The sequence below is a fragment of the Bos taurus genome, chromosome 9 (genome assembly GCF_002263795.3).
Source record: "Bos taurus isolate L1 Dominette 01449 registration number 42190680 breed Hereford chromosome 9, ARS-UCD2.0, whole genome shotgun sequence".
NCBI lineage: Eukaryota > Metazoa > Chordata > Mammalia > Artiodactyla > Bovidae > Bos > Bos taurus.
Genome location: NC_037336.1, coordinates 83,143,165 through 83,253,849, shown reverse-complemented (window position 1 = coordinate 83,253,849; position 110,685 = coordinate 83,143,165). Strand labels below are relative to the sequence as shown.

At 38.0% G+C, this 110,685-nt stretch overlaps 1 protein-coding gene and 1 long non-coding RNA gene across 6 annotated transcripts; one reads left to right on the top strand and one right to left on the bottom strand.

Annotated features, from left to right (window-relative positions):
* Positions 1 to 4,629: 4,629 nt before the first annotated feature.
* LOC132346129 (uncharacterized) lies at positions 4,630 to 17,794 on the bottom strand. 2 transcript variants are annotated; one of them, XR_009495867.1, is made up of 3 exons: positions 16,650 to 17,794; positions 13,044 to 13,217; positions 4,630 to 4,730 (listed from the first exon to the last, which is right to left on the bottom strand). It is a non-coding gene; the product is annotated as an uncharacterized lncRNA (long non-coding RNA). The 2 variants fall into 2 exon arrangements; XR_009495868.1 differs by having other exon boundaries at positions 17,643 to 17,794.
* Positions 17,795 to 17,935: 141 nt separating this feature from the next.
* SHPRH (SNF2 histone linker PHD RING helicase) lies at positions 17,936 to 109,607 on the top strand. Of its 4 annotated transcripts, XM_059889925.1 has the most exons (31): positions 17,936 to 18,137; positions 25,918 to 26,584; positions 29,344 to 29,473; positions 31,315 to 31,533; positions 34,314 to 34,392; positions 35,044 to 35,194; positions 37,645 to 37,753; positions 38,196 to 38,452; positions 40,462 to 41,121; positions 42,346 to 42,597; positions 43,371 to 43,449; positions 48,692 to 48,855; positions 48,970 to 49,226; positions 50,704 to 50,825; positions 54,658 to 54,746; positions 56,417 to 56,509; positions 62,245 to 62,352; positions 64,996 to 65,138; positions 73,059 to 73,232; positions 73,555 to 73,617; positions 74,608 to 74,833; positions 76,962 to 77,105; positions 78,482 to 78,583; positions 81,887 to 81,958; positions 83,655 to 83,843; positions 96,914 to 97,006; positions 97,917 to 98,003; positions 98,774 to 98,952; positions 105,906 to 105,986; positions 107,379 to 107,476; positions 107,714 to 109,607. In XM_059889925.1, exons 2-30 carry the CDS (start codon positions 25,946 to 25,948, stop codon positions 107,473 to 107,475), a joined length of 5,058 nt encoding a protein of 1,685 aa, XP_059745908.1. In that variant the 5' UTR covers positions 17,936 to 18,137; positions 25,918 to 25,945; the 3' UTR covers position 107,476; positions 107,714 to 109,607. The 4 variants fall into 4 exon arrangements, with proteins under 4 accessions (XP_059745908.1, XP_002690346.2, XP_010806967.1 ...); XM_002690300.7 differs by having other exon boundaries at positions 107,379 to 109,607; XM_010808665.4 differs by lacking the exon at positions 17,936 to 18,137 and adding an exon at positions 18,196 to 18,544 and having other exon boundaries at positions 107,379 to 109,607.
* Positions 109,608 to 110,685: the final 1,078 nt, after the last annotated feature.

Here is a 110,685-nt window from a genome sequence, read left to right as displayed (position 1 = left end):
ATTTGATCCCTGGGTCAGGAAGATCCGCTGGAGAAGGAAATGGCAACCCACTCCAGTATTTTTGCTTGGGAAGTCACACGGACAGAGAAGCCTGGTGGGCTACAGTCCATGAGGTCGCAAACAGGTCGGACATGACTTTGTCACCAAAACAACATAAACATTTAGACCAAAAGAGCCACCTACGTCCAAAATCCTGCAATTTCTTCAAATAATCCAGTCTGTATTATACCTCTTGGCTTTCATATTCAAGAGGCTCTTTTTACTGAGGATACCTTATCTCTTTGTCTACCTGGTTTGGTTCAGTTCAATCACTCAGTCGTGTCTGACTCTTTACGACCCCATGACAAGCAGCACGCCAGGCCTCCCTGTCCATCACCAACTCCTGGAGTTGACCCAAACCCATGTCCATTGAGTCGGTGATGCCATCCAACCATCTCATCCTCTATCGTATCCTTCTCCTCCTGCTCTCAATCTTTCCCAGCATCAGGGTCTTTTCAAATGAGTCAGCTCTTCACATCAGGTGGCCAAAGTATTGGAGTTTCAGCTTCAAAATCAGCCCTACCAATGAACACCCAGGACTGATATCCTTTAGGATGGGCTGGTTGGATCTCCTTGCAGTCCAAGGGACTCTCAAGACTCTCCTCCAACACCACAGTTCAAAAGCATCAATTCTTCGGCACTCAGCTTTCTTTATAGTCCAACTCTCACATCCATACATGACCACTGGAAAAACCATAGCCTTGACTAGATGGACCTTTGTTGCAAAGGAACGTCTCTGCTTTTTAATATGCTGTCTAGGTTGGTCATAACTCTTGCTCCTTGGAAGCAAGCAGATGGTGATTTCATGGCTGCAATCACCATCTGCAGTGATTTTGGATCCCCTCAAAATAAAGTCTGATACTGTTTCCACTGTTTCCCCATCTATTTCCCATGAAGTGATGGGACCAGATGCCATGATCTTCGTTTTCAGAATGTTGAGCTTTAAGCCAACTTTTTCACTCTTCTCTTTCACTTTTATCAAGAGGTTCTTTAGTTCTTCTTCACTTTCTGCCATAGGGTGGTGTCATCTGCATATCTGAGGTTATTGATATTTCTCCCAGCAATCTTCATTCCAGCTCGTGCTTCTTCCAGCCCAGCATTTCTCATGATGTTAAATAAGCAGGGTGACAATATACAGCCTTGACGTACTCCTTTTCCTACTTGGAACCAGTCTGTTGTTCCATGTCCAGTTCTAACTGTTGCTTCCTGACCTGCACACAGGTTTCTCAAGAGGCAGTTCAGGTGGTCTGGTATACCCATATCTTTCAGAATTTTCCACAGTTTATTGTGATCCACACAGTCAAAGGCTTTGGCATAGTCCGTAAAGCAGAAATAGATGTTTTTCTGGAACTTTCTTGCTTTTTCAATGATCCAGCAGATGTTGGCAATTTGATCTCTGGTTCCTCTGCCTTTTCTAAAACCAGCTTGAACATCTGGAAGTTCACGGTTCATGTATTGCTGAAGCCTGGCTTGGAGAATTTTGAGCCTTAGTTTACTAGCGTGTGAGATGAGTGCAATTGTGCAGTAGTTTGAGCATTTTTTGGCATTGCCTTTCTTTGGGATTGGAATGAAAACTGACTTTTTCCAGTCCTGTGGCCACTGTTGAGTTTTCCAAATTTGCTGGCATATTGAGTGCAGCACTTTCACAGCATCATCTTTCAGGATTTATAATAGCTCAACTGGAATTCCATCAGCTCCACTAGCTTTGTTCATAGTGATGCTTCCTAAGGCACACTTGACTACCTGGTACATACCTATTAATCCTTCAACACTCAATTACCCTCAGAAAATTCTAACCATTCCAATAGTTTTTCATTTGTACATTTATGCCCTCACAATAATCAGCACTCTACCACAGCACATACAAAAGTTCATTATACTAATTTTAACACAGCTATCTTTTCTTAATAGGCAGTGATAAAAATTGACAAGGATTCTATCTCATTCAACTTTATATTCCCACAACTTGTAAAGAACTTGGCATCTAATTCTGCAAAATATTTACTGAACAGAATATATCATATGTAAAGTAAAAAAAAAAAAAATTGCTGCATGTGATATCTTTATCCAAAGAAATAAATATCTGGTGGCTCAGATGGTAAAGCATCTGCCTGCAATGCAGGAGACCTGGGTTTGATCCCTGGGTCAGGAAGATCCCCTGGAGAAGGAAATGGCAACCCCCTCCAGTACTCTTGCTTGGAAAATCCCATGGATGGGGAAGCCTGGTAGGCTATGATCCATGGGGTTGCAAAGAGTCAGACACAGTTGAGTGACTCCACTTTCTTTCACTTATATACTATCAAGTACCAAAGCAGCTGTGAGGGGGATATTTTACTGATAGAGGAGTGGGAAGTTGGTTTTTATATCCTTTAGTGTTAGTCACTCATGTCCGACTCTTTGCCCACCAGGCTCCTCTGTCCATGGGATTCTCCAGGCAAGAATACTGGAGTGGGTTGCCATTCCCTTCTCCAGGGGATCTTTCCAACCCAGGGATCGAACCCAGGTCTTCTGTATTGCAGGCAGATTCTTTACCGCCTGAGCCAGGAAAGCTCTCCTTTAACTATATTCATATTGCTAGTGTCTGCCTAGGGTATATCTGCCTCATGGACTTCATAAATTTTCCTTTGTATTATATAGTAATAATGTAGCAGAGAAGTCAGCTCTACAGAATTGAGCCTGTGTTTTTACCTTGTCTGTGCACTATTTGAAACTTTATTCAAACTAGTAGAGCTTCCTATAATTTTCAGGCAGTTTCTCTACCAAGTCATAGCATTTTCCTTCAAAAGGTGGGTGATGATCATTTTCCTAAAATTTGGTCCTACGTAGAAAAACTCTCATGTTTCCCCAAGAAATGAAAAGATATTAAATTATAAAGAGAAATTCAGACTAAGTTAGGAAATCTGCTTAAACTGATATTTTGATGCTTGCCACAAATGAGTTTAACATACCAGGTTAAAAAAAAAAAAAACTTCCCTGAAATAGCAAAGAGACCCATATGACATAACATTAATGAAACAATTTTTGTGACTTCCACACAATCATATTTATCTCTAATTAAAAAATAAAGCATATGATACAAGGAACCTAAATTCATTTATATCTACAAACACATTTTTCCATCATTCATTTCACTATTTCGAATTTTCTAATGACTATACAGTCAGCAGTCACTATAAAAATAGTATACCTCTTTTAAGCTCCACTGTAAAGTGGATGAGAATGATGAAAAACTTAACTAAAACTGCTTCTAATTTAGGGCAGAGGAACTTTAATAAATCTGAAGAGTTTTCCAAATACATACCTGTATTCTAGATGACTGAAAATACACAATCATAAATATTCTATTTTACATAAGAAGATGCTTTTTTTGTAATCAGGGTAATAATCACTGATAATTTGGATTTTTTTTTAGTGTTTGATTAAATATTCCATTTCTGCCAGTATATCCACTATGAACTACCCTCCTTAATGACACAAATTTATGCATTTCAAATTGATTTTCATATACTACATTTAACTGGAACAAAATTGAACAAATATTCTGCACAGGAGAAATAGTCATTAAAGCAACAGGACTCCTTTATTGGTTTCTGGTAGAACAGGTGAAATTCCTCCCACCTCTTATCAAACAAAATATAGAAAACACACATTTGTTAAAAATATTTGGTACAGGCAAAGCATTCTAGCTACTGTAATATCGTTTGGTTAAGAATTTCTTCTACATGGATAATTACCTTTCAAAGGATCAAAATACAATGAGATATATAATACCTATTTGATTACAAATGAATCATTTTATGATGAGGGCAGTTCAAACTGTTGAAATTTCTCAGTTACCATTTTTTCAGCTTCATTGAGATATCGACAAATATTACTTGTATATATTTAAAGCGTACAACTTGATGGTTTAATATATATGTACACTGTGACACGATTACTACAATCAAGTTAATCAGCATATCCATAACCACACATTGCTATCACAGTTTTTGTAGTGAGAACACTCAAGATCAACTCTTGCAGCAAATTGCAGGTATACCATACAATATTATTAAGTATAGTCACAGAGAACTGTTGTAGCTCAATCATAAAGAGTCTGTCAGTGGTATAGGAGACCTAGATTCAATCCCTGGGTTGGGAAGATCCCCTGGAGAAGGAAACAGCAACCCACTCCAGTATTCTTCCTGGAAAATTCCATGAACAGAGGCACCTGGTGGGCTACAGTCCATGAGGTCGCAAGAGTCAGACATGACTTAGTGACTAAACCACCATTGTCACACGCTGTTCATTAAATCTCCAGAAGTGATTCATCCTGCATAACTGAATGTGTATACTCTTTGAACAACATCTCCCCGTTTCTCCCATCCCCAAGTCCCTGGAAAACACCTTTTTATTTTCTGCTTTTATGAGTTCAAATGCTTTAGAATCCATATATAAATTACATCATGTAGTAATTTGTTTTTCTGTGTCTGGCTTATTTCACTTGTCCTCCAGGTTTGTCCATTGATGCTTTCGAATTGTGGTGCTGGCAAAGACTCTTGAGAGTCTCTTGGACAGCCAGGAGATCAAACCAGTCAATCCTAAACAAAATCAAGTCTTAACATTTATTGGAAGTATTGATGCTGAAGTTGAAGCTCCAATATTTTGGCCACCTGATGTGAAGAGCTGGCTCATTGGAAAAGATCTTGATGCTGGAAAAGATTGAAGGCAAAAGGAGAAGGGGAAAACAGAGGATGGTTAAATAGCATCACCAACTCAATGGACATGAGTTTGAGCAAACCCCAGGAGATAGTGAAAGACAAGGAAGCCTGGCAGGCTTCAGTCCATGGAGTCGCATAGTGTCAAACATGACTTAGTGACTGAACAACAATAACATATATGTACTCACATCATCTTTATCCATTAATCCATTGATGAACACTTTAGATTGTTTCTATATATTGAATATTGTGCATAGTGCTTCAGTGAACACAGGGGTACAGATTTCTTCAAGATATTGATTTTATTTCCTTTGGTTACCTACCTAGATATGAGATTGCTAAATCATATGGCAGCTGTATTTTTCATTTTTTGAGGAAAACCTATGCCGTTTTCCATAATGGTTGTACTAGTTTACATTCTCATCAAAAGTGTACCGGAGTTTATTTTTCCCTATAGCCTTGTCAGCATCTCTTTTGCCTTTTTGTAATAGCTATTCTAACAAGTTTAAAGTAATAGCTCATTGTAGGTTTGATTTCCACTTCTCTGATGATTAGGGATGTTGTGCACCCTTACCTTCATATACCTGTTGGCCATTTGAATGTGCTCTTTTGACAAGTGTGTATTCAGGCCCTTAGTCCACTTTTTAATCAGGTTTGTTTTGTTTTTATTGTTTGTTTTTGCTGTTTGACTGGCCCAATTATCTATATATTTCATATTAAACCACATACCAATTATATGGTTTGCAAATATTTTATCCCATTCTGTAGGTTGCTTTTCCTTGCAATCTCATTGAAAAATAGACAAAATTCATTGTCTGTTTTTGCTTTTGCTCCTGTGATTTGGCATCATATCCAACAAATTATTGCCCAGATTAATGTCAAGAAGCTTTTCCCCTATATTTTAGTCTAGTAGTTTTACAGTTTCAGGAATTATGTTTATTCCTTTAATCTGCTTTGAGGTGATTTTTGTAGATGATGGAAGAGAAGGGTCAAATTTCATTCTTCTCCATGGGGATATCCAGTTTTCCCAATATTGAGAAGAGATTAACTTTTCCTTATTATGGGTAATTAGCATTCTTGTCAAAGATCAGTTGACTACAGTTGTGTGGATTTATTTCTGGGCTCTCTATTCTGTTACACTGGCCTATATGTCTTTTTTTGCAAGGATACTGTTTTGATATAGCTTTGTAATATAATTTGAAATCAGGAAGTATGATACCTCCAACTTTGTTTTCCTTTCTCAAGATTCTTTTGGGGTTCCATATGAATACTAGAATTGTTATACTACTTCTGTAAAGAATGTCATTGGGACTTTGATAGGGCTTACATTGAACCTATGCACTGAATCTATGCAATCTTCCGTTGAATCTTTGGGTAATATGGATATTTTATGAATTCTTCCAATCCACAAACAAAAGATGTCTTTCCGTTTATCTGTGTCTCTTGATCTCTTTTACCAATGCTTTGTAATTTTCAGTGTATGTCTTTTGTGTATTATGTCAAATTACATCTAATATTTTATTCTTTTTGTTGCTACTGTGAACTAAATTGTTTCCTTAATTTCCTTTTCAGCCAGTTTCTGTATTTTGTGTTGTTTGTGTATAGAAACATGACTGATTTTTGTATGTTGATTTTGTACCCTTCAACTTTACTGAATTCATTTATTAATTCTAACAGGTTTTGTTACTTGAGTCTTTAGAGTTTTCTACATATATAATTATGTCATCTGCAAATAGAGAAAAATTTACTTCTCCCTTTCCAATTTGGATCCTTTTTATTTCTCTTTTCTTAACTCATTACCTTGGCTAAGACTTCCAGTACCATATTGAATAGAAGTGGTAAGAGTGAGCATTACTGCCTTGCACCAGTTATTGAAGGGAATGTTTTCATTTTTTCCTCACTGAATATGATGTTAGCTGTGAGCTTTTCATAAATGTCCTTTGTTGTGAACTTTGGAAGAATGTATTCTGCTTTTGGATGGAATGTTCTGTGTATATTTGTTACATAAAACATATGATCTGATGTTTCCTTAATGATATTCTGTCTAGACGATCTACCCATTGATATAAATTATCACATTCCTATTTCTCACTTTTGTCTGTTAATACATGCTTTATGTATTTAGGTGCCCCTATGTTGGGTGTATAAAAATTTACAAATGTTAGATCCCTGATGTTGGATTGACCCCTTTATGATTATAGAATGTCCTTTTTTGTCTCTTATTATAGTCTTTGTTTTAAAGTCTATTTTGTCTGATATGAGTATAGCTACCCCATCTTTCTTTTGGTTTCCATTTGCATAGAACAGCTTTTTCCATCCTTTCATTTTCAGTCTGTGCATTTCTGAAGTGAGTCTTTGGTAGAAGCATAAAGATGAGTCTTATTTTTTACCCATTAAGCCACTCGATGTCTTTCGATTGAGGAATTTAGTACATTTACATTTAAAGTAATTATTGATATGTATTTATTTACAGCTATGTTGTTAATTATTTTCTAGTTGTTTCACAGCTCCTCTCTGTTTCTTTCTTTTCTTTCTCTCCTCCTTTGTAATTTGCTAACTTTGCTTATTGGTATTTTTTAATTCCTTTCTCTTTAACTTTTGTACATCTGCTTTTTGCTTTGCAGTTACCATTAGGCTTACATATAACAACTTATAAGAACTTAAGTTTGATAACATTCTAAGGCTCTATATTTCTGCTCTCTACCTCCACCAGGTTTTATATTTTAGAAGCCGCATCTTATATCTTTTTATCTTGTATGAAAGTATTAGTCCTTCAGTCATGTCCACCTCTCTGTGATCTCATGGACCTCTGTCCATGGAATTCTCCAGGCAAGAATACTGGAGTGGGTAGCCATTCTGTTATCCACAGGATCTTCCCAGACCAGTGATTGAATGTGGGTCTCCCACATTGCAGGCAGATTATTTACCATCTGAGCCACCAGGGAAGTCTTATGTATCCCTTAACTAATGATTGCAGTTATAGTCCTTTATCATATGATTCTTTTGCATTATTCTCTAGTACTCTGTATCTCATCTTCTAATTCTCATGAGATTTTCTTTGTACAGCAGATTATTTCAATTTTAAAGAACTAAATCTAATAAATTTAATAAATAATTTATTGTTTTATTGAAAAAAATTAATAAAATAATAACTGCCCAGCTTATCAGTTATTTTTCTTCACAGATTATGCTTTTGGTGTACTATCTAAAAGTACCCCCATCATCACCATACCCAAAGTCTTCTAGGTTTTCTTCCATGCTATCTTTTAAGAGTTTTATACTTTTACATTTTATATTTATAGGGTTGACCAAAAAGTTTGTTCTGGTTTTTTCATAAGACATTATTGAAAGACCCAAACAAACTTTTTGGCTAACCCAATATCTGTCATCTATTTTTAGTTAATTCTTGTGAAGGTGATTTTGGCATTTTTGAAGTATGAAAAGATTTCCAGGATTGGTACCCCAGTTTATAACATTATAGCTATGGAAAATGAGGATTTGGTTTACATGAGCTTGTTTTTTAACCATCAAAGAATCAATTAGTTTTTAAGTTGGAAATCACTTGCTCTAGTGGTTTCTAAATATCTGTGTTTACGTTGGTTTCACTAGAGTTACCTGGATGGTTGGATGGATTTGGTTTATTTTTTTAAAGTTAATTCTTAGGATCTAATAATCAAGAAGGGACTTTAATGCATATGAACATAATTGACGATTATATGCTACTACTGTGTGTAAGTGCCCAATATGCTACTGGAGATCAGTGGAGAAGTAACTCCAGAAAGAATGAAGGGATGGAGCCAAAGCAAAAACAATACCCAGCTGTGGATGTGACTGGTGATAGAAGCAAGGTCCGATGCTGTAAAGAGTAATATTGCATAGGAACCTGGAATGTCAGGTCCATGAATCAAGGCAAATTGAAAGCAGTCAAACAGGAGATAGCAAGAGTGAATGTCGACATTCTAGGAATCAGCGAACTAAAATGGACTGGAATGGGTGAATTTAACTCAGATGACCATTATATCTACTACTGTGGGCACAAATCCCTTAGAAGAAATGGAGTAGCCATCATGGTCAACAAAAGAGCCCAAAATGCAGTACTTGGATGCAATCTCAAAAACGACAGAATGATCTCCGTTCGTTTCCAAGGAAACCATTCAATATGCTGGTAATCCAAGCCTAGGCCTCAACCAGTAATGCTGAAGAAGCTGAAGCTGAACGGTTCTATGAAGATCTATAACACCTTTTAGAACTAACACTCCCCCCCTACCCCCGCAAAAACAACACACAAAAAAATGTCCTTTTCGTTATAGGGGACTGGAATGCAAAAGTAGGAAGTCAAGAAACACCTGGAGTAACAGGCAAATTTGGCCTTAGAGTACGGAATGAAGCAGAGCAAAGGCTAATAGAGTTTTGCCAAGAGAATGCACTGGTCATAGCAAACACCCTCTTCCAACAACACTAGAGAGGACTCTAAACATGGACATCACCAGATGGTGAACACTGAAATCAGACTGATTATATTATTTGCAGCCAAAGATGGAGAAGCTCTATACAGTCAGCAAAAACAAGACCGGGAGCTGACTGTGGCTCAGATAATGAACTCCTTATTGCCAAATTCAGACTGAAATTGAAGAAAGTGGGGAAAACCACTAGACCATTCAGGTATGACCTAAATCAAATCCCTTATGATTATGCAGTGGAAGTGAGAAATAGATTTAAGGGAAAAGATCTTATAGAGTGCCTGATGAACTATGGACGGAGGTCCGTGACATTGTACAGGAGACAGGGATCAAGACCACCCCCATGGAAAAGAAATGCAAGAAAGCAAAATGGCTGCCTGAGGAGGCCTTACAAATAACTGTGAAAAGAAGAGAAGTGAAAAGCAAAGAAGAAAAGGAAAGATATAAGCATCTGAATGTAGAGTTCCAAAGAATAGCAAGGAGAAAGTGCTGCACTCAATATGCCAGCAAATTTGGAAGACTCAGCAGTGGCCACAGGACTAGAAAAGGTCAGTTTTCATTTCAATCCCAAAGAAAGGCAATGCCAAAGAACGCTCAAACTACTGCACAATTGCACTCATCTCACACGCTAGTAAAGTAATGCTCAAAATTCTCCAAGCCAGGCTTCAGCAATATGTGAACCGTGAACTTCCTGATGTTCAAGCTGGTTTTAGAAAAGGCAGAGGAACCAGAGATCAAATTGCCAACATCCACTGGATTATGGAAAAAGCAAGAGAGTTCCAGAAAAACATCTATTTCTGCTTTATTGACTATGCCAAAGCCTTTGACTGTGTGGATCACAATAAACTGTGGAAAATTCTGAGAGAGATGGGAATACCAGACTACCTGACCTGCCTCTTGAGAAACCTATATGCAGGTCAGGAAGCAACAGTTAGAACTGGACACGGAACAACAGACTGGTTCCAAACAGGAGAAGGAGTACTTCAAGGCTGTATATCGTCACCCTGCTTATTTAACATATATGCAGAATACACCATGAGAAATGCTGGGCTGGAAGAAGCACAAGCTGGAATCAAGATTGCCGAGAGAAATATCAATAACCTCAGATATGCAGATGACACAACCCTTATGGCAGAAAGTGGAGAGGAACTGAAAAGCCTCTTGATGAAAGTGAAAGTGGAGAGTGAAAAAGTTGGCTTAAAGCTCAACATTCAGAAAATAAAGATCATGGCATCCGGTCCCATCACTTCATGGGAAATAGATGGGGAAACAGTGGAAACAGTGTCAGACTTTATTTTGGGGGGCTCCAAAATCACTGCAGATGGTTATTGCAGCCATGAAATTAAAAGACATTTACTCCTTGGAAGGAAAGTTACAACCAACCTAGATAGCATATTAGAAAGCAGAGACATTACTTTGCCAACAAAGGTCTGTCTAGTGAAGGCTATGGTTTTTCCAGTGGTCATGTATGGATGTGAGAGTTGGACTGTGAAGAAAGCTGAGCGCTGAGGAATTGATGCTTCTGAACTGTGGTGTTGGGAGAAGACTCTTGAGAGTCCCTTGGACTGCAAGGAGATCCAACCAGTCCATCCTAAAGATCAGTCCTGGGTGTTCATTGGAAGGACTGGTGCTGAAGCTGAAACTCCAATACTTTGGCCATCTCATGCAAAGAGTTGACTCATTGGAAAAGACCCTGATGCTGGGAGGGATTTGGTGCAGGAGGAGAAGGGGACGACAGAGGATGAGATGGCTGCATGGCATCATTGACTTGATGCACATGAGTTTGGGTGAACTCCGGGAGTTGGTAATGGACAGGGAGGACTGGCGTGCTGTGATTCATGGGGTTGCAAAGAGTCGGACACGACTAAGCAACTTAACTGAACTGAATGCTACCACTGTGCAGTAGGTAAGGTATTTAAGTTTATTTAAGGAGGATGGCTCAGCTGGTAGAGAATCCACCTGCAATGTGGGATATCTGGGTTTGATCCCCGGGTTGGGAAGATCCCCTGGAGAAGGAAATTGCTTACCATTTCAGTATTCTGGCCTGGAGAATTCCTTGGACTGTATAGTCCATGGGTCACAAACGGTCAGACACGGCTGACTGAATTTCACTTCACATAGGGCCCGGAGGGCCAAAGAATGTTCAAACAACTGTACAAGTGCACTCATTTCACCTGCTGGCAAAGTAATGCTCAAAATCCTTCGAGCTAGGCTTTAGCAGTACCTAAACTAAGAACCTTCAGATTACAAGCTGGGTTTAGAAAAGGCAGAGGTCCCAGAGTACATTGTCACCCTGCTTATTTAATTTATATGCAGAATACCTCATGCAAAATACTGGGCTGGATGGATCACAAGCTAGAATCAAGATTGCTGGGAGAAATATCCACAACCTCAGATATGCAGATGATACCACCCTAATGGCAAAAAGTGAAGAGGAACTAAAGAGACTCTTGATGACCGTGAAAGAGGAAAGTGAAAAAGCTGGCTTAAAATTCAATATTCAAAAAACTAAGGTCATAGCATCCAATCCCACCACTTCATGGAAAATAGAAAGGAAAAATGTGCAGACAGTGAAAGATTTTTATTTTCTTGGTGATTTTTTTCCAAAATCACTGCAGATGGTGACTACAGCCATGAAGTTAAAAGACATTTGCTCCTTGGAAAAGCTATGAAAAATCAAAAAAAAAGAAAAGCTATGAAAAATCTAGACAGCATATTAAAAGGCAGAAACTTTGCTGACAAAGGTTCATATATTCAAAGCTATGGTTTTTCCAGTTGTCTTGTACAGATATGAGAGTTGGACCATAAAGAAGACTGAGTGCCAGTGAATTTATGCTTTTGAATTACAGTGCTGAAGAAGACTCTTGAGAGTTTCTTGGACTGAAGAAAATCAAAAACAGTCAATCCTAAAGGAAATCAACCCTGAATATTCATTGGAAGGACTGATGCTGAAGCTCCAATCCTTTGGCCACCTGATGTGAAGAGCTGACCCATTGGAGAAGACCCTGAAGCTTGGAAAGATTGAGGGCTGGAGGAGAAGAGGACAACAGAGGATCAGATGGTTGGATAGTATCACTGACTCAATGGAGATAAGTCTGAGGAAATTCCAGTTGATAGTGAAGGACAAAGAAGCCTGGCATGGTGGAAAAGAAGCCATAGCAGGCCACGGAGTCACAAAGGGTTGGACATGACTTAGTGACTAAACAACAATAATAAAGCAAAAGGGGAATTTAATATGATTTAAAGAAAAGTGGAAACTCAAACCTAATTTTACCATTGTCACCAATATTCACCTAAACAATACACCAATGGTCAAACCTGAGCACAGTGCTGACCTTCTAGTGGATGGAAGCTTTAGAAAGGTACTTTATCCTTTGACAAACATCATTTTATGCTAACACTACTATGACTAAGTTTCCATGAGAATGTAGACTCTTTCTGAAAGTGCCACATCATGTGTATATTTTAAAATGACACATGATAGTGGCTCTTGAAATATTCAAAAATATTTCAGTTCTGTATTTCTCAAAATTGCATAGTAAATACTACTTAAGTCTAAGCATCAAGAGATTTATCTACAATGTCCCTATTCCTTAATGCTGAGAGGCCATATAGACAGAACCAGTTGGGGGAAACAATATGCCACTGGAAAAAGTAACAACAGGGAATGGAGGTGAGGAGTAACTGAGAAGGGTATCAAGGATACAGGTTATCTTATCTTCATTGATAAAAACTGTATATAATCTCACATCTTTCCTTACCCATCAGACCCAACTTCAGCTTTCTCCTTGAGTTTACCTAATTTACAAGCATTGCTTTATTAACATCCAAAATAAGTACTTACAAAGAAATGGTGAATTCCATTCTCCTTATGTCATAAATCCATGTCCTGTGCAGCATTTGGGGTATAGATTACACGTTTTGCTTTATAAATTATGAGAGGTACAGTTGGCAGTTTACAGGTTGAGCTTGCAGCAGTGGAGACAGAACAAACCTTGGACTTTGAAATAAATTTGACCTGCAAATTATCAAGGAAAAATTAAATTGACAGTTAACAGTTAAACCTATCCATGGTTAGCCAAACAAAATCTTTGAAGTTCTAAATAGGAAGATTTGTGTTCAAGTCACATACTCCTGTCTCCTAATGTATCAGTCATGCTACAGCAAAGCATGCCCAATCTGATACTGTTTCTTATTTGTTTGACCTGGTACACACTCACTTCAACACAGCTGATCACCTCAACCAGCACCAGTTTCCCAAAACAATGCTTCTTCCCTCCACTGTCTGTTATACTGCTGCTAAGTCACTTCAGTCGTGTCCGACTCTGTGCGACCCCATAGACAGCAGCCCACCAGGCTCCCCTATCCCTGGGATTCTCCAGGCAAGAACACTGGAGTGGGTTGCCATTTCCTTCTCCAATGCATTAAAGTCAAAAGTGAAAGTGAAGTCGCTCAGTCGTGTCCGACTCTTAGCGACCCCATGGACTGCAGCCTACCAGGCTCCTCCATCCATGGGATTTTCCAGGCAAGAGTACTGGAGTGGGGTGCCATCACCTTCTCCCTGTTAATACTAGACACATTTTAACAATAGTTTTGGACATTGTAATTCATTCTGAAATAGTGATTTTTGACCCAGATATTTTCACTTTGTCAGAAAGAGGAAAAACAGTCCTAAGGCAGATAGGTAGCCAAGAAAATGGAAACAAAGAGTCCTCTTTGCCTAGCCTTAATAACACTGAGTGGCCATTGGCTTCACTTCCACAGAGTAGGCAAATCTAAGTAGAATATGGAATAAACTTCTCAAGGAATTTTATTAATGATCTTTCTATAAAGGAGAGCTGGGTCTGAATGATCCTCACTGTTGATACACTGTGTCATCACACCTCCTGTCTTTTTTTTTTTTTTGACAATCTATAAAGTTTGGTGAAAAATTATTTCTTTTTACTTGATAGGCAACACAATTAGTAATAAAGAGGAAACAGCCTAGACAGAGGAGTCAAGAGTTCTAGATCCTCTTATTCCGTTAGAGCTAACCTGTGGCACGTCACTTTTCTAAGTCTCAGGTTCCTCTTCTGTAAGATGAAAAATTAAAATATCTCATATTATCATTACAAGAATCAAAATGGGAAAATGTACATGAATGGGCTTTGCAAGAATAAGGTTCTACTCATAAAGCATCAGTTATGCTGTTTCTGCCTGCAAAGGGATTTAAATTTGCATTTACTCATTTACTCCCTCTCAATCAGTCCTCCTTGAGAAAAACTTGTAACAATCTTTCTAAAACAGAAGACCAGAGTTAGGGGCAAGATTAGAATAAATCTAGTCCCCAAAAGGAATTGTAACTATAAATTTGGCCTAGTGAGACCACACAGGGAAGCAAGTAGTCTGACTTTGACCACATTTACAGTTTCAAGAAGAGGCAGTTGAACTCTATGAACACTGAGTGATACCCTGATCGGCTGATGTCCAATCAATTGATTTCCACTTGAGAATGCTATTACATCTTTAGCATCTAGATGGGTGGATGAATTGAATTCTGCCAGGAGTGAACTGCACAAATGCACTCATCTCACACGCTAGCAAAGTAATGCTCAAAATTCGCCAAGCCAGGCTTCAGTAGTACGTGAACCATGAATTTCCAGATGTTCAAGCTGGATTTAGAAAAGGCAGAGGAACCAGAGATCAAAATGCCAATATCCACTGGATCATTGTAAAAGCAAGAGAGTTCTGGAACATCATCTACTTCTGCTTTATTGACTACGCCAAAGTCTTTGTGTGGATCACAATAAACTTTGGAAAATTCTTCAAGAGATGGGAATACCAGACCACCTTACCTGCCTCTTGAGAAATCTGTATGCAGGTCAAGAAGCAACAATTCGAACTGGACATGGAACAACAGACTGGTTCTAAATCAGGAAAGGAGTACGTCAAGGCTGTATATTGTCACCCTGCTTATTTAATTTATATGCAGAGTACATCGTGCAAAATGCTGGGCTGGATGAAGCACAAGCTGGAATCAAAACTGTAGGGAGAAATATCAATAACCTCAGATATGCAGATGACACCACCCTTACGGCAGAAAGTGAAGAGGAACTAAAAAGCCTCTTGATGAAAGTGAAAGAGGAGAGTGAAAAAGTTGGCTTAAAGCTCAACATTCAGAAAACGAAGACCATGGCATCTGGTCCCATCACTTCATGGCAAATAGATGGGGGAACAGTGGAAACAGTGGCAGACTTTATTCTGGGGGGCTCCAAAATCACTGCAGATGGTGATTGCAGCCATTAAACTAAAAGACACTTGCTCCTTGGAAGAAAAGCTATGACCAACCTAGACAGCATATTAAAAACCAGAGACATTACTTTACCAACAAAGGTCCATCTAGCCAAGGCTATGGTCTTTCCACTAGTCATCTATGGATGTGAGAGTTAGACTACAAAGAGGGCTGAGCACCAAAGAATTGATGTTTTTGAACTGTGGTGTTGGAGAAGACATTTGAGAGTCTCTTGGACTGCAAGGAGATCCAACCAGTCAATCCTAAAGGAGATGAGTCCTGAGTTTTCATTGGAAGGACTGTTGTTGAAGCTGAAACTCCAATACTTTGGCCACCTGATGTGAAGAACTGACTCATTTGAAAGGACCCCGATCCTGGGAAAGATTGAAGGCAGGAGGAGAAGGGGACGGCAGAGGATGAAATGGTTGGATGGCATCACTGACTCAATGGACATGAGTTTGGGTAAACTCCTGGAGTTGGTAATGGACAGGAAGGCCTGGTGTGCTGTAGTCCATGAGGTCGCAAAGAGTTGGACACGACTGAGGGACTAAACTGAACTGAACTGATGTGAAGAACTGACTCACCGGGAAAGATCCTGATGCTGGGAAAGATTGAAGGCAGGAGGAGAAGGGGATGAGATGGGATGAAATGGTTGGATGACATCACTGACTTGATGGACATGAGTTCGAGTTGGTCCGGGAGTTGGTGATGATGGACAGGGAAGCCTGGCATGCTACAGTCCATGCGGTAGCAAAGAGCCGGACATGACTGAGCAACTGAACTTAACTGAACTGAGGCGTGAACAGCTGCTTCACAGCTGGGAGCTTCCAGAATGCTAAGGTGCAAAAATGAGTCACGTTTTCTGAAATTAGCTCTAGTGATTCTATATTGAAAAACATGTTACTCCATAGAGAACTATTCAAAGGCTATACTTTGAAAATACAGGACTGAACATATATACCATTGTAAAAACTGTTAAAATCTTGATTGTAAGCATATGCTACTGTATTAGAATTCTCTGTATTACATAAGAGAGTTGAAATAACATCTCTAGATATATAACTGGATCCCTAGTTTACTATTTTTGTACAGGTTAACAATAATGTCTGTAGAGACTAATTACTCGATAACATTGAACAAAAATGAAATGAGGCTGGGCTTATTTTAAAATATCTCTACCTGGCACCAGCAGGACTTGGTAAAATTATGAGCTTGATTTTCTATTCCATTGGTGAAGTGTGACATAAAACTATCAAAGACCACCTGTCGTAGCGCCATATACATTTAAGTATGGAGTTTCAAATTACACTTCCAAAAGAAAAACTCCATTATATCCTGCACTTAATAAAAGGCTTAGTTCTCCAATGAAGGGGGATTCTGCTTGCCTACTCTTCCAGCACTAGGACTACTTTTTTAGCTTGCCTCCGGAAACTCTGGATAAGGTCACTGATTTCCACTGTATTCTAAGTGGTTTTGTTTACGGAAATAGCTTCTCTTAGATTTAGAGGTTTGTCATGAAGTTCGGTACTAAGAATATCGACCACTCTGGACTGTCTCCAAAGCTAACGGATCCTCCTATAGGCAAAAACTTATTTTTGTGCTTCTGTGATCACACAGGCCAAGACGCCCTTCCGCAGCATAATTCAAAGTCCTCATTAGGTACTCAGTCATCGAGTGCCCCATGTCTGGAAGTGTTAGTCGCTTAGCCGAGTCCGACTCTTTGAGATTCCATGGACTGTAGCCCACCAGGCTCCTCCGTCCGTGGGATTCTCCAGGAAAGAATACTGGAGTGGGTTACCATTTCCTTCTCCTGGGGATCTTCCCGACCCAGGGATCGAACTGGGGTCTCCCGTATTGCAGGCAGATTCTTTACTCTCTGAGCCGTTATTTTCCATGCTCTTGGTTCTGAAGCTGCTCAGTGATTTCGGAGTTTACCTAGGCATAAGCCTACCTCCAAGAGAAAAGGCTACCACCCAGTGAAGAAAAGGGGAAAAAAAAAAAAAATAGCTTAAGATATTGGAAGTCCAGCTTCGTCACAATACGTGTAGTTTTTTCCTCATCTTAAAATATTTACTCACATCTCCCTGGAGAGTCTTTTAAAATAACTTCTGAGACAAACTTCAACCGTAACTGATTAGTGGCTGCTTTCTAGAAACAATTTACAAAGTGTACCTGCAGAATTCTCGTCTTTTTATTAAAGACACAGCTCTTAATATCTGTTTCTAGTAGGACCCATAACCTTCAGCCAGCAGCCCCGCCCACTTCTAAATCCGCTTAGAGTGCCACCTCCTCCTTTGACGTTCAGCCTATCACATATTCTCTAATGGCTCAGTGTAGCTATCGCGAGACTCTAACGGTATCTTTCGAGAGTCTCTAACCGTGTGGGCTTGCGCAGAAGAGACTCATGAAGCTAGGGTTGGAGAAAAGGGGCGGGGCGTCCCGACGTGCGCGTTCACCTTGACCCCACGCTCCAGCGCGCGCCCGGCATCTAGGCGCTGTGGTTTCTGGGCCCCCCGGGAACCCCAACACAAACCAGCATAAAGCGCGCGTGCCCACCTCAGGCCGATGTTCAGTGGATAGCGAATGCGTGCCCGGGACCTGCAGGGGCATCAGAGGGCCCTGGGCCTTGGTGCAGAGAGGCTCTAGGGGCTTGGAGAAACAGTCTAGGTAGGCGCTTGGGTGATAGAGGGTCAGGGGTCAGAGGTCGGGGGCGGAAGGCGTTTCTGGACGCATACAGAGGTCTGAGAGAGGGACGACTCCGTTGTTTTGAAGCCTGGGAAACTAAAAGGCTGAGGGGGAGCCGCAGCGCGAGTCTCCCCGACCCTTCCCCATCCCAGACGTGCGGGCCTGGGGACCGCCGCGGCTTGCCCGGGACGAAGAGGAGCCGCGGAAGGGAGGCTTGCTTTCCCCCCGCGGACTGGGGCCTACGGAGTCTCGTTCGAGCGTCCTAGGGCCCTTGGTCTCGCTCCTCTGCCTCCAGGGAGCTTGTTTGCCCGGCCTGCTGGGAGCGATCGGCGCTGACAGCCTTGCTCAGACTCCTCAAACCGCTTTTGAGTCTTTGGGAAGAAAACTGAGTGGGTATCACCATTCTCCTCAGATATGCCCCTGGAGAGTGGAACTGGGCAGCGCCTAGCTTATTGGTGTGCGGGATTGTAAATGTAGTAAAGGGGAGGCCGGGGCCTCTGAGTTAAAGTTCTCAGGTACCTCAGGAATCAGGTTAATTACATTCGCATTCAAAACCAGCCTTGCATTTTGTGCCTTTTGACTCCGTGATAGTTTCTACTTTTCTGAACCAAGATATGTTTTCTGATGGTTGACGGTCACTGTCAGATAAACAGGATTAGTAAACAGTGATTTTGTGCCTTTTTTCTAAGAGATTTGACCTTAGCAATGAAGTAAAAACCCTACATGTTTGGTGTTTTCCTTTTTCCGCCTGCATTGTGGAAGACCTGGTTCGATCCCTGGGTTGGGAAGATCCTCTGGAGAAGGGAACGGCTACCCACTCCAGTATTCTGGCTTGGAGGATTCCATGGACTGTGTATATAGTCCATGCTCGCAAAGAGTCGTACATGACTGAGCGAGTTTCACTACTTCTGTTTGAATTAACTTGTGACTTTAATAAACAAAAATACTTGTATTAGAGCTATTTTCAATTATTCTTTTGGGTGATAGCAAGAATGATGAAACTCCCATGAATCGAAATGATCCATGATACCGGTACCGTCACCAGAAAGGCTAGTTGGTTTATGATGAGAAATCATGCTGGAAGCAAGATACAAGTGAGCAGTAGTGGGATAAATGTTCTGTATTGCAAAACATGGCACTTCCTAGAGTTTACAGAATCCACTTAGCCAATAAGCTGGCAGTTGAGAATAAAATGGTTTGAAGGATGCTAGTTATATATATCCTCTTCTTGTCCGGCCTAAAGAACTGTACTTACAGGATTATTAAATCTGTTATTAAGAGTTCAGGCTAGAAAGATTTGGGGGAATAGAATCTGCTGGTGAAAAGGCCTTTTATAAGTATCTGTGACTAACTATATTTTAGAGTTCTGCAGAGGAAAATACTGTCAACCTGCTGGGGTTATCACTAAGAAAAAGGTTGTGGTAATGCTAGGTCATTGAGAACTTCTCAGTCATCAGTAATGATTGAGTTTCACTTGCATAAGACTTACCTTGCAGTGCGATATCTCAAGTGTATATACTCTCTATTTTCCTGGATAGCCTAAATCAGGACCTACCACGGGTTTGTTCTATATCATTCAGTATTGGCAATTATCTTTTAATGAAGAGATAGTAATTTGGAGGGGGGGAAATCTGAATAAGTTTAATTGATATCCATTTGTTGTATTGTCTTAGTAACTTAACATTTTATGTTTGTTTTTCCAGCAGTCTATCTTTGTTTTCTGTTAAAGACACGGATCAGTCAGTTTTCTCTGTTTCACTCTGGGCCAGAAATTGTAAGGAGTAGTTTCACACTACCTGTAGTCTGTTTGAATGTGTTTGAGTGAGATTTCGTCCAAAAAGAAATTTGAGTAAAAGTACTTCTGAGTCCTTGAGAAGAGAGAGAATATTCACAGAGTTAGAGATCTTTATTTCACATTACTTTGTATATCATTTCCATTCTGGCCCTGACCCGGCATTGGGAGTACAGTGCTGAATAGGGTACTGTTCCTGCCCAGCTTTCGAGTAGTTCAGAGTCAAACAGCTGAGAACACTGCAGCAGTTGGAATCAAGAAGGAGAGGCCCTTAACTCAGCATACCTGGTCGTGGAACATTTTGTGGGAGATTAGGATATTGATAGGCCGAAAAGCATGAAAGGGCATTTCAAGCAAAAGGTATTTAAAGGAATGAGAGTGAAAGTGTGGTTCATGTAGGAAACTGTGATATATAATCATGTTACACCCAAACACTGGTATTTAAGGAGGGGAAGAAGAAGATTCATCTGGTATAAGGAAAATAAGGAGAAGGATTTAGAATTGGAATATGATTAGAGATACATGGAATTTTACTGGGACTTGACATTAGCTGCCAGTTAACATTATGGTTTTGAGTAGCTTTGATCAAATAATTTAATCTTCTTTGGTTCAAGAATTATCCCTAGATAAAAGTCTCCTAAAAAAAAAAAAAAAGCGCATTAACCAAAACAGGGTAGTGGGGCAAAGAGAAGGCAGATCATGAATGTTGGCTCAGTAGAGAACTGACTGAAAGGAGAGCCTGCTAGAAACTGTGGTATTTATTTTTCTTGAACTTATCGTTGTAATTGATAAATACTTTGATAATACTGTGACATTGGAAGAATCAAGTTAGAAGCAAACATCGAGTGAATGTGCAGATTATAGTGGTATATATAATTTAGAAGATACTGCATGAGGATGAGTGTTACCAGAGAAAAGAACAAAGAGTAAAAGGAAAGTGTTCTGGTTCAACAATATGTCTATTACAAGACCGTCGTAATAGAAAGGGCACATATTAACCTCTGTTTGCAATTGATGGCCTCAGACTGGTCGTGGGACTACTACTGATGCACCACCAGATGAGCAGACATTTCCCATCTATGCTGTACTTTGCCGGGAAAGAAATGGATTTCTGTAGGCAGCTAGCTATCCATAACAAGGTTTCTCAAACTTGGCTGGATGCTAGAATCACCAAGTGAGAGTGAAAGTGTTAGTCGCTCAGCTGTGTCCAGCTCTTTGTGACCCCTTGGACTATAGCCTGCCAGTCTCTTCTGTCCATGGAATTCTCCAGGCAAGAATACTGGAGTGGGTGGCCATCCCCTTCTCCAGGGGATCTTCCCAGCTCAGGGATTGAACCCAGGTCCCCTGCATTACAGGCAGACTCTACTGTCTGAGCCACCAGGGAAGAATCACCAAGGGAACCTAAAAAAATAATGGAGGTAGTGCCTGGGCCCTGCCCCAGAGATGATAATTTAATTGGCTGGGCTAGCACCAGGGCATCAGGATTTTGAAAATTTCCCCCAGGTGGTTCTAGTGTTCAGTCAAGTTTGAAACACACTGATCTATAGTTCCCCATCCTGCCACTTTAAAGTTTGGTTATTGTAAAGTGTAGTTTATAGTGTTCTCGGGGTGATGATAATAGCAACTACCACTTACTGAATATATGCTAAATTTCAGTTGCTGTGCTCTTGTACATACACAGAGAAGCTAGATAATTTCTAAGTGCCAAAGCTAGAATTAGAATTTAGGACCCCCAAACTCACATTCTCTCATATAAGCCACATTGCTTTGCCAGATGTGAGATTCTATAGCCAGTTGCTTTGGGGGCCATTAGAGTTAATGATTCCATCATCACCATGTTACTAATATGATGGTGGTTAGTGAGCTAGATTGTGTAACTGGCCCAGTTCCCTCCCCATGTCCCCATCTCTTGACTGAGTCCATCTGTGTGAATTTGCTTTGGCCCATGGAACCTTAGTGTTTTTTTTACCCTGACCAAATGCCAAAAAGTACTTGTGTGATTGGATTTGCACTCTTACTCCTCAGTCACTGTCATAATATCATTCTTGGGTTTTCTTGCTGGTACGAGGAGAAGGATGATTATACTTAGGAGAGCCAAGTGGCTTTTCCTGAGACCTAGCCTATATCAGCCAATCCTAAGCTAATCTGCAGATCTGTGAAAATAAATGATTGCTGTCCCCAGGCAGAGCTTTGGGTGATATGTTATACACCATATTTATGATGGTGGCTGACTGATAAACTGGTGTAGACTGACTCAATTCTCATATTCCAACCTGTGCTCTGAGGAGAACTGGACGCAGGCAAGCACTTAGGTTATTAGGGACTTTCTATATCATTCTGATCTCTTATCCAAGGTAATTGAGGAGATAAGATGCTTGAAAAGTAGTTAACTATAGTCGGAGGTTGATTGTAGACCGCCACCGCCATATTCATAAACCAAGCACTGATTAAGGGAATGGAATTCTCGTGATTAACTTACACAGCAGTTTTTGATAGACATTTTGCAGTTATGAAAATGTTCGATTATTGTCAGTCCATTACGGTAGCTTCTGGTCACAGTGCTTTTGAGCACTTGAACTATGGCTAGGGAGAATGAAGAGCTGAGTTTAAATCTTTTTGTTTTTAACATAAATACTACCTCTTAAAGTTAAATGCAGCTGTCGGCATCCTTATGGGACTACACAAACAACTTCTTTGGGGCTGTTGAGGAAACCACTCTCCTTTTAAGTCACAAAGCTAACATGTTCCTCAGTAAGAGAAAGGTTCTGTCAACAGGAAATGAGGTAGATCTTAGGTAGATAAATAATACTATTTGTTTGTTTCATGGTTATTGTCCTATTCAGATTTTTCTATTTATTGGGCCAACTTTACTCATTACAATTTGTTAGTAAATTATGTATTGTATCAATACATTTCAAGTTTATTAAAATAAAGCTATTAAGAGTTTTTAATTCCCTTCTATACGTGCTTTTTGTTTTTACCTTTTAAATCAGTTTTATTAAGATAAATTACGTACAATAAAATTCAACAACTTTATATAAACAATTTGATGAATTTTGACAAGCATGTGATCACCTGTGGAACATTTCTGTTACCCCAAAGGTTTCCCTTCTGCTTCTTTGCTGTCAGTCACACCTCTTACCACTTCCTGACCCCTGGAAACCATAATCTGCTTTCTAACGCTAGATTCTTACTTTCTTTAGAATTTCATATAAATGGAATCAGGCACTATATAGTCTTTGACATCTGGCTTCCTTCACTTAGTATAATGTGTTAAAAATTCATCCATGTTATATGTAACAATAGTTAAGTTTATTATGAGTAACATTCTGTTTGTTTATCCATTCATCAGGTGATGAACATTTGGGTTGTTTCCAGGTTTAGGCATTTATTAACAAAATTGGTATTAAATTCAAGTTTAGGTTTTTTATGATTCTGTGTTCTTTATTTCTCTTAGGTAAACACCTGTGAGTGGGATTAATAGGCTGTGCAGAAAATATATATTTAATTTGTAAGAAGTTGACAAACTTTTCCTATTGGAATGTTTGAGAATTCAGTTCTAGTTATTCTGTGTCCTCGGTCTTTAACGTTTTAACTATTCTACTAGATATGTAGTTTCTCACTGTGGTTTATGAGTTGAATTTGCAATGCCTGAATGACTGACATGGGACTTCCCTGGTGGCTCAGACGGTAAGGCATCTGCCTACAACGCAGGAGACCCGGGTTCGATCCCTGGGTCAGGAAGATCCCCTGGAGAAGGAAATGGCAACCCACTCCAGTACTGTTGCCTGAAAATCCCATGGATGGAGGAGCCTGGTGGGCTATAGTCCATGGGGTTGCAAAGAGTCGAACACGACTGAGCAACTTCACTAAATGACTGACAATGGTAAGGATATTTTCATGTGTTTATTTGGCACTTAGAGATCATCTTCTGTGAAATGACAGCAATTTTGTCCATTTTTTAAATAAGGTGTTTCTTAAATACTGGTTTGCAAGAGTTATTTATATATTTCACATATAAATCTTTCATCAGATCTCTGCTATTTTCTCTTTTTATGAAGACTTGACAGTTTTAAGAATAAGAAGTTTGCAACTTTGTTTAAAGTTAATTATCTTTTAAAGGAGTGTAAAAACAAGAGAAAAAGAATATTTTTATGCGGATATTTTTCATTCATCATGCTTTTTTTCTTTGTGTAGGTCCAAATTTCCATCTAATATCATTTTCCTCTGCCTTGAGTACTTCATTTAACATTTCTTGTGCTGTGGGTCTCCACTTTAGGTTCCACTACCAGGTCCCACCACTACCAGCCCCACCACTAAACATGGCAGCCCCCTTGGTGATGCTCTCATGTCTTGTGCTAACACATTCACGCTGTCACTTAGCTTTCCATTCTGATCCCTTCTGTGTCATTCTTCACAAAGACCTAAAAGTTTCTGGACAGCTGAAATGTCCCATCATTTTATATTATCTTAGACAGGGGTAGATTCAGGGCAGAATAATTGAGAATGGGTTGTTAGCAGGGGTAGAGGAGCGTAGACTGCTCTGTGTGCTGATTTTGTCTCCACAAAACCAAACGCAGCTTGATGTTTGTACTGAATTAAATACCGTGGTTTGATCTATACTACTTTTATATCCTCTCCTCAAATACAGGATGGTATTGAATACTTACTGGGGACTCATCCAGTACCTGGCTGGATTTTATTTAAAAAGTGAGATTACTGAGAATATTAAACTGCACTTGAAGCCAAATTTTATTTATACATTCCTTTCTCTTTTTTTTCAGCTACATGCTTGGAATACATTGAATTAGGCACCAACCATCATTGTGACTGTATGATTTAACTTCTCTGAGTTCTGTGTTACATATAGAAATTGGCTATTCTTTTGGGAAAAGGGAAAGGCTACCCACTCCAGTATTCTTGGCTGGAGAATTCCATGGACTGTATAGTCTATGGGGTCACAAAGAGTCGGACATGACTAAGTGACTTAAAAAAAAAAAAAAAATATATATATATATATATATAGTTTAGGGCCTGCCTTATATAGGCTACTTTGAACTTAATTGAAAAGCTTTCTTTTCTTTTTTCCTATATTTTTAAATTCTTTTCTTTTATTGTCTCTGCCTTATTTCCCCTCATTACTATCTTGCACCATCTTATTTCTTGTCTTCTACTACTACTATTAAGTCACTTCAGTCATGTCTGACTCTGTGCAACCCCATAGACGGCAGCCCACCAGGCTCCCCCATCCCTGGGATTCTCCAGGCAAGAACACTGGAGTGGGTTGCCATTTCCTTCTCCAATGCATGAAAGTGAAAAGTGAAAGTGAGGTCGCTCAGTCGTGTCCAACTCTTAGCGACCCCATGGACTGCAGCGCACCAGGCTCCCCCGTCCATGGGATTTTCCAGGCAAGAGTACTGGAGTGGGGTGCCATTGCCTTCTCCGTTTAGCTATCCTCTTACTCTTTTTATCGGCTAATTCACAAAAAGAAATACATTTCCATATTTTCATCTTCCTCTTTTGAAAAAGAATATATGTTTAGAGAAGTGAAGTTTTGTTAACCCTTTGGAATTATAAAACAAAATTAAATCCTGTAGTGATTATATGGGTTTAAGTGTTACTAAAAGTTTTCAAATAAGCATTTCCAGAATATTTGAGAGATTTACCTATATGTATTTAAAACTCATTAAATGTATTTTTAGAATTTATTATAAACAAAAATTTGTCTATATTAAATTTCTCTAAAAAGACCGTTAAAATCATTAGGATTTGTGTCATACAAGAGATTATAGTCAATGTGTTCCATAACTGTATTTGACTTATTATAAACAATTATCCATTGCTTTATGTATCTCTTTAAAGATTTCATGTTATGTGTGGGATTATTATTCTATGTTGAATTGTTCATCTGGGACTATTTTAATACTAAAATCCTCTCTTGGAATGTCTGCTGTTGTGTTTATCTTCTAGGGTTCACATTTACCAAGAGAACTTGAGAATGAGCAGCCGACGGAAACGTGCTCCCCCAGTGAGGGTAGATGAGGAAACGCAACAGCAGCTTTGCTGGAATATGCATGAGGACAGGAGGAATGAACCTCTCACCTTAACTGATGATGAGCAATCCTACCCAGGTCTGGACCCCTCTCCTGCTCACCGCATCATCCTAGATGACAGTCTAAAGGAAGAAGTGGCTCACAGAGAAAAGAAGAGATGTTCCAAAGCCGTGAGCATCTCAAAATCAATTGATAAAGAAGAGACTGGTGGCATTTTTTCCCCTTTGTCTGTAAAGCTGAATATTGTAATTTCTCCCTATAACTTTGATAATTCCTGGAAAGCATTTCTAGGAGAATTCACTCTTCAGCTTCTTCCTGAACAGTGTTTAATTGAAAATTTTTCTGAAAAGAGTTTTACACTGATGAGTCCCAAGTTGAGCAATCAGTTCCTGATCTATGTTCATTCAGGATGTGAAAATATAGAGAAAAAAGAAAGAGGACTCAATGAGCCAGTCAGTATCTGTGACAAGGGAATTCAAGTGGAGTCGTCCTTCAGCAGTGAAATGTTAGAAGATTTGGAATGGCTGCAAAAGAAGAAAAGAATAAAACTTTACCAAAAACCAGAAGAAAATAACATTATCAAGGTATCAATTTATGTGGTGTCCTGTAAGTCTCTTCTGCATTGGATACCCCATTTTGAAATTAACTTAGAAGGAAGCCCTATAGAGCCAGCAATAAGCATTTCATTATTAAGTGTCAAAGTACACTTCACTGGGGGCATTCAATAACTATAAAAATATATATACATATATATTTTATATATCATAGCCAGTCATTTCCAGGCTGTACTTCTTTGGGGTCTTCCTGATTCATCCTTTCCAGCTCTACTCTCATCGACTTGTTTGGATCTTCATTATCTCTTTCTTTTCCAGTAGCAATCCTTTAGTCACTGCCTTTTCAGTTCTTTCATTTCCTTTGTCTCTGGGCTGGTATGATACGAACGCAAATGGAATTCTAGTCTATTTATGCCTACAGAATTAACTATAATCTGGAGAAGGCAATGGCAACCCACTCCAGTACTCTTGCCTGGAAAATCCCCTGGGTGGAGGAGCCTGGTGGGCTGCAGTCCATGGGGTCGCTAACAGTCGGACACGACTGAGCGACTTCACTTTACTTTTCACTTTCATGCATTGGAGAAGGAAATGGCAACCCACTCCAGTGTTCTTGCCTGGAGAATCCCAGGGATGGGGGAGCCTGGTGGACTGCCATCTATGGGGTCGCACAGAGTCGGACACAACTGAAGTGACTTAGCAGGCATATAAGTCTCTCCTTTGATAGGCCTTTATCTCCTCCAGCTTTATCTGTCTCCTTCTCAACTCTTTATCACTCTGCTTTTTATTCTGTCCCAGAAGCTACAAATTGATTTGTTTCCTGCATACACCCTGATGTCTTTCTGCATCTGTGCTTTCGCTCTAATACGTCCCTCTGCCTGGGTTGTTGCTTCCTCATCCCTCAGAACTCCTGGTCATTCCTCAATGTGCAGCTCAGGGTTTACTTCATCTGGGGAGATCTTTTCTTAAACTCCATGGATGGTGTTACGTGCTCTTCCCCCATAATACCTGATGCACATGCTTATTTTTGCCTTGATCGCTTGTGGTATACTTCCATTTTAGACCTTCCCCCCCGTCACTCAACTATGAAGTTTTTTTAATCTTCACAGCCCAGTAGAATACCAAATACTAAACAGATTTCTAGCAAATGGATGAATAAATTTATGATTCATTTCAGGCTCTGCTATTCACTAGCCAAGTAACTTTTTGCGACTCGTTTAAAGACTCTAATTTCAGCTTCTTTCCATATGAAATGTAAATAATACTCATTCCTTTTACCTCATACAACTGCTGAAAATCAGGGGAGGTAATGTAAATGTACTTCAAAAACTATAAAGCAAGTTAATATGTCTTCATGCTAATACTTGAAATATACTTGAATATACTTGATTCAATACTTGAATTCTAAAATGTTAAATTCACTTTTGTTCAGTTGAAAACATCATACATGTGTGTTATACATTTCTCACACTAAAAAGCAGTTATATCAATAGCCCTACTTATAGCTTCAGAATTGACTGAAGGAAAGGAGAAAATTTAGAAGCATTAGATTGTAATTAATTCTTCCCTGTACAGTTAAACTCTGCAACCTAGCATCCCCTCTCTGGTGATTGTGAGTGCCACAAATTGTGGCTCAAGTTAAAAATAGATTTAAGAATTTGTGGTTTGTATGCCTGTGTTCTATCCACTTCTCACCCACATCAAGTCTTGATCTCTTCTGTCTTCCCTAACCCTACTTTTATAAATATTTAAACACTTACTGCTGCAATAGCAAGGCATCTCTAAGCAAACACAGAGCAGAATATAAATAATAATGAAAAGTACTCTTTGCCACTTATTCCAGTGTAATGCTGATTGAATTTTGTTCTTTACTGAAAGAATATGAGACTCTGAGTGATCATGGATCAGGCCCAGCATAATACAGGGAAATGAAGGAAACTGTGTTTGTTGATTATCTACCATTAGGAACTTTTAAAATTATACTAGGTGGGCTATCTCATATAGTTGTCTCTCCATTTTGCAAATGACAACATTTGGGTTAAAATCAATCATTTCGTTTGTTCTTTTAGCTGTTAAATATCAACGCCAGTATTAAAATTCAAGTATTTTGACTGGAAAGCTTCATACTACATTGTTTCACCAAAGTCAAGCTGTACAACCTTAATCAGGGCCTATTTTCCTGAACATTTTAGTGTTTGATCTAGTAGTGAAGTGAAGTCACTCAGTCGTGTCCGACTCTTTGCGACCCCATGGACTGTAGCCTACCAGGCTCCTCCGTCCCTGGGATTCTCCGGGCAGGAATACTAGAATGGGTTGCCGTTTCCTTCTCCAGGGGATCTTCCCAACCCAGGGATCAAACCTGGGTCTCCCGTATTGCAGGCAGATGCTTTACCATCTAGTAAAACCTATCTATGCTTAAGAATCTTCTTGGGGAATCTGTATTTTTAACCAGCGTCACTGATTATTCTGATGATCATCTAGCTGGGAAATCATTGACTTGGTAGGTAGAATTGGTGTTCTCATCACAAGCTTGCAGGTTTGGTTCCAGTAGGGAAATATTTTTTTCTAGCTACTTAAATGGTGCATCATACATAGTAAGCACTCAAATTGCAAAATAAATTTGTTATTGAAAGCGGAAATATCTGAGATTTGGTAGATGTGTATTTAGAGTTTGTGGGGTAAATACTCTGAATACCTTTAAAACTGATGGTGTTAAAAATGTGTTTCTTATATGGTCATAAAAAATGGTGTAGTACAGTCAAAACTTTTTAATGTTGATTAATTATTTGTAGGTTGGAATTTATCTTTTGGAAGCTGGCCTAGCAAAACCAGATTTTCTGAGTGATGCAAGTTCAAGAATGAAAAAGTTCAATCAACTCATGAAGAGAGTGATGGAAAAACTATACAATTTTATTATTCCAGGTAATTTTTAAAGTAAACTTTAAAACTGCTGCTACTGAAGAGCTGTGGATTTCTCCCAAATCCTGTATATAACAACCAGAAAAACAGCTGATAAAACCATAATAAAATTGAACAACCAACATAAAATTGCTATATGACAAAATTATATTTATCTTAAATGCCCCCACTACTATACTTTTTGTCTTTTTTTTTTTGCTTAATAATATGCTTAGCTTATAGTGTGTACTCAAGAAATGTTGATGGCATCAATAGGCAGAATATAAAGGGATCTGAGCTGATTGGAATTTTTGCATTATTGCTGTGTTTTTTTGTTTTTTTTGTTTTTTTATTTTGTCATGGCCAGAGATTCTTGGCCGGCCTTTACTCCACCTCTCCTTTGCAGTCTGACAAATAATCTCAAGAGCCTGCTTCCCATAAAGACCAGTTAACTTTGCTACTGTTTCTTGGCAAGAAGTTGCATCCTTGGTCAGGACTGCAGTTTCAGAGTTGTCTGCCATTGGTTCCCAAGGGAGAGTGTGGATGGCTTGCTGCAGCCCATCAGCACGACTGGAAAAACGGCTCAGATTCTCCAAGTCCTGCTCATGGTGGGTCAGCCTTATTTCTGGTGCAAATCAGAACAGTTTTATACTGGGATATCTGGGAAATCAGTTTCTAAGCTTGGTTATTGAGTTGTTTTTCTGCAGTACATTCTTTGCAAAGCTTCATAATACTAATAATAGTAAATCATTTGCATGGTAAAGACATAAAAAAAGGAAAATCACTGGTTTCAGAATTGGAAGGAATGCTTTGAAGTACATCTAGAACTTTTTCAGAGTTATGATAAGAGTCCATTACTCTGCCTTTTAAAAATAATAAAATTGGAACTTTTCAAAGGAAAACTTCAAATTTAATTACTAATAATATGCATCTGCACTAACAGAAATAGCCAAGCATGTAAAGTTTATTGTAAACTTTTGAAAATCTTAAAAGGACATAATTTTTATTGAAAAAAGTTAATTGTGTATTTTGTGGTACAGTCTCTATTTTAAGGCATGTGAGGTACGTCCTACAAATGTGTGTAGGCCTGTTTGAAACCATTCAGTAATAAATCATTGGCAGTAGGGGCCTTTTAAATTTTTCAAGAGTTTGAGGGTTTGTTTTGTTTTTTTTTTCACATTGTAGGCATGAATCTTTTTCCACAGGGCAATTGTGCCCAACAAATGAATCTGAAATTCTTATGAATTTGTATTGGTGGCGTAAGCCCTTGGTCTCCTAATTGGCTGCTGCTGCTGTTACCAAATACCTATCCTTTTTTAGCATAAGAAATAGAATGGGAAACTTTGTCTTATTAGATGTAGGAAAATTGTCTGCCTGTGGATTTTTTTAATGTTGTAAAAGTAAAATAAATTATTCTTTTACAAACTGCAATAGATATTCACATTCAGTTCCTCAGAGGTTTAAACATCTGCGATGTGCATAGCACATGCTGGCTGCTCTGAGGAGCTATAAAAACAAAAGACAGCCTTTGCTTTCAAAGAGCATTACAGTTCAGTGGGGAAGGGATGAATGAGCACAAACGATTATACTACGAGAAAGATTGCGATGTATTGTTATATCCAATGTATAAGAGTGTTGCATAATACAGAGGAGAGTATTCTGATCAGGGAAAACAAAATGTCATGAAAAAAGTATCAATTATATTATCTTGAAGGGTGGAAGCATAGATTTGTGATCAGTCAAAAGGCACACTAAGCAAAGCCCCAAAGTCAGGAGAGTACATGGTATGTTCTGGGAATAAGAATTGCCTATAGTTATAAATGTAGATCTTGTTGTTCTGAGTACACTTGTTCTTGGATATACAGATGTGTTGGAAGAGGATGAGGAAGGTTCCGATAGTGAGCCAGAGGGACAGGACATTGATGAGCTCTATCACTTTGTGAAGCAGACACATCAGCAAGAAACTCGGTCCATCCAAGTGGATGTCCAGCATCCTGCGCTGACGCCTGTGTTGAGACCATACCAAAGAGAGGCTGTCAACTGGATGCTACAACAGGAGCATTTCAAAAGCACCCCTGCTAGTGGCAAGTATAAGATACTTAAAGAAAGGCAAATTGATCAGAGGGATTAGATGAGAGAGTTAGGGTGGAGGAAATCGGTCAGTAAACAAATCATATTGAAAGCATGGGATAGAATAAGTGTGTTACTGTGAACAAAATTATTTTCTAAGACATCCTTCAAAATTGACACCTAGAGAAATTCATTTATGAGTTCCCTCATCCATAAAAGTTTGAGCTGGTTTTTCCAACTAGAGTAAAGGCTGCCTTGATGGAATTTTTAAAAACCAAGAAATTTTTTTTACATGCCTTTCCAACTAAGAATTGCTTTTGTAACCTGATCAGATGGGAATTGTGCTAATACATGAAAGAAACTATACCATTTAATCATGAATGTTAGGGACAGAAAGCAAGTTTATAAAAGTGGGAGACTAACGTGTGACTAATCTCAGCTTCCTAGTTATACTTATTTTCTTTACTCCACAAAATAAATAATAAAATGAAATGTCATCTAGTGTTTTTGTAAAAGTAATCTATTTATGAGAATCATTTGTGTCACTGCTTTATCATTGTCTTTAAAGGGATGGGCACTAGATGAGATTTTTACAGGACCCTAGGAAGTGAAGTGCTAACCATTTCTCCTTTTTCCTATATAGATTTATTTTAATTAGTGATGAATAGCTCTTCCATATTTCTCCCACTTTTTTATCCAACAAACTTTTTTAAACTTTTTATTTTGGAAATATCAGTTCATAGCCAATATTATTTCTTACTCTTGCTTCTCCCATATTCTGAATTATTTTGAAGTAGTAACCCCTCATGGAGAAGGAAATGGCAACCTACTCCAGTATTCTTGCCTGGAAAACCCCATGGACATAGGAGCCTGGTGGGTACAGTCCATAGGGTCGCAAAGAATCGGACACAACTGAGTGACTGAACAGCAACAATAACCCCACATATTGTATCATTTCATCTGGTAATATTTCAGTTTATTTCATTAAAAGATACAGGTTCTTTTAAACAAATATATATATATATATATATATATATATATATATATATATATAAGGAATTTTGAAAATTAACCTTCCAAATTTTTGAAAATTTGGGTTAATTTTTAAAATTAACCCAAAAATTAACCTCCTTTCTGTTTCTCTCTCTTTAGTTTGTTCAAATATGAAACCAAATAACATCCATATAGTATTGGAATTACTTGGTATCTCCTAAGTTTCTTTTAGTCCATAGGTTTTATTTCCTCTCCTATTTTTTTCTTACATTTGTTGAAGAAATCTTATAGCTCTATAGAATTTCCTACGGGTTATTTTTTTCTCTAAAATAAAATAATTTTTTTTTAACTAAGGAATTTGATTAAGGTGTAACATATACAGTAAATGCATAGATCTTAAGGGCACAGTTTGATAAGTTTTGATAAATCTCTGCATCTATGTAACTAGCAATTCAGTTAAGACATAGAACCAGACTTTCCCAAAAGTAGACACTGGCCCATGCCTCTTTGAGACTTGAAATGTGACTGTCCAAATTATGTGGTGTAAGTTTAAAATACACACTGATTTCCAATAAACAAAAAGAAAAGAATGTGAAATATCTCACTACTACTTTTTATATTGATTACATATTGAAATGATAATATATTTGATTAAATTAGACAAAAAGATTAAAATTAATTTTACCTGTTATATATATATTTATATATAAATATATATATATATATATATTTGTATCACACAGTGCTGACATAAAATATTTCCCAGCACTTTCCATCATTGCCTAGTCAGTTTTCCTACTTCAGTCCCTTCAGGAGGCAACCACTATCATCATAAATTAGTTTTGCCTGTTTTTGAAACAGACAATGATAAAATATGTCCACTCAGGTGGAGGGAGTTGCCTTCTTTCAACATAATGTTTTTGAGGTTCATCCATGCTGCATGTATCAGTAATCCATTGTTTTTTGTCCCCAGGCTAGATTTTGTTGATTAAATAACATGCGTCATATAGTGGTTTTTCAGTTCTCTGTGGTTCCCATAAATTAAAACTTTCTATCTTTTAATTTTTTTCATTTTATAAAACCTATATGTCTGTATTCCTACTTCATCTATTAATCACTGAAGAAGGTAAAAAATGACTAACCGTTTCACTGGAAGTAGAGACATATTTACAACTTGTTGTTTACAACTAAGTTGTTCAAACAGCTTAAAATATTGAGAAGGGATAGTGGAAGATGCTGGTTGACACATACTCAGTACTTCATTGCTGTAGTTTTAGATATTTTTTTCCTCAGTTAACCCTTTCCTCTCCTCAGACCCATATGAAAAGTTAGATCTAAATTAATGCATTAGCCCAGTTATATTTATCTGTGAAGTTATTTAACGATATAAGGTAACTTCTTTAAGCATGTATAAAAGACAGGCTGCTTTCATTTATTTGGTAAGCCTTGATATGTATTGGTTTTCTTTTCCTGTTAATCTTCTATACTAGTATAATTTGTACATTTTGCTATACTTTGCATAATTAAAATACAATTAATAAGTTAAATTATAAAGTATCCAATAAAATATAATTGCAAGTATAATTTGCTTTAGTTTTTCTGTCTTATCACTTGCTTCTATGGAAAATATTTGTGTGCTAAACACGCAAAAGAATAATATCTGAAGAATGAGAGCGGGGTCCTGGCCTTTTACCCACATGTATGTGTCTTCCCAGGGTATCCTGATTGTGACTGACTTTTATTTTAATGTAATTATCTGGCAGAACGGAAAATAAACAGAAAATGGTTTATTTTTTTTTAGAAAATGCCTTACACTTTCTGTGGCGAGAAATTGTTACATCTGAGGGTTTGAAACTCTACTACAATCCATACACAGGCTGGTAAGGCAAAACTTTGCTTATGTGCTTGATATTGAAAACAAATATTATGAAAACCTGTATGAGATTGATGGCCTATATCTTCAGCCTCGGCAGTACCTCAAAAAGGCATACTAAATTAAAGTCTCATTAGACAGTTTTATAGATAGGATAGACATGGAACTAATAGCACTTGTAAATTTTTGGTAGATAAATGCAGTAGGATAGACTTAAGATGTGTAGTTATTGATATTTAAAGAGATTATAATTTTAAGTAAAAATATCACCTTATTATGGGCCAGTTCATTAAATTTGTTAATTTTATTATAAAAGAGTTTTAGGAATCATTAAATATGATTAGTGAATCAGTAGTTACTGCCATTTTTATTCACAGATTCATAAAGGTCACAGAAGGTAGACATGCTTCCCTTTATTTATGGGAGAAAAACAAATGATGATAGTACCAGTTCTGTTTCTGCACGCTTAAGTTGTCAGCTCAGGCAGCTTTTTATTCTCATAGTTCTTATATTCATGATCTAGGGACTATAATTGTTGCAACTGAAAGTAGAGTTTTAAAAAGCATAAGACTTTTCTGCATTTCTCCCAGTTCTCTTTAGGAACAGTGTGATTTATATTTGCATTCCTATGATGTGTTTTTCTTATATTTTCCTTTAGCATCATTCGTGAGTACCCAAATGCTGGACCACAGTTGCTTGGTGGGATCTTAGCAGATGAGATGGGTCTTGGAAAGACAGTGGAGGTTTTGGCTCTGATTCTGACACATACTCGACAAGATGTCAAACAAGATGCTCTCACTCTTCCTGAGGTAGGAGGAGTACTACAGGGCTTGGGAAAGCAGAGCATATGTTCTCCAGAAAGCATCGTATGTTGAGCATTTGGTTGGCACTTAAGTCAACACTTGCAATTTATTCTGTAGCTTATGATTTGTATTAGTTGTTAACTTCACATAGGCACAGAAAATGGTATATTTGTGACCTGGCAAAGTTTTTTAAAGTGATATTGGCCAACCAGGAAGGGGATAGATACGCTGTTAATTTATCAAGCTTCCTTCTAGTTGGCAGAGAAATTCTCTTAGGAAAGTTTGATTACTTCCTCAAATGTTTTGTCACTTCTTCAGATCTCCATATTAATGCTACATATTTTTGAGAGCTATTTTTCAAAAATTGTGCAAATCTCAGATACATAAATCTTGGGGTCAAATAATTAGAACTTTATTAAAGGGTAAATAGCTTAGTAAGTCGGAGAAGGCAATGGCACCCCACTCCAGTACTCTTGCCTGGGAAATCCCATGGACGGAGGAGCCTGGTAGGCTGCAGTCCATGGGATCACGAAGACTTGGACATGACTTCACTTTCACTTTTCACTTTCATGCATTGGAGAAGGAAATGGCAGCCCACTCCAGTGTTCTTGCCTGGAGAATCCCAGGGATGGCGGAGCCTGGTAGGCTGCCTTCTATGGGGTCACAGAGAGTCAGACATGACTGAAGTAACTTAGCATCAGCAGCAGCTTAGTAAGTAGATTTCTCAATGAAATGAACAAATGAAACAAACAAAATTTCTCAATAAACAAAGTCTTTATTCTAAAATGTATGTGTGTTAGTCGCTCAGTCATGTCTAACTCTTTGCAGCCTCAGGGATTGTAGCCTCCCAGGCTTCTCTGTCCATGAGATTCTCCAGGCAAGAATAGTGGAGTGGGTAGCCATTCTCTTCTCCAGAGGATCTTCCCAACCCAGGGATTGAACCTGGGTGTCCTGCGTTGCAGGTGGATTTCTTTACCATCTGAACCCCTGGGGAAACCCTCTAAAATGTATAGTTGTGTTTAAAAATATAGAGTTTATAAGAAAAAAAAACTTCACTGAGACTCATAGCTTATAGCTTATATTTTCAGATAATGAAATTGTCAATTAGCACATTAAATCCTGCCGAAATGAGGCCACTAGTTAAAGACATAACGCTAATTACCTGGAGGGTCCATCATGCTCGAAACCTTAGTGGTTATATGATCTTTTGATAGGATAAAGTTTGCAAAATTACCCTTTCAGATTTTTTTTTTTTTTACCGTTTCAGAAATAAATTTTAATTAACTGTGGTACAAAAATGGAGTTAAACAGATTTATGTTTATTTTATCAGAAAATGAATATAAAATATTGACCATATATTTATATCTAAAAAAGACTATTTTTCTGTGTGATTTGTGTACATGTGTATAAATACTCTTTTTGCATTTGTAAATATTTTAATATGTACACATTTTCAGCATAACATTATTTGAATTTGTCATTATTTTCCAGTGTGACTGAAAAGTCACTTTAAAAGAAAAATGCTGTTGACCTTTGTTTTTCTACTTTAGATTTTTAATTTTTCCTTGCATGATATTCAGACTTCATAAGTGATAAAGTTAAAGAATTATTAGTTTCAAACTTCCTGTATTCAATGAATTTTAAATCTAAAATATCTATTATAAAAACTCAGTCTTTAACAATGCTATGTACAAACAAAATTGTAAGATTTCTAAAAAGTAACTTTACCAACTCTCAGAGTTTTCTTGCTGCTGCTGCTGCTGGTAAGTCGCTTCAGTCGTGTCCGACTCTGTGCGACCCCAGAGATGGCAGCCCACGAGGCTCCCCCGTCCCTGGGATTCTCCAGGCAAGAACACTGGAGTGGGTTGCCATTTCCTTCTCCAGTGCATGAAAGGGAAAAGTGAAAGTGAAGTCGTTTAGTCATGTCCGACTCCTAGTGACCCCATGGACTGCAGCCTACCAGGCTCCTCCGTCCATGGGATTTGCCAGGCAAAAGTACTGGAGTGGGTTGCCATTGTTTTCTCCCTTTTCAGATTTGAGTACAGGATAGAGTAGGGAATGTCTGTTTCCTTTGTAGAAAAATGAGTTGGCATGTACAGTTTTAACTATCAGTAACTTCCTTTTGAGGGTTTTCTTCTCATTAGCTGTGTTAATTTTAACTTATTTTGATTGCTATTACAAATTCAGTGGGCTAATACAATTTTAAACAAGCCTTAACATGTTAATTTCAGAAGTTTCACACTTTAATATGCATAATTTTTTAAAATGATGGCTAGCTTTTAACTCTGAAATAAAAAATAAGGTTTATATGTGTGAATAACTTACTTAGCCCTTTCTTTCATAATTTGTTACAACTCTTTTGTATCTTCTTAATAGAAGGAGGGCTAATTTTGTGAAGCAACTCAGAATACTGAAAGCAAAACACTGTGTAACTGCTAAACGTTGTTTATATCAGGGAGAAGTGGTAAATTATTTCATTCCATCACATTATTCTGGCGGAAATGTAAAAAAGACAGAAACCCAGAATATGGAATTTGAACCAAAAGAAAAAGTTCAGTGCCCCCGTAAGTATGAAATCTCTTAAAGATAACACCTTTTGCAGTGATATTTGTTCTAGTTCTTATAATCCTTAATAACAATATCTTATAATTGTTATAAATAATTGTTTTTACAGTTGTTTATACTTTGCATAAAAGTTTGGTTACAAGGCATATTATCTTAACAAAAATAAAGATTTATTCTTTGGTTTGACTTGATCCAGATAATTTGTTGCTTAATTTGTAGATTAGCAAATTAATGTAATTCTTCTTAAATAATTTTCATTGCTGTAATTTATTTCTTAATTGAGATAAGCTATTACATATTCTTCAAAATGATATACAGACAGCATGTCTTTAATAAATCTTTATTTTTTACTTAACATGGTTCTTAATGCACATTAACTGAGTTTTATTTTCTTTTCACTTTAATTGTTTTGACTGAGTTAGTATATCCTTTTGCATTTAGCTACACGTGTGATGATCCTGACAGCTGTTAAAGAAATGAATGGAAAAAAAGGAGTTTCTATTCTTTCCATCTACAAATATGTCAGTTCTATATATAGATATGATGTTCAGCGGAACAGGAGTCTTCTGAAACGGATGCTCAAATGTTTAATTTTTGAAGGCCTTGTGAAACAGATCAAAGGCCATGGTTTTTCTGGTACTTTTACACTGGGAAAGAATTACAAAGAAGAGGATATATATGATAAAACGAGAAAGCAGGTAACAGCATTTATCGAGTAGTTGTATGTGATCCTTTACAAAGTAAGTTGACAGATCCCACCTGTCTAAAGCTCTTAGAGCCAGATGATAAAAAAGAAGCATTAGGAAAAGCACTAATGGTTATGACTTCCGTCTTCTACTTTCTGAATAAAAGTTCCAGCAGAGTAGAAACTAAAAATAAGTATTAATTGAGTGGATTATACAGTTAGTTTGTAAAGCATAGTATAGGTTAAAGTAAGTTTTCTTCACCCTCATGCTATTGTCAGCACTCAAAAAGCATGTTCCATACTTTAAAAATGTTAATACATTACATCTGCATAACTCTTTACATACAATTTGAATCTTTTATGTAAGTTCTCATTTTCCCTCGTCATCACCTTTTAAAATATTTACCTTTTGTTATAAAACTTCTTCTGGGCCAATACTACAATTTGCTTTCAAGAAAATAGTAAAAAATTTGTGAATATAAATCAAGAAAAAACTGATGACAACAATTCAAAATGTGGAGTTACTAGCTTAGCTACTGTGAAAGAAATGGCAGACCAAGAAGTTCTCTTCCAAGAGTAGTGAGTCTCCAGCATTTTCTCCCCAGCCAGGTTAGAAGACTGCAATGAACTTCTGTGCTTTTAATAATCCTTCTGCTACCAAAAAAGGAAAATCTTCTTCAGTTAATGCCAATCATTCCATGTTAATATCATTCATTCCTCTGTTCGCCCTTGACTGTGACATCACTTCTAGGAAGGTGCAGCTGGCATCTGCCTCCCCAACACAGCCCTTGTCTGTTATATAACCCCCTTATGCAGTCCTGTAGCATCATTTTAAAGGGTCGTGCTCAGTTGTGTCCTACTCTTTTGCAACACCATGAATTGTAGCCCACCAGGCTTTTCTGTCCATAGGATTCCCCAGGCAAGAATACTGGAGTGGGTTGCCTTTTACTGTTCTCTCTTTTCCAACAGACTCCTTTGAGACCAGGAGCTAAATATACCTCATACTTATATCCCCAGCATCTGACATGTTGCCTGGCAACATTTATTGGCATTCAGTAAATAATTGCAAGAGGGTACACCAGTAGAAGGCAATGGCACCCCACTCCAGTACTCTTGCCTGGAAAATCCCATGGATGGAGGAGCCTGGTAGGCTGCAGTCCATGGGGTCACTAAGAGTCGGACACGACTGAGCGACTTCACTTTCACTTTTCACTTTCATGCATTGGAAAAGGAAATGGCAACCCACTCCAGTGTTCTTGCCTGGAGAATCCCAGGGACGGGGGAGCCTGGTGGGCTGCTGTCTGTGGGGTCACACAGAGTCGGACAGGACTGAAGTGAATTAGCAGCAGCACCACCACCAATAGAAAGGAGAAAGAAAATGAATTTATCTGTTTATTGCAGTAACTAGTAGATTAATTTTTACTTTGGTTAAAAGCTATATTTTAATACTTGATGTTTTTATAATTGCCCCTGTTGTTGTTTAGTCAGTAAGTCATGTCCAACTCTTTTGTGACCCCATGAACTGTAGCCCATGGACAGGCCCCTGTGTCCGTGGGATTTCCCAGGCAAGAATACTGGAGTGGGTTGCCATTTCCTTCTCCAGGGGATCTTTATAGCCCTGGGATTCAACCCACATCTCCTGCACTACCGGTGGATTCTTTACCGCTGAGCCACTAGGGAAGCCCATAATTGCCCTAGTTTGTATTATAAACTACCAGTCTTTTATTGATTTAGACAGACTGTAAATTATAAGAGGTTGATAGCAAAATTAGTAGCTCCCTTTATTTCTAAGTTTTGTTCCTTCCAAATATTAATTAAACAACAGTAGAGTTTTCTTTTCCTTTTGGGCCTGTGGGAGGAGGAGTTCATAGAGCAATTTGAAAACCACTGATCAGGAGTGATTCTCCTCAGGGAAAGAGTGACAAAGACTGCCTATGAGATTTTTATGTAAAGCACATGAAGTTGGGTGTTTAATTTTAGCTATGTCACTCCATTAAGATAAATAAATAATGTTTTTCATAGGCAGTGGGGAGTCCAAGGAAAACTCAGAAAGAATCCAGAAAATCAGGAAACAAGGACACAGACTCTGAATATTTGCCATCAAACACCTCTGATGATGATGATGATCCTTACTATTATTACTGCAAGCCCAGGAGAAATCGTAGTAAATGGAGGAAGAAACCTGTTCCGTCCACAAAAAGGGAAAAAAGCCAGCTGAACATCAGTCTCAACCCACAGGATCACTGTCCACCTACTGGTAACTCTGAAATTACTGATGTTACTACATCTGAAAGTACATGTGTCTTTGAAGTCAATCAAGAACATTCAGCAAAGGACCAAGCTGAATCTCTAAATCCTGTTGGTGATGACATGCCACATTCTAATATCATGGGTTCCTATAATTCTTCCAGTTATCGCTTTGGGTGCATATGTGGTGAACTTGACCAGGTAGACTGTAAGCCTCGTGTTCAGTGCCTGAAATGCCACTTGTGGCAACATGCAAAATGTGTGAATTATGAAGAGAAGAATCTGAAGATTAAACCTTTCTACTGCCCCCACTGCCTTGTTGCAATGGAGCCAGTATCCACAAGAGCAACTCTGATCATCTCCCCCAGTTCCATCTGTCATCAGTGGGTGGATGAAATCAACAGGCATGTGAGGTCATCATCTCTTCGAGTCTTGGTAAGACAGTTTGCACTCTTTAAAGGGATAGGAAAATGTAAGTGTTTGCTTATGATAATTTTTATAATCTTTGTCACCTTGTTTTTATCCCGAAAATTAACTTAATGAGATAATGATATTAAGTCAGAACTCAAAGAGGAAATTGAGAATAAGAAAAAGTACAGTAGACTGTTTATTCTTTTCTGACATCAGAAGTTAAAGCACTTTGAGTGGAAAGTTATGAAAGTTTTTGAAGAAGTCCTTAATCATATAAGGGGAAAACATCTTTGTATTCAGAAAGAAATGCAGTTCAAAGGCAGCATTGTTTAATAGTTATCTGCTTGTGTGATCCTACATCTTTTAGCTCCAGAATCTTCCTCTGAAGCCTCAGTTACCCCTTCTGTAAAATAAGAATTTACTCATTCAACAAATATTTAGTGAACACCTATTGTGTGCCAGGAATTGTGCTAAGTTCTAAAAATTGTACCCCCCACACACTTTTTGTGAAGATTGAATGATTTGATAAACTGCTGGCACATGGTGAGTGTTCATTTAATGTTATTGTTCACTACTGTTAGTATTTTTTACCCTTTGTGTTCTTCTTTTCTTCTTTCCACACAAATGTTACTGGAGATTTTCTGTATTTCGGCCACTATGATAGGCATGTATAATACAGTAGTTTATAAAACACCAACTTTGCCACTGAGGAGCTCTGTTCTGTAGAGGAGGCAAACCTTGGTTTGTATCTTGACTCTACTAGTTTTGAGTAAGTCCCTTCATGTTTTCTATGTGTGACATAGGAATAATAACAACTAACAGAATTGTTGTTAAAGGTGGGAGATAAAACTCTGCAGTGCTAAAACATAAAAGGCATTCAGTAAATAATAGCTCTTGTTTTACTTTCTCATACCATTGTGCTTTCGCACAAACTATTGATTCCATCTACCCACCTACCTTTTCCCCTTTCTTCCACCCATGAAAGCTCTTGAATGTACTTCAAGATCTACTGCAAATTTGAATTCCTCTCTGAATTTACCTTCTTAGCCATAAAATTGGTCTCCATTGTGATGCTTTCGCATTTACTTCTATTCCAGTGCCTTTCACATTGCTTATGTTTTTAGTCTTCCACAGTAAAATGCATCTTTCTCTAAACAGGTCTGGGATGTATCTTATAGGATGTTTGGTTATAAACAAATAGAAAGTGCTTGGTAAGGGTATAAATGAATGTCTGTGATTATATCCTAGGTATATCAAGGAGTGAAGAAAGATGGTTTTTTACAGCCTCATTTTTTGGCAGAACAGGATATAGTCATCATTACTTACGATGTCCTCCGTTCAGAACTAAACTATGTAGACATCCCACACAGCAACAGTGAGGATGGGCGTCGCTTAAGGAACCAGAAGCGCTACATGGCTATTCCCAGTCCTCTTGTAGCTGTGGAGTGGTGGAGGATCTGCCTTGATGAAGCTCAGATGGTCGAATGTCCTGCTGTAAAAGTGAGAATTTCTGCAGAATTGCTTGAGGGCTGGGGAAGAGCTGGAGGAAACTGTTCATAGGAAATTTAATAGTTTACATGTAGTTTAACCCACAGTATTGACATTCGCCAAAAGTTTGCCTTTGGACACTTTGCATTTGCTTTCTCTTGTGCATGAGCTGTATAATCCTTAAAAATTATTTGGTACTTGGAATCATTGTTCTGTATGAAAAGTTCATGTATATTTGAACAAGATGGTAGTTTTTATGTGATGTAGATCTAAGTAAACTCTACTTAGGTACTTTAATCAGCATTTCTGCCACATGGAGTGCTCACCATACAAGCTCTGGTAACTGACAGCTTTTTATCAGAGACCAAATGGTAATGGGAAAATGCTAGAGGAAAAACTTTTATTCAGACTTCATTGTATGTCTTTATTCTGTCTTCTTTGCCCAGTCTGTGACCTGAACTGAATTAATAAGTCATGCCTGTTAGCACAGTGGTTCTCATCTGGAGGATGGCGTGGTCTAGGGAATGTATCAGTCAGCTGGGGCATTTTCATTCTACCCATACATGAATTTCCTTTCCTCTTTGAAAGGACACATTGCAGCCTCCTGCTAATAAGAGCCCCATACTAGAAGACAGCCCATTGAATATGATGTTCAGTATCTAGTGTGATAACTATTCTGTAAGGGAAAATGCATCTGACCTGAAGCCTGGGCTTGAGAGCTGTTTTCATAAGTAAACGCAATCCTGCATTTTTCTTGTGTCTCTCTTCTCATTCTCTCCCATCAGGCTGCAGAAATGGCTCAGCGCTTGAGTGGGATTAACCGCTGGTGCATCAGTGGCACTCCAGTACAGAGAGGACTGGAAGGTAATGGATGGTTTCCTCACATATCGCATTTATTTGAAAAACTTAAAATTTTTGAGCAAAAAATATTGCTTAACTTTTGCTGAAATCCTTAGGTGATTATGCATATATTAAAATATATTTATATTTGATCCTAATAGTTTCAGACATCTACCTTTTTAAAAGGAATCAAGTGCTTTTTGTTTATATATATGTGAAGACAGATATGTAGTTGAGTAGTCCTACTGTCCTGACTTGAGCAGGTGTTGTGCCTGCCTGAACACTGTAGACACAGGTCTGAATTGGACTCAAAGATCCAAAATGGTGAGTAGAAAACAGGGAGAACCTGACAAGAAAGAAAGAGGGAAACAGAGAAGAAAAAGGAATTAGTTTCACTTGGCTGTGTCTATAAAGATAAGGACTTCCCCTCACACATTTTAACTGATGCTTCTACATCAGTCTCATTCATATAACTAATTTTTTCCATAGAACATAGACAACATTTTTAAAACTTTTGTCAAAGTTGCAAATATTTGAGACTAAAAGTTTAAATAAGTAAATGTTGGTTTACATAATAAATTTCTGCAAAAACTGTCACTAAAATGTGGTTTAATTATAAAAATATAAATATCCTTAGTCCTATGGCAGATGTTTATCTTCAAAACCTATCATTCTTGAAAGTTCAGGTTTTCATGTATCAATTGTTCTTAGCAGGATAACTTACTATTCTGCTAAAGTAAAAATATCAACATCTATTACACTGAACTGAGAAACACTATTTTTTGATGACTATTTTTAGGGGAAAAGAGTTTTTTAGGAAGATGTTTAAGTATATATTTAAATATCTCTGTAATTTTAGTAAGTTACATTAAGCTACATATTTGTAGAATGCTGCTGCTGCCGCCGCTAAGTCACTTCAGTTGTGTCCGACCATGTGCGACCCCATAGATGGCAGCCCACCAGAATCCCCTGTCCCTGGGGTTCTCCAACACTGGAGTGGGTTGCCATTTCCTTCTCCAGTCCATGAAAGTGAAACATCAAAGTGAAGTTGATCAGTCGTCTCCAACGCTTAGTGACCCCATGGACTGCAGCCGACCAGGCTCCTCCATTCATGGGATTTTGCACACAAGAGTACTGGAGTGGGGTGCCATTCCCTTCTCCAATTTGTAGAATAATATCAGGCTAATTAAAAGGCCAAATTTAGTAGTCTGCTGTTACATTGGAAACTGTCCAATACGTTAATATTTAGGTGTTAATAACATAATCACGATGGTGTGATCACTCACCAAGAGCCAGACATCCTGGAATGCGAAGTCAAGTAGGCCTTAGAAAGCATCACTACGAACAAAGCTAGTGGAGGTGATGGAATCCCAGTTGAGCTATTTCAAATCCTAAAAGATGATGCTGTGAAAGTGCTGCACTCAATATGCCAGCAAATTTGGAAAACTCAGCATTGGCCAGAGGACTGGAAAAGGTCAGTTTTCATTTCAGTCCCAAAGAAAGGCAATGCCAAAGAATGCTCAAACTACCGCACAATTGCACTCATCTCACATTATAGTAAAGTAATGCCGGAGCCAGCCGGCAAAGTCGATCAGGTCCCGAGAACGTGCACGGCGGGGCTAAGAAAGAAACTAAAGCAAGAGACTACAAAGATGGGGTCGAGAGGTTCAGACACGTCACCACGAAGGGACGCAGTCTGACACCAACTTTATTCAACATCTCATATTTATACAGAAAAGCGTGAGAGAGACAAAACAGTTGACCTTTTTTTCTTGGTTAGCCTATACATCTTACAAACAGTCACAAGAAATCTTGAGAGCATGGGAATGGCTCCCTGTTATTATTTCTTACACCAGATAACATTTCTCTGTGCGTGAGAAGTTTGCACAGAACTCCAGGTGCCTGCAGTAAATAAGCGCCTAATCTCTGGGGTGGCGGGACAGAGAGCTATGTTTGCAAGCAAACCCTCAAGGACTGAGGCAGCTCCCAGAGCTGTGTCCTTCGGACAAAGGACCCCGTTCTCACGGGCAGCTCCCCGCAAAGTAATGCTCAAAATTCTCCAAGCCAGGCTTCAGCAATACATGAATCGTCAACTTCCAGATGTTCAAGCTGGTTTTAGAAAAGGCAGAAGAACCAGAGATCAAATTGCCAACATCCACTGGGTCATCGAAAAAGCAAGAGAGTTCCAAAAAAACATCTATTTCTGCTTTATTGACTATGCCAAGCCTTTGACTGCGTGGATCACAATAAACTGTGGAAAATTCTGAAAGAGATGGGAATACCAGACCACCTGACCTGCCTCTTGAGAAACCTGTATGCAGGTCAGGAAGCAACAGTTAGAACTGGACATGGAACAACAGACTGGTTCCAAATAGGAAAAGGAGTACATCAAGGCTGTATATTGTCACCCTGTTTACTTAACTTATATGCAGAGTACATCATGAGAAACACTGCACTGGAGGAAGCACAAGCTGGAATCTAGATTGCTGGGAGAAATATCAATAACCTCAGATATGCAGATGACACCACTCTTAACAGCAGAAAGTGAAGAGTAACTAAAAAGCCTCTTGTTGAAAGTGAAAGAGGAGAGTCAAAAAGTTGGCTTAAAGCTCAACACTCAGAAAACGAAGATCATGGCATCTGGTCCCATCACTTCATGGGAAATAGATGGGGAAACAGTGGAAACAGTGTCAGACTTTATTTTTCGGGGCTCCAAAATCACTGCAGATGGTGATTGCAGCCATGAAATTAAAAGACATTTACTCCTTGGAAGGAAAGTTATGACCAACCAAGATAGCATATTCAAAAGCAGAGACATTACTTTGCCAACAAAGGTCCATCTAGTCAAGGCTATGGTTTTTCCAGTAGTCATGTATGGATGTGAGAGTTGGACTGTGAAGAAAGCTGAGCGCCAAAGAATTGATGCTTTTGAACTGTGGTGTTGGAGAAGACTCTTGAGAGTCCCTTGGACTGCAAGGAGATCGAACCAGTCCATCTGGAGGAGATCAGTCCTGGGTGTTCATTGGAAGAAATGAAGCTGAAGCTGAAACTCCAGTACTTTGGCCACCTCATGTGAAGAGTTGACTCATTGGAAAAGACCCTGATGCTGGGAGGGATTGGGGGCAGGAAGAGAAGAGGACGACAGAGGATGAGACATCTGGATGGCATCATCGACTCGATGGACATGAGTTTGAGTAAACTCCGAGAGTTGGTGATGGACAGGGAGGCCTGGCGTGCTGCGATTCATGGGGTTGCAAAGAGTCGAATGTGACTGAGCGACTGAACTGAACTGAACTGAAGATCTCATTGAACTCCAGAGTTAGCTAAGAAGGTGTAGAGAAAATGCCTATCACAGTTACTTTATTCTCATTTTAATGTTAAAGGAATATGAGCAGTAATTCTGCAGTTCCCTGGGTACTTAATTTGGAATAAATAAGATGTTGGCAGGTGTTTTGAGCATCTGGCACCCTTTAACAAATTTTTGATTAATTTTTTAAACAGCTTTATTGAGGTATGAATGACATATAATGAAACTATAAATATTTAAAATACAAAATTTGTAAACTTTTGACATATATATTTACCAGGGAGTTTATTTCCACAATCAACATAATGACGCCAAAAGTTTTCTCATGTCCAAGTTACCATAAAAAATAGCATTTCCCGAATGTCTGGAAATTTAGTTTATTTTTCATCTTTGCTTCCGTGATTCTCTGATATCTTTAATGCTATCACGCTTACAATGTATCAAGGTTTTGGGGGGTTTTTTGCGTTAATAGTAACTATGGTGGGAATGTTAGCCTGATGTGACTTCAGTTCAGTTCAGTCAGTGTCACGAATCTCGGTCCATACTTCTTCAGGCACTCTGTCTATCAGATCTAGTCCCTTATACCTATTTCTCACTTCCACTGTATAATCATAAGGGATTTGATTTAGGTCATACCATTCATGGTCTAGTGGTTTTCCCCACTTTCTTCAATTTAAGTCTGAATTTGGCAATAAGGAGTTCATGATCTGAGCCACAGTCAGCTCCCGGTCTTGTTTTTGCTGACCGTATAGAGCTTCTCCATCTTTGGCTGCAAAGAATATAATCAGTCTGATTTTAGTGTTGACTATCTGGTGTGTAGAGTCTTCTCTTGTGTTGTTGGAAGAGGGTGTTTGCTATTCCCCGAAAAAAGAATATGAGGGATGGCCAGATGGGCCTCCTAGGAAATGCTTATCATGCGTTGCATAAGACCCCTAAAGGCCACAGGCCTACTGCTGGGCACCGGGTGGACAGGTACCACTGGGTCAACACACACTGATATGCAGCAGCTGGGCCCTCATGGGCGAGAGCTCAGTGGAGCCACTTTTATATTCTCTGAAATGAAAATGAGTCTAAGCTGGAGAGGCCCAGGAAACAGAAAAAATAACTGCATTAGGGACTAGGGTACATGATGGTGAATCCTCTCATGCAGATCAACTATGTTCTTAACTGTACTTTTAATTGTTTAATTTTACTTGAAATTTTATGTAACACTAATGAATGTACCCTATAAGGTAATAGAATGAAGATACTGACCTGTCATAAGAGTCAATGAATTATCAAAAGTAACAGTTTAAATAAATGTGGTGTGTTTTTAATAAAAAAAAAAAAAAAAATGCTATGACCAGTGTGTTTCCTTGGCAAAACTCTGTTAGCCTTTGCCTTGCTTCATTCAGTACTCCAAGGCCAAATTTGCCTGTTATTCCAGGTGCTTTTTGACTTCCTACTTTTGCATTCCAGTCCTCTATAATGAAAAGGACATCTTTTGGGGGTGTTAGTTCTAAAAGGTCTTATAGGTCTTCATAGAACCATTCAACTTCTTCAACTAACTTACTATGTTGTATTTGGAAGTAGAAGTCTCATTTGTTTTCTTTTTGTGTTAGACCAGGGTTTCTCTGCCTTAGCCCCATTAACATTTTGAGTCAGATAATTCATTTTCATTAGGGGCTGTTCTGGTTATTTTGTATATTGAGCTTTTACACTCCTTATACTGGTAGTGTTCTTGCAGTTGTGACACCCATAATTGTCTCCAGTCATTGCCAAATGTCCCCAGTGGGCAAAATCACACCCTTCCACCCCAGTTAATAGTCACTCTGCTAGAGTGATAGAGATAAATCAGGTTGATGATTTATTAATTAATAACATTTGTTTTTGCTCCATGGTAAAGTCAAAAATTTTAAGTCAAACCATCCTAAGTCAGACTATCTGTATTCTCAACATGCTTTTTTTCTTTCTTTTCAGATCTATTCGGGTTAGTGGTATTTCTCGGTGTTGAACCTTACTGTGTCAGACACTGGTGGGTTCGACTTCTCTATCGTCCTTATTGCAAGAAGAATCCTCATTTCCTCTACAGCTTTATTGCCAAGATAATGTGGAGGTCTGCGAAGAAAGATGTGATTGACCAAGTCAGTAGCATAAGTATTTATTGATTAAGGGTATTAGGAAAAAATTTAAGAAGAAGCAGAGTTGGGATGAAAAGTTAAATTTCCAGGTGACTTTTTTTTTTCTCCTCTGTTTAGATCCAGATACCCCCTCAGACAGAAGAAACCCACTGGCTTCACTTTTCTCCAGTGGAAAGGCATTTCTATCACCGTCAACATGAGGTGTGCTGCCAGGATGCAGTGGTAAAACTCAGGAAGATTTCTGACTGGGCTTTGAAGCTCAGCAGCCTGGACAGAAGGACCGTCACCTCCATCCTATATCCGTTGCTGAGGCTCCGACAGGCCTGCTGCCACCCACAGGCTGTTCGTGGCGAGTTCTTGCCACTCCAAAAAAGGTTTTATTATCAGTTTTCTTATACTGTAAGAGATAATAGAGCAGTGATCGACAGTATTGGGGGAAGGAAATGGCAACCCACTCCTGTATTCTTGCCTAGAGAATCCCGTGGACAGAGGAGCCTGGTGGGCTGCTGTCCATAGGGTCGCACAGAGTCGGTCACAACTGAAGAGACTTAGCATGCATTCATGCATAGACAGTATTAAAGCAATTAGCTTCCTAGCCCACAGTTTCATTCAGGGTCTTAGAACTGAGTTGTCATCTGCTTTTAGCAGTGTGGTGATTTCTCTTCAATATGGAGCCCCATTTGTGAAAGAGAACCACATCAAAATTATTTTCATGGTTTTGAACATTTTTTTAGGACTGTTGAAGGGTTTTGTTGTTTTTTTGGGTTTCTGTTTGTCTTCTGCTGCACTCCAGATATGAAACGCTTTTGTTCATTTTGCGTTATATTTTTTGGTTCTGACATCAGGAAATTAGGTAAATTAGATTCCTATTAAATATTTTCTTTATAATTATACTAGCTATATTCTTTGATTATTCCTTTCAATACTCTGTTGTCCCCAAAAATTTGTTGGTTCATCAACTGTGATAGGAACTAGCCTCTTTTTTTTTTTTTTTTAGCACTTGATATTAAAAAGATATCCTTTCAGGCGCTATAAGAAATATAAAGAGGAATTTGACTCTTATCCTTGCCTTTGAGCAGTTTGTAGATAACTAAAGGCAAAGACAAAGATTAGTGAAAGTGTTAGTTGCAAAGTCGAGTCTGACTCTGCAACCCCATGGACTGTAGCCTGATAGGCTCCTCTGTCCATGGGATCCTCCAGGCAAGAATACTAGAGTGGGTTGCCATTCTCTTCTCCAGGGGATCTTCCTGTCACAGGGATCAAACCCAGGTCTCCTGCACTGTAGGCAGATTCTTTACCATCCGAGCCATCAGACAAAGTTTATCGATCTCTATAATGTAAAGAAAACATTGTGTATTTCACAAGAGGTATATATGAATTGCTGTGGGGCTCCCCTGGTAGCTCAGACAGTAAAGAATTTGCCTGCAATGCAGGAGACCTGCCTTCAATCCCTGGGTTGGAAAGATAATCCTGGAGAATGGAACGAATGCCCACTCCAGTATTCTTGCCTGGAGAAGTCCATGGACAGAGGAGCCTGGCAGGCTACAGTCCTTGGGGTCGCAAGAGTCAGACATGACTGAGCGACTTAACCACCACAACCACCACTTTGCACTTTAGGAAGATTTTTCTAGTTCTGCTCTTCACTGACTGAAATGAGAAAAAGTTAATGAGAGGATCGAAAGAAAGCTTGCTAGAATAGTAAACTAATAATGATAGTGATGAAAATGGAGGTAAACAGATATCAAAGATCACAAAGACTCTATAAGAGACTGGTACTCTTGATCTTATGTAATATTATTCTCTCACTTGGAATCTTCTTTCTAGTTCTGAACAACCTGCCTTTTCTTTTAGCACCATGACAATGGAGGAACTGCTGACATCCCTGCAGAAGAAGTGTGGCACTGAATGTGAAGAGGCGCATCGGCAGCTAGTCTGTGCCCTCAATGGCTTAGCAGGCATCCACATCATTAAAGGTAGAAGGTGATGCTTTGTTATCTTTGATTCTTCTAAATACTTATAATGTAAATCAAAATTATAATTATAGTTATAATGTAAATCAAAGTCTCCCCAGAAAGACACTTTAACACAGTATTAATCATAATTTAAATAGGTCCAACTTAATGGAGAGCAGTTATACAGAACATTTCCAAAAAAAAAGTTTCAATATGCTTTCACCAAACATTTCCACTTCTAAAAGTTTTTCATGTGAACAATTGAAACAACCAAAATAGTGAACAACTGAAACAACCAAAATGCCTAGAAACAGAATGGTTAAATTGTGACACATTCAAGTGGATGTTGGTCATTGACTTACAGAGTAGTATCACTTGTAAGTTCAGTCTCCCAACAAATATTGGAGTATTTGCTATGTGCTGGTTATGATTTAGGTACTAAAAATAATGTAGTAAATAAGTGTCAATCTAGCCTCATATCTGAAAAATTCATTTTTCTATAAGCATTTTATAGTATATATAATACTATTATATATATATATATTGTTTTATCCTCATGATTACCCAATAGTTTAGCCATTACCATCCCTATTTTATTTGAGAAAATGGGTTCAAAGGGCTTAGTTGCTTTCTCAAGATTACAGCTAGAAAGTGACAAAGAATTTGCCCTGGATCTCTTGATTTCACATCAGATATTTAATTTTTTTATAATCCTGTGTCCTCTTTATCAAATAGGCATTTGTAAACCTCAGTATTATACTATATAGTAGGTTGCAACTCACCATTAAAAATTTCTGATGTTGAGTGATATGTCACTTGTAAATGATCACAATAATAAATTTCAGATTTCCCAACTTGATTATGAACTGCATTTCTCATTTTATTCTGTGTTGTTATGACTCAGAAGCTTAGACAGTAAATGAATTTCTTCACTTAGCCTTTTTTCTAGTCTCCTTGTCAGACTTGTCTCTTTTCCCCTGCTGTGAAATTATGCACAGTATGGGAATTGGGAGGGTTATTCATCTGATCATTGTCCAAACACTGTAGCACTCTAACAGGATCAGCATTTGACTGGCTCCTGTGTGGCAAAATACCATGCTATGATGTAGCAAGAGGTGCATCACTGCTCTTTTCAGGTAGTTCCCACTGCTTTCTCACTGTAGTTATTCGTCTGTGGCTGGAAACTATTGCTGATTGTTAAGAAGAATTCCTATTAGAAAGTCCGTTAATAAGTGGTATGTCTAGTCTCATTTAATTGTAATTATAAACTTAACTGTGGGGGATTAACTACTTTTAGTTTCTAGTTTAATTCATAGTAGTATATTAAATAATCTACATTTTTAAAAGTAACATTACATATTTAACTTATATAATTTAAACTCTTCTAATATTAGAGACCAGATAGTACAGATATGACTTCTAAATGAAATCTAAAATTAATATTAAACTCTAAAGGGATTCACATATTACATGCGAATATACATATATATGATATACAGTGTATATTTTAAGGTCCTCACTGATTATGGTGTTAAAAACATGTTATTTCAATTTTGTGTACTATATACATGAAATATATATGTGTGTGTGTATCTACACACACATACATATATATATATAGAAGTGTTTTAGGTTCAGTTTTCTGAGAAAGAAAGATTTTTTTCCTGATCATCCCATACATTTTTCATTTCTACATGTGTTTTTTTGGAAAAAATTAGTTTGGCAGTATCGAACCAGTACAATTTGTCTAGTTGTTAATTTGTTTAGTGCCATCAAGTGGCAAAGAATGGGTATTTCCATATTTGGCTTATATTTGCATAGCTTATTGAATATGGATATTTTATCCATATTGGTCTGGGAAAGACATAAAAATATTTTTTTTCACTATAAAAAATCTTTTTTTTTCACTAAGTAGTGAAAAGAAAACAGATATTATAATGAATAGCTCAGTTTCATCTGCTTTTATTATAGTCTAGTCATTGTACCTTCTTTAAAAGGTATAATAATTATGAAGAGAAAGTTGTTAAATGAATTGTTCTTTATAAATGACAGTATAAATATTAATGGAATCCATATGTCTTTTGAAAAGCTAAAGAGAGCTCATTGTGTGAAGATAATTGTTACTCCTACATTATAATGCAACTTTATTATTGTGAAAGTAATCTGCTTTATAAAAATGAAGAGAGATTAGAGGACTTGGCAAGTACTGTGAAAATGTGTGCTTTAGAAAGCTTTATATTAAATAACTGGTAGAACTAGATATAAAACAGTGGTATAAAAGCAAGTGTTTTGTGCAACAATATGAATGTACTTAATGCTGTTGGACTACACTCTTAAAAATGGTTGAAATCGTAAATTTTATTTTATGTATACTTTACCACAATAAAATATACATATATGGAATCAGCTTTAACAGAGAGAAAGTGTGTGTGTTAGTCACTCAGTCATGTCCGACTCTGCAACCCCGTGGACTGTTCTTCTGTCCATGGAATTCTCCAGGCAAGAATACTAGAGTGGGTTGCCATTCCCTTCTCCAGGGGATCTTCCTGACTCAGGGATTGAACCCGGGCATTCCGCATTGCGGGCAGATTCTTTACTGTCTGAACCACCAGGCGCATATATATGTATATAGAATATTCATTATGGCTATGAGCAAAATTCTAAATCCATGATATTAATGAAACTGGTTTACAGTTTAAAATAAGCAAGTGTATGCAACGATCAGGATAAAAGCTTTTTCCTCAGCAAACTGAAATTTTTCTCTTTATCTTTTTCTCCCTTGTGTTTCATGATTTTGCCACTGTTAGATTTTCATTTTATTGTATGTATAAATTACTGGTTTCGAGTTTTTCCCCAGGCAGAAAAAAAGATAGGTTGCATTAGTCAGAGCCATTAAAAATGTTTCACCTCTCCTTCACTGAAGTCTAATGAAACTTTCTGAAAGAATCAGGTAGTAAATATTTTAGGCTTTGTGAGCCATAAGATTTGTGACAACTATTCAGCTGTTGTAATACAAAAGCAGCCACAGATAGTACGTAAAGTCCTCATGACTGGGTTCCACTAAAACTTTATTCATGGACCCTGAGATTTAATATCATGTAATTTTCACATGTCGCAAAATAGTTTTATCTTAGTTTTTATTTCAACTATTAAAATTTAAAAATAAATTCTTAGTGTGTAGACCCTACAAAAATACAGTCAGATAAGACCCATGGGCCGTAGTTTATCAGCTTGTGCTTTTGTACTTTTTTATGACTTTATTTGTATGAGCTACTTTTTAGGTATAACAAAAAAAAAGCGTAAATCTCTTAGACTAACTGTGAATTATATAACCAGAAATAGAAAGAATTCTAAATTTTTGAAATGTAGTTATAAACTAAATCCTTCTGGCCTAATACCAACAGAAACAATACCTGTCAAGAAGAGTGCATTATTTTTCTGAAAAGTACGTGTACATTGGTCATAGTGTTTTGAATATTTGTTTATAAACACATGTAAGTACCCTAAATTTGTCCTTAATTTCAAACATCCTAATAACTACTGCTTGGAAGTCATTAACTTGAAAAAGAAGAAAAAAACATTAGTTTGTTTGTTTTTTAGCATACTTTTAAAACATTAAATTATTTTATTGGTGTTCTAGTTCTGTGGAATTTTAACCCCCAAGAAAGGGTGCCATCATCAACTTTTTTTACTGGGGCAGTCATATTAATACCAACTCAAATTCCTTTTCGTAAAAAATAAATAAATTAGGGAGTTCTAATCAATGCTGTATTTTTACAGTAGGTGTTTTTAGATGACTTTGAGAGCTAAATACGTGATTTTCTTATTCTTTAAACATATTTTGATTATCCAGGCGAGTATGCTTTGGCAGCAGAACTATATAGAGAAGTGTTGCGTTCATCTGAGGAACACAAGGAAAAACTCAAAACAGATTCACTGCAAGTAAGTAAAACTAAACAGTTTCAAACTGTTTGATCTTTGTAAAATAAATTTTCTGAATATTTAGGAGGACGAAAGGTAACAAGTGGAATGAGTCACAGTCCCTGGGGATAAAACTTAAAATCCATGTTCTCTTAACAAGCACCCAAGATGTCTTTTTGTATAGACCCAAAAGTTTGAGAAACACTAATATTCTGTCTACTCAGGCCAGTATTGGCCACAAGGCTGACTAGATAAGCCTAACCTACATTAGAAAAGTAGCTCAAAACATTCGTATTTCAAAGAATGGCATCAGTTTTATCACTTTTGCATATTTATATCAGCATATTTATTTACATGATATTCAACAAAAAAAGAAATTGAGTTTCACTCAGCAGTGGAACTAAGTAACAATAATACTTATCCAATGGTCTTCTAATTTAGTTTTTGTAGGTCTCTTAGGGAGATTTGGATATTTGAATTGTAACACTTAAATGTGAAATTTCTTCTTGCTTCTATCAGTGGATCATATAGACAAGACTCTAGCTAAATGGTAAATAAGATCCGTTTTATGAATCCTGGTAAGTTTAGGCTTGAGTCCCAAGTGAGGCTTCTTTTTTACTGTTCAGAACCTAGGCCTTGGAACCTCATGTTCACCTGTGTCTGAGCAGGTGTTAGGAGGAGTGTATGGGGGAGGGGGAAGAGGAGAGAAAATTAAATACTGGTATCCTTATATTATGTATGCATGGATGAGGATTACAGAAGGCTTTGGACCTTAAGCAAATGTGTTTACCTTACGAGAGAAGGAGCAAGTTGGAAGATACTGTGCTCCTGAATAAAGGAAACAGAAGTGGGCAGGTGAGTCCAGTGCGCCTGAGCTCCAGTGAAGAGTAAACCATCAGGCAGCCTGGTTCTTGCTTTGAGTCACAGCAGCTTAGCCTGCTGACCAGGCATAACCCAAGGAATATCTAACTCTGTCCAGTCAAATTAGCCACTCTGCTCTGTTGGGATAAAGGTGTAAACGAACAGAGAGAGAGGTGTTCCTCCCAGTCCATTCCACCAGTTTGTGCAGAATGCAACAGAAGCCTCAGTACAGTCACAGACCCAATATCACAGTGAGATGTCTGGCTTATATTAATATTTAATACAGAGATTTAAGATGGAGTTTTCTCCTTTATTCTACACCATCTGCACCTCCAGCCCCTCCTCTTTTCAGCCCTTAAATTCAACAGATCCAGGTCACAGCCCTGTTTTCTTATGTATTTCATTATCTTTGGTTTTATAATGTCATAAATTGCTAGGCTCATCCACACTCATTTTCCAGAAGAGGAATAAGTCTATCCAGTCAACCTTTCTGCTTTACTGGACTTACTGGACATATTCATATTTCCCCATATAGACAAGTGCATGTATAAGAGAAGAAGTTACCTATTTAACATACTTTGTTAAATACATAGACATGTTTCATAAGACCATATATTTTAACTGAAAATTTACATCATTATGAATTAAGATAATTACAGTAAAACTGACTCTGAAGAAAGTTGGTATCTAAGTTATTTTTAAAGGAAAAGAATCCGATGATTTGGCCTTAAATGCATTATTAGTGTTCTGTATGCCTTAGTGATAGTAGATTCTCCCCTTAGAGTCCACTGCATTGGCTGTCATAATTGCTGCCTTTTGTGTGTTTGTAGAGACTTCATGCTACGCATAACTTGATGGAATTGTTGACAGCCAAGCATCCAGGGATACCTCCTACCCTGAGAGATGGCAGACTTGAGGAAGAGGTAATTTTTTTTTTTTTTTTTCATTCTGCCTATAAAAGAATTTTTTCTCAGAGTTCATGTTCCGGCTAATTGATACATCCTAGGAAATCAAAAGGTAATCATGTTTCTTTGCTGCTTTGATGTTCCAAACTTTGCTTTGATGATTTTGGGTGGCATAGAATAGCAACATTCCATATTATTTTGTTTCTTTGATAATCTTGCAGCTGTGTGGCAACTGCTTGTTGTAGACATGGCTGCTGGTAGCCAACAGCACAGGATGTAAATAAACAACAAATTAAAGGAAATCATGTTGATTTGATGACAGACCTGCCAAAGGTTTAGTTTAGTAAAAATAAAGTTTTCTACCTTTTCCACCCTTCAGTGTATTATTTGAAGCAATAAATAAACTCAAATTTTCACTATAACTTATGTCCTCAAAGAAATTCCTTCTGCAATGAATATTGCCTCTCGTTAGAAACAATGACGTAAAATAGTTTTAATACACTTATGCCAATTCCCCAGTGAATTTTTGCCTCATTAAAGATCAGAAAGATGGCAAACCTAAAAGCAAAAGAGTAGTAGATGTGTTTGAAAACTACTGAACCTGTAAATGGAACCTTTATGTAAATTAAGAGGATAAAAAAATGAGATTTTGTAAGTATGTACTTGTAAGTAAGTATGTAGGTATTTTTTAAGTATGAATCTAGCTAGATGCTAGATAGTAATCTAGCATCAAGTGTATGAAATTTTCAAGTGAAAAAGTATATGAAAACTTGCAAGTGAAATTTTATTCCCAGTGCAGGTGTCTAATCTTTATATGTAATCAGGCACTCTGTTAAATGCTTTCAGTGACAGGAAGCTCTCTGGGAGACAGTCCTATCTATTAGTAGACAGCTCTAATGACCAGCTAATTACAACCAAGGAATTGTAATGGATATTAATTGGAAGGTTGTGACAGGAAGAGGAAAATTGCATCATGAGGTGGAGGGTTCATACTATGTAGATGTATTTCCAAGGAAATCACTTTATCACTTTGGCCTAACTCTTACATGATATGAAGCCTTGGTATTTTAAAGCTGGACGAAATTCTAGAAATCATTTCCACCACCTCTTTTTGTAGATGAAGTAACTAAAGCCTAGGAAAATGAATGACTTCATGAAATTGCTGTTGTTGTAAGTCAGGAGTGGTCTACTGTTGGCAATTTCTTATGGCTCGTCCCACTACTGAGTGGAGTATTGGGATTTTCAGTTCAGTAGTCTTTCCAGTTTTTCTCCCACTGTCCACATAGCCTCTGATCATCCCCTTTCTTCATTCATAAAATAGTTTCCAGAGTCAGTTAAGTATTTCAATTAAATGGACAAAAGTGAATTTCCCTAAGTTTCCTAGTGGAAACTTACAGGAATAAAGTTTTTCAGTGTTTCTGTTGCTTTGCAAATAACATGATCCTTTTTGTTTTGAGAAGTTGAAAGGGCCCCAATTTTTTAATCCTTTTTGTATTAATCTTCTAGGACTGCCATAACAAAATACAGACTAGGTGACTTAATAGAAGTTTCATTTCTCACACTCATGGACTGGAAGAATTACTGTTGTTAAAATGTTTATGCAGCCCAAGCCAGTATACACTTTCAGTTTAATTCCTATTAAAATTCCAATGGTATTTTTCACAGAAATAGAATAAACAATCCAAAAATCTGTGTGGAACTCGAAAAGATCCTGAATAACCAAAGTCATCTTGAAAAAGAAGAACAAAGCTGTAGGCATTATGCACCCTGATTTTAAGCTATATTATAAAACTATAGTATTTAAAAGAGTATGATGTTGATATAAAAGCAGATACATAGATCAATGGGAAAGAACAGAAAGAGCCCAGAAAGAAACCCACCCACATATGGTCAGTTAATTTATAAAAAAGAACCAAGATTCAGTTCAGTTAAGTTACTCAGTTGTGTCCAACTCTTTGCAACCCCATGGACTGCAGCACACCAGGCCTCCCTGTCCATCATCAACTCCCGGAGTTTACTCAAACTCATGTCCATTGAGTCGGTGATGCCATCCAATCATCTCATCTTCTGTCGTCCCTTCTCCTCCTGCCTTCAAGCTTTCCCAGCATCAGGGTCTTTTCCATTGAGTCAGTTCTTCACATCAGGTGGCCAAAGCTGGAGTTTCAGCTTCAGCATCAGTCCTTCCAGTGAATATTGGGGACTGATTTCCTTTAGGATGGACTGGTTGGATCTCCTTGCTGTCCAAGGGACTCTCAAGAGTCCAACACCACAGTTCAAAAGGATCAATTCTTCGGCACTCAGCTTTCTTTATAGTCCAACTTCCACACCCATACATGACTACTGGAAAAACTGTAGCTTTGACTAGATGGACCTTTGTTGGCAAAGTAATGTCTCTGCTTTTTAATATGCTGTCTTGCGTGGTCTTAACTTTTCTTCCAAGGAGCAAATGTCTTTTAATGTCATGGCTGCAGTCAGCATCTGCAGTGGTTTTGGAGCCCAGAAAAATAAAGTCTGTCACTGTTTCCCCTATTTACCCATCTGTTTGCCATGAAGTGATGGGACCAGATGCCATGATCCTAGTTTTCTGAATGTTTAGTTTTAAACCAACTTTTTCACTCTCCTCTTTCACTTTCATCAAGAGGCTCTTTAGTTCTTCACTTTCTGCCATAAGGGTGGTGTCATCTGTGTATCTGAGGTTATTGATATTTCTCCTGGTAATCTTGATTCCAGCTTGTGCTTCATCCAGTCCAGCATTTCTTATGATGTACTCTGCATATAAATTAAATGAGCATAGTGACAAAATACAGCCTTGATACTCCTTTCCCACTTTGGGACCAGTCTGTTGTTCCATGTCCAGTTCTAACTGTTGCTTCTTGACCTGCATACACATTTCTCAGGAGGCAGGTTTGGTTGTCTGGTATTTCCATCTCTTTCAGAATTTTTCACAGTTTGTTGTGATCCACACAGTCAAAGGCTTTGGTATAGTCAATAAAACAGATATTTTTCTGGAATTCTCTTGCTTTTTCAGTGATCCAGTGGATGTTGGCAATTTGATCTCTGGTTCCTCTGCCTTTTCTAAAACCAGCTTGAACATCTGGAATTTTGCAGTTCACGTATTGCTGAAGCTTGGCTTAGAGAATTTTGAGCATTAGTTTAATAGCATGTGAGATGAGTGCCATTGTGCAGTAGTTTGAGTATTCTTTGGCATTGCCTTTCTTTGGGGTTGGAATGAAAACTGACCTTTTCCAGTCCTGTGGCCACTGCTGAGTTTTCCAAATTTGCTGGCTTATTGAGTGCAGCAATCATCTTTTAGGATTTGAGATAGCTCAACTGGAATTCCATCACCTCCACTATCTTTGTACATAGTAATGCTTCCTGAGGCCCACTTAACTTCACATTCCAGGGTGTCTGACTCGAGGTGAGTGATCACACCATCGTGATTATCTGGGTCGTGAAGATCTTTTTTATATAGTTCTTATTCAGTAGGGAAAGGACAATCTCTCCTTTTTTTTAATTGAAGTATGGTTGATTTGATATGGGGCTTCCTTGATGGCTCAGATGGTAATGAATATGCCTGCAGTGCAGGAGATCCAGATTCAGTCCCTGGGTCGGGAAGATCCCCTGGAGAAGGGAATGGCTACCCACTCCAGTATTCTTGCCTGAAGAATTCCATGGGCAGAGGAACCTGGGAAGCTACAGTCCAGGGGCTGTGAAGAGTTGGACACAACTGAACAAACTAACACTACTACTACTACTATAGTTAGTTTATGAGACAGTATACAGCATAGTGATTCAGTATTTTTATAGATTATACTTCATTATAAGCTATTGCAAGATAATGGCTATAATTCCCTGTACTATACAATATATGCTTGTTGCTCTTCTGTTTTATATGTCGTGGTAGTTTGTATCTCATCCCCAGATTTGTCCTGTCCCCTTTCATCTCCCCAGTGGCAACCAGTAGTAGTTTGTTTTCTATATCTATGAGCCTGTTTTTGTTTTGCATATATATTCATTTTATTTTTTAGATTCCAAGTGTAAGTAATATGATAAAATATTTGTGTTTCTCTTTCTGCCTTGTTCACTGAGCATGATATTCTCTGCATCCATCCATGTTTCTGCAAATGGCAGAATTTCTTTCTTTGATTATAGCTGAATAATATTCCACTATAAATATTTACAGCAGCTTCTTTATCCATTCATCTCTGTTGATGGGCACTTGGGTTTTATCGTGTTAATTGTAAATAGTGCTGCTCTGAACATCAGAATATATGTATCTTTTTGAACTAGTGTTTTCATTGTTTTTCCATCTGTATACTCAGGAGTAGAATTGCTGAGTCATATGGTACAATATATAGTTTTTTTGAGGAATGTCCATACTGTTTTCCTTAGTAGCTATACCAGTTTACATTCCCACCAACAGTATGCAAGGGTTCTTTTCTCTCCATGTTATCCCCAACACTTGTTATTTGTAAACTTTTTGATATAGTCATTCTGACATGTGCGAGGTGATACCTCATTGCTGTTGTAATTCATATTTCTCTAATAATTAGTAGTTTTGAGCATCTTTTCTTGTGCCTTATTAGCCATCTCTGTGTCTTCTTTGAGAAAATGTCTGTTCAGGTCTTCTGCCCATTTTTTAATTAGGTTTTTTTTTGATATTGAGTTTTATGTGTTGTCTATATACTTTAGATGCTGACCTCTTATCAGGGATTTAGATATTAACCCCTTATCAGGCAGTTAAAAAATAGGCACAGGATAGGAATAGATATTATTTCAAAGAAGACATACATATGGCCAACATGCACATGAAAAGATGCTCAACACCATTAATCATCAGGGAAGGCTAGAAGTCTAATACCAAGGTATCATCAGGGTTGGTTGCTCCTAAAGATTCTCTCCTTGGCTGGTAGACGGCTGCCTTCTAACTGTGTCCTCATATGGCCTTTTCTCTGTGCACTTGCATCCCTGGTGTGTCTTCCTTTTCTTTTAAGGACACTAGTCATTTTGGATTAGGGCTCCACCCTTATCATCTCATGTATGTGCATTTACTCAATCACTTCCTTAAAGACCCTGTATGTAAATATAGTCACATTGGGGGTTCGAGCTTCATCATACAGATTTTGAGGGAACACAGTTCAGTTCACAAAACCTGTGTTAGTGTATATTCTCAAGTGTTCTAAACTGAAGTAATTCCAAGGAATTATGATAACTGAATGAGACAAGAAATTCTAAAATGTATTCCTGCTTTGCCTTATAGTTTAAAATGTTACTGTTCTTCCTCCTCCCATTTTTTTTTTTAATTAAAAAATTAGAATTTGGAGAGCAAATCCTTGGAATTTTTTATATTATATGACTTACAGGTAAATGTAAGTCAAGGTGGCCTCCAGATAAATTCTCTTCAACATACATATTAGGAACTTCTAGCATGGGTTTTTTTTTAATTTTTTTAATTTCATGGCATCACTGACTCGATGGACATGAGTCTGAGTGAACTCCGGAAGTTGGTGATGGACAGGGAGGCCTGGCGTGCTGCGGTTCATGGGGTTGCAAAGAGGTTGGACACAACTGAGCGACTGAACTGAACTGAACTGAGCATGGGTTTTACATTCTCTACAGTATACTTGAGTTTAATGCTTAAGTTAAATTAAACAGATTTAAATAAATAAAATAAGCACACTGTTCTTGAATCATACTAGATTATTTTCTTGACCTGGAGCGAAAGTTTATACTTGTTTCATGTTTCAACACAGGCCAAACAGCTACGAGAGCATTATATGAGCAAGTGTAACACAGAAGTTGCAGAAGCCCAGCAGGCTTTGTTGCCTGTGCAGCAGACTATCCGTGATCTTCAGAGAAAGGTATGTATATAATTTTCCTTACTTACATTTTTCTCCACATAATGTGTGAAGACCTTTCGGAGTGCGAAGTCAATTGGGCCTTAAAAAGCACTACTGTTAATAAAGTTAGTGGATGCAATGAAATTCTAGCAGAACTATTCAAATCCCTAAAAGATGATGCCATCAAGGATTTGCATTCATTATGCCAGAAAATCTAGAAGACCCAGCAGTGGCCACAGGACTGGAAAAGGTCAGTCCTCATCCCAGTTCCCAAGAAGGGTACCACCAAAGAATGTGCTAACCATCAAACAGTTGCAGTCATCTCTCAAGCTAGTATGGTCTTACTTAAAATCTTGCACACTAGGCTTCAGCATTATGCGAACCAAGAACTTCCAGATGTCTAGCTGGGTTTCAAAAAGGAAGAGGAACTAGAGATCACATTGCCAACATTCAGTGAATTATAGAGAAAGCAAGGGAATTTCAGAAAAACATCTCTCTGTTCATCAACTACGCTAAAGCCTTTAACTGTGTGGATCATGACAAACTGTGGAAAGCTCTTAGAGAGATAGGAGTACCAGACCACCTTACCTGTCTCCTGAGAAACCTGTGTGCAGGTCAAGAAGCAACAGTTAGAACCCTGTATGGAACAACTGTTTAGTTCAAGATTAAGAAAGGAGTACGACAGGGCTATCTGCTCTCACCCTGTTTCTTTCATCTGTATGCTGAGCACATCATGAGAAATGCCAGACCGACGAGTTACAGGCTGGAATCAAGATAGGCAGGAAAAACAACAACCTCAGATATGCAGATGATACCACTCTAATGGCAGAAAGCAAAGAAGAACTAAAGAGCACCTTGATGAGGGTGAAGGAGGAGAGTGAAAGAGCCAGCATAAAACTAAATATTAAAAAACTAAGGTCATAGCATCCGGCCCCATTACTTCTTGGCAAATAGAGGGGGAGAAGGTGGAAGTAGGGACAGATTTTCTCTTCTTGGGCTTCAAAATCACAGTGGATGGTGACTGCAGCCATGAAATCAAAGACGAATGCCTCTTGGCAGAAAAGGGATGACACATATAGACTGTGTTGAAAAGCAGAGACATTACCCTGTCAACAAAGGCCCACAGTGTCAAGGCTATGGTCTTCCCTGTGGTCACGTATGGTTATGAAAGCTGGACTGTAAAGAAGGCAGAACACCAAAGAATTGAGGCCTTCCAACTGTGGTCCTGGAGAAGACTCCTGAAAGTCCCTTAGACAGCAAGGAGATCAAACCAGTCAGTCTTAAGAGAGATCAACCCTGAATATTCACTGGAAAGACTGATGCTGAAGCTGAAGCTCCAGTATTTTGGTCATCTGATGTGAACAGACAACTCATTCAAAAAGTCCCTGATGCTGGGAAAGATTGAGGGCAGAAGGAGAAGAGGGCGTTAGAGGATGAGATGGCTGGACAGCATCACCGATGCAATAAGCATGGACTTAGGCAAACTCCAGGAGATGGTGAGGGACAGGGAGGCCTGGCCTGCTGCAGTCCATGTAGTCTCAAAGAGTCGGACACGACTGGGACACTGAACAACAACAACATTTTGGTTTATGTTCTGATCTGGGGAGAAACTTAGGCTTTCTTATTATCTTGGAATTCTTAGCACCTAGTATAGTGAAGTGAAAGTCGCTCAGTCGTGCCTGACTCTTTGCAACGCCATGGACGATACAGTCCATGAAATTCTCCAGGCCAGAATACTGGAGTAGGTAGCCTTTCCCTTCTGCAGGGGATCTTCCCAACCCAGGGATCGAACCCAGGTCTCCCGCATTGCAGGCGCTTCTTTACAGCTGAGCCACAAGGGAAGCCCATATAGTACCTGGGCCACAATAAAGGTTTATTTGCTGTTAACAGTGTTTATTGATTAAATGAACAGATACAGAGATAAATCACCTATTTTGAGGTTATTCTCTTTGATTTCTTAAGGTATAGTGGGGTTTCCTCTACCCTTGGTATGTAACAAGTTGTCTTTTGAAGAAATTAGACGTCCACAACCTTCTTTTGATCTTAGATGTGCGTGTTTCCAAAATCTTTCAAGGTTTGGAATATTAGAACTATAAGTATTTTTCTTATGAAATATGTGCCATTTGTCATTTCTAAAATTTCTCTTTCATGAAGTCAATCGCAAAGTTTAAAGAGGAGGCTACACAAATACACTTTTAGTCTTTGATTTCAATCAGTTACACCACGTGTTATTCTTCCTAATTCATTAATTAATTAGTATTCAGGCATATAATTTTATTAATTACCATAGATTATTCATTGAGTAGAATCTTGTTCAGTTAGTTGAGGATAAGCATGAAGTCTTTATTATGCTGAGAAAGAAACCTGTTACCTTTTCAGATATATAGAGTGAATACTGAATTTTAAAGTATTTTTTTTAGCACAGCTTTGTTATACATGTATGTACAATAAATTCTCACTCATTTAGAGTAATCATGAAATAGGTGTTCTATTTAATTATATATGCAGATGTTGTATTCATTCATTGTATAGCCAACATGTCTATTTGTCTCCCTACTACTATTGTGATTTTCCTGAGAGTGGCATTTATTGTTCCTTTTAGAACCCTTTTCAGTGATAGAAATATAGTGAGTACTGAAAAGATATTAATTATCTTGTTTACAGATTCATTCTAATTCTCCTTGGTGGCTGAATGTGATACAAAGAGCAATAGAATTTGGTATTGAAGAGGAACTTGCTCAAAGAGTGAGAAATGAAATAACCAGCAACTACAAGCAACAAACTGGCAAGCTTTCTATGTCGGAGAAGTAAGAGAGTAGCACAAAACAGGATAATTATATTAGTAGTCATCCCAAATATTCAGATCATTTGGTATTAAGAGTTCCAGTTAAAGATCATAACATACTGCGGTTATGAACATCTGAATTTTATATTTTGTTAAGTGTATATTTCAAACCAAAATATGAGGTATAAATCTAAAAGATAAACCTTTTTTCCTTTATATTAGTCATTTTTAAATGTTTTCTTTTTTAGTGTGCTTTTTTTTCTATTTTTTTAATCTGCTTGAAGTATTTTTTTGTATCTTTGTTGGATAAAGTTGCTTAAAACCAAGTTGAAGCAGAGTTTTGAAATAGGTTCTGTCTTGGAGATTTTTGCCCTTGGGGTAAGCCATTCCCATTTCCCTATGTCATTCATTCCCTGAGAGCTGAGCTCATAGTGCCACAGTGAGCAGTTTTATATTTTAGAGTCTTTGTCTTCCCGTCTTTCTTCTTATTAACACTTAAAATTCTTTAAGATAGATATATTGGATTATTGCTCTTGATGTATGAATGGCGAATAATTCTTTCCAAAGAACAGATATAGTCTGTCAAAAGTACCTTCAGTGGTTTAACCGAAAGGGATGTCAGCCTAGTGTGGGGAACTTAGGTGTTGTGGCAGAACTGGATTCTGGGTGGAAGGATGTCCGCCTCTCAGATCACATCCCAGTCAGAGGTCAGCCTTGGCATTAAAGCTGGTTTTCAGTGAAAAATTCAGTAAGAATGTCTGTTAAATATTTAAAGCATTTTCCTTTGCTCTTCTAAAAACTTTTCCAAATGTCTACTACCACCCTAAAAAGATATGCTCCATTTTCCATTTGTCACTATTAACTTGGATGTACCTTAGTATAATCATTCTTTTCATCATATAGAATCTGATATACTTCTCATTTCTAAAGTATATGCAGTATTCAGTTCAGTTCATTCACTCAGTCGTGTCTAACTCTGCAATCCCATGGAATGCAGCACACCAGGCCTCCTTGTCAATCACCAACTCCCGGAGTTTACCCAAACTCATGACCCTTGAGTCAGTGGTGCCATCCAACCATCTCATCCTCTGTCACCCACTTCTCCCACCTTCAATCTTTCCCAGCATCAGGGCCTTTTCAAATGAGTCAGCTCTTTGTATCAGGTGGCCAAAGTATTGGAGTTTCACCTTCAACATCAGTCCATCCAATGAACACCCAGGACTGATCTACTTTAGGATGGACTGGTTGGATCTCCTTGGAGTCAAGGGACTCTTCAGAGTCTTCTCCAACACCACACTTCAAAAGCATCAATTCTTTACAGTCCAACTCTCACATCCATACATGACCACTGGAAAAACAATAGCCTTGACTAGACGGACCACTGTTGGCAAAGTAATGTCTCTGCTTTTCAATATGCTATCTAGGTTGGTCATAGCTTTTCTTCCAAGGAGCAAGCATCTTTTAATTTCATGGCTGCAGTCACCATCTGCTGTGATTTTGGAGCCCCCAAAAATAGTCTGCCACTGTTCCCCCATCTATTTCCCATGAAGTTTGGGACCAGATGCCATGATCTTCGTTTTCTGAATGTTGAGTTTTAAGCCAACCTTTTCACTCTCCTCTTTGATTTTCATCAAAAGGCTCTTTAGTTCTTCACTTTCTGCCACAAGGGTGGTGTCCTCAGCATATCTGACATTATTAATATTTCTCCCAGCACCCTTGATTCCAGCCTGTGCTTCCTCCAGTCCAGCATTTCTCATGATGTACTCTGCATATAAGTTAAATAAGCAGGGTGACAGTATACAGCCTTGACATATTCCTTTTCCTATTTGGAACCAGTCTGTTGTTCCATGTCCAGTTCTAACTGTTGCTTCCTGACCTGCATACAGGTTTCTCAAGAGGCAGGTCAGGTGGTCTGGTATTCCCATCTCTTTCAGAATTTTCCACAGTTTATTGTGATCCACATAGTCAAAGGCTTTGGCATAGTCAATAAAGCGGAAATATATGTTTTTTTCTGGAAGTCTCTTGCTTTTTCCATGATCCAGCGGATGTTGGCAATTTGATCTCTGGTTCCTCTGCCTTTTCTAAATCCAACTTGAACATTGGGAAGTTCACAGTTCACATAGTACTGAAGCCTGGCTTGGAGAATTTTGAGCATTACTTGACTAGCATGTGCTACTGCTGCTAAGTTGCTTCAGTCGTGTCCGACTCTGTGCGACCCCATAGACAGCAGCCCATCAGGCTCCACCGTCCCTGGGATTCTCCAGGCAAGAACACTGGAGCAGGTTGCCATTTTCTTCTCCAGTGCATGAAAGTGAAAAGTGAAAGTGAAATCGCTCAGTCATGTCCAACTCTTAACAACCCCATGGACCACAGCCTACCAGGACTTCCGTCCATGGGATTTTCCAGGCAAGAGTACTGGAGTGGAGTGCCATTGCCTTCTGTGGACTAGCGCGTGAGATGAGTGCAATTGTGCGGTAGTTTGAACATTCTTTGACACTACATTTCTTTGGGATTGGAATGAAAACTGACCTTTTCCAGTCCTGTGGCCACTGCTGAGTTTTCCAAATTTGCTGGCATATTGCATGCAGCACTTTCACAGCATCATCTTTTAGGATTTGAAATAGCTCAATTGGAATTCCATCACCTCCACTAGCTTTGTTTGTAGTAATGCTTCCTAAGACCCACTGGACTTCACATCCCAGGATGTCTGACTCGAGGTGAGTGATCACACCATCGTGATTATCTGGGTCATGAAGATTTTTTTTGTACAGTTCTGTGTATTCTTGCCACCTCTTCTTAATATCTTCTGTTTCTGTTAGGTCCATACCATTTCTGTCCTTTATTGAGCCCATGTTTGCCTGAAATGTTCCCTTGGTATCTCTAATTTGCTTGAAGAGATCTCTAGTCTTTACCATTCTGTTGTGTTCCTCTATTTCATTGCATTGATCACTGAGGAAAGCTTTCTTATTTCTCCTTGGAACTCTGCATTCAAATGGTATATCTCTCCTTTTCTCCTTTGCTTTTGGCTTCTCTTCTTTTCTCAGCTATTTGTAAGGCCTCCTCAGACAGCCATTTTGCTTTTTTTGCATTTATTTTCCATGGGGATGGTCTTGATCCCTGTCTCCTGTACAGTGTCATGAATCTCCATCTATAGTTCATCAGGCACTCTATCAGATCTAATCCCTTAAATCTATTTCTCACTTCCACTGTTTAATCATAAGGGATTTGATTTAGGTTATACCTGAATGATCTAGTGGTTTTCCCTACTTTCTTGAATTTAAGTCTGAATTTGGCAATAAGGAGTTTATGATCTGAGCCACAGTCAGCTCCCCATCTTGTTTTTGCTGACTATGTAGAGCTTCTCCATCTTTGGCTACAAAGAATATAGTCAATCTGATTTTGGTGTTGACCATCTGGTAGTGATCATGTCTACAGTTTTCTCTTGTGTTGTTGGAAAAGGGTGTTTGCTATGACCAGTGCATTCTCTTGGCAAATATTAACTGCTTTTGAGTGCAGTCCCTTTTTCCTGTTAAGCCCAAGAATCACCATCCCCGGACAAGTTATTTACGTCACAATGTTTTACCTCGTGTTAAAGCTATGTCCTAAAGTGTTCTGCCGGCATTGTGGAATCAGCTGATAAAGAAAAGATATTTTTATATGTGTTGAATTTGTTTTTCTTAAATCACACAGAAACTACTTTTAGAAGTTGTAAATCTCCATATTAGAATATATCCCCTATTAAATATTTTGAGGTCTCATGGCTATAAAAGGACCAATCAGTTCAGTTCAGTCGTTCAGTTGTGTCCGACTCTTTGCGACCCCATGAATTGCAGCACGCCAGGCCTCCCTGTCCATCACCAGCTCCCGGAGTTCACTCAGACTCACGTCCATCGAGTCAGTGATGCCATCCAGCCATCTCATCCTCTGTCATCCCCTTCTCCTCTTGCCCCCAATCCCTCCCAGCATCAGAGTCTTTTCCAATGAGTCAACTCTTCACATGAGGTGGCCAAAGTACTGGAGTTTCAGCTTCAGCATCATTCCCTCCAAAGAAATCGCAGGGCTGATCTTCAGAATGGACTGGTTGGATCTCCTTGCAGTCCAAAGGACTCTCAAGAGTCTTCTCCAACACCACAGTTCAAAAGCATCAATTCTTCGGTGCTCAGCCTTCTTCACAGTCCAACTCTGACATCCATACATGACCACTGGAAAAACCATAGCCTTGACTAGATGGACCTTTGTTGGTAAAGTAATGTCTCTGCTTTTCAATATGCTATCTAGGTTGATCATAACTTTCCTTCCAAGGAGGAAGCGTCTTTTAATTTCATGGCTGCAGTCACCATCTGCAGTGATTTTGGAGCCCAGAAAAATAAAGTCTGACACTGTTTCCACTGTTTCCCCATCTATTTCCCATGGAGTGATGGGACCAAGTGCCATGATCTTCGTTTTCTGAATGTTGAGCTTTAAGCCAACGTTTTCACTCTCCACTTTCACTTTCATCAAGATACTTTTAGTTCCTCTTCACTTTCTGCCATAAGGGTGGTGTCATCTGCCTATCTGAGGTTATTGATATTTCTCCCGGCAATTCCGATTCCAGCTTGTGCTTCTTCCCGCCCAACGTTTCTCATGATGTACTCTGCATATAAGTTAAATAAGCAGGGTGACAACATACAGCCTTGACGTACTCCTTTTCCTATTTGGAACCAGTCTGTTGTTCCATGTCCAGTTCTAACTGTTGCTTCCTGACCTGCATATAGGAAACATTAAATGTATAATTCATTACACAAACATGAATTTTAAAAGCACTAAATGTAAATAAAAAGAAAATACATTTTTGAAGTTAATATTGTTTTAGATTGTATGTATTCAGACATCATCGTAACACAGCTGCTCTGGTTTTTAATGAAATTTTTATCTCAGAAACCAAAGTACTCCTGTTTACTTGTTAATGATTCTTAAGGAATGCTGTTTAGCTTGGTAATTAAGAGTGCAAGTAGGTTCTTGAGTCAAACTGCCTATGTTCATACCTCAGTTCCACCCCTTATTATCTCTGTGTTCTTAGGAGAGTTATATAAGCTCTCTCTGCCTTGGTTTCTTCATCTATAAACCCACAAAGCATTGTTGTTAAGATTAGAAAAAAGTGCTTACTTACAATACTACCTACCATTAGTATGGTGTTTTAGAGTTACCATCTATTATTATCTTTTTTTCTTCATTTAAGACCTGCAAGAGAGAGCATCACTAAGACTTGTAAATGCTAATTTGTAAGGATATTTTTCAGTCCTTACTTACGTGCTCAGATCTGAGTCAGTCAAGAGAATTTTTCCAAACCCACTTCTTCCTGTTGGTTCAAAAGTTAGTTTTTGAAGAGCAATTTAAATTTTTAATGTTACAAATAAAAAACTTTGTTTTCTTTTTGTGAATAGTATTCATAACTAACCTAATTTTAAGTATCTCTATGTAATTTTTTTTTAGCAATACTGAGAAGCTATTCTGTCTATTATACATGTTTTTTAAAAGGAGATATAACCTAATTCTTACCTTCTAACCGTTAGTTTAATGAGAAGACAAGAGTTAGAAGTAATTTGAGAAATATGAGCATGCATAAACAAAGTACTGGGACTTCCCAGGTGGCTCAGACTGTAAAGAATCTGTCTGCAACGCAGGAGACCTGGGTTCGATCCCTGGGTTGGGAAGTTCCCCTGGAGGAGAGCATGACAGCTCACTCCAGTATTCTTGCCTGGAGAATCCCCATGGACAGAGGGGTCTGGTGGGCTATAGTTCATGGGGTCACAAAGAGTCAGACACAACTGAGCAACTAAGAATAGCATACCAGTACAGGAGATCTGGATTTGATCCCTGGATCAGGAAGATCTGCTGAGGAGGAAATAGCAGCCCACTCCAGTATTCTTGACTGGGAAATCCCATGGACAGAGGAGCCTAGTGGCTACAGTCCATGGGGTCACAGAAGAGTCAAACATGACTTAGCAACTAACACAGCAACAGAGTACAAAAATGAATAATGTTGTAATAAACTCCATGAACAGAAAGAAACAGACTAATGTGAAATATTGGGAAAGCCTTTTAGGAACAAGAGTAGTCGCTTATGAACAATTTGGAGAATGGTACATGGATTTTAGGAAGAAGGATATCAGTCAGTTCAGTCGCTCAGTCGTTTCCAACTCTTTGCGACCCCGTGAACCGCAGCACGCCAGGCTTCCCTGTCTATCACCAACTTCCAGAGTTCAGCTAAATCAATGTCCATTGAGTTGGTGATGCCATCCAACCATCTCATCCTCTGTCGTCCCCTTCTCTTCCTGCTCTCAATCTTTCCCAGCATCAGGGTCTTTTCAAATGAGTCAGTTCTTCACATCAGGTGGCCAAACTATTGGAGTTTCACCTTCAACATCAGTCCTTCCAATGAACACCCAGGACTGGTGGAAAAAGGAGTTTAGGATGGACTGGTTGGATCTCCTTGCAGTCCAAGGGACCCTCAAGAGTCTTCTCCAATACCACAGTTCAAAAGCATCAATTCTTCGGCGCTCAGCTTTCTTCACAGTCCAACTCTCACATCCATACATGACCACTGGAAAAACCATAGCCTTGAGTAGATGGACCTTTGTGGGCAAAGTAATGTCTCTGCTTTTGAATATGCTGTCTAGGTTGTTCATAACTTTCCTTCCAAGGAGTAAGCATCTTTTAATTCCATGGCTGCAGTCACCATCTGCTGTGATTTTGGAGCCCCCAAAAATAGTCTGCCACTGTTTCCCCATCTATTTCCCATGAAGTTTGGGACCAGATGTCGTGATCTTAGTTTTCTGAATGTTGAGCTTTAAGCCAACTTTTTCACTCTCTTTCACTTTCATCAAGAGGCTCTTTAGTTCTTCACTTTCTGCCATAAGAGTGGTGTTATTTGCATATCTGAGGTTATTGATATTTCTCCCAGCAATCTTGATTCCAGCTTGTGCTTCTTCCAGCCCAGCGTTTCTCATAATGTTCTCTGTATATAAGTTAAATAAGCAGGGTGACAATATACAGCCTTGACGTACTCCTTTTCCTATTTGGAACCAGTCTGTTGTTCCATGTCCAGTTCTAACTGTTGCTTCCTGACCTGCATACAGGTTTCTCAAGAGGCAGGTCAGGTATAGTCTTAACCTAAAAATCAAACAAATCCCATTTATATTTTTTTTACTTTTTAATTTCTTATTATTCTAGGCTTTGTTTTTCCTTTCAGAAATGCATACACACACAACCACAAATTTTTTGTCTTAACCTGGTTCATTTACAGTTTATCAGATTGGTTAACAGCTTTTGAATTTAACTCTTAGTTCTGCCACGTAGCTTTCTAACTTTAAATTGCTTTGATTCATTAAGCTTTATCTACATCGTGGGGACCGTGATGTCTTTTGAGGTTAACAGGAGAAGTGCTTGGCAAAGTGGCTGGCATTTAGTAAATGGTTAATTAAAATACATGTGGATATGTACAAGTTCCTGGTAATATGGAAAATAACTGTTGGCCATTTTTCTTCTTTCTTCTCACTTTTCTGTCTTTACTTTTCATCCTGCAGTCACCACCTCTCCACAAAGAGCATCGATGTCAGGTAGCATCAGTCAGAGTTAAAAAGAAAAAAATGTGACAATTCTGATCTTTCACAGACATCAGAGGCAGATGTCTGCCTCTGAGGCAGAACATAGGTTTTGCTTACTGTTTTTTGGTTCTGAGGCCAGCAACTATCAGATGTTTTTGTTATCTTTTATAGTGGACTACCCAATGTTATTATTCTTTGTTTACCAGCTGCATACATGCCTAAGTTAAACTCACCCAGGTGTGACTTGGTAAAACGTTGCAATTTCTTTAACACGTTGCCAACCACTTTTTGAATTTTCAAGAAATTGACCTACTATTCTTTTCTTTGTTGTGTGTGGTGCTGGTGATGGGAATCAGATTCCATGACTGCCGAGGACTTCAGTTCTTACTGACAACACATATGGAAGAGCTCAGTAAGTTCCAGAAGCAAGTGAGAGAGGCTGTAAAAAACCTGGAGGGACCTCCATCTCGGCATGTTATTGAGTCTGCAACAATCTGCCATCTCCGACCAGTCAGACTTCCTCTCAACTGGTGGGTAATAGCAGAAATCACCTGGTGGACAGTGTCATTCCTTTGAGCTAGCTTTCTTCTGAGAGAAGAAACAGTGGCTCACATAAAACTTATTTTCATTTGAATTCAGATAGAAATAGATATGTGTTGTTAATCTAACTTAAAAAATAAAAACCTCTCTAAGACCACATACCAGAGGACTATGTACTTTTTTTTTTTTCTCTAAAATGGCATATTTTTTTGTAACGAAAATGTGAAGTATAAAATACTCAGCCTCTTTTAGAGATTACCTGATTGCCAGATATGTCTGTGACTCTTTCTCTCATAATTTTTTCTTTTCCAGCTGTGTCTTTTGTAAGGCTGATGAATTGTTCACAGAGTATGAGTCAAAACTATTTTCTCACACGTAAGTTCTCTGATAGAGTAAAATGAACATTTTACAAGAGTTGGCATATTTTGTGGGGTTTTTTTAATATTTATTTTTATTTATTTACTTACTTGGCTGCCCTGGGTCTTAGTTGTAACAGACAGGATCTTTTTAGTTGTGGCATGTGGGACCTAGTTCCCTGACAGGAATCGAGCCTGGGCCCTCTGCGTTGGGAGCTCAGTCTTAGCCACTGCACCACTAGGGATGTCCTAAGACTTGGTACTTTAATGTATAGGATTCATATTTTCCTCAAAGTAATATTTTTTCTCTCTCTTTTTCGATCAATTTATAAACGTTAGCATTTGACCATGTAACATGCTCAGTTTCCCCTTTGCTGAAGTTTACCCTGTAAATGTTCATGTCTTGTGTTAATAGTAGTATGTGTTAACTTGAAGAGCGGACACAGACTGTCCAGACAACAGATTTGAACTCAGATCCCTGCTCACTAATGCACGTAGTGGACTTCTCTCAGCCTCAAGATCCTCATTTGTAAACTGAAGATATGTATAACCATGACATTAGCAAAATTATCCTGATTTTACAAACATGGAAATTGAGAAAAGGCTAAGTTGTGATTGCCTCAAAAAAAAAAAAAGAAAGTAAGAAGAAAATAGTGTACTTTCAGGTCATCTTATGGCCTTTTCTGTTTGTATGGTTGATAAGTGGTAATTTGTGTTTTGTATTTTAATTCTCAGAGTAAAATTTTAGCCTGGAATTTATAGCCAATTTTTACTGTGCCAGATTGCTCTTAAAAGAACACTGGTCAAATGTGTGATGCCTCAAGGCTCTGTGGTTTTTCCAAAGGCTTGCTAGCGTGATCTTGTAGACATGACATTGAAAGTTGTCAATATTGTTGATGAAATAATTGTTTTTGACCTTGCTTTTCTGTTGATTCTGCCAATATCATGTTTACGGTACTTGCTACCCACTGACAGTAGTTATTGTGGTTTTCTTCTCAAACATCTTCAGAGTCAAAGGCCAGACTGCAATATTTGAGGAGATGATAGAAGATGAAGAGGGACTGGTAGATGATCGAATAACTACCACCAACCGTGGCCTGTGGGCAATAAGTGAGACAGAGCGATCTATGAAAGCACTACTGTCATTTGCAAAATCTCACAGATTTGATGTTGAATTCATTGATGAGGGAAGTAATTCAATGGATCTCTTTGAAGCTTGGAAGAAGGAATATAAGGTAACAGTTATTTAAATCTTCCTTCCACCTCTACATTAATTTTAATTGCTACTTTCCTTTTTCTCTCTTCAATTTTTAAAAATCTGCTTCAGAAAGTTGAGGTGTCATAATTTATCTTTCCATGAAATGTAATGATTGTACTAATTAATAATAAATATACTGAAGAAATAAGCAATTTCTATTTATTAAATTGCTAAAAATAATAACTAAAATGAAATTTAAATGAAACCTTCTATTTAGCCTTGAAAGTATGTTATTCTTGTTTTAGCTTGACCTTACACTGCTATTCTTTGAAATCAGAGTATTACTTTGTTTCCTTTTTTGTTTTGTTTTGCTTTTGTTCTGTAAATAACAACCAAACATCAGCAACCTTGAAGACTGAACTTAGTAAATAGTTCTCAACATACAAGACTAGAAACCATTGCAATTAATAATGCATAAAGGGACCCTTCATATTCATACTTTAATAACTTCATGAAATTCTGTACTTGAGATTCTAGAATTTATTAATTTTGAATTTTCCTTTATATCAATTCAGTTCATGTCCGACTTTGTAACCCTATGGACTGCCCTACACCAGGCTTCCCTGTCCATCACCAACTCCCACAGCTTGCTCATACTCATGTCCATCGAGTCGGTGACGCCATCCAACTCTCTCATCCACTGTTGTCCCCTTCTCCTGCCTTCAATCTTTCCTGGCATCAGGGTCTTTTCTAATGAGTCAATTCTTTGCATCAGGTGGCCAAAGTATTGGAGTTTCAGCTTCAGTGTCAGTCCTTCCAATGAATATTCAGGACTGATTTCCTTTAGGATTGACTGGTTGGATCTCCTTGCAGTCCAGTGGACTCTCAAGAGTCTTCTCCAACACCATAGTTCAAAAGCATTGATGCTTCAGCTCTCAGCTTTCTTTATCTTGATGATCCAAGTCTCAAATTCATACGTGACTACTGGAATTCTTTTTATGTAGATTTGTTAATCCCTTGTCCTATTTTGCAAGTGAGATGGGGAAGGAAATAAATAGGTTTTTGTTTAATTTATGCCATTATAATTCCATTTGATATCTTTTATTCATTTAAAGTTCTTCCTTTTAAAGCAGAATAAAAATTTCTCTCAAGAAAGAGAAGCTGTCTATCAGTTCATGTGTTTAATAGTTTAGGGAATGATACTTCTGTAGAGTCCAAAGTGTTGGTTTGTAGTAATTTTTTTCTCTTCACATTACTCTTCTAAAAGCAAAAGCATATTAACACCACTAATCACAGCAGGTCATGGAAGAAGACAGTACTGTATACAGTTTTCACTTGCCCCTGCAGTCTTCCTTTGAGCTCACATTAGCCACATATTCTGTGTCAGAGGAATGCTTATCACGCATTCACCCGGATCTTCGTACATTTTTTTCTCTGTGACATTGCAGAGTAAACCCTTTTAGACTGTGTAAATGAATGAGATACTGTTTCACACATCAGGATCTAACTTAGAGCATAATGTTATTGAAGACAGCATATCAAAAAATTTTATAATGACTGATACCATTTTTACAAATTTCAGAAACTTATATAACCAGATTGTTAAGTATGTGTAGATTAATATAACTCCAGTGAAAAGTACAGAATAATAAGTCCAGCTCAGAATAGTGGTTACCTCATCATTGGGGGTTGAAGGAACAATGTGTGAGGCAAGAGATCAAGGCAGTTGAGAAGGAACACAGAGGCTTTCTAAGGAGCTGACATTCTCTTTCCTGATTTGGATGATGCAGACTCAGTTGTGTATTTTAATATTTTCATTATCCTATATACATATTAAAATTGAGAATGTGAAATATTTTATAATAAAAAGTATTTCTTTAGAAAATAAAGCAGAGATTCCACCAGTCTAGTATTGAGCTCTAAAAATCTTTGATCCTACCAAGAAATCTTGGGATGTGCTGTTCCTTAGATTCTGAAGAAGCAATATACTCTAGTGTCCTGTGAAGATTATCCAGTCACACTTCATCCCCCTAATGGCCCAAGATTGCTTGCACCTTAGACCCTAATGAAAAAACTATTTATGTCTTAAGACCTCACTGAAGATTCTAAGTGATATTAACCAGTTTTAATTATGTGCTCTACCACTGTCTTTTCTGTTCCTTCAGTTGCTTCATGAATACTGGATGGCTCTGAGGAATCGTGTGTCTGCTGTTGATGAACTTGCAATGGCTACAGAACGACTGAGAGTCCGTGATCCTCGGGAGCCAAAGCCCAACCCACCAGTTCTTCATATCATTGAACCACATGAGGTAATCTACAAGTGAATCACAGAAAAGAGCACAGCAAATAGATAGTCACAAAAATCTGAGACACATAGAAGAGATCAGGACAGTGATGTTTTCAATAAATGTTCCCTGACTTCTCTTAGTTTGAACCCTATGATGTTTCTGTTTTTGTAGGTCAAAGATGAGCAATTTCACATCTATTGTGTGCTTAGCATCACTGATTTGGTACATTTGCACGTTTATGTGTTTCTCTTTCATATTGCATATTCATCTATTCTTGAGCATTTTCTGTGTGCAAAAACCTGAAGATATTCTTGGTCAGTTTTTAGACATGTGTCCTGTTACCCCAGCATTTTCAGAACTGGAAAAGTCTTCCCCAAAGAGTGGCCAAGAACCTACCTTGCCCTGTTTTCCTTTGCTAAATGATGAACAGATATAGACAGGTTCAGTTCAGTTCAGTTGTGTCCAACTCTTGGCGACCCCATGAACCGCAGCACACCAGGCCTCCCTGTCCATCACCAGCTCCCAGAGTTCACCCAAACCCATGTCTATCGAGGCGATGATGCCATTCAACCATCTCATCCTCTGTCATCCCCTTCTCCTCCTGCCCTCAATCTTTCCCAGCATCAGGGTCTTTTCAAGTGAGTCAGCTCTTCACATCAGGTGGCCAAAGTATTGGAGTTTCAGCTTCAACATCAGTCTTTCCAATGAACACCCAGGATTCATCTCCTTTAGGAAGAACTAGTTGGATTTCCTTATAATCCAAGGGACTCTCAAGAGTCTTCTCCAACACCATAGTTCAAAAGCATCAATTCTTTGGCACTCAGCTTTCTTTATAGTCCAACTCTCACATCCATACATGACCATAGCCTTGACTAGACGAACCTTTGTTGGCAAAGTAAGATCTCTGCTTTTTAATATGCTGTCTAGGTTTGTCATAACTTTCCTTCCAAGGAGTAAGCGTCTTTTAATTTCATGGCTGCAGTCACCATCTGCAGTGATTTTGGAGCCCAGAAAACTTGACAGGTTACTATCTGTAAAATCCCTCTTTATATCTCAGAATTTAAAAAATAACTTCACCAAACTTTCCTCTTCCTATTAAAAATATAATTTTCTTTATTACTTGTTTTTGTTCCTTATATTTTTAAATCTTGTTTCTGTAAAGCTTGGAGACTGTAACTTAGAAAAACTTAGAAATGTTCATTATATACTATTTCTTCTATACAGCAAAATATATGTATTTTTTAAAATATATTCTCTAGTATCCATTTTGCACATTTGAGTTTTCACACTTAAATATGCTTCTTAAATGTTGAAAGGATGAATTAAAATAGAAGAATTGTGTGTGTTTAGTATAATGTTACTATCTTAGAATAAAGATGTTTTATTCTACTTTTTAGGTAGAACAGAATCGTATAAAACTACTAAATGATAAAGCTGTTGCTACATCCCAGCTGCAGAAAAAGCTTGGGCAGCTTCTTTACCTAACTAACTTGGAAAAGGTATTGTTTTTAAAAGATGTTACTTTTTCCCATATTACACCATCAATAAACCACTTTATTGACTCATTTTATTTAATCTGTTTGTCCCATAATTAATGCTATAGGTGTTTTTTTCATCATTTTTTGTTTGTGTTAGTTACATGTCAGAACACTAGCTATGTCTGCAGTACCTGTGCAGATCAGAAAAGAAGATGACGTCTATAGAAAATATGTTATACAGATAATGTAAAGGGTATGAGTATATAGCATGGCACAATGTAAACAGACTAGTTCAAAACCTTGAACAGCGATAGATAGTATTACAGCATACCTCTGGTGAAGATTGCACTGTGTAATACATACACCTGCCTCCATTAATGCATTACAGCATACCTCTGGTGAAGATTGCACTGTATAATACATACACCTGCCTCCATTAATGCATTACAGCATACCTCTGGTGAAGATTGCACTGTGTAATACATACACCTGCCTCCATTAATGCATTACAGCATACCTCTGGTGAAGATTGCACTGTGTAATACATACACCTGCCTCCATTAATGCATTACAGCATACCTCTGGTGAAGATTGCACTGTGTAATACATACACCTGCCTCCATTAATGCATTACAGCATACCTCTGGTGAAGATTGCACTGTGTAATACATACACCTGCCTCCATTAATGCATTACAGCATACCTCTGGTGAAGATTGCACTGTATAATACATACACCTGCCTCCATTAATGCATGCACAGATTTTTTTAATTTGTTATCTGAAATTGTGCAGTGTGTTTGGAAACCTACTAAATAAGAGGACATGACAATGAAGTATTTAATGTAATTCACAGCATATTTTCTAAGTAGTAAGCAAAGTACTCTATCAGACATGGATGAATGTAATTCAGCTTTCTGGCAAGCATAAATGTGACAGTTAACAAAATAACTTATCAGAGAAGTTACTTATCAGAGAACTTATCAGAGTAGAAGATTTTTGGATAGGAAAAATGAAGCAAAGAGTAGACTACAATTGGTCCTGAAAAACTGGTGCAAAATAACATTTGAGTGAATGTCATTAAATCTCAGTGATGACAAAATGAAAAACATTCATTATCAGTAAAATAGCATGTCATTCAGAAGGTAGACTCTTGACCTAGACAGTGCAAGCTGGATCATGAAGCCACTATTTTCTAAATATAGGACTTTTTTCAAGTTATTTTCTTCTCTTTGTCCCTTCTGTAAAATAAGAATAGTAATACTCTTGTCAGACTCCTTGTAAGATTAAATGAATTAATATATGTAAATGTTTAAAGTGTTTCCTGGCTTATTAAACCATTTCTAGGTATTTGCTATTAATATTTTTATATTACAATACTATGATTGCTATTTTGGCAGGGGAAAAACAAAAGAGAAAAATTTGAGGTCAGTCTCATGCAAAAATCCAGATGACATAAGATTTCTGTACTTTAAATATGAGGGTCAAAATTAAGAGACAGTTGATCGTTTTTTTTTAGTTATAGAATAAGTTGATATCCTCTATATGTTGAATTATTTTTTAAAAGGTTAAAATCCCAAAGATATAATCTATATGGGAAAACCCATTTGACTAAAAATAGAAATAAATAGTTTATAAATGAAGGAAAATAGGAATCCATAAACTACTACACATAGGACAAATCCAACCCATCACCAGTTTTTTTTAATTTTAAAGATTTATTGAAACACAGCTATTGTCATTCATTAAGTATTGTCTGCAGCTGCTTTTGTGCTATGTAATAGCAGAGTTGAGTTGTTGCAACAGAGATCATATGGCCCACAAAGCCTAAAATATTACTACCAGGCCCTTTATGGAAAAAATGCTAATTCTTATGTTAAGCAAATTAGAAGAGAAAACAAATAGTAGACTGTTTATAAAATAACATAGTAATGCCTTCTCTTCTGTGCATGCTCTTAGTTACTCTGCTCCCACGCTGACTCTGGGCTTAGCAGGATGATTTGCTTTTGGCCTTGTGTCATAGCAGAGATTTGAAAAGTCTACGCACTTTGGGGACTTCCCAGGTAGCTCAGTGGTAAAGGATCCTCCTACCAATGCTGGCCACACAGGTTCATTCCCTGGGTCTGGAAGATCCCCTGGAAAAGGAAATGGCAACCCACTCCAAATCCCATGGACAGAGGAGCCTGGCAGGCTACAGCCCATGGTGTTGCAAAAGAAACACAGCTTAGGGACTAAACAACAGTAATGCACTTTGGCATTCTCCCAGTTGTGTTGTTTTTTTGGACTCTCAGACTAAGTGAAGAAGCCCAGGTTCCATTCTTGAGGAGCAAATACCTCAACTTAGCCCTCTCCCCAGACCAACTCTTACCAACTGCTAGACATAAGTGTGGGGCCAGCCCGAGGCAAATCAGCCCATCCCAGAATTACCCAGGTGACCGGTAGAATCAGAAGAAATAAATGTTTTTTTTAGCCACTAAGGTTTGAGGTGGTTTGTTACATATTACCTGAAATAAATCATTAATTAAAAAGGGAAAGGATAATTCAGTTCAACTTTTTTAAATGCTTGCATACTTACATTATAGTTAATGGAGTTGTTTTAACCATTAGAACTGCTGAATCCATGCACAATTTACTTTTTTTTTCCTGCTTATAAAAGTCAAAGGGTAATCAAGAACAGTTTAGTAATACTATGAGTCTAATTTATTTTCCTTTATCTTGTTGTCCTCAGTTTTAAAACTTGTTCATTTTGATGAGTTTGTTTTGGAAGTCTTCCAGTTTTTAAGGAGATTTTGAAAAGCTATTTTGACATGATTTCCAGGCGTAGATAGCTCTCAAATTAATAGTATTTCTGCTTAGTGAAATTAGAGAAAGGGTCCTGAGAAGAAATCAGCATTAATAAGGAATTATGTGAATAAATGCTGCCTCTTCCCATGTCTGTGATCCTGTGCCAACTGGATATGCAGAATACCTATTTCTTTATCAAAAAAAAAATCTAGCATGAAAGTAAAATTTGAGAATTTAGCTAAATTGTATCAATATTTTGCTTTTTATTTTGCCTTCTATAATCACAAAAAATCATAAATATAGTAATATGACAACTTTCACAAGTGATATTAAAAATTGTGTCCATGTTTTTGTTCACTCCTTAAATAAATTTATTTGTACATCTCAGGATTGATAATATTAGGTAATATATGAATTATTAGGTCATCTCAATTATTATTTTAATTCAATTGCCAATATTTACCTTTATAAATGAGTTGTAAAACATGTATGAGCTTTTAAAATGTAACTAATACGTGTTTTATTTCTTCTTTTTTGGACAGTCTCAGGACAAAACATCAGGAGGTATTAATCCAGAACCTTGTCCAATCTGTGCTCGGCAACTGGGAAAACAGGTGAAATTATAATAAATACTGCATACATTTATAAAATACTGTACAGTTTTCAAAGGCTTCTACATACAAATTCCCCTGCTCCACCCTCAAACCTTGCATGCAAGGCGAATATTATCTCTGTCTTAAAGATAGGGCCAGAGGTTAACTAACATGCTTAATGTCAAATATGTTTGAGCAGTGTTTTTTCTCTTAAGTGATGGATCAAACATGTTTCTAGAATAACCCCATCTTTTTCATTAAAGATGAATAATTTTAAGCATTGTTTTCAGTCACTTGACTGTCAGTTTATCATGGATATTTGGGAATTGTACAGAAAATACAATACAATACAACATACACAGATTTATATATGGTATTACAAATTTATAGTAACATAGTTCTTACTTAATATTATTAATATCTAATAGTACCAGAATTTAAAGCACAAATAACAGTAATCCTAAAGGAATTTATGTGTTTGAATATTAGTGTACAAATGTCTAAAATAAATGGTACTGTATTAGTTCTCCTCAAAAAGATTATTTTTATTTTATAAAATGTGATTTATGATACTCTAAGTTCCTACTTTGTGTGATAAATAAATATGTAATAGCGGAGAAGGCAATGGCACCCCACTCCAATACTCTTGCCTGGAAAATACCATGGATGGAGGAGCCTGGTGGGCTGCAGTCCATGGCGTCGCTAAGAGTTGGACACGACTGAGCGACTTCACTTTCACTTTTCACTTTCATGCATTGGAGAAGGAAATGGCAACCCACTCCAGTGTTCTTGCCTGGAGAATTCCAGGGACGGCGGAACCTGGTGGGCTGCTGTCTATGGGGTCGCACAGAGTCGGACACGACTGAAGCGACTTAGCAGCAGCAGTAGCATGTAATAGAATATTCTTTTTTTTTTTTTAATATGAAAAAGTCTTTTTTCTTTTTTTTAAAATGAGTGTCTCTGGCATTTTTTTCCCTATGAACTAAGAGTAAAAGTTTAAATATATGAATTCTGCACTCTGACCATCAGTAACCAGAAAGCACATACCTTTTAGTCTCCATGATTTATGGAGAATATTTAAAGGATATTTTATTGATAATAAATCTTAAAAGGATAGATTGGAAACTGAGCAAAAGAATATTAATCAAGGTAATACTGGAGATTACTGATAAAAAATAAGTGATAAAAACATTTTGACAAAAATTACTATAATAATGGAAAGGATCATAGTGTAAGTAGTTTCTTTTAGTTTTGATGAGATTCATGCAACTAGTTTGAGAAATGTTATCATCTTTACCATTTGCATCTCATTTTCTGTATAATAAATGCTTTAATATATAAAAATTAAATCTGTTTAATAAGTTGTATAGAATGTATTGAATATGATATCTCAGTTAATATTGTAGTCAATCTATTACTCTATTAGAGTAACTCGCATTTTTCGTAAATACTGAAATGAGAACACCAACATCTTATGAAATATTGATGACTATTAGTCCTCCTATTAGTGTGAGCAGAACTAAAAACTATGGTTCACTAAAAAATAGTTTAAAAGTATAATTTAGTTTTTATGAATTAAAGGTTTTTTATTATATATCATGAAATATTTAGGAAATGAAATGATGGCACTCTTCCTCTCCTTTTAATAGATTTATAGATTGGAAGGCATCTTTGATAGCATCTTGCTGAGGCATATTCTGTGTGTTTTCTTCTTTAGTGGGCAGTACTGACCTGCGGGCACTGTTTCTGTAATGAGTGCATTTCAATTATTATCGAACAGTACAGCGTGGGGTCTCACAGGAGCTCCATCAGGTGTGCCATCTGCCGCCAGACCACATCTCACAAAGAAATCTCCTATGTCTTCACCTCAGAGAAAGCCAGCCAGGAAGAGGACATCCCTGTGAAGGTAAAGTCGGTTAAGAACATGCATAGTCTGAGCAGTGTAATAGAAGTTAGTATCTGGCAGTGAGAGCATCAGAATCAGAGCAAGGCTGGCTCAGTGACTATGAAGCAACTACTGTTGACGGTAGATACACTGCCTGAAAGCCTCAGTACATCTACTCATTCCTCACGGTAGGAACACAGGAATGCTTTTTCAAACACAGTAATAATTATGCCCACTACAGCAAAAAAGTGACATCTTAGAATTCCAGTCCTTTTTTTTAAAATAGTGTTTCTGAGCACTACAGCTATTAGATAGAGCTCTGATTCACATCCAGGTTTCTTTTCTTCATTCTTCCATTCAGCCCAGTGTATCAGGAAAAAGAAGATATGCCCCACCAAATTGAGGGATAAAATAAATTGATTCCTGAAGTTATTAGTGAAGACTGTCACAAGGAGATAGTGCATTTTTAGATGGCATGGATTGATATTTCAGACTAGCCAAAACTTTGCTTTGTTTTCCTAATTTTTTTTCCCATGCTTCATTCAGAACTTTAAGAAAGAAGACTATAATTTAAAATGCAAATGAAATAAATTCCAGATTTGTTGTTTAGTTGCTAAGTTGTGTCCAACTCTTTTGTGACCCCCATGGACTGTGGCCCACCAGGCTCCTCTGTCCATAGAATTTCTCAGGCAAGAATACTGGAGTGGGTTGCCATTTTCTTCTCCAGAAGCTCTTCCCAACCCAGGGATCAAACCCACGTCTCCTACATTTACCACTGAGCCACCAGGGAAGCCCAAAATCCAAGTAGGATCTGTAACTGGACTTTCTGCCTGAGGGGGTATTTATTTAATGAAAAGCCTTTACTAGGTTTTTTGTTTTTTGTTTTATATAAACGTGCTTTTTCTGTTTGTTTTCCTAACCAAACTTAGAGGACAATTCAACAACTGAGTATGGTAGAGAATGCAGGCCAGAAGAAGCAGTTGGAAGACTGATGGAGCTGGCTCATAAGCTAGAAGTAGTAGAATATGTTTCATTAATTCCTTCTCCTTCTGGGTCCCTGCTGCTCTCTGCTCACTTATTGTCCAAGGTTATATTTTGTGAGTAAACTTAACCACAGGTCCTTATCAGAGAATAGGAGACCTTTTTATTATTATTACTATTACTGAAATATAGTTGATTTACAGTATTAGTTTCAGGTGTACAACAAAGTAAATCAGTTAATCATATGCATGTGTCCACTTTTATTTTTTTAAGATTCTTTTCCCATGTGTGTCATTAAGAGTATTGAGTAGAGTTCCCTGTGCTATGCAGTAGGTCCTTATTAGTTCTCTGTTTCATATAGAGTAGTGTATATATGTCAATACCAGTGTCCCAATTTATCACTCCCCCTGGCAACCATAAGTTTGTTTCCTACTATTGTGACTTGTTTCTGTTTTATAGATTCCACATATGAGCAATATCTTGTGATATTTGTATTAGTTCTTTTCAAAGAAGTTAGGTATTCAGTACTCCAGATGTGACTGTAGAAATGGGTAACTCAGGTGAGGTGGTAGAAGCTGAAGCAGTGAAATTTGAATGTTGAGTAAGTGGTCCAAGTGGAAGGTATATAATATCTGGAGCTGATTATACTTTAGCCTGTTGACCACACAGAGAACTCCTTTCTTTTTCAGTTCACCCCCCTCCTCTCTTCCTACTCTTAAAGTTTTTTCCTTCCTTTCCTTTGCATAAAGTCTTTTTTCTTTCCCTGTCTCTTCTCCTCTGGCCTCAGGCATCCCAGGAGCCACAGATGGCATGCGTGGCTAAGAAGGGCTGCTGACCCTTCAGTGAACACATTCATGACAGTACAGGGAACAAGCATAAGAAGGAACTGCTGTGTCAGACTTCATGCAGTAAGGTTTAGGAAGTGATTGCCCTGGCTACCAGTAAACAGCACCATCTCTCTGAAACTGAGGGCATCAAACCCAAACACCTGTTCATTTTATGGCAACTCTCCTAGACACCTAGGAGAAAGATCAGGACAGTTACATATGCTGTCCTATTGGGACAGGAATATCAGTGTACAAATACTGTATATTATGCTCTGACTTTTTCCTGTCTTTCGTGGATATTGATGAACACATGAATTAATTGAAGGATCTACCAAAAAAAAAAAATTTATAGCATTGAAACATGTTTACATTACCATATATAAAATAGATAACCAGTGTAAGTTCTGGGGATAGGGTGGAGAGGGAAGTGGGAGAGGGGTTCAGAATGGGGGGGACACACGTATACCTGTGGCTAATTCATATTGATGTATGACAAAAACCTTCACAATATTGTAAAGTAAATATCCTCCAATTAAATAATTTTTTCCAAAAAGAATACAGAATTTATCAAATTTAAATTATCTTATATGTACATATACTTACGTTTCCTTTTTATTAAATACATGACTGAATATTATACTTACTATGCAAGCAAGTTTTATCACTTTTCTGCATTCTCACATTGCTTCTCTCTGCATTTACTTTTTGTTTTCTGTCACCATTTCTGTCTGCCACTTCCACCTTCTGCTGCCTGTGTCCTTTTCTGACTGTCACATTTCTGCCACCTTCTTGAAGCATCTGCTTGTTTTCTCAGACTCGCACTGCACTCTGACCGTCTGAGATTGTCCCACTTAATTGATCACGTCATCTGTCTTAGAGTTGAGGGATATAAAGATGGCTCTATGTAAATACCGAAGGCATTGTTTTGAAATTTATTTCATTAAAGTTTTTATCTGAAATGTTCACTTCACTCTAAGCATTCATGTCCAGACACTCGGACACAGCAAACAATGTAATTTCATACGTGGTGCTTAATCATCTAGCTGATCTCTGGTAAAGGATATTTGGAGAACATAAAAATAGAATTAAATAATATAAGACTTTTTTTTTTCCTACTGGTATTTCCCAGTGTAAGGAATCCTATTGATTGACCACGGAAATAAAATGAATGAAGTATTCATTAGTGAATTAGGGTATGCATTTAAGTTAAAGACTGTCACTACCCTAACAGCAGTGTCACAGTATTCCTAAATGACCCTTGGAACCTCCTGGGCATTTCGCAAAGTAAACAAAATTCCCCCTGCGAGTTCTGACAACTGCCAGGCATTTTAGAGGGTGAAGTAGGCCTCCTGGCAGAACATAGGCCCCACGTGACCTGTTCCCTGTGTCCTCAGTTTGGCTCTCTTTCATACAAAGCATTTTTGTCATTGGAAACCCTGACCCTGTAATGAACAAGATTCTTATGTCATAAGAAGTTTCTATCCAAAAGAGAATACATGGATATAGCCACAGCACAACAGCACCCGCTACACACACAGCACTTCAGCTTCTCAAACTTTTGAGTGCCTAGTGATCAAGTGCTCTGTTTTTTAAATTAAAGTATATTTTCAGGCTGCATTCCCGTAACTTTTAACTTGTAAGATCTTGGATCTGGTCCAGAAATCTGCATTTTTAACAAGCAGATCTGCTGGTGAAGATGTTTTATACAACCTTTTTGTAGAGGAAAAAAAAATATTGTATTTCTACATTAAAACTCAGAGAAACCTAGCAATACCATTTGTAAAACTATACTATGTGTAGGATCATGTTGTTTCTTTTCCTTTTTTTTTTTTTTTCCAGTTTTTATTCAGTTTACTTGAAGGTGACTTGTAAAGTCTGTCTTGTACTTTCTAACTATAATTAAAATATCTAGGTGGGATAAAACTGACTGTAAAATTCTGACTGAGTTTAAAGTTGACATAAAATAATTTGATAAATATAATCCACAAGTGGCTATATTTAAATATGCCCCTCTAAGTATTCTTATATAAGATATTTGATATTATCTTGTTGTTGTTGGTCATTCGCTCAGTCATGTCTGGCTCTTTGTGACCCCATGGACTTCAGCACCCCAGGCTTCTCTTGAGCTTGCTCAAATTCGTGTACATTGAGTCGGTGATGCCATTCACCCATCTCATCCTCTGTTGTCCCCTTCTGCTCCTGCCTTCAATCTTTCCTGGCATCAGGGTCTTTTCCAGTGAGTCAGCTCTTTGTTTTAGGTGGCCAAAATATTGGAGCTTCAGCTTCAGCATCAGTCCTTCCAGTGAATATTCAGGACTGATTTCCTTTACAATTGACTGGTTGGATCTCCTTGCAGTCCAAGGGACTCTCAGAGTCTTCTCCATCACCACAGTTCAAAAGCATCAATTCTTCGGCACTCAGCTTTCTTTATAGTCCAACTCTCACATCCTGCATGACTACTGGAAAAACCATAGCTTTGACTAGATGGATCTTTGTTGGCAAAGTAATGTCTCTTCATTTTAATATGCTGTGTAGGTTTGTCATAGCTTTTTTTCCAAAAAACAAGCAACTTTTAATTTCATGGCTGCAGTCACCACCTGCAGTGATTTTGGAAGCCAAGAATATAAAGTCTGTCTCTGTTTCCATTGTTTTCCCCATCTATTCCCCATCTATTATATTTACATATAATATCCCCCATAACCTTTGGGTCCAAATAAAATTTTTAACTTTTTTGCAATTGCTACCTTTTTATCTCTTTGAAATAATTATTCAAAATACTTTAAAGAACAGGATATTTTTGTGGCTAAGTGCACTTGTAAAATTTCCCACCTAGGCTGCCTGGGTGGAGTTTCCACTGGACTTTATTGAAGAAACATGTGAAAAGCCCAACCATTCTCCCAGGCAAGAACTTGAAAAATATTCCTGATTTGTGAGATCAATCATATATAAACTGTGTAACTGCACTAAATTGTATCTGTCACTATCAACTTGGGTTTTTAGCATGGTGAACAGGTGCAGACAGAAATAAAATAATGTTAACTGATCTTACTCAGCTAGAACTACTGTGGACAGCACAGGCAAATTGAAGAGTCGGCTCTACTTTAAAAGGAGCCCAGCATAAAAGTAATGAAAGAAAGTCCCAAGACAGGAAATTACTTCCTCCGTACTGTTTTCCTAAAAATAGGAAACATTCAGGTTATTTGGAAGTTACAAACCAGTAAGAAAACCTAAAGAAAAATCTGTGACCTATTACCAAATTATAGCCCTAGTTATAACTGATGAACGATTATAGTTCTTTTGGGGGCGTGAGGGAGCTAAATTGTATAAATTTGTCTTTTTAAAAGTGATGTTCTTCAGTTAAATGAATTTTCAAAAAAAGCTCTTATCTCAGGATTTTTGAGTCTTATAGTAAGTTTAAAAGACTGCAAAAAATCTATCCAAGTAATAGCTGGAAAATGTAAATACTAACTCTGCTCTGTTTCAGCTGTGATTGTCCCATTTCTAACAAGGCTGACACTCCTTTCCTGTTGCAGCTAACAGAGGCGAGGCACCCATTTGACCCTAGAGCAGTGAGAGGTGCTGTAGGTACAGTATTACACAGCACTAGAGTAATGGCGTAATTCAGAAGACCAGTTCATTTATAATAAAATGTGTGTTAGTTGCTCAGTCATGTCTGACTCTTTGCAACCCCATTGACTGTAGTCTCCTCTGTCCATGGAATTCACCAGGTGAAAATATTGGAGTAAGTAGCCATTCCCTTCTCTAGGGGATCTTCCCAACCCAGGGATCCAACCTGGATATCCTGCATTACAGGCAGATCCTTTACCATCTTAGCCACCAGGGATGTGTTTATCACTTATGATAAACACAATCCCAATTGTATCACTGATACAATAAGTTTTTAAAGTTCCCAGAATTACAAGTTTCCCACACATTCCCTTAAAACCCTTATTCATCTGTCAAAAATCAGTATAATGTTATTTTTTAGTGGAAGTAATTTATACAAAAGATTAAAATAAATGAGAATGAAATGAATGGCGCAGAGTGAAAACTAACATTCTCCTTCATCCATCCTACTTTGCCTTGCCACTGTGAACAATTTCTATTTTTAGTTACAAAGATCACCTCTATGATTCTCAGTAATATACATCAATTTTGTTTCTTAAAGTACTAGCTTTAGACAGTATCTGCTGGCTCCTCATTTTAAAATAGGAGAAAATTAATGCATCTATTCCTCCTTTCTATTTTTGTGATAGTATCATTTTTATATTATAATATTTATACATCCACATTTTGTTATATAAATACTTTTCATTACGGAACCAAGCAGAGTGATTGAAGTCATGCAGAAAGGAGCAGAATCCTGATCCTATATCGTTTAAATTTCACTTTTCAGTGAAGAATCCTAGTCTAATAGAAGTTCTCATTTTTTTAGCTAACTTCCTGCACTTCTGTGTCAGCCTTATCTGATATCATTATTCATGTAGCCCTCATTCTTTGATTCTTTTTTTCACTGTGCTATAACTGCATCAAGAAATTTTAACATGATGAGCATGTGAATGGCAAATCAGTTTTTGCACTTCTGAAAATGACTTTATTCAGCCTTCGCTTTAGAGTCATAAGTGATTGGCCTCATTACTATGAGACATTATTTGACATGTCTTGTATATCTTAGTTTGTGTGTATTTCACATGTATAGAATATATATACTAATATGGTGGCTCAGACAGTAAAGAATTTCCTGCCATGCAGGAGACCTGGGTTCAATCCCTGGGTTGGGAGGATTCTCTGGAGAAGGAAATGGCAATGCACTCCAGTATTCTTGCCTGGGGAATCTCATGGACAGAGGATCCTGGTGGGCTACAGTCTGTGGGATTGCGAAGAGTCTGACATAACTGAGCAACTAAGCACACGTAAGCACACAATGTAGTATGAAGATATGTTAAAGATAATATACTAATACACAATCTCTATAGAATCTCTAAGGATATGGTCTGCCTGTAGAATCTATTGACATGAATATTTCCTCTGATGTTTGATGAAAACTGAATACATTCATCATCTTCATTGTGTTGACTTTTTTCTGGTGCTCTTCAGAACACAGCAGACACTGTAGCCTTTAATTCTGCCAGTGGAGCTGAGCCTGACCATGAGAATCCATAGATACTAGAAGGAAAAGGTGTGGGAGAGGCAGATGGACAGATTTAACAGAGGAAATAAAAGAAGCCAAAGGAAGGAGGAAGGACTAAGACCAGTGAAGAAGGGTTATAACAGGCAACGAACTATTGGTTCAGTCGTGGATTGTCAAGCCCTGCTTCAGAATCCACAGTTTCCAGTTTTATTGTATAAGTCACTGAAGAAAAAATCCAAAGCAGTACTAACTTTCTAGTCATGCTGCTGCTGCTGCTAAGTCGCTTCAGTCGTGTCCGACCCTCAGCGACCCCATGGACTGCAGCCCACCAGGCTCCTCCGTCCATGGGATTCTCCAGGCAGGAGTACTGGAGTAGGGTGCCATTAGAGCACTGTTTTTCTTTTGTTTATATAAATCAAGTACAAGTAGCATTTTGCTGCTCCATTTGGAACATACCATGTCTGTTCTCCCTTCTCCAAGTCAGGGGTCTCAACAGATAGGACATAGATGTGGAGGGAATAGTGTGAAGCCAACTGCAGTCTGTCTTCTCTACCATACTCATGGATTTTTCTAAGGTGCACCCTCTTTCCCCAGTAGTAAGATCTCAGGGAATAAAAAGCAGTACCTCTCACCAAGTTGCATTGGTAAAATATTTAGACCCATTCTGGAGTAGAGGGGTTGATCAAAGTCTAAATAAATTAAATATTACTTGATTGCTTTATTGTTAGAATTCTTTTAGTCTCCTACATATATGATAGAAACAAAACTGAGTTTTCTATCCTTCTAACACATTTAACAGCTTTTAACGCAGAGTCTATGATTTCTGAATTTTACAAGAGCCTGAGAGTATAGAACTGCACACTCCAATCAAATTTAACTCTGATTTTAAAAAATGTTAATTATACCTGCTTACAAGCAGAGACATTACTTTGCCAACAAAGGTCCGTCTAGTCAAGGCTATGGTTTTTCCTGTGGTCATGTATGGATGTGAGAGTTGAACTGTGAAGAAGGCTGAGCACCGAAGAATTGATGCTTTTGAACTGTGGTGTTGGAGAAGACTCTTGAGAGTCCCTTGGACTGCAAGGAGATCCAACCAGTCCATTCTGAAGGAGATCAGCCCTGGGATTTCTTTGGAAGGAATGATGCTAAAGCTGAAACTCCAATACTTTGGCCACCTCATGTGAAGAGTTGAGTCATTGGAAGAGACTCAGATGCTGGGAGGGATTGGGGGCAGGAGGAGAAGGGGACAACAAGAGGTTGAGATGGCTGGATGGCATCACTGACTCAATGGACGTGAGTCTGAGTGAACTCCGGGAGTTGGTGATGGACAGGGAGGCCTGGCGTGCTGCAATTCATGGGATCGAAAAGAGTCGGACACGATTGAGCTACTGAACTGAACTCAACAATAGAGAAGAAGCTACATGACCTTTCTGATTTTAGTTATGCTAGTAGACAGCCTCTAGGCCAGATTTCATGAGAAATTTTTTGTTAACCTTTATTGGTAATGGAGCCCTACTTTTTTTCATTGCCTTGACCCAGTGATCTGGAGCTTTTAACTTTGTATTTAATTTTCCGAAAAGTGAAGGACCTGTGTATGTAGCTTCGAGATCTAGTCTGGTTTTGCTCATTAAATTATAATCAGGTGAGCAAAAATCTTCATAAAGAATATTTTATAAGATCCTTCTGTTGTAAAGAAGGAAAATTCCAAATTCTTTTTCTTCAGTATTAACTATTATAATGCTCTTGGCTGCTTACCACATGAGAGGAAAACCAGGAGAGGCACTGGCTTGGTCTGCATGGTTGCACTTCATATGTCTCTTTTCATAGTTCCTCGTTGACCTCAGAGAGAACTTGTGTCTCAGAGAGAATGGCCACAAAGATCCAGTGTAGAGAAGCAGAGGACAAATGAAGGGTCTCTATTCCAGAGCTCGGGCTTGGTCACTGATGTTTCAGAAACAAAAACTGAGCATTAATCATAGAGTCAGGGTTGGCAGATATGTATCTGGAAAAACTAGACTATCAAGAAAGGATAGGAATGAGGAAAGGGACAAAACAATAGAAAAGGACAGAGGTGCTATAATTAAATGCAACTTTATCAATCTCATATATTAAGGAATAATCTAGCAGTAGTGGGGGGGTGGGGGGAGGTTCTATTCCTATGCACCCTCCTAATTCCAGCCTAACTTTTCATCTGTGTGTTGACTGACATGGCTAAAACATAAGCTGGGTTGGATTAAGGCTACCAGTTTACATGTCTTGAGAATATTTATACTCTCTTAACACCTTGCACAGGGATAGATTGACATCCCTTTCTCCTCTCCCATATCTTTTTTGCCTTTTCTGTGATCGCCTCCTATACAGATATAACCTGTATATAATCCATCACCTTCTTCCTGTTTCAGTCTGTTCAACAAAGTGAATGTTTCTTTTCTGTAGCAGTGACCACATTGTGTAGTCTCTTCAGAAACTGGCAGATTTGAACCAAAGTTCATTTGTGTATATGAGATAAAAAGAAACATTAAGAAGAACAGTAGAATGTGGATAATGTTTATTAAGCTGGTATAATAAAGCGTTCACTTAAGTCACTTCCAAGCCAGCCCAGCAGTATAAGATTTTCCTTTGCTTCTCTCCATATTCTGTAACATACGTTAGACTGTATGCATTTGGGAATAAGGGAGTATCTTCATCTTTGTACATCCAGTGCCTACTGTAGTTCTTGTCACTTAGGTGCACAGAAAATTTTTGTTGAATGATATAAATAATCAAACGTGAACTTACCTGAAATGTTGGAGGGATTGAATGATAGACGGATGACACAGAAGAAAGTCTGCCTATCTCTTTGATTACTGTTATTGACTCTGCTCTTAGACCAACCATGGTCTTTTCAGTATTATTTTGGGACTTTTGCTTTTCACTTGGAAGGGAAAAAAAGGCACAAGCAGAAAAGAGAAAAGAAAGTTAAGAATAAGGATCTCTGATCATAAGGATTTGAACTAAAAGTCCACAGGGTTTGCTGACTTTATTAACCTCTCCAATCACTGCTGATAGGTAAGTGAAAAAAAATGAGTTGATAAACCTGAATGAAATGGTACCACCTTCCAATCAGTGACTTCTTTTAAGACCAGTTCCCTAGATTTCATTACATATTACTAACCCAAAATCCTCCTCAAGCTTGCTTTGTGTTAGATTAAATTTGCCTGTCTTTCATGACTGTTCTTACTTGAGTCTGTCTGGGAAAGTGATAGAGATCAATCACAAGATTTGATTTGGCTATTGTTGATCATTCTGAATGAATAAAAAAATATGTTGAGAGTTTTAAATTATATTCTAACCTCTTGTATTTTCATTTTATCTGTATTGTTTTACTCAGGTTTGTTTGGGATTGAGAACTTTAAAAATACATATTAAATTTTCTTTTACATTAAGTAAATTGATTGAGTGTATACTATTTATGGAAGACCATGCACAGCTCTAAGAGATATAAAAGTAAATGCCATTTAGTCCTTGTTTTCAAGCAGTATATCAACTGATAAATGACAGAAGTATTCTATACTCAGGTTTGATATCGTATCAAATGATACCACATAGAACCATCGCAGAGCAATTAATTAAGGAAAAAGCTGTTCCTTTCCAAATAAAATCTCTCATCTTTCCCTTATGAAAGACAAATTTAAATGTCAAACACAGAAAAGCCTAAAAGTCAAAAAACATCTAGTTTATAAATCCACATACCATTCATCAAGCATTTGTGAGTTACTGAAACTAATATAATGTGTTAATACAGCACTTTTGCTAACATTATTGCATTTAATACAATTAAATGTGAACTACATATAGAAAGGTAGGAAAATATTTACAACATGAATTTAACATGTGCAGTATTTGAGTGGTCCTGCAAACCGGTTTATTTTTATTGACAAGGAATATGAACAGACAGTTCACAGAAGAGAAATTCTGAATGGCCAGCAAGTGATATTCAAGCTTATTCTCAGGAAAATGCAGATAAATGAAAATTTTGTTCCTCATTTTACCTATTCTATTGGCAAAAAATTGAATTTTAACAAGTGTACTAAGAAGCAGGCACATCTAAACTGTTGATAGTTTAAAGTTCTAGCATTTCTAGGGTCAGTGTGATAGGGCATCTACTGCAATCCAAATAATCTAAGAACTTTTTTTTTAACCTTTGACCAACAGTTCCACTTAGATGTGCCTATCCAACAAAAACTCTGTGCACACGTACCCAATCCTCTAAGTATAGTCACTAAAGTACTGTTTGTAAGAACAAAAAAGAATGAAATTAATGTAAATGTATATTAATAAGCAAATGTGAGAGTTGGACTATAAAGAAAGCTGAGCACCAAAGAATTGATGCTTTTGAACTGTGGTGTTGGAGAAGACTCTTGAGAGTCCCTTGGACTGCAAGGAGATCCAGTTAGTTCATCCTAAAGGAAGTCAGTCCTGAATATTCATTGGAAGGACTGATGGTGAAGCTGAAATTCTAGTATTTTGGCCACCTGATGCGAAGAACTGACTCATTTGAAAAGACCCTGATGCTGGGAAAGATTGACGGTGGGAGGAGAAGGGGACAACAGAGGATGAGATGGTTGGATGTCATCACCGACTCTATGGACGTGAGTTTGAGTAAGCTCCGGGAGTTGGTGATGGACAGGGAGGCCTGGTGTGCTGCAGTCCATGGGGTCGCAAAGAGTCGGACATGACTGAGCGACTGAACTGAACTGAACTCTAGTCTTTTCCTTCACAGAGTTACCACGCCAGGTTTGAATTTTGCTTATAAAAGGTTATTCTGTTTTCTTTTGAAATTTTTGTTAAGAAGCAGCTTAATTTTAGAAGAGTTCATAGTTATCCTGGTGTTTCACCTGAAAATATCTTTGAAAATGAGACCTTTCAAGGAACATGGAAGTTTCTTACTTTATGCTAATTTCCTGTTTTATTTGAGATGGTTTTGCTCTTATTTAAGATAATTTTTAGATTGAAATAGGTCCCTTATACTTTTTAACCTTTCAAGTATAATTGAAAGTCTACATATCCAGAAAAACAAATGTAGATGTAGGACTTTAATATGAGAATTTAAAAATCTTGCTTAATTCTTTGTTGGTGACTGTAAACTTAATAAAGTTTTCTTCCTTATTTGTTTCTATCTTTACCTTTCAGTATCTCTGTGTAAAAGTAGTAAGGGGGCGTGATGTGAGGGCAATAGTAACATGGGAATGTTTTTACTTTTTGGTAACATTTACCCCTCTTGTAGGGTGATACTATGTCTCTGAAAGGGTACCAAGTGTCTACTATTTGGAGTACTGGGCTAAACGCTTTGTACACATTTTCTCCTTTAACCATCACAGCAACCTTTGGAAATAGATATAATGATCATCCCTGCTTGACAAACTAAGGTTTAGAAAGGTTAGAATCTTTATAACTAAGGAGCTGCAGAAACTGGCAATTAAATTTCAGCTTATCTCACTCAAAATCTCATGCCCTTAAGCTCCATGTCATACCATCCTCCCACAGCATTCTAGGAGGAAAACTTTCTCAATGAAGGCTTCAAAAACATTTGTGTTATTTCTTCATTTTCTTATTCCTTTATCTTAGAAATGGTTATGCAGAGTACAAAAAGCAGTTTTTAAGTGTTTATCTAGCTTTGTATAAATCTGCCTCTGTCCAAGTGGACATCATTGGTACCTCTGTCATTGTCCTTTGTAATGCCCCTTTTAAAAGAAAGGATTTTTTGTGGGTTATGTTCTTTACTATTTGCTTACATTAGAGTTTTGATTCATTATATTCTGAACAATTTCAGTGCTGTACTACCTAAAGTGATGAATGTTTTTTAATATATGTTCTAATTATCTAAAATAACAAAGTTTTGTAATTGCAAAATATAGCCACTTAACTAAAAAAGCTTACCTTAGGGTCTTATGAATTTCTGGAGTGCTTTTATATATTTGATTTTCTTGGGGTATAAATCTGTAACTTCTGCAGTTTGAGGCTGAAGAAAATTTCCAGCAAATATGAAATGAAAAAGAATAAACATATATGTACCTATCATACAGTTTTGATGGTGTTTTACCCTGACTGTCCATTCCCTTGTTAATTGGATTTTATTTGATAATAATGGGTTTTCTCCTTTGTGTTCAAAGGGCAGCCATTCTACAAAAGTGGAAGCTGTGGTCAGAACTCTGATGAGAATCCAGCTTAGAGACCCAGGGGCGAAGGCACTTGTCTTCTCAACGGTACAGTCAGCATCCTCGGTGTTAACTCGGACTGGCTCTCTGTTTCCAGTCAGTTTATATCTGAGAATGAACTGTTAATGTTCTGATGTAACTGAGATTTAGAATTACTGATCGACTTTTCCTTGTTAAATTTTTTTTCCTATATCCATTGGATAGAATTGTTTTTAGAGAAATTTGATGATGCTTCACAAAGCAATTCCCATAGCTGTATTTTTATATTAATTTTACTTAGGGATTTTCTTATATTACTATTTTAAAATTGAAATCTATAAACTTGAAAGTCATTTCACAAATGTACTTGCTTAAGGAAAAGAAAATTAACCTGTTGAATAAAAGGTATTGAGTAGAACATGGACAGAGGAGCCTGGTAGGCTGCAGTCCATGGGGTTGCTAAGAGTCGGACACGACTGAGCGACTTCACTTTCACTTTTCACTTTCATGCATTGGAGAAGGAAATGGCAACCCACTCCAGTGTTCTTGCCTGGAGAATCCCAGGGACGGGAGAGCTTTGTGGGCTGCCATCTCTGCGGTCGCACAGAGTTGGACACGACTGAAGCGACTTAGCAGCAGCAGCAGCAGCAGAACTTCTAGTTTTCATTTTTGAAAGATAAATAGCCACATCTATTTATATATTCCATAATTTATTTTCTATTAATTATGTTTATTTTAATTCATTTATTAAAGATGCTCATTTTTTTACCCTGTCTTTAACCAGCATTTGATTTAAAATATCTTTCAGGATAGAAAATAATACTAATGGTATTACGCTTGAAGTTTTTGTTTTTGTTTACTTAATTCTGAGGTATGAAGCTGGTTTTGGTTAAGCTTACTTTGGTTTAGTCCCTTTTCAAATCCTTTTTACATGAAAGCTATGTGTAAATATTTGGTTTTCTGTTTTCTCTGTTCTTAGTGGCAAGATGTATTAGACATTATTTCAAAAGCTCTCACTGACAACAACATGGAATTTGCACAGATCAGTCGTGTTAAGACATTTCAGGTATGTCAAGAAGACTTTACTCATGTTTTTTGGAGTGAATTCAGTTACAAACTGAAACTGCTCTTAACTAGCTTACTTGCATTTATTGTCGTGTGTCATATAAACCACAAAAACAGTTTGAGTTCTTGATTGACTATAAGATTAACATTTAAAGGCAAAGTAAACAAATTGCATTTACTTTACATCTATTCAGTTATACCCATGGCAAACCATATTTAAAGATCTTATGACTTGAGGTCCGTTTCTTTAACATAGGAAAAGATGGCCTATAGTGTACCTTTTGAATGGACAGAGGCCTCATGCCCCTAAAATTAAGTTCTAAAAACACTGCATTAGGCAAAACTGCATATGGTCAAATTGTGCTTACCTCACCCTCAGCACAATGACAGATACAAACCTAAGAGAAAAACACCAAAAAAAGACCAAGTGAAAATTTAGCAGATTCATGTCTCTTATACTCACTCTAGCACTTTCTCTCACTCCTTCTTTCCTCTAAGCTCATATAGTTTCATTTGCATACATCACATACATGTATCTTGTGATTCTTCTACGTATTATACAGAACACAAGAGGTTGTGTGACACTTTCTTTTTCTTAAAGTCAAGCCACATGATTTTGTTTTCTAAAAGTTGTCATCTTACATTTAATTTTCTTAATTATTGCCTTTCACAGTGACCTGGATACTGTTAGGCATTTTAGCATGAGCTATAGTATCCTGCTTTTATTTTTAACTATCCAGCTAAAATTTAAATGTACCTTTCTTTTTTTAGGAGAACCTGTCCGCATTTAAATATGATCCCCAAATCAATATTTTGCTGCTGCCCCTGCACACAGGTTCTAATGGGTTAACTATCATTGAAGCAACTCACGTTCTCTTGGTGGAGCCCATATTGAACCCTGCCCATGAGCTTCAGGCCATCGGAAGGGTGCACCGGATCGGACAGACAAAGTAAGGACTAGAGTTAACCTCAGGCACATTTGCTCTTGTTTCTAAGATACAGATCAGCATTGAAACTCTTCATTTATGTTCATCTTAACCTATTCATTTTTAGTGACTTACTTATATATTAAATTTTCAATTCTTAATATATGACCAGAAGATATTTTGAGATTTCCAGTGACTCTCCTCCAAACAGCAAATCCCCAAATTCTCCCAGATTTTTGTCTTTCCTTCTTCAGAAGCTACCCTGGTCACTTCATCAAGATAGTTTCTTAAAATACCTAAGACAGCTATTAAGTTGAAGGCATCTGTCATTAACTTTGAGAAGAACTGATTGTTGATTGGCTAAAGTAGCCAGTATTTAAAAGAAGCCATATCTCATGCATAACTGAAAACAAATAGCTCTTTTATAAATGCTTCCCTTTAGGAAAGTACAACCTTCCCGATCTAATATAAGAGATAATTATTTAAAGTAAACCTAATAGTAAATATTATGTAGTATGTACTACTTTTATTCAAATCTCAGAATGGATAATTATCCTTTATACAGCCTCTCAGATGCACTACCTCCTGGATGTTAGATGCTTTCAGTTTGTTCTAATGCATGCATACTCACAAATCAGTCCTTTAGTCATGTCCAACTCTTTGCAGCCACATGGACTACAGCATGCCAGGCTTCCCTGTCCATCACCAACTCCTAGAGCTTGCTCAGACTCATGTCCATCAAGTTGGTGATGCCATCCAACCATCTCATCCTCTGTCGTCCCCTTCTCCTCCTGCCTTCAATCTTTCCCAGCATCAGAGTCTTTTCCAGTGTTCACATCAGGTGGCCAAAGTATCGGAGCTTCAGCATCAGTCCTTCCAGTGAATATTCAGGACTGATTTCCTTTGCGATTGACTGGTTCGATCTCCTTGAAGTCCAAGGGACTCTCAAGTGTGTTCTCCAGCACCACAGTTTAGAAGTATCAGTTCTTCAGCACTCAGCTTTCTTTATGGTCCAACTCTCATGTGCATACATGACCACTGGAAAAACCATAGCTTTGACTGGACAGATCTTTGTTGGCAAAGTAATGTCTCTGCTTTTTAATATGCTCTCTAGGTTTGTCATAGCTTTTCTCCCAAGGAGCAGGCATCTTTTAATTTCATAGCTACAGTCACCATCTGCAGTGATTTTGGAACCCAAGAAAATAAAATCTGTTACTGTTTCCATTCTTTCCTCATCTATTTGAAGTGATGGGACCGGATGCCATGATCTTCATTTTTTGAATGTTGAATTTTAAGCCAGCTTTTTAACTCTCCTCTTTCACTTTCATCAAGAGGCTCTTTAGTTCTCTTTACTTCCTGCCAAAGGGGTGGTGGCACCCATACTAAGCACTTGTTAAATAAATATTGATTGAACACTTGCTGCATGTCAGATATTATTCTAGACACTGGAGGCTACCCTGGTGGGCTCACCAATAATGAATCTGCCTGAAATACAGGAGATGTGGGTTCAATCCCTGGGTCCAGAAGATCCCCTGGAGGAGGAAATGGCAACCCACTCCAGTATTCTTGCCTGGGAAATCCAATGGACAGAAGAGCCTGGCAGACTAGAGTCTATGGAGTCACAAGAGTCCACCATGACTCAGTGACTAAACAATGATGACAAATATGCTGTACCCTGAAGATTCAAATTGAATAAGATATAATCTTGTTTCCCCAAGGAGATCACTATGTAATACAGGAAACAGATGATTTAACATATTATAGTAGAATGTGCAAAAACAGGAATACTGTGGTAACAAAGAAGAGCGTGCACTCTTGTGCCCTAGAGATCAGGAGAGGCTTCATTAGACTGAGTCTTGAAGGAATAATTACTCCAGAGTTGGCCTAGAGAAGGGTGCTCACACAGCAGAGAGTTGCTTGTGCAGAAACACAGAGGAGAAAATCAACATGATGTTTCTCAGGACCTTCAGGAGTTTGAAGTTGCTGTGGTATAAAGTATGTGCAGAGGAGTGGCAGGATGTAAGGTCTTGTATGCCACACTCAGAAACAGCCTGCTCTGTAAGCAGTGGCTGAGAGAGCAAATGATGACTTTAATTTTAAGCAGGAAAGAGACATTCATCAAGCAAAATATGAAAAAGTAATATAATTGTAATAAATACAAGATTGTTCTAAAGTACTACCAAGTAACATTTAAATTGTCAGTTCAGATCAGTTCAGTTCAGTCACTCAGTCCTGCCCGACTCTTTGCGACCCCATGAATCACAGCATGCCAGGCCTCCCTGTCCATCACCAACTCCCGGAGTTCACCCAGACTCACGTCCATCGAGTCAGTGATGCCATCCAGCCATCTCATCCTCTGTCGTCCCCTTCTCCTCCTGCCCCCAATCCCTCCCAGCATCAGAGTCTTTTCCAGTGAGTCAGCTCTTCGCATGAGGTGGCCAAAGTACTGGAGTTTCAGCTGTAGCATCATTCCTTCCAAAGAAATCCCAGGGCTGATCTCCTTCAGAATGGACTGGTTGGATCTCCTTGCAGTCCAAGGGACTCTCAAGAGTCTTCTCCAATACCACAGTTCAAAAGCCTCAATTCTTCGGCGCTCAGCCTTCACAGTCCAACTCTCACATCTATACATGACCATAGGAAAAACCATAGCCTTGACTAGACGAACCTTCATTGGCAAATAGTGTCTCTCCTTTTGAATATGCTGTCTAGGTTGGTCATAACTTTCCTTCCAAGGAGTAAGCGTCTTTTAATTTCATGGCTGCAGTCGCTATCTGCAGTGATTTTGGAGCCCAAAAAAATAAAGTCTGACACTGTTTTCCCATCTATTTCCCATGAAGTGATGGGACCAGATGCCATGATCTTCGTTTTCTGAATCTTGAGCTTTAAGCCAACTTTTTCACTCTCTGCTTTCATTCTCATCAAGAGGCTTTTTAGTTCCTCTTCACTTTCTGCCATAAGGGTGGTGTCATCTGCATATCTGAGGTTATTGATATTTCTCTTGGCAATCTTGATTCCAGCTTGTGCTTCTTCCAGCCCAGCATTTCTCATGATGTACTCTGCATGTAAGTTAAATAAGCAGGGTGACAATATACTGCCTTGAGGTACTCCTTTTCCTATTTGGAACCAGTCTGTTGTTCCATGTCCAGTTCTAACTGTTGCTTCCTGACCTGCATACAGATTTCTCAAGAGGCAGGTCAGGTGGTCTGGTATTTCCATCTCTTTCAGAATTTTCCACAGTTTATTGTGATCCACACAGTCAAAGGCTTTGGCATAGTCAATAAAGCAGAAATAGATGTTTTTCTGGAACTCTCTTGCTTTTTCCATGATCCAGCGGATGTTGGCAATTTGATCTCTGGTTCCTCTGCCTTTTCTAAAACCAGCTTGAACATCAGGAAGTTCACGGTTCACATATTGCTGAAGCCTAGCTTGGAGAATTGTGACATTACTTTACTAGCATGTGAGATGAGTGCAATTGTGCGGTAGTTTGAGCATTCTTTGGCATTGCCTTTCTTTGGGATTGGAATGAAAACTGACCTTTTCCAGTCCTGTGGCCACTGCTGAGTCTTCCAAATTTGCTGGCATATTGAGTGCAGCACTTTCACAGCATCATCTTTCAGCATTTGAAAGAGCGCAACTGGAATTCCATCACCTCCACTAGCTTTGTTCGTAGTGATGCTTTCTAAAGCCCACTTGACTTCACATTCCAGGATGTCTGGCTCTAGGTCAGTGATCACACCATCGTAATTATCTGGGTCATGAAGATCTTTTTTGTACAGTTCTTCTGTGTATTCTTGCCACCTCTTCTTAATATCTTCTGCTTCTGTTAGGTCCATACCATTTCTGTCCTTTATCAAGCCCATCTTTGCATGAAATGTCCCCTTGATATCTCTAATTTTCTTGAAGAGATCTCTAGTCTTTCGCATTCTGTTGTTTTCCTCTATTTCTTTGCATTGATCGCTGAGGAAGGCTTTCTTATCTCTTCTTGCTATTCTTTGGAACTCTGCATTCAGATGCTTATGTCTTTCCTTTTCTCCTTTGCTTTTCACTTCTCTTCTTTTCACAGCTATTTGAAAGGCCTCCCCAGACAGCCATTTTGCTTTTTTGCCTTTCTTTTCCATGGGGATGGTCTTGATCCCTGTCTCCTGTGCAATGTCACGAACCTCATTCCATAGTTCATCAGGCACTCTATCATATCCAGGCCCTTAAATCTATTTCTCACTTCCACTGCATAATCATAAGGGATTTGATTTAGGTCATACCTGAATGGTTTAGTGGTTTTCCCTAGTTTCTTCAATTTAAGTCTGGATTTGGCAATAAGGAGTTCATTATCTGAGCCACAGTCAGCTCCCAGTCTTGTTTTTGCTGACTGTATAGAGCTTCTCCATCTTTGGCTGCAAAGGATATAATCAATCTGATTTCGGTGTTGACCATCTGGTGATGTCCATGAATAGAGTCTTCTCTTGTGTTGTTGGAAGAGGGTGTTTGTTATGACCAGGGCATTTTCTTGGCAAAACTCTATTAGTCTTTTCCCTGCTTCATTCCGTACTCCAAGGCCAAATTTGCCTGTTACTCCAGGTGTTTCTTGACTTCCTACTTTTGCATTCCAGTCCCCTATAATGAAACGGACATCTTTTTTGGGTGTTAGTTCTAAAAGATCTTGTAGGTCTTCATGGAACCGTTCAACTTCAGCTTCTTCAGCGTTACTGGTTGGGGCATAGACTTGGATTACTGTGATATTGAATGGTTTGCCTTGGAAACGAACAGAGATCATTCTGTCGTTTTTGAGATTGCATCCAAGTACTGCATTTTGGACTCTTTTGTTGACCATCATGGCTACTCCATTTCTTCTGAGGGATTCCTGCCCACAGTAGTAGATATAATGGTCATCTGAGTTAAATTCACCCATTCCAGTCCATTTTAGTTCACTGATTCCTAGAATGTCGACATTCACTCTCGCCATCTCTTGTTTGACCACTTCCAATTTGCCTTGATTCATGGACCTGACATTCCAGGTTCCTATGCAATATTGCTCTTTACAGCATTGGACCTTGCTTCTATCACCAGTCACATCCACAGCTGGGTATTCTTTTTGCTTTGGCTCCATCCCTTCATTCTTTCTGGAGTTATTTCTGCACTGATCTCCAGTAGCATATTGGGCACCTGCTGACCTGGGGAGTTTCTCTTTCAGTGTGCTATCATTTTGCCTTTTCATACTGTTCATGGGGTTCTCAAGGCAAGAATACTGAACTGGTTTGCCATTCCCTTCTCCAGTGGACCACATTCTGTCAGATCTCTCCACAATGACCCGCCCATCTTGGGTTGTCCCACGGGCATGGCTTAGTTTCTTTGAGTTAGACAAGACTGTGGTCCTAGTGTGATTAGACTGACTAGTTTTCTGTGAGTATGGTTTCAGTGTGTCTGCTCTCTGATGCCCTCTTGCAACACCTACCATCTTACTTAGGCTTCTCTTACCTTGGGCGTGAGGTATCTCTTCACGGCTGCTCCAGCAAAGCACAGCCATTGCTCCTTACTTTGGACGAGGGGTATCTCGTCACCGCCACCCTTCCTGACCTTCAACATGGGATAGCTCCTCTAGGCCCTCCTGAGCCCGGCAGCCACGGCTCCTTGGACATGTGGTTGGTCCTCCCGGCCAACGCCCCGGCCTCAGGCTTGGGGGCGTGGGGTTGGTCCTCCCGGCCGCCGCCCCTGGGCTCGAGCTTTGGGGCCTGAGGTAGCTCCTCTCGGCCACCGCCCCTGACCTCGGACATGGGGTAGCTCCTCTCGGCCGCGCTTAGTGCGCCGGTTGCAGCCGCCTGCGCTTAGTGCGCCGGTGTAGTTATGTCTTACTGGGTTTTTTCTTTGTTTGATTTGGGCTTTTGTTGGGAACGGGGGTGGTTTTGTTTGATTTGGGGCCATACCACACTGCATGTTATCTTAGTACCCTGACCGGGGAGCAAACCCATGCCCCCTGATATGAAAATGCAGTGTCTTAACCACTGGACCACCAGGGAGGTCCCTGTTTGTTTTCGCCTTGTCTTATATTTTTAAACACTGACTTGTTACCTAATTGTTTTCTAAAGCATACAGTTGGCTTATCTCAGATGTAAGATCACAAGTCTATAAAGGCCACTCAACACTGCTTAACAATCCTACTTTGCTTCCCTAGTATATAGATTTTTCTGCTTTCTAAGGAGAGGATCTGCAGTCTCTCTGTTCCTCCTCCTTGTTGAGGGAGAAAAAGGAAAACAGCTACAGAGTAGAAGTAACTCATCTTTCCATCACCAACTTGAACTGTCTACCTCCAACAGTATCCACATTGTTCATTCAGTAAATTTTTATTGAGCTCCTTCTGTATGCCAAGCACTGTTCTAAGTACTTGAGACGCCCTTACCTAGCTTAAATACTAGTTGTAGTGGATCGGTAGAGACAGATGGTAAACAATAAACATAATAAATAAATACATATACTATGTTAGGGGCAGGGTAAGGAGGATTAAGCCACCCTGCAGGTGGCTGGGCAGGAAGGGAATCCAACCTCCGTCCCCCTCGCTGTATGCTTCGTCCCTGCTAGCCTTATTTCTGCCTCTCAGACTTTTGAATCTTGTGCTCGGACTTGGCACTGATTTACTGCTGCTTCTGTCAGCTTGCTCCTGCCTCTCCTCCTCTGCTTATAGGCACCTATCTCAACAGTCATGTTTCCGGTCATATGTCAGCCTCCTCATGACCTTGTCTGTACCTGCAAATGTCTTACATAGTGTGTTTTTACTACGTCTTCCCTCAGTAGATACTGTAGATATCAATTCATTGAGATTAGTTTGTTGTATTCACTGTTGACCAAACCCCCTCACCCCAGCACCTGGCTTAGTACCTGCCACAGCAGATACTGACTGATAAATATAGCATGTAATATATGAAGTTTATTCATTCTAAACTGTTCTACAGGTGTTTTTAAACTTATCACTGTTATGTACCTTCTAGACCCACTATTGTACACAGATTCTTAATAAAAGCGACAATAGAAGAAAGAATGCAAGCAATGCTGAAAACTGCTGAAAGGAGGTAGGTAACAGTTCACTTCAAGTGGATGGCAGAAGTTTTCCTGTTCATATAAGGTTGTAAGTGTGTAGAACTTCTTCACCTAGATGATCACTTAGTCAACCAAAAGATGTAAGTGCAAATACTTTTTATAGAGCAAGGTATGACATTTTACCTATCCAAAATTTCCCAGCTAATACTCCATGCATTCTATATTTGACTTAATTTATTAATAGGGATTATAAGTTTGAGCAAACTGTGGGAGATAGTGAAGGACAGGGAAGCCTGGAGTGCTGCAGTCCATGGGGTCCCAAAGAGTTAGACACGACTTAGAGACTGAAGAACAACAGCCAATACATAAAAAAATATTTAAGTGATTCTACTGTTAAAGAAACTTTATTTCAGAGCTATTATACTTTGAAAGTATAATATACATTTTGCCAGCAGAGGGCTTTGGGAGAACTATCCTACATTTCCTTGCCACGCTGGATTACTTTTTAAATGAAATGTCTCTTTATGCCCAACCTAAAAGCCTTGGTCTGAAATCTCTAACATGAAACTTACAGCACACTTGTTGGTTAATGCAAGTTAAAAGGTGTGGACTTAAAACTAAGCTGGTAATTGTATTATTACTCTTACAGGCAGAGCAGAAGCAGGAAGACTAAAACAGCCTTAATTTTAAAAACTTAATTTTGGAATCATAAAACTTCCTAATATTTACTTCCTAATATGTTTTTTTTCAATATATGTTTTCTTTAAACATAAACTAATGCCTAACTGAATTCTGGTGAGATAGGTGTGATTGGAAGATAAACTCAGAAGAGATGATTGCCTTGGAAGGGATGGTTTCTGCAGAGGTATTAGTACTTTGCACAGTAAAGCAGCCATTAGAAACCAGAAATTCTTTTTCATTGGTGGTCTGTGGAAAAGAGGCTGCCACAAAAGCTTTTTGCCTCAAACATGAAGGCTTTTTCTTGGTGGTATTTCCAAATATAACAGAATTCAGTGATTATATTTAAGCTGCCTCAATAAAAATAGTAGCTTGAATTTTTCTTGAAATAAATGAACTTTGGATACTGAGAAGGCAGGTTGTAAGGTGAAAGCCTTAGTAGTAGTTGGCAAGGAGTTTTGTTTATTACGTCTACAGAGGAAAACATTTTATGGCAAAGTTTGAAAATGCTATATAGAAATCTTTCCTAATTTTAACAAGTTGTAATAATGATTCCATCATCTTCTAGGAGTTTCTTATAACTCAATTACAAAAACTTAGGAACATACTCTTATATTAAAAATATAATATTAATATTTTTTTATGTCTTACATTATTATGAGACCAGAACAGTATATAAAGACAAACATAATAATTTATTTCTTGGGGTTTCTTTCTGATTTTGCTCACTTGGAAAAATCCTGCAGTCACACGAACCCTTCCGCAAAGCATTCCGAGGCCTCCGTCTTGACCGTGGCTGACCTGGCAGACCTGTTTACCAAAGACACCGAAGACCTTGAATGAAGTACACTTGATTCAGTCCAGACTTTAGTGTATTTTAAATTTTTCATAGTTTATAGAATAAAGTTATAAGTAAAACAATCCAGTAGATGTCAGTAAACACTGTTCTTAGTTGAATGAATTTATCGCTTTTTTGGTTGTACAGTCCAGTAGTTTTTGAGTCCTTTTCAATATACTATTTCCATAATAGCTATCAAGATCTTTAATTTTACACTGCTAATAAAATGTTTGGGCTCCCCAGGTGGCACAGTGATGAAGAATACACCTGCCAATGCAGGAAACACGGGTTTGATCCCTGGGCGAGGAAGATCCCTTGGAGGAGGAAATGGCAACCCACTCCAGTATTCTTGCCTGGAGAATCCCATGGACAGAGGAGCCTGGTGGGCTATAGTCCACAGTGGTCACAAAAGAGTTGGATACCACTGAGCAATTGCACACGTGCACACACACAAAAAAATACTTATTTTTATTCCAAAGAATATCTCTATCTGAGAGAATTAAGAGAGGTATTGTGTACTTTTCTTTCGATAAGATCAGTCTTAAAAAGAAGTTAGAATAAGAGACTAACTCAACTATTCTAGTTTTATATGACTCGGTATACTCAACCAACATAGATCTCATTTTTGGAAGAGCCTTCAGTATCTTTAGCACAGGATTCACCAATATCTTATTAGTAATATTTTTAAAAGATGGTGAATTATATTAGCTCCCAGTTCTTTGAGTAGTTATAGACTGTAACTCCATAAATAGTAACTTCAGAGTAATGTAGCTCCAACAGTAAGTTAATATTAGACAATTACTTCTTTTCTCTGTATCTTGCTACTAAAAATTGAAACACTGAACACTTTAAGTATTTCTATTATATGTTAAGTATTATCAGTGTAAACGTAGTTTTATTAAGTGTATTAATGTTTAATTAAAATTATCTGTTTTCTCTACTTTTAATTTGTGTTACTAAATGTTTACGTTTTAAGATTGATCTGTAAATATTGCAGTGTCTATAATTTCAGTTTTTATGATTATAACAATATGGCAGGGTTTTTTTGTGTGTGTTTTTTTTTAACCATTATTACATACTAATGTCTTAGATTCTTTTTCTTTCCTATGTTCTTGTGTAACTAGACTTTTTAGCCACTAATATCTAAATTTATGATAGGGTTTGTTATTTCATTCCACTAGTACTTCCCTCAAGGATTAGCATTTGATCTTTGTAACAAGAGAATGTCATATTCACAGAAGCAAATAATTGCAAGTGATAATAACCCAGTGTTTCTTCTGTGAAGAATTAATGGACTTTGAAATTGTTAAATAAGGAGTAGCTTGTTGTATCCTAGCCATTTGATGTAATACAAGTGTTCTTGATTTATTTTCTTTGAGCCTTCAGAGTTTCAAATGACCCTCAGGACTCATTAACTCCTACTTAGTTGTCCAGAAAACTAGCAGGAATTTACCCTGGATCTCATTTGTCCAAGAGGCTTTGGTGCTTAGTTAAGGTGCATTTTCTTATTCTGGTTTATAGAGTGACATATCCAACTGAAGAAAACACACACACACTTCTGGTGCTTATTCTTCAGTTGAAGGAAGATATGCATTGATTCTTTTATATGAAATTAGACAAAACTATTATTTTTGTAGCTCTTTATGTGTTATAAAGAGCTTTCCTATACATTTATGTGTTTAATTTGCCCACCAGTCCTGTGAAGTTGATGAAATTTATAACATTCCTGTTTTAAAAGTGGAGAAGTGAGATTCAGAAATACTGAGAAATATGCCTATGACACATAGCAAGTAAACAGTGGAGCCCAGGTCCTTGGCTCCAAATCTCATGTTCTTTCTCTAAATCATAACTTGCTGCAATTCAGAAGGCCCTTGGTTCTAATTTAATGATGAACATGTTTCAGTATTTCTTTCTGTTTCCTAGTATTCTTTTTTGCGCTACAGTTTTAGGGAAAGTAATTTGATAATGCTTCAATTTTGTATAAAGAGAAATATAAAAATATAAATAGATAAATATACCTATCTGTATTAGAGAAAAACTGCTCTTATTTATTTCTGTAAAATGTCATCAATTAAATAAATATTTTAGTGTAAATTGAAATTCGGGCATTTATTAAATTTCTGATCCATAGAACATACTGCTGGGTTTTCATTTTTTGTTTGTTTTGGTCTTTCAACAAAAGGTGTCAAAATTGTTTAAACCACAGAACCCTATATTTTATAGACATTCTTTCTTCAAAATAGTTCTGACAGTTCAGTCACTCAGTCATGTCTGACTCTTTGCAACCCCATGGACTGCAGCACTCCAGGCCTCCCTGTCCATCACCAACTCCCAGAGCTTACTCAAACTCATGTCCATTGAGTTGGTGATGCCATCCAACCATCTCATCCTCTGTCATCCCCTTTTCCTCCTGCCTTCAGTCTTTCCCAGCATCAGGGTCTTTTCAAATGAGTCAGTTCTTCGCATCAGGTGGCCAAAGTATTGAAATTTCAGCTTCAGCACCAGTCCTTGCAATGAATTCAGGACTGATTTCCTTTAGGATGGACTGGTTGGATCTCCTTGCAGTCCAACGGACTCTCAAGAGTCCTCTCCAACACCACAGTTCAAAAGCATCAGTTCTTCAGCACTCAGCTTTCTTTATAGTCCAACTCTCACATCCATATGTGACTACTGGAAATACCATAGCTTTGACTAGACGGACCTTTTTTGGCAAAGTAATGTCTCTACTTTTTAATAAGCTGTCTAGATTGGTCATAGCTTTCTTCCAAGGAGGAAGCATCTTTTAATTTCATGGCTGCAGTCACCATCTGCAGTGATTTTGGAGCCCAGAAAAAAAGTCTCTCACTGTTTCCCCATCTATTTGCCATGAAGTGATGGGACCGAATGCCATGATCTTAGTTTTCTGAATGTTGAGTTTTAAGCTAACTTTTTCACTTTCCTCAAGAGACTCTTTAGTTCTTCACTTTCTGCCATAAGGGTGGTGTCATCTGCATATCTGAGGTTATTGATATTTCTCCCGGCAATCTTGATTCCAGCTTGTGCTTCATCCAGTCCAGCATTTCTTATAGTTGTGACAGTTCTCCCAAATAATTGTTCAAAATAAATTCCAATCTAGTCTCCACATCTTGGCTGCAAACAAAGGGCTTTTTTTTCCCTCCTGTCTTTTTATATTTTCTGAAATATCACCGTACTTAAAAATAGTTATTCTTAAATGA

Excerpts from the sequence above, each read along its gene's own strand:
- SHPRH (XM_059889925.1), top strand. The coding sequence starts at position 25,946 with ATGAGCAGCCGACGGAAACGTGCTCCCCCAGTGAGGGTAGATGAGGAA. Across the intron at positions 50,826-54,657 it reads AGGCATCCACATCATTAAAG|GCGAGTATGCTTTGGCAGCA; the intron begins GTAGAAGGTGAT and ends TTGATTATCCAG. Across the intron at positions 81,959-83,654 it reads CTCGGCAACTGGGAAAACAG|TGGGCAGTACTGACCTGCGG; the intron begins GTGAAATTATAA and ends TTTCTTCTTTAG.